The sequence below is a fragment of the Ammospiza nelsoni genome, chromosome Z, assembly GCF_027579445.1.
Source record: "Ammospiza nelsoni isolate bAmmNel1 chromosome Z, bAmmNel1.pri, whole genome shotgun sequence".
NCBI classification, from domain to species: domain Eukaryota; kingdom Metazoa; phylum Chordata; class Aves; order Passeriformes; family Passerellidae; genus Ammospiza; species Ammospiza nelsoni.
Genome location: NC_080669.1, coordinates 27235688 through 27379866, shown reverse-complemented (window position 1 = coordinate 27379866; position 144179 = coordinate 27235688). Strand labels below are relative to the sequence as shown.

The window sequence follows — 144179 nt, the reverse complement described above, 5'->3', positions numbered from 1 at the left end:
CCTTTTTATACATGCGATTCACAACAAGGTCTCCCAGAAACAGTTTCCCTTACCTAGCCACAGACCGCTTGTGATACATTCCTTGGCTCACAAACAAAATCATAAATCTTCTGCTTATCTTATTCTAAGAGCATTGTATGCTGCCTCCAGACAGGTTAGCATTCTTACTTTCCTGCACTAGTTTAAATATTTATTAAATCCCTAAGACTACCTGCTAGGTTACACACAAAACCCAACACACTTTCAACGGCTACAAAACTACTTTTTAACAAACCAGTTCACACACAAGTCACTATAATTAAACATTTTGCTAAATTTCATTTCTTTTCCAACAAGTTGACTTCTTCTGGAAGAGGAGGAAGGGCAAATCTCTACATGGGTAGTTGTGGGAAAGTCACTAAAAGCTTGTGCTTAGGCCTCTAAATTAAAAAAAAAAAAAAAAAAAAAATTAAAAAGTCCTCATGGGCTTAAATGTCCTTTACTAATGAAATGGTTTACATTTGTGCATTGTGAATAATTCATTATCATAATTTCTTTATGCAAACCCAGGAAAGAGATGATAAATGCTTATTCTGTTACCATTGAGCTCACTTTAACCAGAGATCTCAAATGTTTTAGCTGTTTGGAGAACCCACAGGTCTATGCTTTAGCTTTTCATTGCATTTGAAATAAGACATATGTAATCAGCATGAAAATCCAGTGCCTTCTTTATTCTGAATGTTGTGTAAGTGAAAAGCTGACCTCACCGGGATGTTTTCACAATTAAACACTTTGAAAGTAGAATGTGCATTCAAGGAACACTGGAGTGCCAGTGGCTCAGCTGGTGTGTTGGAATGAACTGGGAAGCCTGGTTGGTTAAGGCTGTTGAATGAAGTATTTCGGGATTATGGCAAAATACAGGGTCAGTTCTTCTGAAACTTTTTGTGATAGGGAGATCCACCTTCACATCCCCCCACTGTTCCCAAGTCCTGAACTTTAGAATGGTACCAAAAAATATTCTTAGTCCTATTTACCTCCTCTGATAAGCACAGAGAGCAAATGAGTGAAGTGCAGCATAGCAATACACCCTGAAATACACACCAAACCAGGATACATCACAGGCATCAGTGGGGAAGAGGATTCTGCCAGCACAAAAGCAGTGAACCTGTATGGGTTGTTGTTGCTGCTTGCTCTTTTTTTAATGGGGGCTGGTGAATATTGTCATCAAAAAGCAAGATATATGGGACCAAATCAATTTCTGTAGATACTGAAAGATCAAAATAATCATGACAAACTGAATTCAGGGCATTCTTCTTCCACCTTGTCTGGTGTTGTCACTAAGCAAGGGGGAAAGTTCTACTGCCATAAGAAAACACTAGAACGATCATGGGTGATTGTCTAATCCTGATTGTGAAAAGCTGTGGATTAGGGCTCCAGTTTCCAACCACTGGGAACTTTTTTACTTGGTTTGACTGAGATTTTTCTTGGTTTGTTGGTTTGGTTTTTGGGGCCAAGGCGGGAGTATATTTTGTATTTGTTTGCTTTTAATTTTGCTTTTAGAAGTATTTAGTTAAAAATCAAATTTAATGTAAAATTGTTCTATGAAGGACAAAGTAAGCTTGAAGACATGCTAGAGTCTTCATGTGTTCCAGAGGAGCTAAGAAATGAGAAGAGTTTTAGTTGAAATCCTACTTTTTAGTAATTTTTCAGCTATTACAGAAAAAAGCTATGGGATCATCCTTGCATCCTCTGGCCTACTCCTTTGAGAAATTTTCAAAAGTATGATTTTATTGCATTGCAGACCTGGAGGCCCATCTTCTTTCTTGAGTTCCAAATACATGTGGGGTTTTTTGGCAGCCTTCCATCCTAAGCAGGTTTTATTTTGTCTTGCAGCAGTATTTAATTAACTTTGTCCCTCTGAGATGGAGATTAAAAACTGTCAGTAAGTCTGTTATCTATCTCAGTTTTCACAGGTAATTGCTAAACTGAGCTGACAAAATACTCCATCAGATCACTGTCAATTTTGGTAGCAATCTGTGAGGAGCTCTTTGGTACTAGTAAGCCTGTAGAGGCAGTAACTGATAAAACAAATATAACCATCTCACATTGTGTGCTCAGCTTCTACTGATGACTCAAGCTCTTTTTCTATACAGAATGAAGTCAGGATTATTGGCTAAACTACACATGTCCTTTCACACCAGGCACAGTACTGTAAGTACTGTTTAATGCATAATCCACAGCACAAGGTACTGCAAGGAACAAGGCTGCCTCTCTATACCTTATTTATTCTAGGCAAACCACATAAAAGGATGGATTAAAATGCTGACTCAAGATATCCCTAAATTATGTCACCATTTTGTTACAGACTTGTCTCAGCAAAAATGACTCAGTTCTTTGGTGGTGAAGTAATTTCCTAAATTGAAACATAGCTGTAGAATGTCGCATAGATTGCCCAGAAATTACAGTGGAAGGCAGAAGGCAAGAGAAGTGATGCAACTGTTTTTCTTCTCTAGATTTCTCCCTGTTTTTTTATTTGGTTGGTTTTGGCAGTCTCCTAAGATGTTTCTGTTCAGCTAAACACCAGGTATTTAGCTGCCAGTGTGCAAACCTCACTCTACTGACTTCAGGCTCCATCTTCTCAAAAACTCTGAGGTCAACAGTCAGCTACTGATCTTGGTGACAAGTGCAAACCCAGATGGATTTTGTCAGCCGCAATGGAGCCGTTCCAGGTAAACCATGTTTTAATACATTGGAATCTGGCCTGCTTACTAATTCCTTTTACTATAGTATTTTTGGAAAGTGGAAAGAGAAAATGAGAGAATTCTTGTCCAAGGAGAAGAGTTTACTCAGTTGCCTAGTACAAATATATAAAGGAGGTAAGTAACAGGACCCATTTTTTACCTCAGTTGCAGCACCTCAATGTCCTGATGCAGGAAGACAACAGAATTAAACACAGAATATGCTAATTACTTTCTTCCAAAAAGATATTTTATTAAAGGACTTTATTTGGTCAGATAAAAATGATTGATCCTTAAATTTATGTATTTCTTCCTTTCCTGGCAAAAAAGGTATCAACACACACATGTTCACATAGACTTTCAAGGTATCTGTCTAGTTTAGAGCAGATACTCCCAGTATTTTATGTACATCTTGAAGCTGCATTTTACAGTAAATTTGCTGTCCTTGGAGCATCAAGGCATTCCCAACCACCATGCTGTTCCCCTCAAAGGCCGCTTTGCAACATGTAAGCCTGGGAGTCCTGCAACTTGTCACCCTCAGCTCTTCAGTCTTCACTGTTTTGCAGCAGATTTAAGTGCATTGATTTTACTTATTTTGGTTTTTTTTTTTTTTTTACAGCACTTTGCTTTTTTTTACAAGTGTCTTTTGGCTTTCCTAAAATAAATCTAGGCAATTTCTACTGTCTTCTCAAGCTCTGTAGCTCACAATGTGTTACACAGAGCAATTTTAGTTGCTGCATTCATGTCCTGCTTCATTATTCATAGCATGTGGTGTTTTCCTCCACTAGTCACATAAACCAGGAACAGCTGTCTGTTAAAATCTACAAATGTTCTTTCTTAATGAAAATGAAGACAATAACACCTGTTGGTTACAATTGTGTGCTCCTTATCTTCAGATACTTCTTAATACATAAAATACATGTGAACTTGAAGGAATGCTAAGTAAGTCTGCAGGTGGAAGGCAGAGAGGCCTTGACAAATCAGAGGGCTTGACAATGATCAGCTGTTGGAAGTTCAACAAGGGCCAGTTCTGGATTCTGCATCTGGGAGGGGGCAACCCTGGATGAACTGGCAGAAAGGGGAATGGCATGATGGAGAGCAACACTGCAGAAATGGACGTTGGGGCCCTGGTCAAGAGCAAGTTGAACAAGAGTAAGCAGTGCCCTGGCAGCCTTGGGGGGTAACTCTGTCCTGTCCTGGGGTGCATCAGCCACAGCATTGCCAGCCAGGGTGATGGAGGGGATTGTCCTGTTCTGCTCTTCACAGGGGCTGCCTCACCTCAAGTACTGGGGCTTTCTATTTTGGCAGTTTTGGGTACCAAAACATAAAGAAGTAATTAGGGGCAAAGGTGGGCTGCAAGGATGGTGAAGGGCTTCAAGGGGAAGCAATATGAGGAATGGCTGAGGTTACCTGGTTTGTTCAGCCTGAAAAAGAGAAGACTGAGGGGAGACCTCATTGTGGTCTTCTATATTCTCATGTGGGTAGGTGGAGGGGCAGGCACTGATCTCTTTTCTGTGAGAAACAGTGTCAGGGCTCGAGGAAATGTCTTGAAGATGTGCCAGGGGAGGTTTAAGCTGGATATCAGGGAAAGGTTGGACTTGTGAGTCCCTTCCAACTCAGAATATTCTTTGATACTACATATTTTTACTGAGTCCTTTACTGTCTCCATCTTTCCCTTACTGGACACTAAGCTCTGAAGCCTGGCATTGCCCAGTTTGGAAAGCACTCTAATACTTGCATTCTTTACTCATCTCACAGGTGCACAGAAGGAAGACCAAAAAGAAGCCTAAGGAATAGAAAATGGGAAGAACAAATAGGAAGCCCTTGAACTAAAACCATTTTAAAGTAACTAAATAATGAAACTAGTAGGTAAGAAATGCCTTTTTTCTGAATCTATTGGTGGCAAGAAAATCGCAGTGTGAAATGGTGGCCTCCTCTGTCCCTGCCCCATGCCATTCCCATTGATGCTCAGATAAGAGATTTGTTGATTGTTAGTATCAGTCTAAAAGCTTCAAAGAGTGCTTGTGTAGCACTACAGATTTTCTATGTACTGCTATATGTTATGTGGAGTACCAATCTTATGCTAAACATGATGCACCCCCTACGGGCAGGAAGAATTGTATATTTCAGGTGCATTTGCAAAAAAAAAACCAAAAACAACAACCAGAAAACCCAAACCCCAGCCCGCCCACTTCTCTCTCAAAATACTAATTTTCCATCAAATAACAGGCAACTCTTGGGTGCAGGCATCTGTATGAAAAGCTGGACATTTACAATGGTTTGTTGTAATTTTTAAATTTATATTATAAACTTCCTTTCTAATGCCAGTGAATTAGACTGCCATTTGGGATTTTTTCAAATAATGAAGGAGAAAAAATTACAACACAATGCTGAATTTTTATAGCCCCGGCCAAATGTTTTTTCTTCAGATTCAGTTCTCAGGATCACACATGGTGATGTTGTGCTACAGGAGATCTCTTAGCACTGCAGGGTAAAAAAATAGCTCTCCTTCCCTGTTCCTCAGTCTGATCAGGGGCAAAAGGATTCTTTACAAGGAGTGACTTGTTACTACAAGCGCTTGTAAGCCATACTTATACAAACTAGGCAGTCTCACATGAATGATGGCAGAGTAGAGGTAGTTCTTTGTACATACATTTTAAATGGGGAAAATTGGGTTTTCTATACATAAAAATCCTGTTCACCTTAGACCTGTAGTGACATTTAAGTAACATAGGTGGGAATCAGACCAGGGATTTTGTATCTCATGTTGTATATGATATACAATGACAAAAAATGTGGCACATTTCCATTCTTGGCAAAGCACATCCGCTTAGTGTGATGGAGTACAGAGCTTCAGACTCTCTTGAATGCATTTAGGCCTTACAACCAGAAATTAATTGACTACTCCAGCGGTATGGATTCTTTTAAATAAACACTTCAACACAAATTGAAAGACATTTTTTTGGACTATAGTGAGTCTTTGTCTGTAGAGAATGAGTTTTTGGGAAACAGGGAATATATTTCTCAGTCTGCTTGAGCACAGAACTGTGAACCAGTGTAAAAAATCCAGAGCAGACCATGTAGTGCCAGTTCTGAGGATTTTGTGGATATGTCTGGCTGAGTTTATGGTGGGTAGGTGTTGATGTTGTGTAACCAGTGATATTGGGTAACCCTGCAACCAACATGAATTGAATAGGTTGAGCAAACTCAGTTCTCCTGAGCAAGACACCTGAGCTGTAAAATCTCCTGAATGACCCAAGAAGAATGATGAAAGAATGAGTAAGTCAGGAAAATTAAGATAACCCAGGAAGTTGCCCAGGAATCTGCTCTATCACTTCCCCTCCTCAGCAGGATGGTGGGACAGAAAAACAGATGAAAAAAGCCTTGTGGATCAAGACAAAGGCAGTTTAATAAAGATGGAGCAAAGGCTATGCATGGTAGCATAGGAGAACAAAATATATATTCTCTCCATCTCATCAGCAGGCTATGTCCATTCAAGCAGGGCTTCAGAACACATAGCACTTGGTCCAAATGACAAACATCTAAAGAACTAATGCTTCCCACCTATTTCTCTTATCTCTTATTGCTGAACAGATGTATTAGTTTATGGATTATTCCTGGGTCAGTTTGTCTCAGCTGTCCTTGTTGAAGGACATCCTTGAGCAACGGGCAGCCTTGAGTGAAGGGCATCCTTGATTGCTGTGGGAGCCCTGTAGTCAAAACACTGGTATGTCATCAACACCCTTCTAGCTCCAAATAAAAAGTACTGCATTATCAGGACTGCTACAGAGAAAATTAAGTCTACCCTCTACAGGCCCAATACACAAGCTGGACATGATACCACAGTGAGTCAGTGGTGGAAGTTTTGCTTGAACTAGTTTTGGTTCAGTTTCCACTCTCTTAGCCTTGTGAAAGAGTAAATCTCCCTGACAGTTCAGACAAATTAGATTCCTAGAAAATCCAAAAATTTATGTAAGCCTATAAAATGAATACACCCTTAAAGGAGAGAGAAATTAGCTGTAAATAGTGTTTTCTACATATGTTATTTGGAGTAGTATAACTCTGTAACAGGCTGCAAGTGCAGGGAAGAATGAGTAGATCCATATCCTGGAGTCAAATGTACCACGCTGTAACCAAGTGAGCTCTGTTATTTGTTTGAGAGTAGCTCCAAGAACATGGGGAAATTATTGTGGTGAGCAACTAAAGAAATGTTGTGTAATGTGGTGCTATCTGGACCAAATCACTATCTAGCTGTACAAACTTAATACTGTCCATATGCATGAACACTGAAATAGTCCCCAAGAAATGCAAATGCAGTCTGCATTCAGCAAACCAGGACCACAGTATGCACTGGGGACCTAGAGCTGTAGAGGACCTTTCCAGCTGGTGCACGAGTGAGGTCAAGCTAAAAAATGCTGATTTCTTTGGAATTGTCAGTGATCCACATGTTTTCCTGTAGAAAATGCTGGAGTATGTGTAAAAAAAATGTGTCTGAAATAGCCTGCAAATTATTGTGAAGAAAATATTTTGTAACCTGAAGAATATATGTAGAGGTCCCAATTTAATATTTAAATTTAATAGCAGCTTCTTATCTTGTGTCTAAAGCATACTCATTTTGATCTCTCATGACAGCGCAAAGAATTTTAAGTGAGAATTTTTCACACTGGGAGCTGTCAAACAAGCCTTAATGAACTCTGTTAGCTACTCCTTATCCCATGCAGTTATATTCTCAAACATGAGACCCTCTACAATCATGCTGAGCTGAAAAAGTTTCAAAGTCTCACTTGTCTGAATTCATCAACCACCCTGTGTGCCAACACAGAAAACAAATGCATGTTTCAAAGATGTACACTATGTCTTTTTACCCTACTCTCTTTAACCCCAGTAAGCAGAACAGGGCCTAGCCTGTTAAGGTTTTTTTTCAGATCAATCAATCTTTTGATGCATAGTGTTACCTTCTGGTACCAGTAGTGAATTTCTTTAATGGGGAGGAAAGACAGAGCTGCTGATGCCAGTTCTGCTGGCATAGTTATGAATAAGAGGCCTTCAGAGCAAGTGTTTACCCATGGGCAGTCAGGAAATAGGGAAGGCTGGAGGCTAAGGTCATGACAGGAAGGATTTAATGTTTTACTGGGTAGCAGCCAACACTATGCCTGCATGAATATATAAAGCTAAAATTTTTGAAGAAGTAGCAGCATTGAGATGTCTCTCCCAGCACCTCATCTGTAACATCTGCTCTCAATTCCTAAACAGCCATGTACATGCAGGAAGACTAAAGTGATTGATTCCATCCAAACTGTTAGCAGAGACAGGACTGTGATACCTGATCAGTCTGATTATTTGCAGTTCTCTGCACATACGTAAGGAAAGCTGTACTGTCTTTCTACATTTATAAGCTTTCCAAGGGTGTTCCCTACAAAAAGTATCACAAACAGATCACAGTGGTTTATTTCTATGGTTTATTAGTCGCAAGCAATGATCTCATTATCCCAGCAGAGGGAAATCTGGAGACATTGTCAAAGCAGATTGAGTTTTACAGAAGTGAAAGCAGCTCAATGTCATAAATATACCAGAATTAGCTAGTGAATGCCTTCCTTTTCAATTATATGACTGCAGAAAATGAGTAGCTGACGTTATTGCTTAGTATGCATTAAGAAATATTCGTTTTTATGCTGCACTCCCAATAGTAGTATCTGGAACCTTAAATTCATTAGTGGTATCACTTGACTTCCTATAAAAATTACATCTGCTTTTGTAAGTTATTCAAACTACTAAGTTATTGATAGAAGTGTGATATAGTATTTGGGACTTTTTTTCCTTCTTCTTTATGTATTTTACATGTGCCAAAAGTAGATAACAGTTCTTCACAAAAAATAAAGTTATGCTTTAATATATTAAAAGGTTTTATAGAAAGGGATGTATATGACTTAATGAAAAATCTTCTGGTGCTTAATAGAAAGTTATGTTGTGGGCAAAAAGATGGTTTTTTTCCTTTCTTTTCTCTCTCAAGTTTTCATCTCCTGCAGAAACAAGAGAAAATATAATAGTATCTCCAAAAGGGAATTCTGCTGACTTACCTATGGTGGACAGTAACAGGAACTTCTGATGCCTGAAAAATGTATAAGTGACCAAAGTCTCTAATGTAAAGGTAATCATGAGAAAAAAAAGCCTCCTGATTAGTCATGAGAGTGAGAAAGAATAATTACTTGATTATTATTAAATGTATTGAAACTAGAATAGAACCACAACTGAGTGGCTTAGGATAAATTTGATCTCATTGTTCTAAAGGAAAAGTCTGGCAAAAACGACACAGTGCCAAGTTAGAATTATTCTGAAGTGATAGGAAATAAAATATTTGCAGAAACAACCAACTACAGACTCCTACTCAATTTACTGAGCAACTCTCCTTGGCCTTCTCGGCAAGCCCTTACCACAAAACTGCACTCCAGAATTTGAAATTTCATTTCAATACTGCTAGTTCTGAAAAGAAAAAATAAACACATAAGAAATGGAACCAGAGGCACACTGCTACTTGAAGCTCAAGAATGCTGACTCACCATCACAAGGAACTTCAACACCAGTGGCTGATTTCTCTTCCTTCCTCAAGCCTTCCCCACAGACTGGTGACCCCAGCACTGCAGGAGCATGCAGTGCAAACATATATCTTCTCCCTATTCTCCTCAGTTCATAATATAAACTAAGGTCATCAACATTTTATACATGTCAGGCTGGAAGCAGTGATAGGACTGTAAAGAGTATGCCATCCTCACTGTAGAGGTGATGGATCCATGGATAGCTGACTCCAGAGCAAAGCTACTTTTTAAAATTTGCTTATTTAAGAGTTAATTTTAACCTTAGTCAGTTCCTTGGTTTTGTCAATTGTGGCTTTAGAAGCAGTCTCACCAACTTCATAACCACCAAAACTGAGGGAGGACATGACAGGGGGGAGGTGCTGGGGGACAGGGAGGCAGGAACTGTTGGCTTTAGTTTTGCCAGGAAGCAAAACTTTGCAAAGCTGTGACAGAGCAAAACTTATCTCTGTCACCATAGCAAGCAGCAGAGCAAGGGACAATGCTGATTGTGGAAACAGGAGGTCTTCTGTGCCTGCAGCTGAGCCTACTGCAAATACAGTTTAATAATGTCTGTCTAGACAGCATGTGAACTCCATAATTTGTTTCAAGGATAAACTGTCCCAGCAGTGTATAGCAATTTGTGTCACTAGTCAGCTGTTCTGCAGAATACCTTGGTAATCTTCCTAGCCCCATTCACAAGAGCCTTCTAGGTGTTAAACTAGAATATTGAATTCAGAAACTGTGTATTTGAGCATCATCATTAGGATTTCAATGTTAGACTCTTCATCATCAGCACATAAATCTGCACTGACCTAAAGATATAGATGAAAAAAAACCTACCACACTGAAAAATCATGTAACTGTATTCTAATTAAAAAAAAAGAGAGAAGAAAGAGCACGTTGATTTTTAGAAGTTGGTTGTAATGGTGGAATGACTTTTAATTTTCTTAAGCAAGTTGACTTTATTCCTGAGACCTTGAGCCCTGGTCAATAAAGAACTACAGTGTCCTCAGCCAGATTCTTATAACCTGTGTATCTGTGAAGTTTGTCTGTTATGTCAAAGCTGAGGTGCTTTTACAGAGAGATGCTCTTTCCCTGGGGACTTGTTATCTGGCCTGCAGAGCAGGGCATAATACATTGTGCTTATATATAATTGAGGATAAACAGACAATTCCTGACTTTGCATATATGTTAACTAGATACATTGGCTTTTTTAAATTGCTGCTTCACATTTTATATGTGATGAAGGTGCCATGTTCCATGCAAATACTCATGAGAAATATCCCATTTCTGCATCACCTAAAAACAGCTAACCATTAAATTCTCAAAAAATGGGTTACAGGTGAGTCAGGGGAAGAGGAGGATTTTACACCTGCTAAGCAAACCATTGCCAGGCTAAGTTAGTATATTGTCAATTTATTTTGCTGGTGGCTATTTAGGATAGAATAGTGCTTCACATTTGTTGGCAGGAAAGAATCTTGTCATGTGGAAGTACCACAAAAATTAACCAGGATGTGCAGTTTAAGATACAATAGCTAGATAACAGGCCTTCCTAACTCACAGCGCTGCCCAGAGTTTTGATTTATCTCTACAAGGAATGAGTGTTATATGTGTTAGTACTAACACTATATGTGGTCCCCCAGGAGAAGTCTTTACTCTTTGGGACAAAGCCTCTATCTGATCAGCATTTCAAACCTATCTGCAAGTGCTAGGTCAGCAGGTTAATTGGAAATTTGTGACTGGTTTGACAATCCAGGAAAACTAGAGGAACATCTCACAGGTTTGTATTTGTAAGACACAAGCATGTTGAGGTCAGTAAGTCAAAGGCCTTACAGAAGCATCCCCAAATTTTTTCAATTCCTGTGTCAGCAGAGCACTCTTACTATTCAGTATTTTGAGATTTACTGCCAGCAGGAAACCTCTAATGCAAAAACCCCTGGGGCTTGTGACTGTAAAATTCTAAACAGTGTAACAATATATTTTGTAGCTTTTATTGCTCTGACACCTGAGGCTGACAAACTGCAATTCTGTGAGGTTTACTTCCTCAGAATGATTTAGGAGAGGGTATTTGAGTAGCAGAGATGTTCAGAAGCCAAATGAGAGTGAGTGGTCTGTGTCAAAAAGGGAACTGAACATAAAGGGGTTTTCTTAGGCAGACATCTCATTCTGTTTCTTTCTCTGGCTGCTACTCTTTTCCCATGCAAAGCAATATGCTCCTTCTGCACAGTGATTTGCTGCTCCTGTAGCTCTCCTATTGTTTCTGGCATATCTTTTCCAGCTGTTGCTTGGCAAGAGCCTTCCTGTCACCCTGTCAGTGTCTCAGTCTCTAGTGGAATGTTTGAAATGTGTATGCTTTTGGAAAGGCATGTATAATGATGGCCCAGGCAGCCTCTTGATGGTAGCTTCAGGCAAAAAAAGGACAGTGTGACTAATACCCAGTCCACATTTTGTCCTTTTACTATACATCACAGAACACAGTAATGCTTTCAAAATTTCTTATCTCTTTCACTAAAGAATTATATTGTGATTTCTTTTATAAGATTCCGGGATGTTCTTTTTCAAAACCGAAAATATAGTTTAAGCCTTTTTCTTCAAATTTACCATCCTCCTTCTGTATGGATTATTAACCAAAGTTAATAATCCATACAGAACGAGGATTATAATTATTAACCAAAGTTAATAATCCATATTGAGGCAGATAATAATAATCCATATTGAGGCAGATACCATAAATTTTTAGGGACTAAATGTATTCATATTGAGATGAAAAGTTCCCCTCTTTGTTTCTGAGCTTCCTGCCTCACACCAGGCCAGATTCTTTAATCAAGAAATGCAAAGAATTAAAAGAACCCCTTGTGGTCCATCCAAAGACGAACTGATACTTTGAGTCAGATGCTTTTAAAATCTGCATTTACCCTTCCTTCAGAGACTTACCCAATTTTCTGTCTGTAGAATTTCTCTGCTTTGGAGCAATAGTTACATGAGAAATTGTTTCCAGTATGTGTTCCATGCTGTGACGTGCCTTATTTTCCAATAACTCTACATAGAAGAGGTAGTTCTTGCCACCTGCTGAACTTGCTCTGTAGCTTTAGGCTGTTTGGAGTAAACCAATTTCCTGTTCCCTCCTCAATACTCTGTTAAGTCATCAGCTACTGCTAGTTCTTAGATGTGTCATGTTTGGTTAGCAAAAAAGAAAACAGATTTAATTCTGTTGTATAAGATTTCCTTGGATATGGTCTGTGTATGGAGAAAAAAAAAGGATCTGCTGTCTTCACTATCAGATATTTCTGCTCAGAGCAATTAAAAATTTATTGTCAAAAATCATATCTCATTTCTTGGAAGACAATAAATGTGGGTAACAAGAGTGAATGACTGTTGCATGAAACATTTAATTTCCCCATTTTAATCTTCCATGCTAAAATTTAGTGCTCAGTTTTTAACAGTTCTGCTGGGAATTCACAGTAAGAAAGGACACATTTTGGTGGGACAATGTCATTATTCCATCACTGGTGAGCATGATCTTAGCCCAGAATGTTGATATCTTTGTCCATCAAGATAAACACTCCTTTATTGCTTGGATTCTCTGATCTGTATCCTTTAAATATTTTACTGCAACATAGGAACACATTTTCTTTCTTCATCAAACGCCACAGGGTCAATTGCAAAGAATGCAATGAATCTCATGATCTAATTTATTTCCAGATTTATAACTGTTGTCTTGGTGTTCATAAAATGCACATATTTCAATAGATTCTGAATTTTGTCTAATAAAATTCGAGAACAAATTGTTTGGCTTGGGGTGTTTTGTTTTGGTTTCATTTAAGGTCTTTTATTTGTTTGTTTTTGCCTTTTCCTTTCTAATCTTACAGATTTGAAAGAAAACTGCTACACTGAATATGCAACACTTGTGAATTACCTAATATACTGATTTGGAACAAATTATTTTGACATTCATGACCTTTTCTCCCTTGAGAATTTGCTGAAGATTTTCCTGACAAATCTGAAATGAGTACATTTCTGCACGTATTTGTGTATTGTCAGACACATATTTGAAAATATGGAGAAACTTGTGTTTCAGCAACCTACCCAGTGTGCTTTCATCTAGCATTTTTTACAGGCATGGAAAATATCTCTTTGCACGCATGAGAGTAATTAAATCTCTTGTTTGCGGTAGCATTTTTTTTTGCTGACTGAGAGGTCTAGCATCAGGCAGGCTTGCTTCAGCCTGTGAAAAACTTGCCAGCCAACAGAACAGCTGACTTAAGGTACTAAACAAATAATACCTTTACTAAGTGAATGTTTTTCTGCCTTTCTGTACATATACTCCATTATTTGAGTAAAAGCTACATATGACTGTTTATTGAGCCTTTCTTCAGCCTTAGGACTGGGGATCATGAAATATCACTTTCCCTCATTAAGTCTTCTTCTAGAAGAAAGTCCTTACTGATACCATTTGTGCATGGATGGCTCTGCCTGAGCTAGACAAAAATCACTTTTTTCTTTAGCAAAGGGATTGGAAGGGCAGAAATGCTTTGATGCCTCTGAACAAGAGAAACGTGACACATTGGATGTCTTGATGTAAGAGGACAAGGAATAAGAAAAAATAGATTTGGCTTGTTTGCTATGAGGTTATTCCAACACCATTGTGTAGTAAAATAAGGAAATAAAACATAAGGAAATTATGAGTGGAATGTACATCAGATCTACCAGATATGAGCAGATAACACACTTTTGAAGAAGGCAGATTATTTTCAGATGAGAAAGCTCATTGGAATGAACATTCCCTCATCTAACTCCTACTTTTTTAGTAGCTTTCTTCTAAGGAATGTTTTTTCATTGGGAAGTATTCCCAAGAGCTATTTCTAGGAGAATTGATAGAGAAATCATTGTGGTTTCCCTTTAAACTAGCATTTAATTACATCAGATGCCACCTACAATGTACTAAGCCATCTGGCTTGTATTTCTTTCATTACTGTAAGTTGGCTTATGGAAAAAAGAGAACTAGATTAACGTCAGTTCAAAGCTTGGACTGGCACACCTATCACCTAGAGAAAAAGCTATGGTGATGTTAAAGTTATTAATCCAGCAATTATTGTTCACTGTGGGCATCAGTTATATTTTTTAATAGAATGGAAAGGGAGCACAAAGGCTTTATATTTTACATGTTTTTAGGACTGGTGAAAGAAAATCACAAACTATTTCTGCATGAATACTTCCCAATTTGGCCTGCTATCTCCTTAATGAAATTATGCCACAACCTAAAGGCACTAAATTTTTGGGGCTGAAAAAGGGAAATTCCTTGTATTTTTGATCTCACTCCCAAAAACGATGTCTTATCTCTTGCTTTGTTGGTTCAGATTTCCCTGGAGAACTTACACTGACTAAACTGACTATCCAGAGCCTATTGAAAATGGTGTTTTCAGGCAGAGCTGGAGCCTCTAGGCATGATTCTAATTTAAAAAATATTTTTAAAAAATCCAAATTCACTACATAAATGAATTTTATATCCTAAGGCCCTTGTTGTCCCTTGAGAGTTATCTTAAGTGTATTAACTATTTAGCAAGCATGACATTGCAGATGTAGTCTGAAGACTGCTGCTAATACACTTCTCTGTCCCATTGGTTGCTACCTGTCCTTGAGGGAATGCATGCACTATTCATGCTTGTAAGTCAGGATATCAGCCTACTCTTCTGACATTGTTTGAATGTTTAGTTGGCTTGAGCAGTTAATAAAGATTTATAGTTGAGCAGAGACTTCAGAAATGTACCAACCCCATTATTAGCTGGGGACACTGTGCTCTTGTATTTTGGGTTTTCTTCTAAGTAGAAAGGAAGAGTGGAAAAACACAGAAGAGGTCAGAATGACCTGACCTCAGTTCCTCTCAATCTTAGTCCTACACTTCTTCCTCCACAGTCTCCAAAAATGTCAACAAGAAACACTCTCCAAGTTTCACTTCAAAATAACTGTCCCTTCTCAACCTGCTGTTAATTTAAAGCCAACATTACAGTATTCATACTTGCACATGGTAGTGATTTACTTAATTTAGCAAGAATGACAGCTATCTTTATAGATATTTGTTAAAACAGGTATGTAGCCTGGTACTGAAAATGTAAAAAAACCCCAAACCTAACAGCTACTAAGGAAAGGAAAAAGCAAACCAAAATTACACTTTTCACATTCTTGGGAGGCACTTATTTTTCTGATCCTCTGGCTCCTATTTTGACATAGCTCAACATTTTGTCAGCATATTCTTGCAAAAACATCACAAAAGGTGTGCAACACTTTCAGAAGTGCCTGTAATTAGGATTCACTGTTTAGGGGAGCACCAACAACTGAGAGGGTATGTGGATCACACACATTTCTTTCTTACTGCATTTACTCCCATGAGTCATGGAAAAGAAATGAATGGGTGATCCACTGGAAAACATCCAATGCATGTTTTCCAAAACTGCAGCAGCCAAGTTCCTTTTGGTAGCAATTGCTTGCCTACATATGCATATTTTACATAGGCAGATTAATTTTGATCTACTTAAATGCAAAGGGAGAATATTTTTTTGAAGACAGAGCGCCCAAATGGAGGAATACCACATATAGGTGCCTTGTGTGTCTCATCAGCTACTGGCCAATGAGTATATACTTTTCACCAAGCTGTTCAATCCTGGCTTGCCATGACAAAACCATTTCAAAACAGTTCACCCATATATGAATGACAGAAGAGAAATGAGAGAAGCCTGACTATCCCTGATGGCATTTGCCCATTGTTTCTTCCTTTTGTTTGAGTCCTTACATATAGGTTTTCATTGTGAAGGTTGGAAATTTTTGTTGTTAGTAGCTACAGGCTGCATTTAGTCCCTATTTTCTCTTATCTCCACACAACCCTCAGCCTCACAGCTGAGTTCACACCTGTCCCATGATCTTGCTCCATTGTGCCTCATTTATTCCTTCTTATGAGATGTGCTGCTGGGGCACTGTTTCCAGGGCACTGTTTTAGGTAAGAGTAAAACTCTTACCTAAGGAATCAAACCACAAAAAGAAAATACAAGAAAGAATTTACTGTATACTTAGGAGGCTGTTTTCTAACAGGCTCATTCCCTTCACTAGTGCCTGCAGAAGAGGTCAGCAGCAGTTGAGGAAATCACCATACTTTGCAGAGCATACTTGACGTACAAGTGCAAATGCACTATCTACAGTGCTATTGCTTTGTCAGGCCCTGTGCTCTGCCATGGACTTGGGAACTCTTAACATTAAAACTTCCTTGCATCTTTCCTCAAGTGTATAACCACTTCTTAACTACTCAGGAAAACCTCATAGGTTGAGTATGGGTAATCAAGGCACCCTTAAGTTTCCACCCCAATATACACCACTTCCTGAGACCTGCCAGCCTGAGGATGCTCCCTTATAGTAGATGGGACCCAAGAGGAGCTTACTCACAGGAGATAATGATTTGTGGAAATAACAAAAGCATCAGAGGTGAAGACACATTTCACCAAAGATCGAAGTGTTCTAGTAGTTGAAATATTTCTCTGCAGAGCAGCTTTTGCCAAATGCTTCATTGCTATAATGAAGAACCTTAATTATATGAGCTCAAGAGTTGCTAGAGTATGTAGTTGCTGGTAGCTTATCACACTTATGGGACAGTGTACTATTATTGTAGTTCCAGATGTGTTGTTCATATACTCATTTACTAATCTTCTCCTCTCCCCTGATAATTTTTTCCTCTTTTTTTTCTCTGTCAAAGGTTGAGAAAATAGCGTTGTGCTTTGCACTGTCCTTTTGTGGTCATGCATAGAGGAACTAGAAAAAGGGACGCACACCACAAGGTTCTGCAACAACACCAGAATAAAATAGGGCAAAAAGAGAACAAACAGAGAATCACCATGAAAAGCATGAGGGTGAAAAAAGTACAGTGTATGAGGAGTCTGGGAACAAGGAGAAGGCTGGGGGAGAAAGCAATTACTGCACAAATATCTTGAAGATTTTCATGCTACAGATGGGCACAAGACAATGGGTTCTACAGGCAAATGAAATGCATGTGTGACAATTTTCATGCCCTATACTTGCAGCGCACCTTGCTCTGGTTATTATATTACAGAATGCTAACTTTACTTTTTCTTTACTGCGTGCAGGATAGGCCCTATCTGTGTGATACATGTATCTGACACCTTCTAACAATCCAAGAAGTGCAGACAAATGGAGCGAAGCGAGGGGAAAACTGGGCTATGTGTAAATTGTTGGAGCAATGTACCAAGCAGTCATGCTGCCACCATTTTCAGTGCGCAGGAAACAGCCAAGATAGCAGAGCTGCATGAAGCACAGAGCAACTATTCCCTTTGTAGCTGAACAGAACAATACCTTCAATGTGAATGGCTTCATCAAGAGTTGCAACAATGCTCTGTAGATCACCTAGGCAGCTTTAATATCTGCTCTCAAAATACTTCATGTGTCTGCAGAGCTGGTTTCTTATCCTAAGTGACAATTTGGAGAAGCATGCATATGAGCTTTGCTGTTGCACAAAGCGTATATTCCCAGGGCTGAAGGATGGGGAACTTTCTTTTCCTGGTGTGGGTAGGGAACTTCTACATCTGGTGCTAGAAACCAGCTTGTCCTCATGGAGCATCATTTCAAGGCGCAGCAAATCTAGAGGCCCAGAGTGGGGAACACTCAGTCACTCTGCCATTCCCTAGTGGAGAGAGACTGGAGCCTTCCCAAGGGAAATGGCAGTATCAGAGCAGCATGAGGCCCCTTGGGATTACTGCAGATATGATGTGCTATCTGTGTGGCTCATTCCTTATGCTTTATGCTGTTCATGCACGTTAGTCCTGCATATCCTACATTGCTAGATCAGCTTTAGAACAGGAAAGACGGAGTGGGATGTGAGAACAAAGCACTGTAGGAAGATCTGAGTTGAGGCACAAAGGCTAGTTGTGCTCTTTTACGACTTAGTAACAACTTATGCCACGGCTCTCACAAGCAGTTTAGAGACAATGAAGATTTGAAAGCCAATACCAGGCTATAGCATGACCTGAGAACCAGGCATGCTTATGCCTGTACTGCTTTGTCCTGTGTAGACTTTTGTACAGCATGTTTCAAAAAGAGTATATTTCCTATCTAGTTCAGAATTGCCTTTATTCCACCTAGACAGAATAAAGGTGGTTGCACAAACAGCTCTTTGCATTTATCTATAGGGAAGTAATGGAGATGAAAGATGTCAAAAACCAACAATGGTTTTAATAGTGCTTGCCAGGTCAGCTGCTTGCCAGGTTTAAGATGGGACAAGAGATCAAGAATTCAGCCAGTCTTGTTGGAAATCATAGTATCATAGTTTGAATAATGCATTTTCTTCTGCCTCGTCCATATTTTTGTACTAACTAGGGCTTATTTCTGAGAGCCAAATGCAGCAGAAAATGTGTAACACTTTTCTTGGTCATGCACATATTTATTAGGACTTATTTGTCTCTTGCTGTGGGGGAAGGAGGAAAAAGCATTGTCACTAGTTATTTCTTTGGTTTGATCCTCGGAGGTTTGGGACAGTCTTAAGGGACATGCAGAGAAGCTTTTGTATTTCTGAGGGGGGAAATAAATTAGGGCAGTAAAATGTTTCTTTTCAGTGTGTCTGGTGTGAAATGGGTAGTCTCTGGGTGGAACTGCTACTAAAATGCCTGGGAGCAAGGCTCATAGCTAGAGTAAAGAGAGACAGTGCAACAGGAGATAGGACTGCTAGTAGAAAGCCACTGGCAGTGCCAGGTAGGATTTTCAGCTTTAGCTGAAGCAAAAGATTAGAGCCGATAGTAATATGGTGCATATGGCACTGTGTCAAACAAGAAACTCTGTTCTACCTTTTAGAAGGGAACTTTGTTGCCTTTTTTGCCTCTCTGTTGAGCTGAGGGTTCCCTGAATGTCATCGCAAAGCTAATCATAGCGGGTGCTAAACTCCGCCTGCGCTGCTGAAAGGCACAGCCCAGAGGAAGAAGGGCTCACATTGCAGATGGGCACATGGCAGGAGTCCCAGTCTCACACAGCTCAGCTGAACCACCCACTGTAAGCTGATTTGTAGCAAAAGCTTATCAAGTGTTTGGGATCTACTGGATAATGTCACACTGTTTTTTTTCTTAATTTACATGATTTTTTCAGGGATTTAGATTGTTTTAAGAGAGACAACCACATGCTCAGTGATAAATGGGTTTGCCCTGTGTGAGACAAGTCTCTGTGAATCTGCAGAGTGTTCTGCAATGGCAAGAAAGTGAAGTCAAGGGGCAGAAAAAAAGCATATAGGGTTTTATTATCCTGGTCTTGATCCATGTGTTTCTATTATTTTCTTGGAATGAGAAACCTATATACCAACAAAGTCAGTGTGCTTCTCACCTGTTCACGGTGCCTTCTTCCAGAGGGACATGCAGAGGACTAAGGGCAGCAGCACACCAGAGACTTACATGGTGCCTCCCACCACCACTTCAGTATGCCAAAGGACCTTGAGGTTGTGCACCAGTTAATATCACCTTTATACGTACTCTCAGAGGTAGGTCACCTGTTAATATGAATTTTTGTAGCAGACATCTTACACCACCTGTTTCATGCAATGTTGTGAAGAAAATGAAGCTTAGCACTCACCAGTTCACCTTGTCCAAAAGAGGATAATGTCAGCCCACCATATTTTTCAAAAAAACTCTCAGGTATAAAGGAGACCTTAATAACAGGGGTGTATTGGGGTTGTTTCATTTATGCAGCAAGGTTTTGATAGAAGGGAGGACTGCAAGGATGGCTTCTCTGAGGTGATGCCAGAAGCTGCTCCCAACAGACAGTGCCAGTTCCAGCTGGCCCTCAGATGCACCCACTGCTGGCCAAAGCTGAGTCCATCAGGAACACTGGTAGCAACTACGTGACATAATTAGGTGCATAATTTGGAAAGAGTAAAAAAACCCCCACTGTGCAACAGCAGCTGGGAGAGAGGAATAAAAATATGTGAGTGAAAGAACTCTGCAGACAGCAGGGTCAGTAAAGAAGGGAAGGGAATGAGATGCTGCAGACACTAGAGCAGAGATACTGCTGCCCTACTGCCGCTGGTGAAGAATATGATAAGGCAGGCTGTCCATAGTGGAGCAGGTATTGACTGCAGCTTGTGAAAGATCCCATGCTAGAGCAGCCCAAAGGATGCTGTAACTCTGTGGAAAGCCCATGCAGAAGCAGGGTCTTGTCAGGACATTTGGCCCCATGGGGGACTACACAGAAGCAATCTGCTCCTGAAGCACTGCACCCTCTGGAAGGGATACAACAGCAGCAGCTCTCACAGAGCTGCAGCCAGTGAAAAGGATCTGTTTAGGACAAGTTAATGGAGGACGGTTTCTCATGGGTGGGACCACTAACTAGAGCAGGAGAAGACTGTGAGAATTCATCTTGCTGGGGTGGAGGGAGCAGCAGAGACATATGATTCAATAACCCCATTCCCTGTCCCCCTGTGCCACTGCAGGGGAGGAGATGGAGAATTTGGAGGGAAGATAAGCTTGGGAAAAGTACTTAACTAAATTAAACTGATTTCCCCAAACTGAGTCTGTTTTGCCTGTGATGGTAATTGCTGATGCCTTTCTTGGCCCTCTCTTGATCCATGAGCTTTTTGTTATGTTTTCTTTCCACTGCCCAGCTGAATAGGAGAGAGATAGAGCACCTTTAGTGGGCACCTGGTGTTCAGCTAGAACCAACCCACCACAGCTGGCAAACTGACACAAGGGTCAAAAGTAGAGGGAACGGAGCTGGACAATATAACTGTTCTGCAGCGTTACAATTCCTCAGACTACATGGCACAGTGAAAAAACCTGATGGGGAAATCAGGGTTGAAAAGACTCCTGCAACAGTCAAAGTATTTCAGTTCATCAGCAGCTATCACCATGTCTTATCACTATCACCTTAGTCGCTTCTGCATCAAACCCATCACTGCTCCTCCTGAAGGCAGCAGCTGCTGTTCAAGGTCAGTTTCCAGTTTTCTGTGAGATGAAAGAAGTTAATGTCACTTAGCCTGCCATATTCCTTGAGTCCTGATGCTGACAGTTGTGTCATCTGAGACTTTCCAGATTGCCATTTGTCAGTCCAGAGGACAAGGTGTCTGTCCCAAAAGGCTTCTTTCCTTCAGGGACCAGGAGTCGCACCACTCCATAGACTTTTCCCATTTTCCTCTATCTAGGCAGTTTTACCTGACCAAAGAAAGTGAAACCTGGAAGTGCAGTAGCTGCTGTATTTTCCTTTTTTCACTCTCAAAAACTGCTGCCAATGTCGGCTTGTATTTGCGGGCTTTTGAGACCTGTGCTCAGTCTCAAAGCAGCTGGACAGCTTCACTGTGGGTCTGGCTTTTTGGAGAACTGCTGATTCTGCAACACACATCTTCTAGTGTACTTTCACCTCCAGGCAGGCTGGGATTTTTCTGTTGCTTCCCATAACACATGAATGCAAACATCAAACCCACTTGCTGATTAAGGAATCTCAAACAATCAAAATCAATATTGAAGCATTTAGCTCTGATGAGTACACGGTGCCATGTTCACAAAAGCATTTCTCAATTAATCACTCTGCTAGGAGAACAGGTGGTATGTTTTTCACACCTCTGTTCTCAGAGATAAGTGGTGAAGATGGTATTACATCAGTGACAATGTTGTGTCACTGGGGCTGACTAAGAGGATGTCTTACTGTTGTAAACAACTTCTCTGATGATCATACGCAGGCATAGAGCAAGAAATATTTGTCAAAAGCATGCAAAGTTGCACAGCCAGAGAGCTCTGAGTCTTGCAAAGAGTTGCTGACATACTGTGACACTATGATCAAAATGCCAGATGAGCAGCCCTTGTGGACAGAGCTCTCAGTTGCAGCAGTCATGACTGTGACAGTCACCCTCCTGCTCTTCTTCCCTCTCTCCCTGGATGTATTGCTTACAGGAACCAGAAGTTTCCCGTATGGAAAAAAGAAGTATCCCATATACCTGCTTAAGTTCCTGAGACTTACCCCCTATGTTTTGGTGTTTCTTTCATTGTGTCAAGATGTCAGTAGCAGGACTGTCTCTGCAGAAGCTTGCCAGAGGACAGATCTTGTTCCTGTGTCACAACAAATGAATAACTGATATATGTCACTAAAAGCTGTATCTGAAGCTGTATTAGAAGTGGAAATTTCTTTCTTTTTTCACCAGATGATTCTAAGTGTTCTTACTGACATAAATGAAAAAAGTAAAAGTAAGTTGCAGTGACCTCTGGTAAGAAAAGTTGTCCTATCCTGGCTTAGTTCCTGCAGTCCTTGTTCAAATAAATCTTTTCATTACAACAAATGAGGCTTTTTGACAAGAATACTGAGACCCTTTTTACTTTTCTCAGAGGATCTATTTTTTCTTATGTCATGGTAATTGCTTGAAGCAGCAGAGAACTCTCTTGTTACCCTGCTGCTTCTGCAGTAGTCTTATCTTTCTGACTGCAGAACATAGGCAAGGGACAAGGCAATTGGTTTATGGAAAAAATGGCTGGTTTTATATAATTATTACTAAAAAAATAGATGAGTTTTTCTTTTTCAAAATGTCTATTATGCCCTGTGTGCTTGTGCACCTCACTAGGAAGCTCTGAAGTAATCTTACAATAAGTATTACTGATGAAGTGAGGGTAAGGTATGGTATGCCAGTCATTTGATGTTATGTTACAAAAGCAGTAATGATACCCTTTAAAAGGTTTTAACCCTCAAACAAATTTCAAACCACTGCTGATGCTACTGGTTGAAGAGCATTGTAGGTATTTAGGGGCAGCTCTCCTATGTTTGCTGTTTCAAGCCTCTCTTAAATTCATTAGCTCTGGCTGCATATTCCTGACAATCCATTGAGATACCAATGGCTATGATACCATTTGTGGTGGGAGAATTAAGACATCTCTCAGGTGTAAAAGAAGAAGCAGCAACAGACATAGAGTCTTTGGAAATAGTTCTCAGGAGCCCTAAAACCTTAAGCAGTACACAGTGAAGGAATAAAAACACAGATGATGTGGTGTACCTGAAATTTGGGCAAAAGGTGCTAAGAGGAAAAAGCAAAGCATTGAAATCCTGAACCACGGAAAAGTTTTCTTGGTTCTGTAAAAATCCTCTAAACTCTTTGCAGCCCTCTGATTCGGATTCTCTTGGTCTGATTAGAAAAGGCCATTCTCATTTGCAGGTTCATTCACGGTCAGAGGACTGGACTGTAGATTTCTCAACTGGGAAATAGTTCAGTGTGCTGTGAAACTGGCTTTACCCTGAGACAATGGGGAATCTAAAGCAGTTGCCCATCCAGAAAGGCCAGTGCCCACTTTCTAATTACTGAAATATTTATTAAAACTTTTAAACACATTGTAATGTGAACATCAATATTGCAAATAAAGGGGCAGGGCAGGGAAAGGTTATGGGCCCTGTGGCATGGTTTGTTGGACAGGGCTGTGGAAATTTCTTACTTACAGAACTTAAATTTAGAAGGCATGTCTGTTCCCTGGAGAACTTTTCCTCATGGGTGTGGACAGCTTCCCTCAGTGAGAAAGCTATTCAAATGAGCAGCTGCACATACTTGATCAGAGTTTTCTAAGCAGTGACAGCTCTGATTATTGTATTGATAATAGACAGCTCCAGTGGCCCTTCCATGAGCTGACTGCTGGCATAACCCTGCTATATGGGGCAGTGAGCAGGAGGATCTAACTTTCTTCACAGCATTAACCAAATGCCCTTTCTTAGAAAATGTGGTTTGAAAAGGATTTTCTTAGTGCAGTACTGTGCATATTTGCACATGGAAAGACCGCAGTGCAGCCCAGGAATGTGATGTAAGTGCCTCACTTAGTGTGTGTGGAGGCTGGGGGATGCCTCAGCTGCCCCAGCTGAGGGGCTGCCTCAGCTGCCCTTGAGCAGGGCTTTACCTGCTGCAAGCACTCAGAAAAATAGCTGCAAGTGCCTTGCACGAAATGGCTTTGGCACTTCAGCTTGGGATACCGTGTCTGTCCTATCAGCTTAGCTGGCCTCCACATTGCTGTGGATGCTTGAAGTGCTGCTCCAAAAATGAGGACTCTCAGACAGCAACTACCTTGTGCTTTCAGAAATTGCTAGGCACTCTTAGAGACAGAATTATTATGTCCCATTACAGCACATACATTGCAGACAGTATGGGCCATTGCACCAACAGAGCTCATCAAGTTTTAATTTCGCTCTTTGAGGATATGCAAGTGTGTTTTAAGAGGCTGAAAATCCTACTTAAAATGACTGAAAGCAGTCATCTTCATATAACTTCACAGTTCAAGGTTTTATAAAGCTGTTGTTTTAGCCACAGTATTTCTTTATGTCATGTGTTTTCAGCGCTCTGGTTGTGTTTCAGAGAATAAGCAAAGAAGCTCTTAAATCAAATAATGGCATGGCAATTTAGTTCCTTTCCATGGACTGGGCTGGGTGCATTTTGGCAGTCTCTGAGGAAAACAGCATCTGTGCAATTGCAGTTAAATGTAAGCAGATATAAAAATGGGTAGTTCTAGTGGGACTAGAATCTATAGCAGTAAGTCCAAGTATCATTTTGATTTTGTCCAGCTCCAGTAAATGAAACAGACTTCTGAGAAAGTTTTTAAAGAGATGTGAAGCTACCGGGCCATCTATTCACCATCATATGCATGTTCACAGTAAGAAAAATAGTTTACATTTAATACAGACTTTGAAAATTGTCAATAAGAGTCTCATTTCCCAGCTCTGTTCACCATGCAGCCCTGTTGCCCTTGGCTGTTCTACTGCCCATTCTGACAGATCCTGACTATGCCAGCTGGAAACCAAACAAGCACTGCAACTTAGAGTAATTGTCTTGGAACCTACTACCTAAAACAGTGAAAAATGAATAAACCTTGCTGCACTGAGCTCTGGTTTTTGCAGCTGTTGCCAATAGCTCCTTCTCAAAAAGGATGCCATGGAGAATACATACAGTGCTTGGTCATCTATCAAAAGTTTAGCCTTCCCCCCCACTAAATCTTCTTTCTTTTCACTCACTCATCATTTATATCTGCCCTCCTGCTGTCCTCCATCCCTCCAAACCCAATACTACTTACTGAAATGTGATTTTTTTATTCCTTATTTCCATCCTTGGAAATGTTTCTCTTCATTACAAATATGAAACGAAATGCTGTGCAATACCCCCATATCAATGCATTGCTCTACTGCTTAATGCATATACCACACATGAGATTATTTTTAATGTTACAGAGGGTGGAATTTTGACAAGTAAAAAAATCTGTGGAGTGCCAGAATTTCCATTAGCATCAACCACTTTGAAATAGTACTCTTTTCCAAGATGTATGGCTCTTTGAAAGTTTTATTGAGAGTGTAAAGACTATTTCCTAAGGAAAACTGTTTCAGATTAGCCATTTCCCTAGAGATACCACATTTCAAGAAAGCTGAGGACTTCAAAATTAATTTCAAGCAGTACTCATTTTCCTCCTTGAGCCAATGTTTTAAGAACTGGCCTTGCACAACAACAGCCAACCAACCACACACATTGGATGAGGGACCACGGTGAGTGACGGTGCAAAAGATAAACCTAGGCTCCTCTGTGGTGCATTAGAGTTCCTCACACCACAGCCCCATCAACTGGAGTCATTCACCTGGAGCTTCCCAGCAGGAAGGGCACAAATTGGATAAACGTTCATTTTGCCTGGCAGATTATTTCAAACCAATTAAGACCTACAAAGACTGATGAGAGATTTAAAAAACCGAAAGCCAACAACCCCTTCCTGGAACTGAAGGCATAGTATAGAAAGCATATTCCTGGGAAACAGGGATATGCTGAGGACTCAGACATGCAGGGCACAGGTAGAAGACTAGTACTCCTAGAATGTTGACATTAATGTAAAGCTTTCTTACTGCTTAGTGACATTCAGTCCACTTGAAAGAACTGATAAACCAAACATAACACCCTACTGTTGGTTTCTGGTGATAGGCTCTGTTACTATCTTGTATATAAAAACAAGGCTCTGTTACTATCTTGTATATAAAACACACTACCAAATTTCTTGAACACCCCTGACAAACCATGAACTTGTCTATAGACAATGAAGGCTAAAAGCTCACACAAACGCTGAAATATTTACAAATGAATGGAGCTTTTGCATGACAACTTAGTTATTTTATAAATGGAACATCTGCATCATATTGAAGGAAGCAAGTTTGGTACTCATCAATTTACTGCCAACTCAACCAGCACTTTGAGTTTTCCAGGCTTAATAGAAAACTTGGTTCAAATCTGAACTTATAATTTCTCTTGTCTTGTGTGAAAGTAGAAAGTGATTTCTTGCAGAGTGCTGATAGATGGAATTACCACTGATAGCAGAAATGAATCATACTCCATGAGGATGGCTGACTTTTGACGATGATGTGGTTGTTCTTTTAGCAACATGTTCAACGTGCTCTGTGTCCCCAAACCAAGAAGAATACTCTGGACAAAGCTGGTGAGCACAGTGCATGGAAAAAGAGCTTTGAAAATGTGGAACTAGTCTTTCCAATAGATGTATTCATTCGGGCTGCAAAGCCTGAATGTTCTGTTTTGGGTGGGTTTTCCTTTTGGTTTTGTTTGGTTTTCTTTGTTTGTGGTTTTGTTTGGGTTGTTTGTGTTGGTTTTATCTTCTGTTTTGTTTCTTGTTGGATTGCTGTTGTTTTTTGTGTTTGTTGTTTTGGGTGGTTTAATACAGAAAAAGCTTGATGTTTTTCCATGGCCAAATTATCAATGTTCCCTGTAACAGATTAGCTCTGATCCCATGACACTCACTTCGATGCTCCCACGCTTACTCTGAAGAAGCATTAGGAAACTGATCCAGGTTGAAACTAACCAATGTGGTCATACAACCTTTCCTAGAGGTCAGCATCCATGAGTTAGCTGCCAAATCAGTGTCAGTGCTAGTATGGACTGTAAGGGTAAGCAGATGGGACCAGTCCAAATCAGTTTCATGGGTGTGCCTTTGAAGTAATCCTACTAATTACTGGCAGAACTTTTAATGTCAGACACTGAAAATGCATATACAGTGGAATATTTGGTCTTCAAAATACATCTTTGTAGATAGTTTTAAGTGTCTATAACCTCAGCATTAAAAAAATAAGAACTCTTTAGCTGAATGGTATCGCATGGATTTATCTCCATCTTTATTTTACTTTAAAACCTTATTTCCTTCTAGCTGTCTTTTTTCCCCCTCAACTGGCAATTTAATGGACTTGACATGAGCTAAAGAATTCATTATCAATCTTCATAAGAATTTAGCATGAAATTTAAAGTAGAAGTTAGTACTTAAGGAATAAACTTTGAGAGTTTCAAATATAAAAATTAATTGAGCCAAACAGTAGGCAATACTGTGCCTTGTGGGTACTTTTAATGCAGGTGAGCATATTATGGTGACAAGTCTTTTACTGACCACCACAGTAACCTGCAGCACAATCAGGAAAGTAACACACATATGAGCTGCAGTCCAAAAGAAAGATTTCCAAAGTATTTTTAGGCAGAAGCCCCTGGCATACATGTTAAATCAATGTGACAATAATACTGACAAAATTACGGGTTAATCCATATGGCAACAGAAGGGTCAAGTGCGGCGAAAAAAACTCAAGCCTGCAATTTATTTATTGACACTAATAGGTTACTCTTTTCACCACAAATCTGTCTGTAAGATGCAAGTGCTTTTCTAATGCAAATATAATTTATGGAAAGGAAAAAGGGTAGGCCACCAACTGAAAGAAAACATTTATTGAATCAAAGTCAATACTTTCCTTTTAATATCTACAAGCCAACACTGAACTGACTTTATTCAAGAATGAACACAATGTACAAAAAAAGTATGTCTGTTATAAAAATATGTCAATTTTTTTTCCTGGCTATTGAGCTGAAAACATTTTGGCAAGTGCAAAATAGTTTTGGCAAGCAAATTTAAGCTGCTATTACCAATAACAAAGATCAAATAATTTTGTAATAATTTTGTAGTATATTTAAGAGTCATTGTTAAAGTGGCATTGGAAATGCTAACCCCTAAAAAAAATATATGTATCACTGCACTGCCATGTACTTATGCATCCAGACAATTGAACATCTCATCAGGAATCAGAATCTTTATCAGCGAACACTGTCAAACTACTTTGAACTATTCAACCAGATAAGTGACATCTACCACTGAAATACAACCTAAGGAAGGCAAACTACCTCCATAGCTGTGTATTTTATGTGTTGTTTACAAACAGAGATAGAAGCGTAGGTAGATTCATAGATATTTAAATCACCAGCTGTTGCAATGTGAAATCAGAGAAAGAATAGAAAGAGAATAAAGATTCATTTATGACAGTAGTCTACATGCATATTTGCACATAGAAATGGATTTGATTAGGATCAGTTATGCCTTATTTGTTTAGATGGTTTGGGTCTTTTTCCCTCATAAAAATCTAATGTAACCAGGCCTCAAATAATTGACTTCTCTAAAACCACCAGCAAGAAGCAAAAAAGGGACCACTTATAGAGATAATCTGAAAACAGTGCAATATTAAAATGCAGTTTCACAACATGTGAAAGAAACATGCTTTGGAACCTGAGCAAAAGGCATTTTACTGACTTAGTAAAAAGTCACCCTGTATGTTGTTTTCATTGGCACCTGTTCTGCCAGATTAGTATGTCGCTCTTAGCAACTTCCATGGCCCTAAATATTTAGTACACAGATACTGCCAACTACTTAGAAATGTCTACTAAACTTTTCAGCCAAATTGCAGGCAGTCTGACATGCTGCTACTGGAAATGACTGTACAGGTTGAAATTAATTGTAGAAAGAAAAAGAAGCAGCCAAACATGTTGCTCTTCTGTGTAAATAGACTAAAGCGATTCCACAACACTTAGATACGGTACTACACTGGTTTACGGTCTCAAGGTCAGCTCTTTCAAAATAAATATACTGAACATTTACAACAAATGCCTCATGAATGCAAGCTCTCTCTTTATTATTTCAAGACCAATTGGATAAAAACTAAAATAAAGACATGACTGAAGCAGCTAAGTTACAAGTCCTTTTTCAGAAACAGGCATGACTTGGTGCCACAGCAAAACTTTTCACATCTGCAGTAAGCAATTTTTTTTTTCTTTTAGCACCAAGCAGGCCACCATAAAAAGCAACCTCACAAAGCATGCAGTCATCTACTCTGTTGATTTTGTATGAAATAATTATTTGTGCTTGCAGGTCTCAGACCTTTAAAAAATTCAGTGAACATTAGGTAATTGAAGACACTAGTGGAAACTCATTCATTTCTAAACTATTTGAGTGGAGAAAATATTAAAAGACTAAAAAGCAACAGAATGTTGTGCATTAATGCAAGGGTTAGGAACTTATGTTTTACAAAGGAATTTACTTGCTGCGGCAGTTACGTCTAGATATACACAAGCTGCCTTTTGAGATAGTTAAAAAGATGGCATTTAATGTTTGGCTTATAAAGAAGAAATACTTTTCTAAAAACCCTCTAAAAACCCTAAAAACCCTCTAACGTTATAGATTCCAACACATTAGTATTTCTGAGGAATGAGGAAAGCTAAGAATGGTACTTTAATGTGCCTTAGAACAACTAAAAAGCGACAACCAATCCTAAACAGCTCTGTTGGAATCCATAAAGTTAGAGGGTTTTTAGGAAATGGTTAAAAAAGTATAGGCCTCAGACTGAAGTTTTGTTAGCATTGCAAATACAGCAGAAAAGTTTCCCAAGCAGTAGAGCATACGTGACAAATAACAATGGGCCTCTGTAGAATTGGCTTATAGATGGCAACAAGGTTATTTAAGGTATATCTTTAGAAGGCTAGCATGAATAGAGCTAGTCTGGTTTGTCCAGTGTTGTCCATATCTGGACGTAACTTCCGCGGCAAGTGAGTTCCTTTTTAAAATGTGAGTTCCTAACCCTTGCACAGCTCTACGTCCATGATACTGGTAGAGGCCAATGCGTGCATGCCACTGAAAGGCACAGTCGGACCAATCTCATAAGTGGCATCATCAGAGCAGAACAGCAACTTTTCACTGGACTAATCACGAAGGGTGAACAATGAGCCATCACTTCTCTTGTCATGAGCACAGAAAGCAGTCACCAAGGCAAAAGAGAGGACACAGGAAAGAAGATACAGGAACTCACATAAACCTAAAAGACAGAAAACATGCATTAAACCAAGTTTAGAGCATTCTGACCATCTTCCAACTGCAATACTGCTATACATTGACTTAACACCATACATCTTATGGAAGCACTGCAGGAGTGGTACCATAATCACATCACAAACTTCTTAGGAGATTTGTTTTACAACTAACTTCACCTGCGAAGATCGGCCTACAAGATCACCTTTAGTTAAAACATACTTAAGGTCAGACTGACACAGTCAGAACAATCTGCACTCCATTCTGTGAAAAAGTAACATTCTTACAAGATAGCTAATTTTTTACTCAGAAATGGATTTAAAAATTGGACATCATAAGGACACAGATTTTTATAAAGAGATAATTATAAGGCAGTATAACTGTTTTTCATACTGCTCTAACAGCGCCTAAGAAGTAGAATGAAATACTTACAGGAAAGTTATCCCCAAGGTTATCCTGCCTTTGTATCTACGAGTTGCATTTGAACATTTGCAGATATGCCACCACCATAGCCTCCCTTGGATTGCATCTGATTCTGAATTGAGCTGACCTGGGGATAGAAGGGAAAAGAAGAGTAGAGGAAAGACGAAGAACAATGAGTTGTAGCATCTTCTTGCTTTTGATTTTATTTTTTCTCTAGGTTTAGTTTCCAAGCTCTCCTTTGTTACCAGTAAAGCTATATTACTTTTTCACAAGGACACATGCATCCAAGGCTTGCTGAAATTTTAACTTCAGCATGTAGCTCAGCAGAAAAGATCAAAGAAGTGGTGCTGAGGCAAAAGTTTTTCCTCTCTCCTAAAGAAAACTGGCTGATTCATGGTTTCACTGACCCACTTGATTAATAAAAGAAAAAATAAAAAAATCAAATCTTTTACTGGCCTTGACTCCACCTGACAAACTAAAATTTATCTTGTTATAAGGAAAACGTTCTCAGGCAGGTATAAATGAACCATACATTTATCACTAAGTAAACATCACTATATTAAAGGTATAATATCCAACTTGCAAATATCTGTATGGCTAATTCAGATCATTAAAACAGGGCAAAACTAGGATTTCTTAAATCCAAAAATGGACCTTTTGGTTTGTGGAACATTTTTGATTTATCTATTTACGTGACAATATACAATGCTTGCCTTAATTGATACTGATCCTTTAAATGGAGGACATTTTCTTTTCAAATCACAGTAAATCTGAACTTTCTTGAACATAGCTTATTTGAAGGTATTTTTAGTCTGATGCATATAAATCTTCGTGTCCCCCTTTTCATGCCTCATGTTTCAACACATGCACATCCTGCTATGACTTTCACTGCCTCTATCACCAAACAGAAAAGGAAACCCATAGTTCTTTCCTGCTTGTGTTGCATGAGTCAAAATAATCACGGCCAAGCGCCTGCAGGAAGACAACTTGAATCTTAAAGGTTTGGCCCTTTTTTCTCTGCATCCCAGAGCATACATAACAACTACACAAAGAGTGGAAAATAACATTCATTCAAAGCTATGCCTGCAGGGCACCACTTGCAATTATTTCATCTATGCTCCTCCTTCACAGAGACCTAAAAACACCACTGGAATATCACTGTGCTGTATTTAAAACAGCACAGGAGCAATATTTCCAAGCAGCTTGCACGATATCCCCTGTCTACGAAGATGAAAGAAATATATTTTCTTTTCCACAGCAAGCAAAACACATGCACAGAATACGTCAGCAAACTCATTCTTCCACGTGGTTTTTCAAACCTGTGCGACAAAAGAGCCTGTTTTATTGATCTGTATCTTCAGTGGCATATTGCTATGCAAAGGATTGTGGGTTTTTTGATGTATTTAAGCAGCACAATCTAAAACCATTTTATGCTTCGGCCTTTTGATGAAATAAGTGATACAGTCGCAGCAAAGCAATACTACCATCTTATATTTCTTCAAGGAAAAGTGTTCAGGGCCAATTTTCTAGTGCATCTGACATCAAAGACTACAAACTCAGTAAATGAGTGTGCTGTAGTGCATGGGGACGTATATAAGAACTTTCACATTTTACCAAGCTGCTCATCTTCTTCACTAAGCATCTTTTGCTGCCCATGGCAAAAAACAAAGTCTGAATTCAAGTTTTTTCCTCAGAAAATAATGAATCTACACATAAATGTATTCACAAGAGTGAATATAGGATGCTGGTAATTTTTTCTGAATGAACTCTCAATCCAGCATAAAAAGACCTATAAAAATTCCCAGGCCACATCACCTTTCCACCTAAAAACTTGCTAACAAGACTTGAAAATTTTGGAGAGCAGCAAATCAACACAAATTGCAAGACTGAAGTATTGGTTTTCAAGAGTATTTCTAAAAGTTAGACTAATTTCATGAGTCACACATGAGCACCTGGATATGGAAGTATCAGTCTTAAATTCAGAGATTACTGAATGGAACTAGTCTGCATTAACATTTCAGTAGGTATTTTGTATATGAAAACCTTCGTAGGAGACATACAATTTTAAAATTGCTACGCAAAAAAGGTCTAACGTTTGTAGGCTTTTAAGGTGCCATTCTTTCTGAAGCACGCTCCTTTTGAGGCTGAGCAACAAGAACAAGCACTGTGAGATGCAATTTTTGGTTTTTTAGTTTTCCAAAGATGCCATTGCCTTTCTCTGATGACATGCAAGAGCAAGGTTCTTCTCTCTTATGTCTAATTTAGATGGGACTTAAGGATTTGAAAGATTTTGGAAAGGAAAGAAGATTGTACCCATTAAGAGTCATGCAAACTGTTGTGTTGCTTATGCATCTCATTAAATTTCCCTATTTCCTTTTTTTTTTGCCCTTCCTTTCTGAGTTAGGAAACAGCACAGACAGATCTTGAGAAAGAAAACAATGGAAAACTACATGAAATACATGAAATCAAAGACTGAACTGAAGAAAATGAAGCATTAGAAGAAAGAAATTTCACCACGTACTGTGAAAGCAAAATAGGGAAAAAAGGGATGGAAATAAACAAGAAACAGTGCACAGAGGGCTCCTGCTGTTTAAGTACACCTCTGACAAAGAAGCAAGGCATTCTACAGAGAAGGAAAACAAAAAACCAAAATATTTCAGAAATATTCTGAATAGTCAAAAAAACTATTCAGTCAGAATTGTGAGGATGTATAACAAAGAATATGCTTTTGAAAAAAGGCACAGACAGAAAGTGAATAAAGAACCAAATATAAATGGAAAACCAGTAAATAAATGGCAGGTATTCACCGAAGTTACTCAAAAAAAGAAAGCACAAAGAGGTTCCTGACGGAATGTAATGTCCATACTATAAAGGAAATTATGCAGCAGAAGAACATGTGAAGGTTAACACTGTAATCTTGGAATTTACACTGTGAAGAATGAATGTGGAGACCACCACAGAAGAGGCAGAAAGTATGCAGTGTGATAAAACAGAGATTTGAGCCTCTGAAGCAGGGGGAGTGGGAATGACTATTTTTCAATACAGATACTTTCCATATAGAATCAGAAAAATCTTGCTGGTCATTGATGCAGCACATTATCCAAATGAAAAAAAGAAACAAAAAAGAGAAAAAGAGCTACTTAGAAGCATTCAAAACAAAAAAGTTTATGTAGAGAGACAATAATGATTACCTACTATATGGGGATAAATTGGGTATTATGCAAGAAAAGGATGAGAGCAAACAGGCAAAAAGTGAAAAAAAATAGCTTCAGGCCACCTACACAAATCTCAAATGAGGCAGCTCAGCTGTGAGACTGAGGAAGGTTCCCTCAGGAGAAAAAACAATTACTGAAAAAGCATCAAACAAGCTGGTCACACTAGTCTATTATTTCAATTTATAATGGCTTTAAATATTAATGTAATATATCACATTAAAGAAGGAATCAGCTTTAACTAAATTTTGTCAAGTGGAATTTGTGTTTGGCCATTTAACTTGCTTACAGAGGTTTTACTAAAAATCATTTCCAGCCCACAATGTTGTTTTCGAAAAACATTTTATGATGTTGAATTTTCTAGCTATATCCTTCCTCACTACGTGCCAAGTTAAAAAAAAAATTTTGTGTGATCTCAATAACACCAACTTAAACTAGTTGAAGTTACAAATGAACTCCCTTGCTTACATTTAAGCTTTTTTAGCTCTGCTTTCCATTCTGGTATTTCTGACAGACACAGAGATTTTTCCTCTTTGTCAACAAGTCTTTGTCATCTCCAAATATGTTTTCCTTTAAAGACTATTAATAAAATCAAGAAGTACTTTTCCTCTACATACAACCATTTTCTATATTTTATATTATTGACCTTAGAAACAGATTGATATTTCACAAAAATTTGAAGCTCTAAAACATACACCTCCTTCCATAAGCTCATTTTCATTATTTATCTTAGCTTCTGTTTTTTCACTTTCAGACAGCTAAAAATATTTATTGCGGCCATCTTTCACAGGAAGCTACAAAATCTTACTGTGACACTGCTTGCTCTTGAAATAATTCACACTGCAAACAGGGCTACAGAATATAGAAAAAGCTCAGCAAGAACACCCAAACATAAATTTGTTTGCACTATAAACTGAGGTAAGTTAGAATTCTACATGAACTATATTTCAAACAACTTGAGGCAATTAAGGTAAGAAATCTAGTTAACTATAAGACACTTGGGTTCTTCTATATAATACCTGAGTATATTTTCAAGTATACATCTGTTTTGGTTCATACATATAATCAGAGTGGATTTTTAGTTTAAAATGTATTCTATATAATTTACACAGCACCTAAAATGTGTTATCAATAAATATAGGAATTAAAAAACAATCCGTATTCTTGAATGCTCGTGTTTAGGACTTGGAATTAAAATGCTACAAGGTCATTCCTCAGTTTCATACCGATGCTTTCTTATAGCTGAAAGACTCATTGCTTCAGCTACAACATACAAATACAGTGTTCCTGTATTCTGTCTAATATGAAATGATGTTCATCCACGCATGCTTACTGAATTCATTCCACTGAACAGGTCTCCAGATCCTACATGAGCTGTGTGAACAAAGTTTGTCGGCTCCCCAATCATGCTTCGATCAATCCGCCGTCGTCTTTTCTGAAAGGAAGGTAAAGAAAATATCTGAGATTCACTGAAAAGGCAAAAAACTGTACATATCATAAAGGCAGAAGTTAACCATCTATAGGAAGGATATTGCATATACTGTAAGGTATTTTAACAGAGTCAAAAAACAGAGACCAAATTCTGAGGTTAACCAAGACACTAGTATTACAGTCCTTTTTACTCGGAGGATGTGTACCGACCAGCATGGATACCACTCCCAACATTTAGGCCAACAAAACATTTGTTAATAACCTTAATAAATTCCATATTTATTAACCAGTATTTGCAATGTTTCATACAGTAACTTCTGCCTATATTTGTATTTAAATCATGGTGGGACAGATCAAATTTGAGTAATTCAAAACAATAATTAATGATTAAAGTGTGTTAGAATAGTCCACGAAGCCTCTAACTTACAGAATTTCTTATCTGCATGCCCTGGTATTACTGTTTGCAATATACTTCATGGCAATGTCCAGAACAGTGCCTTGAGTTTGATCAGGGTTAGTCACAGATGTATTTTTACTGAACTCTGAACCCACACACTCAAGATCACTTCCAGTCTGCATGATTCTCAACTGTGAGCTGAAGGGGTGCAGTGCAGTACTAAGGCAAAATGCCAGCTCAGGGACTCTTCTGATTCCCATACCATGCGACAGAAGGCAAGAATTGCTTCAACTCTGCTTCCCGATTTTCAGAGTCACAGCTTCATTTTTTAGTAATCTAATAACATTCAAGTAAAAAAATCAGAGGCAGTAAAGAATTTCTCTAATTAAAGCTGTTTTGGTTGCCTGCCTCCAGCTAAGCATTGCATTTAAATGATAAAAACAAGAAAACCCTATCCTCATTTCTTAGGCCAGAGCCAGGAGCTTACACGGAGCAATTAATGCAGCGTGTAGTCACCATATGCCCACACTCTGAAAAATGTCTGCATTTGGAAAAAAAAAAAGCCACGAAACACAGTTCTAATATCTCACCTTAAGGTATGTTGTACAAAGTAGAGTTTAAGAGCTAAAAACCTACTTGAGCTCAAATGAAACCCTCCTATTACCTTAAAGTTCATTCGGTCTTGTTTTTAATGATCTCTATTTCTAATTGGCTATGAGCTTGTAAGACCACACAGACTCAAGGCATGAAACTACATGCCTCAAGTGGGCTAACTACTATTTCAATAGCTACAGATGAAATCTTTATGAATCAGAGCCCATATCTATGAGAATAAATCATAAGGTTTAGCCAGCAAGTACAGAACAAATTTAGTCCTGTCCTGCCCCTTTTCCCTATTACAAAAGGAGATTTCAGTAGGTTTCAGTACCTTCTTTGCATGCTATGAATAGCTGGGATGAGGAGGAACACGTAAAATTCTGTGGCAACAGCTAAATACAATGATCTGATCTAAGCTAAAACTACTAGTTTTCTCTAATTCCAAAGAATTTTGCAAAATCAATCAATTGATCAAATAAAATATTCCAGCTGTAAAAAAGTTGTATTTACACCATCCTCTACTGTAATATGCTGTAATGTTGACACAGAAAGATGATCTAGATAGCTGTATAAAAATACACTGCTTTAATTAAAACACTTAAAATTATTTAATTCCTGCAGCAGTTGCCTCTCTCCCTCTTTTAAAAAAACAGCAACCAAATGTATCTACACAATACATCCATAATTCATTTTAACAGATTTTTGATGCAGAGACGATATAGACAAACTCAAAGACTTTAGATTTTTCTTATCTTGTTTATGAGTTTTTAAGACAATTTAATGGGTTTTTTTCTGTTCAAAGTAACTTATTTTACTCTTTAACTTGTTAAGATCACTGGCATGCCATTAACATGTGCTGGATCTTGTGAATGACTGTAAATGATTCTCCACTAATCATCAGGTAGTCAACCAGTAACCACTACTTCAACCACACTGCCACCAAACCATGTCTCTTATCTTAACTGAGTTCCTTATCAGAGACCATTAGCCTGCTACATCTGCCTGACATGTGCCCACTGATGTGAGCTCTGTGAAGCTGTGGAACAGTATTTAAATGCAGTGCCACAAATTACTTCACTGTGAAAGTGAACAAAAAATTGATTTCCTTTTTTTTTTTCCTGCAGGAGTACCCAGCTTGCATTTACATTACTGTTTTAGCTTGGATCCCGAGAATGCTTTTGAAGCAACTTTACCACTTCTCACTTATCATGATTCAATTTTAATTTTAGACTAACTCTGGAGTGCAAAAATTACACTTTTTAAAAAATGAAGCTGAACTAGAAGACTAACTGATGTTCTCCCATTGCTATCAGACATGGAGGCCAATGAACCAGGTGAGCCAGGCTGGAGTAGATCACAAGACATCTAATACACATCATGACTCCCCAACAGCAACTATTCTGCTGTCCTACACAGCTGATCCTATTAGAATGTGCTGTTCCTGCAGGCATGGTCTCAGCCACAACCAAACTCACCAATTAGAATGTGTAAAGACATGGGGAGCACTGCAAAAAATAATCTCTTTACAAGGAGCGTAACACAGGAGAAAGCAGTAGGGGAACACGCTTGAAAAGGTTACAAAGCTTTTACAGAGGACACTAGAAATATAAGCTTTGCCAGGATTTCATTCTGAGGTTGTATTTTTTGAGGCCTTGTATCTGTAATAATACATGGATAACAATGTATGTATGCTAATGTAAGAATTAACACATGAGATTGATTTTTTTTCAGTAAACTGAATTTGAAAGAAGCAGCACATTCATCTCCTACGTAGGAAGAAATTAAACATAGTTATGCTCATTTCTCTCTACCATCTGTGGCTTTCCATGCTCTCTCCTTTTGCAGCTCACAAGCCTTCTTACATGACTGATTCGTTGTGGTGAAGGACTAATTTTATGTTCTGGGAGTTAAAAGTGCACTGCTTGGGAAGTGGCCCCTGTCTTCTTCAGGGCCATAGAAACTGTGGCTGATCAGCTGAGATAATCACCATGACTTTCAGGAGGGAAAGACACATCAAACACTTCATGTTAAAAAGAAATAAAAAATGCTGACAGGGCTCAGCAAAATTTAATGCCACTAGGCTTCACCCATACCTCAAACTGCCTGACATCATACCATAAGTAATTACCCCTAGAATACATTTACACACCACTGATTAAGTAATAAGTAGTAATGAAATGTGACTAAAGGTCATCTATAAAACAAATGAATGTTTATGACACTAGTGCAAAGAACTTCAACATACACGCCCCTGAGTATTCGTACCATCTAAAGCTTTGTTTTCAAATGTTTCTGACTAAAGAAATAAATGCTCCAACCTAACTAAATGTCAGCCTAACTACAATGAGTCCTGTGTCCTCTATTTGCATTCCCTGTGGATTTTTTTCCTAGCAGGAGGGAAACAAAAGAAGGTTCATATTATGATTAGCTAACTTGACTGTTATCTTTCCTGACAGTTTAGGTCAAGTTGTTAAAACACTCGGTATCAGTGGACAAAAAACATTTAAAATCTGTATTACAGTATTTTTTCCCCTTTGCCTTGCGCCAAAGCACTTCCCCTTTTACTAGGAGGGCAAGGAGTGACAGGTTGCCTGCCTCCAGACAGATGAGATGAGAGGAAAAGACCTGTAAAAGGATCCTGGAAGTGTACCATGAAGTGCCATCATTAATGGCTTTACTCAGTTTTTTCCCTTGACAGAAAGCTTAAGAATTTGGATTGCAAAGTACATACCACGCAATTTTTACATCATGAAAAGAAAAACTGATCTTGAAACTGAAGCAGAACAGATGCAGGCTTGTGTGTTACATGTCTTGAGAGGAATGGAAATAGTTGAAGACCCACCTAAGAAGCCCTGTTCTGAATGTGTTCTAGATGCAATGAAACAGGATCACATTTCAGTTACCATAGAAATAAAGTAAAAATTGATCTTTTCTATTCTTAACCTGAAAGTGACACTTTGCACCCACACACTAGCATTTCCTTCAAAATACAAGATTAGAAATCAGAAAGCCTCCAATAGTTGCATCACACAAAATATTTTAAGCCTGCAAGTTTCTTGAAACTTTAAACAATTTTAAACTTTTGCCTAAAAAGTTAAATTATACCGTTTCTTTAACCTGCCCTTCAGCAAAGCCACAAACATTTCACTGAAATACTGTTTTTCACAGTTCCAAAGACTACTTATGGCAAGAAATTCAAAACTGTAATTTGTTTCTTTAAACATACTGATGGGTCCAGAAGTATGTAAAATTTCCTTTCTATTCCCCTGTATTTTTGGCTTTCAGGGAAGAGGTTATCTGTCTTCACTATCTCCAGATTTTGTCCAGGGTTCAGGCTGCACTTCTTTAGCTCGTGCCCTTTCGTACGTGATGGCAACACCTCTGAATTAGGCAAGCTCTCTGCCTGTATGAAAAAGACAAGTTTGGGAATTTTTTCTCCTTCGCGTGGTAATGCACCCCTCTCTGCTCTTCATGAGAGGTCCTCTCAAAAAAAAAAAAAAAAAAAGTTAAGACACAGAGTAACACCAAGGTCTCAAACATATTAAAAAAACAAAATTAAGTGATGTCACTTAGATCTTGGAAGGCTGACAATTACTTTCCTGCTGGAAGCTGAAGATGCAAGTGAAGTCAACTTTAGTATGAAGTTTCATACAAAGAAATTCCAAAGTCAAGTGCCAGCCCACATTTGGTGGGTATCAAAAGCAAAGCAATCTGTTAAGCTCCAGAAGAGCACATTCTGCTAATTCCACACCAGATATTTTGAGATGGCTGTGACAGACATATCAGAAATCGAAGTCCAAGTGAAATGTGACAACAGCATTCCAAAGGATCCCACAACACAAAAGTCTGCGTGGATTCTACCTGCAGCAGGCAGACCTCAAATGAAAGGGGTACTGCAGGTGCAGATGAGGAATGTGCACTAAAGTACATGGTGGAAACTGAAGAAATTCAGGGGAGATGATGTATTATGGCCTTATTGTGAATACAAAATTGCTGAAAACAATGCTTCTTTATTAAAATTCACACACATGGCATCTTTCTCCTATTGCTTACCCATTTAATTTATCCCACTTTACAAAACAAGAAAAAGTGCCAACTCTTTTTTTCCACAGAGAAATGTTCTTTATCCAGCTGTACAATGTCCTGGCTATTTATACCTTAGGATCTCAGTAAACTAAACTGTAAGAAACCAGACAACAGAATGCCCACTCTCCTTAATGTCTACATGAGCAAAAAATCAGTGGCAGGGACAGGCTGGATCTTTGCACCTCACTTTGAGAATAACAAAATCTGGTATGTAAGTCACAAGTAGTAAATCCTTGTTTTAATCACTCTTCTCTAAAACTAACAGAGACAGAGTTATGTTTGGATTGAGGAAAACTTTTTTTAAATTAATACTTGCTAATAGCATCAAGCTATCACAAGGGAAGGATAACTTTCCTACTGCCAACTTTTTAGCATTTACTCAAATGGTAGGAGTAATTTTTAGTAATTGTTTTATACATATAGTTTTTACTTACTTCATATGCAGTAAAAATACACTGCACATAACATATTTAGGAGTTACTGAAGTTATATTAGTATATCATGCATCTAAAGACATTTTTTATGTCATTCCATATTTATCTGTGTCCCAAAAGTACAGGGCACAGTACAATACATTTAGAGAGGAAGTAACATGCTGACCTGATCTATCTAGTCTGATTTTGTGCACTGTGTTTCCAACCAGATGCAAATCAATATGAAGTGTTCCGTACATAAAATACCAAGTGATGTACCTTCCTTTTTTTAATCAAGATTATCTAGTCTTTCATTTTAACTACCTGTAGAAGCATAAGTTTTGTTCAAATTTGTCACAATTTCTCCTTATTCTTCAAGACACAATTATTTTTCATGACATATTATTTTGGCTTGATACATAATGAGGAAAACCAAAACTTTGTACCATGCTTTGGCATCTCAACTGATACAGAGCAAAAAGATCAGCTTCCAAGATTGATTTTCCAGTCTTGCATCAATTTCTTCTCTAATATCAGACTATTAAAAAAACGAAAGGAATGGAGATTGTATAGATCAATGTATTAGTAACACTCCACTTTTCAGTGGGTTATGGCAGGACCATCTGTGGCTTCAGTGAGCCCTGTTCACCTGCTAGGCTTGCCTTCGTGGAGTCAGCAATGCTTACTGTTGGCTGGCAGGCTCAGCAACCTTGCCAAGCCAAAAAATAGTTTTCCCCTTCCCTTAAATGAATACAGTTACAAAACAGGCTTATCTCTCTTGGCAAATGCTAACTAAAGAAGATTTAATTCCTCTCCACAGCCTTATTTGAGATTTAATAAATTTACTTGCTAACTCCCTACATGGAAATTCTCCCTGGTGAGCAGAGAACTAAACAATCCATCTGCACGTTATAAAGAGTTGCTTTGCAGAATGGGTTTCTGTGGTCAGAGAATAATCCCTTAACGTTGCCTCAAAAAGTTTTCTTTTTTAAAAGCAAAAAATGACTGTGCATTCATAAACACTAGAAAGCTACACAGCTTTTAATACTTGTCTCCACAACATGAGGATGAATTTTGACTGCTAGCTCAGCCACTACATAGGCATGAAATACAATAAGAAACAATTCACTCTCTGATACTTCCTTGCAAGCCTGCCCTTTAAGTAACAGTATGGTAGTTAGAACATAATGAAATACAGTAACTTTTAACATCATCTAACCTTTGTAACACTAGGAGATCTAGTGCCAATTATATCTTTCCATTCTAAACCAATCCAAATCCCCAACTCTCCTAAAGCAAAATAAATCCCAGTAAAGCCACCCAACTGCTACTCTTATGATAGACAGGGCAAATACAAAGAAGGAATATGCTCCTAGTTTTCCTCTATATCTACCTGCTATATTTGTTCTCACTATATTTTGCTTTCACACTATATGGGTGCACTATCAAGACACTGATAGTACATATACGATGTGGATTTTTTTAAATTAAGTAAGAAGAACTATCAGACGATAGGTTCTCACATCTATTGCGTTTGACGTTTCAGAAATAAACTTCAATCAGCAAGCCTTTTTTGGAGAACTTCTGTTACCACTTATTCTATAAGAAGTGGTAACGGAAGTTCTCCAAAAAAGTTCTGGTAGATGAGATAATTTCATGATTACCCAATGCAAAAAGCAAACTCTTAAACTGCAAATTCCCTTTGGGTTCTTTTTACCAATCAAGATAAGCATCCCTGAGGACATTTCAATGACAGAACTGTATGAAACAAAGCCATTTGCTGGCTTTGTATTCAAAAACTCCCCTGAAACTTCAAAAGCAGTTGCAGGCCAAAGATTAAAAAAAATTCCCAAGCCAGAAAGCTAAGGGAAGGATTTAATCAAAGATAGTCAAGATGGTCAACAATTTCAAGATGGAGAATTTGGATGGTCAGAGGAGAAACTGAAACCTTTCCCTTTATTTTCCTTCTTTGACCTTTCACACTTTTTGTATCTGCTCTTAAAAAATACCAGCAGCAAGACTCCCTCTGCTTTGGCACCCATCTGATCCTCCAGACACTAACACACAGGAAGGGCTAGGTACTTGCTCAAAATAGGAAGTATCAGTTCACCCTGCAGAGGTAGTTTTCTGTCCTCCCACACACATGCTGTTCTACTTCCAAAATACTCTCATAGACAGAACATCTGAATGTGTATAAAGACAAGCTGTGGTCTGAGTGTGTGTCTCAGTTCCCAAGAGTGACCCATCAAAACAGCCTAAAAAGGTTGTAGCATCTTGCATCAAACTCTACATAAGGGGGCTGCAAGGGCAGGAGTACCCCTTGCATTTGTTTTTTTGCATTGAATATTAAGATGCCTTTCTCCACACTTTCCACCCTAATTAGGAACCTACAGATTCATGTCAAAACCAACACAAAGTATGTATGCATGTGAAGCTGAAAAGCTAACACCCATCTCTACCAACTAGATCATTAGGTAGCAAATTAACACTGTGAAAACAATGGCTGGATGTACAGGATCATCAAACAGTCAGTGTGATATTTTTGAAGAAGAAAGGTTGCACGTTCCCTAAACATTTCCCTGAATATAGTGGTGTCCTCATTTTTTTCAGCTGTTTTAAATCTGTGATGTTACACTGCAGTCCATCATTTATACAATCTCCAAGTACTATATAAAAGTTGTTGAAAGAGACACCATACAGAGTAATATTAAAATTCCAGTCAGCAATAGCATATGTTTAACATTTCAGTGTTTAATTCAATTTTTGAACCATGAAGTGACAATAAGCATTTGAAGTGTAGGAGTCCACATACTCTCTCAATGAGCCAGAGCAGGCCTATGAGTTTCAAATGCCCCATGTCAAAACATGTCCCACACAGAAGAAACAGAGATGCACAACTAAGGTAATGTGCAAGATAGATTGAAATGCTAGGCACTGCCTCCAAACTACTGAATTTTAGTGACAGATTTTTTCTAAAACAGTAACATGTGATATCTAAGCCCAGCATAACGATGTTCTAACCAATGCTGTGATCTCCATCAACAAGATACCAAAGCTGCTGCCCTCACTAAAACACATTTTTCTCAGTCTCCTACTTGGGCAGTTTTTAGCAGATTGTTTAAAGATTCCTGACTGGTTAAGGATCTTACAAACTCTGGCTTCATCACAACACAAGCAGGAGGAAACTGGCACAGGCCTTCAAGCCAGCTCGTAAGCAACAGAGCTAAGTAGCAGGTCTCCAGCACACCCAGCTTTCATTAAGTTTCCAAAAGTTCATGATGCCTCATGATTTCTCTAGCTAAAGGAGTTAGGAAATTGAGACTAGGGAATGAAAAGACGTAAGTTTTTTAATAATGTGAGCTGTTACAACTAGCATCTAATAAGCTGATTATCATGTGTACACTGGATTTAGCTTTTACAGGAAAATCACTTGGCACGTCCTGACTGACTCAAGTGGAAAAAAATTATGAAATATGATTGTCTGAGCTCATCAGGAAAACAACTAGCAGTTCCATTCATGTATATAAAAAAGCAAAATTAAAGGAAAAATAAAATAATCTGAAATGCCAGCAAAGATGGCATCATTAAATCTTTGCAAAATCAGGTTGATTTTAAGTTTCAATTTCTCATCAAATTAATCTATTTCCTAACTTTATACATCAAACTGGATTGCACATAATCTCAAACAGCTCCTATTTTTTTAGGAAATTCACCACCTTCTAGCATCTTTTCAAGTATAAGCTTTTTGGTTTGTTTACACAATATTCCATTATATTATGATGATGTTAGCCATCATATGACAAAATTGGCAATTGTAGCCTATGTTTTCTAAATAAATAGGAAATAATTGCCAGATGAGGTCAAATGACTCTGAAGGACAATAGGTCTTTTAAGAAATGTGTTTAGATCACACATCAAAGGGAACTTGTTTCATTCCAGATGCTTGAACCACCTTTAAGTTACACAGTAAATCCCAATCTATTCCTTGGCATTAGCTAGAAAACACTGTCCTTTTCAAAAAACACATTAGTAAAATTTTGACATTTGCAACTTTCAACTTGGGTGTCATTTTGTCCACAAATTTACTTATCCTTCTAATAATTTTATTTTTATTACTTTTGGTGGTTTAATGTCTCTTTAAGATATTTTTTAAAAAAGGTATTAACAAAAACCCAGTAATCTAAAAGAATCACACCCATTTTTTACTACAATAACCTTACTGCTTTAATGTCTTTAAACTGTGAAGTCTGACTGTAGATTAATAGGTAACAAATCAAAGGACAGTAGAGCATGATGAAAGCAACAAATCCTAGACTCAGAACAGTCTGGATTGGAAGAGACTTTAAAGACCATCCTCTGACCCCCATGTTTCCACTGCCCTCCCAACACTTTCCACCAGAACACACTGCTCCAAGTTCCTGACAGGAATGTGGCAACAGTAACTTCCCGGCACAACTTGTTCCAGTATCTCAGGATTCTCACAGTAAGTAATTTCTTCCTGATATCTAATCTAATCCTACCTTCTTTCATTTAAAAGCCATTCCCCCTTGTCCTACGACTAGCTGTGCTTGCAAGAAGTCCCTTCCTAGCCTTTGTAGGCATCCACGTCTGTCATACCAGCTTTGGTTTCTCAGCAAAAATCAGAGTATTACCATATCAACTCTACCCTTACAGCTGAATAACTTCCAATGCTTTAGCTGTTGCGTGGATTGAATGCTCATTATCAGCCTGCACAGATGAAAATAAAGTTAATCACTGAAACTACAGAGTCAATCCAGATATATTACATGGGTAAGGAACAAAAACTCTGCTGTACAGGACATAGGAAGAGAGACTGTGATACTGGGTTTGCTCATCTGTAAGAAGTGAGACATCTCCTTGTGGTCTTAATGGTATTCCATTACCTATATAGGAGGGAACAGAAGACAGAAAGCCATGAAGGTGCACAGCGCCAGTTTGAGAAGTTACCCAAAGTCACAACATAGAAAACACCAATTAAACATGTGAATACAATAAACATTTATGTAGGTGGTCAAACGCTGCACCAAAAACCCAGTGAATCTGCATGTCCATCCTTTGAAATCCCCAGAATACAACTGGTCCTGCAAAGTCTAGCTGGTTCTGCTTTGAGCAGCTGCATTGCACCAGATGGCATCCAGAGGTGTCTTGCAGTCTAGACTACAAGCCTCTAGCTTCAGATGGTGATGAAGAGCGGGCTGCAACTGACTTTCCTGCATATTCTCCCTCTGTTGTATTTTTCTTACATCCCCCCATAACCAAAAATGATAAGAACATAAACCAGAGGTTAAACGAATGATAGAACAACGCACCACAGACAAACTTTCTGGGAACTTCTAATAGCTTCTTATAGAAATCAAATCACAAAGTCTTGATAAGAGCATGCCACAAACTCTATCATGTTGAGCTTTCTTTCCATTCGCTTACTGACCTTTCCCAACAAGAACACAGGAAATACTTGCAAGATCATCTGGCATGATGAGAACTGTAGTTCTCTAGAGGATGTAGCCAGGATTACAACATGTAGCCTGCTCCGTCAAATGAACGTCTCCTTACTTCCAAGATACAAAAAACAAAAGCTTTGGGTGTGCTTAAGGACACTGAGCATTGAAACAGTTTGGTTAAGAAATTATCTTCCATGCGGTAGTAAGACTTCCTAGAGATAGCTGACTAAAGAGGTTTGTTATGTCTTGTGTGTGCAGGTGTCTGAAAACATTTGCATCTTGAGGGAAGCACACGTGGCATAAGGTACACTACATGCAAGCCTTCTCTAATCCTTTGTACACTCTGCATCTTCTCCAACACAATGATATGCACATACAAAATTTCACTGCAGAAAACTAAAAGAACAAAAAATAAGCTGAAGTATTACCTTAAACAGGTAATAGCCACTGTCAGACACAGGATCCTCATACTCACCATATAAAACCAATCCCTTCGTAAGCTTAACACCTTCTCTGGACCAACTAAAGTATCTACTGCACTGAAGGTAATACTTCTAAAGGCACTGCCATATGTTCTCAGAAGCCTGCACATTCTGATTCACCTTTAACTATGACAATAAATCAGGGCCTACGTGGTATTTTCAAAAAATCTCTTTATGAAATTCATTGTAATTCCCTTACTGGGAAACAATGAATTTTCATGAGTTATGGCACTGTTTGTTTTTTAGCAGTAGGATTAATGAGTGGAAGATCTAGTACTTTTGCTACAGGAAAAGACAAAGACACAATATTTAATAGCAATATTCTCAGGAATCAAAAAAACACACAGTGAATTCACGAGTTTTTAAACACCTCTGTATCATCTTAGAAACTTGGCATTAGTTCACCCAGACAGCAGCAGCTTCTTGTTGGTATATGTGTGTATATGTATATATGCATATATATGCAACAAAATACCTGAATATTTTCCTAGTTTTCTAATAATATATTGTATAGACTACTTACTCCTCAGTGAAGTTTCACCAAAATGAACTTGCTCTAAATGCAGATACTTTCTTCTTAAATTTTTTTTTTTATACAAATCCCTTTTTAAGGGAAGTGATCCCATTACAGCTTTCTGTGTCTCAGTCTGAGACACACTCCTAACAGCTAACCTTTCTGGAGATCCTCCCACTGGCATTTCCTTGCTAAGTTATTTGTCATCTGAGTGACCTCAGCATTGTCTCAGGGTTGTCCCTCCTGCTCCAAAGGCATACTGATCAGTTACAGCCTCAGCATGAGTGCTGTCACCTAGCCTTGGATACCCCTATCTGCAGTAGGGGAGAAGAACTTGTAAGCATGGAATCACAAATTTCCTTCAGTGGCAATCCCATTTCTTGCTCTTGTGAGGACTTCTGCAAAGCTGCCGAATTTGACTTTCAGTCTGTTCATACAGCTCATTTCAGGAAAATCATTTTGTAAAAAATAAATCCCAAAATACATTATTATGTGACAATCTGTCTCTGCTTGTGCTTGAGGCATCAAAGCAAAAAATACTAAGAATCCACACAAGGGAAGGAGGAACAGCCTCCCATGTTCTTCCCATAATAAGAAAAATAGTCACACATTTGAAATGTGATCTCACTAGTGGACATTAAAATGCTGACACTATACACAAAATCATTAAAATACAATACAATAAGCAGCCAAGACAATTTAGCAAGGGGTGGCCCAGTAGGTATTTTAGAGATCTTTACACATCAAGCCTACACAGAGCATGGCTAGAAGCATCTCTGGAAGAGTAGTCTACCAGAAAGTCTTAAGGAATGTTCAAATCAGCAGCTGTGCTTAGTCTTAGATTAGCTTTCTGCTCAGCTTTTGACAAATTCAGAGCAGTAACTACCACAAAAGCCTCTGTCTGATGTGTGGCTAATATCCCCAAACGACAGAAGGGAAGTTGTTCAGGCACCAATTAACAAGTTCCAACAGAAACACGGCAGCAAAGGAGGAGCAACATGGTGTGCCATTGAAAATCTGTCAGTGCAAACAACAGACAATAAAGACAAAAGGACATTGTGTAGGAAAACTCGTCAAGCACTGCAAGCCTACATATTTTATTACAACAAGGAACATAAAAAGGAAGTCCTTTCAATAATTTTCTATTTTGTCTATGTCTTCTACTTGCATATGTTTTGATAACATTACATACAATTCCCTCAGCCTACTATTGGCAATTCTGAGGCTGAATTCACTGTAGAAATCCAGGAAATATATAGTGTGGTTTTCTCAGTGTGTCAAATCTAGTCATCTTACAGACTAACATGAAATATTGGAGCTTCTTATGATAGGAAGAATAGGAAAGCATGGTTTCCTACTGTCAACTGCACAGGGAGCTTTGGCATTGCAACACTGAGCACCATGATAAACCCAAGATTTCTCCGGGTTCATGCATTATTGGCAACTTCAGGGCAACTGCTTCCCAGTTTCACAAGTGTAGGCAGCTTCTCTCAAAACCAAGATACACCCAACATCAGCTTTTGGCTATAGATTTGCAGTGACTGGCAGTTAAAGTCAGAATGAAGAATAAAAAAGAACAATAAGCACACAGAGCAAAATCAGGTCTTCTGAAGAGCTTCTGGCTGGGAATTTTTGAACTGGCCGCATAATAACAACTGTACATTATTTATAGTAAGTATTTTTCATTTTACTCTTCAGCAAATGGAACCATGGGATATCTAAAAGGACAGCACATAACTCCATATTCCTAACAACTAGAATTACGAATACAAAATTGAATAGTAATTTTTGGTAGGAAGATAGATATTGTTCCTAAATTAAAGAAAAATGCCAACAACCAAGATAAAATATTACCACCACCACTTTGTGTTTCATAATCTGAAAGAGGACAGGTACCCCTCACTAACACCCAGGTTTTCAGTGGACTATGGTACCTACACTAACTAGAAAAAAAGCTTTGAACTACTGGCTTGGCAGCATGACAACTACCAAATCTTGACCATGTTTGATTATTTTAGGAGTTCCCTAAGCCACAATGTCATCAGGCTATATACCACCCAGAAACACGCTTCCACGATCAAGGCACAGAATTTGCAAGAATTGAATTCTCTTCCCAGACTTCTTGCAAGGTTTCTATGCCTAAACCTTGCTTCATCATCTCACCAGGTTTCCCTGAACATCTGTCAATGTCCTTGAACAGAGGCTTTAGAGTAGCCAACTACAACTGCTGTCATGTAGACATTGTAGACAATGTAGACATTGACAATGCTTCTCAACTGTGGTAAAGTTTTAGACTATGGAGAGATGTATACTACATCAAAATAATTTAGAACAATAATTGGCTCTGGTTTTCTCTATAGCATCATTACAGACATTTTTAAAATTAATTTCTTAAGCCTTGAAGCTCATTTTAATGCACACTGAAAATGCAAATATATTTTGAGTACAATTTTTGAATACAGTATTTGTCAAAACCCAAGGGAAAAAAATATTCTCCACTAAGAACATGACAAAGCTGTTTGCTTTCCAGCTGCAAAGCTAAAAAAAACCAAAACAACATTCAGCATTTTCATGAGACTCATCATATCCTCTTAGGGATTACTACATAAAAATATTGAGAAATTCAAACCTTTCTGCCCTTCCTAATTGTTTCCCAGCAAGGTTTACTTTCAGACTGTATATTTCATTTTCAGAAAATTAACTGTAACTATACAATTCCGTGTTCAGGAATTGTATAGTTAGAGTTCATTTCCTTTTTAAGAAACTAAACCACATAAATTTGCATGTGGCTGTTTATCTGTGATAACAGTAAAAGTACAAACCATACCACAGTCTGCGTATCCAACAGAATTTCTTGTCTTCAGCATTACAAAAATAAGTGTCTGGTATGTTTGGGTATAAAAAATACTTTGTCAGTAATACTCACCCCTGCAATGCCTGCAGAGCCAACATTGCTAAGAACCTAAGCTGAATTCTATTCCTCATTGGGCATGACCAAATTATTTACTAAATTCCAGTGAGCTGAAGCAGGGGGATTGTTCACAGAAAGCTTTCTGTAACCATGTGGGAAAAAGATTCAGCTTGGCTCTCTGAACACAGTGGGAGCTTGTAGAGCTGGCAACTGGAAGTTCAAAAGTGATTCCTTGTCAGAGTCAACCACTTGATGCACATTTTAGTGATCAACAAAGAACTTCAGGGTAAAATAGGTTTTTGAGCTGTCTCAGAGTATCCTTCAAATGAAAAAGTTAGCTGGTCATTTAGACCTAAGTTACAAACACACCAATACCAAATAAAATCTCACTCCCTTTATGATTTTTCTTTCTTTTTCACTGGGGAATAATGTGACCTGACTAATTATAGAAGACTAAGTTATGTAAATTGTTATGTAATGTAAGGTATTGTAGGGCACCTGGTCACTATTCCTGTAATAAAGATAGATCAGACTAGTGTAAGCTCTTCTGTTTTCTACTTAACAAAGTGAACTTTATTTACGCAGGTGTCTAGTCTAGAGGCACTGAGAAACAGACAGAGATATTGCAAAATATGATTTTGGTGATATGAAACATGCTACTAGTATACAAGGAGAATAATTTCACTGACGCGGGGGACGATCAAGACGCCCTCACATTTTTAAGGTGTTAAAGCATTTGTTTTGCAGCACTTGGGTGAATACTGGTCCTGTCAGAAACTCTTCTTGTTTTATAATCTGATTAGATACAAAAAAGCTGTTTACAATGAACATCTAGTAAGTAAAACAAAAACCAAAAAAACAACAAAAATCAGAACCAAACCATGTAATCCAGAATTAGCACCATCCATTTTAAAATCTAGCAATAATAAATTTTTGCCTTAGCACTCAAGATGAGCTGCCTTCAAAGAAAACCATGATGCTTATACACATGCCCCATAAAAACTACTAATAAGCTTCCAAGAGTATCTTTGCAGTCAGCAGGATCCCAGGGAAGCACCAAGGAAAATACTCTGCAGTTGTAATTCAGCAGATTATCCCAAAACAGAAAAAAGAACCCAAAGCAAACAAAACAACCCCACCAACTAAGCAGCAACAACAAGAAAACCCCAACAACAGAAAAAACAAAAAAAGACCACTACCACCAACAAAACCCCAGTCAAAACTCCCCCCAAAGCCCCAACCTACCAAAACAGACCAAACGAAAACCAACTAAACAGCAAAATCCAACCCATAATACAACAAATATTTTCACAAATCAGAAAAAATGTCTGTGCCATGTAGAAGAACCTGAGGTTCACAGCCTGCAGAAATCCCCACAGTACTCAGCTCTTAAAACACATAATCAGCTAACACACAACTATCTTTGTGCCTCAGTCACTTTTTTCTCTGTTTTTAATCTAGGTGTGTATCTATGAAAAGGTGTGAACTTCCTCTTCATTGTCTTCTCTGTGTAGGAACATTAATCTCCTTTGATAATGGAAATATTGGCATTTTATTCCTGAGATCAAAGGGGCAGCTGAATCTCAGTGATGTAAGATGCATGGAACATGTTTTGTTTCTTTAGGGATAGGACCATGCAAAGAGGCCTCAACTGCATCATTCTGGTTTTCCAACAGTCAGTTTAATCCATGCTTTCATTACAACCACATCTTTTAAAGGTTTTGAAATAGTTTTTTAAAGCAATAATTAAGGAGCTCACATACAAATCTTGTTTCTTTATTCCGTGAACTACACAGATTGAAGCTTTTTTCCTTCCTCCCCTAAATTTTCCTTTCTTTGCATTATTAACCCAGAAGTAATTTAATTTTCAAAATCTAGTTTCGGTGTTAAAAAGAGAAAACATGCATTTGATATTCTTCCATGGAGAGTAAAAGGCCTGTGAGCTCTTTTGCCTGCTACTCTGTGGATGAGCATGCCTATTCTTGTAGTGGCATTTTTCCACGCCTCACAAGTTCAGCAATGCCAAGCTGCTGCCACAAATAAAAGCAATCCAGTAGGCTGCATATGTGCACGTGTGTGTGTGTGTGTGTGTTTACATATCCTAGTATATTTCTCTGGAATTGTGTCTGGCAGGATTTATTCTCCCATTTTAACAGTAATCCATTATTTGCCCACCATCCGAGAGCCTAGGGATTAATGGGGTTTTAGTATCTGCAATACAACAAGCTGTATTTAAAGTAATACTTGTTCCAAACAGAGTAAAATAGGACATGTCCTGCATAGATGTTAACCCTTTTACTCTAGTCTCTCAAGAATTATACTTGAAGTGCATTTTAGCTTGTAAGCCACCTACCTTTAGAATATCATGAGAGTAATTTCCTTCCATAAGTAATACACTCCTTTGATACAGAACTCCAATTCCCAGTTGAACACAGACATATGAGCTTTCTTTAGGCAATTTAATCCCTGAAAGCATCAGCTTTTCAGTTCACAAAATAAAAAAAAAGCACCCCAAAAGACAAGTTTAAAGCAAATATACATAATGAGGTGAAGATTAGTAACTACATTTTGTAAAACTGTTTTAAAATTTATTTCCCCCCTCTAAAGGGGGGAAATGATCCTTGAAGTTTTAGTTTTCATAGTTTTTAGATTCTGCACTGCCTAGTTGTCTAGCTCTGATCTTCACATTAAATGTAAGTAAATTCTCTTCACAGAGCAGGTAGACAAAACAATCATTTTGCAGCTTGAGACCAAGAGCAACTCTTAGAATTTTCAGTGCTAAAAATCTTAAGAGTGGACTGAAGAGAGAAAACAAGAAGCATAGGACTTCTTAACCTGAAGCTGTAATTGCACAATTCACTCCAAATTTCAAACAGATCAAAACTTATAAAAGTGTGAGACCTTGCGAGCAGTTGCCTATTTTGTGACCATTTTGGGTTCATCCTGGGTGTAGCCCTGGCTGGGCTCTTGTACTGCCCAAGGTGTATCCATTAAGGCCTTTTAATAAATACCTACGTAATTCCTTTAGCTCTTTTCAGTCTCTGTTCCAGGTCAGCCTCCCAAGACATCATTTCCACCTTTAAAATTCTATCATTCTGCTGTAATGTCCAATTAACATCTATTCATAAATCCTGTTGGAAGTACTTTCTTCCATTTTATTCAAATTAGATTCATTTTTCACTACATCATCCTGTACGTCCCAATTTTTCTGTTCTTTCCTAATTTAAGGTCACAGGTTCTGAAGCCCCTGATGGACCATCATGCAGCTCTCCAAGTAACCTGTCTAACATTTTCCAGCTGTAAAACAAGAATTACAATGTTGAACCTTCAAATGAGTCAAGCCTGAACTGGGAGAAAACAGAACTTGGCACCAGGGACAGAACTGAAAGGTTTCAGCAAAGGCGAGATTCGAACCTACTTGGAGCTGTCTGATGCCAGAATAAAAGAATGCTAAATTCCCAGAGCATTTACCTACACTCAGCAGTCATGACACACTGCCCATGGAAAATGTTTTGCTTTTAAGTAAGTACAATACTTCAAGGTCACAATTCATTTTAACAAACCTGAAGTACAAAGCTTTGTGTTACAACATATCCCACTCAGAGCGCTGGATGTAAACCAGAGGGCATGCAGACACTGATAAGCAACAAGTAATAACTATTTCCTCCTGTGCACTGTGATGAGATGTATGTCTGCTCAAGAGATGGAAAACTCCAGGTGGCTGAACAGTACAGCAGGAAATGCCACCCTATGTCAGCAAACAAAGGCTGGTCTGGGCAAACTTAAAAAGATAAATCACAACTGGGGCTCAATTAAATTTCTCATTCTCTGGAGATAAGGCAGCCACATACCAACCTGAAACCATCCTGAGCAGATGAGAAACGAGTAAATTGCAATGTGCCGAAGATAAGGCATTAAGAAGATAAAACAGTCTGATTTGAGAGCATCCCAGTACCAGAACTTATGAACTGAAGTAAGTGAAGTAAGTAGTCCTTTACAATACACTATCAAGCATCAAGGGTGGTTATGTTCACCCCAAAGAAGTTATAGCACAAGCAAGAGAAAAGAAATTAAAACCCTGTCCGTACTAAGGACAACATATTATAAGCCCAGACTATTTTCTAAGCCTGAGTGAGCTGAATTTACAATTGTAATAAGAGAGATAATGTAGTTTAAACTATTTTAAAAAATTCCATGTAAGCCTCATCCCTTTTAATGTCAAGTCACTTTCAGAGCATAACTTATTAACAAATCACTCAGTGTTACACATTCCTTTGAGAGACTAAACACAAAGAGAAATGGTATCTTTTTCTGGCTACAGTTAACTACAGCTCTCTTCAGGATACATCCAAGTAACTAAAAAAACCTCTAAAATTATTTGACAAACAAAAAATACCCAATGTGTTCAGAGAGTCATTACTTCCCTGAATCCACATCCCGTGCAGTTGACAGCTTCAGTTTTTCTGCCCTGCCTCCACTCTTCTGTTCTCCTCACTCTGGAGAATATCCTCCTGTGGCAGGATATTCACCCAGAATTACAGCAGTCAGCATTTTAGAGTGATCAGCTAAGCCACTTTGAAGACAAAGGCAAGAAAATAATTACAAGTGATTACCTATTAAAGTCTGACTTAATGGATACCTTATAAATTCAGGATCTTTGAGAACAGTGAAGAATAGCATTATTGTAAGTAAATGGGAACTTTGGGATCACACATATCTCCTGTGTAAGTAAGTGTCATGACAGGAACTGCAGAACCAGAGGTTTGAGGAACAGTCTGAAAAAGGAAAACTTTCAGCATTGTGAAATGCTAATGCTGGGAATTAAAAATGCAAGTGCAGGCAAAGATCTTTAAAACCGCAATTTAAAAATACATATTTTCTGAGTTGCACATTGGTCTTAAGAATTATCACCAACAGAGTATCTGAGACCCATTCCAGAAAAGTTACAATAAAAATACAGTAAGATAGCAGCAGAGGAAGCCTCTAATCTCAATACTCCCTTTCATATCAAAAGCAGTCAAAGCCAGAAGGCTGAACACGTAGCTTCAGGGCAACGACTCACTTCTCTACTCACTAACACAAAGCACACTTCCAAATAGAGCCAGTGAAAGTGCACATCTCTCAGGCTATGTCCAGATTACTCCTGCCTCTAGCTGTTGGCAAGTAGAAATGCCCCTCAATCTTCATGCTTCCCCATCTCCACTGCTCTGACGTGAAAGGCAGAAGGGGATAAAACCACTGAACTGACAAACAACGGAACTAAGGAACACAAAAAACACCAGGGCTTTATAGCTTCAAGTTCCATTAGAAAAATTACAAAAAATTTACAAAAAACTGCATTGGAAATGCTTCAGGACAGTCTCCAAAACTTATCAACTTTTGCTAGGCAGCATCAACTAGTTCTTGTGGAAGCTCCTTTTGTCAGTGACTCATACCAGGGTGTTGCTCTTGAAAATGTCTTCTCATTGAAAAATTTGGAGATTTAAGAGAAATAAGAAACAAGCAATTCAAGGGCTCTAGCACTGTTGTCCAGATCAACAAACAGCACAATCGACTTCCTGCCCATGTTTAAGTGGAAAGCCTCAGCTCTGTGGAGCCTGCAGATATTAAAAGCATATTACGTCCTTCTTCAACTATGTTGATAATGGCAAGACACATTATCATCAACAGAAAGCTGGCATAATTCTTGTTTCCAACATCCTTCAAAGAGCTACTTTCCATGTCATCAACTAGTATCATATTAAGTAAATAGCAACAATGCAGCAAATGAAGGGCTAAAAATTTCACAGCCATAATATAAAAGAACATAAAATATTCAGTTAATTTTATTCAGGTATTTATACATAAACAGAAAACACTTCCTTTGTTTTCTTTGTAAACAGTTTAGTACTTGAACATCTCTAAAGATATTTTAAGTTGTGTGGTGGCTAATTTAAAGGTAAGAGAAAAATCCAGAGCAGCTCTATCAGGCTTAAAGCCATACAAGCAGATCAGGTTTTATAAATAAAAGCCAAGCATTTTGGTGCTTTTTTGATTCTGCCCCCTTTGATAAGGTGTTCCCTCAGGCTACTTCTAACAGCAGCACTGAATAGGAAAAAGAAAGAATTTCAAGCCTCTTAATGGCAGCTCAAAACATCACTCAGTAGGGTAACTCTGAAATCTGAGGGCTCTCTAAGGTTGTCAGTGTTTTTACTGAGTCTTTCCTAGGATTACTGAATGCAGTAGAATGATTGAATTTAATGAAAAAGAAAGCCTGAGTTTTAGGCATTTTAAGCCAGAAGCTGCACTTGCACAGAGCACTTGTGCTGGGCACAGAGCCCGCACTGAACCAGTACTTCAAGCAGCAAGGTGGTATGTGTGCCTGCTGGTGGGGTGATCTGTTCTGCAGTTACAAGGCACACGAATGTGCCTTGTGAATGTTTAATGAATGAATGTTTAATTCTCCTTTATAAGAGTTGCATAAATTACAGTGTTAGATGTATCCTTAGCTGTATCTATGACTCCTTTTCCAGAAAGGCTGAGAACCCCCATTCATGGATAATTTCCTTAGGTAACCAGGGTTAGGATAATTTATGTCTTCTGAAGCATCCAGCAGTCAGTTACGCAGCACTATGTGCAGGGCTTTTCCTGCCTCTCTTTTAAGACTGGCCTCCCCACTCTAAACACCTACCTGTTGAACCTCTTCCATACATCAAAAGAGACACTAAACAAACTTCACTTTCCAAACCACTTTAAACATTTATGGCATAGCGTGCAACAAAACTGTAAAAGCCCCTTGACAAAACACAAAATGGAAATAATCTAAACAAGAGACAAACAACAAAATATCAACAAATTAACTAGGGAAGGAAGCCTGAAGCCAGAAGTAAGAGAGCATAGTTTATTCTTTTGTAGCAGAGCAACAATTTTACTGCAAGGTCAAAGCAAACTGCAAAGCTCAGCTGTACTGAGCTTTGGCCCAAATCAGGTGGGAGTGCACCAGATCATGACCAAAGGCTTCTCAGACCAAAAATTAACTTTCCAAGTTAAAAATGGACAGACCAGGAAGAAAGCAGTATAGGAAAATAACAGATTCCTGGTGTAGGTGACAAGCTTAGCCTAAGAAAGAAACCATGGACACTTCCTCTAAAAGCCTGTGAGATTTCTAAGCTTCTGTTATCAAGCAATGCATCTGGTAGTGGGAATTCGGCAGAGTTTAGTGAAACATGGCAGTAGATGAGATGATAGCACAGAAAAAGCATGTGAAAAATGACTGATCTTACACTAGGAAACAAAATCAGCTTACAGAATCTATAAAGGATATCAGTGGGAGGTGTAAGAAAACCTACAATCAGAGAAAGTGCTACTTTTCCCAAAACAAAGGTCAGATCATAAGAAACTGAATTCAGGCTACTTAAACCACCAAGAAAATCTGGACACGGTTATTAATAGATTAGTATCTCCTCCTTGGTATATTGAAAACAGATATGAAAGCAACTTGTTATCTGCAGTCTTCCTTGTGGTAAAATACATTATGAATCAAAAAAAAACCAACAAGAGTGTGATACAAGAACATTCTCCCTTGGCTTTTGTTTGGATTCTATTGTGGTAAGAACCTCAGGCTATTTAAAAGCCACCACAAGGAACATGCTTCTTTCAGCTGCATCCCTAATTAGTTTTTTTACTTTGAATACCTGCTTTCTTCATTTTATCACTCTGTTTCAGAGAAGCTTAGTGCTTCCAACCTGTGTACCTTCCATGACGGTGAGTACTGCTGTTTTGGATACACCAAGTGACATATTTAGCAACCAAAGTAACACTTAGGAGAGAGAGTAGAACACTGCTTTCCAAGACAGGTTTTATTTCACAGCAGCATGGTGCATACAGTTAGCACTGACAAAAGACTAAAGCTGTGCCAAAATACATTTCACTAAAAGATCATGGTAATACCTGAACACTGTCTTTGATTTAAGGAACAAGAACACTAATATGTAACTGCAACATTGTTATTGCTCTGCTCTGGGGTATACTATTCACAAAGTAATGTGCTCTTATTGGACTCATGCATGTGCAGGTCTCATGTTAAGTACACTATAGCTGAAAAGAATATAGATGATGTATTTGACCATTTCAAATGTGGTATGTTAGAATTTTGCCAGCAAAATTCTGAAAGCAGGGACAATTCTGGCATCCTGGATTTCAAGAGAGAATGAAATTCCTTAGCTCAACAGATGCTAAAAATACCACAGAAACATGCAACTATGAAGACTTTCTTTTTACTTCCCCCTCTAGCAAGGAGGGTTAACATTTATGTCCATGGCATTAAAGGTGCCTCAGATATCAGCATCTGCCAAAGACATTGAGAAAAAATAATCACTTCAGAACATGTCCCCTGGCAGAAGGAGGGGACCGAGGAGACCCACGGCAGAATGGAAGCAGGTTACTACTGCTTGCAGGGACAGGCAAGTTCCCTCCCCACCTGCCTCACCTTCTCAAGTGCCCTTACACAACAGGCGTGAGGCCCTGGAACAGGATGGACAGACAGCTGATGATGCAGGCAAGGTTTTCCTGCTGTGCTGATCCTCCTTTCTCTGCTGAACAGTGACAGGACCCAAGGGAACACATAAAGACACATCAGGGAAAGTGTAGGCTGGATATAAGAAAAGATTCCTCACCAGAGAGTGTTTGGGCACTGGAGCAGGTTCCCTAGGGAAGTGGTTACAGCACCAAGCCTGACAAAAGTTCAAGCAGCATTTGGACAACACTTCTGAGCACACAGAATGTATTTTGGAGCTGTCCTGCACAGGGCCAGGAGTTGGACTTCATGATTGTTTTGGGTCACTTCTGACTCAGGATATTCCATAATAAACAGAAGTTTAAAAATAGAAGGAACATTTAAAACATTGATCAGAACATTTTGCAAATTAACTTCCTGCTTCCAAGGTCTATTTTGAGAGGCTGGTGGTTGTTGTTACTGCTACAAGACCCCATTAGTCCTTCCCCAGAAGACGGCCACTCAACATGCAATGGCTGAACATGAAGTGGCTGGGACACTTAGGCAGGCCATGGAAGTGGTTGAGATGCAGGAGTTAAAATGAAAGAAGGCACATGAAAGGAATAAGTCTGGGCAGATGAGGCATTTCTCCTTAGAAACTGAACTCAACTGACAAGTTGAATGCACAGCAGGGGACAAACTCAACTTTTATCCAAGTTTGCGTGTTTCACTTAGTTTATGATACAATGGGAAAATATGTAACAGTATTTTGGGGCTGAAAATTAGCATGTTTTTCAGCAAGTCTCTTGAACATGCAAGCACACAATACCTGCAGAGACAGAGAAAAATGCTTGCTTATCACTTGTCTCATTTATCAGACTCATTTACCTCAGAGTTACAGTACACGCTTTGCTATTTGTCAGAAATGGAAAACATTCCTGTACTTACTCAGAGGTACAAGTGTCTGATTAAACACTCCACTTAGTGCAACCGAGCATGGCAGAACAAGGGCTGTACAACACAACACAGCAAAATGACATGAGTAACTGCAGGGAAAGGACAACTAAGTGCCTTTCATCAAGCATGCCAAGAAGGGCACGCATCTCTTTTTTTGAGACATATCCTGAAGAATTTTGGCACTTAGTAACAAGCAAGTCTCCTACAACACTTGAAAGACACACTTCAGAAACTAGGTTAGTGCTCAACAACATGCTATTAGGATCTTAAACACAAGGATTGTTTTAATCATCAAGCCAATGCACACCACTGTATCAGCAGGAACAGTTTGCTGCTTCCCTTTCCTTCACTTTCCATGTACCATCTCCTCCTGCTTCATGAGTCATTACTCACAGACCACTGTATTAACATATGTGGATTTCTTGGGCAGTAATTTAAACAAATCACAGAACTCAAGTCAAGATTTTTTAAGGACTGAGCCTTGGGATTCTCAAAAACAAACAGAATATGCCATTTTGCTATCTGAAATACTTTGAACTGTCACATCATATTCAAATGTATGTTCAAAAAAAGAGACAAATAACTTTGAGTCCATATGAGTACAGCTAATGTTTTAAAAGATAGCATGGTATTCAAGCAAGAGAGGAGGATCACAGCTTCCCATGCTGGTATCTCAGAGTTAATCTCCCACAAGTCTGCTTGACTAAGACTGAAATAAAACTGCACTCATTAGTTCAAAATGTTAATGGTCACACTTTAATATTTGCATGCCATCAGTCTGGTATTCAGGCTTTGTGCAAGGACAATGCCTAATGTGAGGTTCTTTTTTCCAAACTTTAGTTTCCCTAGAGCCAAATATTAGCAGCTGAGCATATTAATGTGAGGTTTCTTTATTCACTCTGGGTTTCTCTTGGTTACTGTAATGCCACCAGTAGTAACTGGGGTTTTTTGTAACATGTTTGTAAAACTACTGTATGACCACTGTAATTTCTATATGTTCCCTTAGCTTGATTTAGATGCCACATCATAAAATGATGTTTCTCACAGTCCTAACCATATTCCTCGTTAATTCCACCTTCATACAGGCAGAATTTCGGCCAACAGCACTGGACTCAGAAACATACTCTAAAGCTACTTAAAAATATATGAAAACAAAGAATATTTCTGTATTTTCTGTTTTCCTAACATATGCTCTGAAATTTTCTTTTATGTAACAGTTTGCTATATACTTTTTCACACAACAGCCATTTTAAATTCTATTTTTTTAAAGTATTTATAATATGAATACATCCCTTCATTCTTCAAAGATTTAATCTAAAAAGTAACCAAATAGTTAAAGATTAAATCCTTTTTAAATTAAGGTGGTAGAGGACTGAATTTCACTTTGGACTTTTTAATGTAATCATTTTCTTCTACCATCATTGTCTAGCCACACCCAAAGGCAACTCATACAGAAGTGAGGGCATCTCTACACCTCCACTAAAACGTTATTTATTCTAGAAAGACAGTTTACATCCTCATTGCCCTTTTCCCTTCCCCTCCTTTTCAATTCCAACAAATATAGGCTCTTTCTAAAGACTTTGGACAGATTCAGTCTCAAGGACAGGAAAGTAACAGCAGTTTAGAACAGACTTTTTTGATCCCCATCCATGCAGATTATCAGTTAATTGCTTAATTCTCACCAAGGCTGGTCAAACAGCCCTTATTAAAAAAAAAGAAAAAAGAAATAAAGAAAATTCAAAACTTTAATAATTTAGTTAACTATATAAAAACAATATTGATACTTACAGGCTGAGGCTGTTCTGCAATACAGCAGTTGAAACACAACCAAAACTCACTCATTGTTTACAGTCTGAAGTGGGAACACAGATGAAAAGCAGGAGTCAACCTTTGTAAGTCTGCCTGTTCTTTGAACAGGTTTATTTTTAATGGCTCCAATGTGAAAATTTTCTTTTCTGATGAGCTCTTCTCCAAAGACAAGTCAGCCCCAGGACAAAGAACTTGAAGGCAAAAAGTTACTTTAGCGTCTTCTTCCAGAAGGTTGATCCCAGCACCAGAGAAATATTACGAATGCTTCTTTGGTCCCTAGCGTTACGTGAACCTGAAAACAAAAGCACATGAATCAAAAAGAGAGAATACAAAGAATCCCAAGCTCCAAGCCAGCCACCCACACCACTGAGTTCTTGGTAATACCCTGAATCACAGATTGAAAGACTTTAGCAAACAAGTCAGGTGCTTTTTTCTACTGTGACTACCAAAAATGGCATATAACATAAATCCATAGGAGACTTACCTTCCAGCTTTGGTTAGACTAAGTGATACCAAGAATTGGTATCCAATCTTTTGGCAGTTATCTCTGTTTGTTTCTAACTTTCAGAAAGTGATAATTGCCCATACACCCCTTTATCTTATTAGAGAATCGTGCCTGTTAACACGTCATACTTCTCAATGCATACATACTTCTCATTATACACTCACAGTGTGAGATTTAAATGGTATTTAACCTCAGCCCTGTTACACAATTGTCAATTAAAGGTATGCTCTCCTAAATGTCAAGGAAACAAATATATTTCTGTATATAGAATATTTGCAAAATGGCTGGACCTGGTCAACACAATGTATTTTCTCTCCTTCCACCCTCTTCTACCCTATGCCTCATTACAGTTTACTTCAAAATAGGGTATTAGTTGTAGACCTTGAAATTGTTCCCTTAAACCTCTAAAACTCCTCAAGTGGAACAAATGAGGCTCCAGATTCCAACAATTCCTTTGCTCAAATAATGTTTATTGGTAAACCTCCATTCTGGTTTCTTTCAGTAGGAATGCAATAAAAATTCCTGTGAGACTTCATTTATCTTGCAACATATCAAACTTTACTTGCAGAGAAAGCAAGATAATGAATATTGAGAAGGTTTTTACTGGCATACTCCTTAACAATTCTTTATACACTTGCATCTTCATTTACACAGATGTTTGCACAACTATGCAATTTCTATTTCTATGCAATTCCTCACAGTATGAAGTGGTTTGGAGGCTCCATGCAATGCATGAAACTAGGCATATATCAGTGTACACCTTCTGTGGCAGAGCAGCTCCACTTTGCTACCATCTTCATTAGTTTGCTACGTGCCAAACACATGAGCAAAGCTGTCCCTCATTTATTTACACACACACCAAATCACTGCACTGTGTGGCCGTGACAGGCCATGTACTTTCCACAACTACTCTCTACAACACGCACAAAAAGAATTCAGCGGAACCTTTTCCATACAATCTCCAAAGCTTTTGGGAGGCTCTCACATTTCTTGGTTTTTAAGACCTTATCTGAAGCTCCTTGAGAAAAAAATGCATGCCGCAGTAACAACATCTAAATAGCAACACCCCATCTAAAGTACTCTCATCTCCTAGCTTTGCAAAATCAACTGATACTGTCAAAATTAGGTTTATCTGCCTGCTTCTTAGATTCCTTGCTTAAAGATCAGAACAGGAAGCAGCGAGGGGGGATATGCTTTGCTAGGTTATCCTGTTGCTAACACTATATAAAACAAAGCAACTTTATTAAACAGGATACCTTGAGGGCAAGAAAGAAACATAAACCAGCAAACAATCCCCGCTCTGACAAAAATACTTTTGTACAACCTTTTTCTTGTCAGACACTTGAAAAGAAGGTCTTAGAACAGTGCTAACATGATATATTTTCACTACTTAAATGATGTTTTTCCTTTCCTTTTCCTGGTTTAAAGATCACCATCTAAATCCCATGAATGGATCATGAAATTGCAATAAAACTTGGGTTTCAGCAAGTAGTGTGAAACGAAGATTGAAAATAGAAGTGTCTACAGAAGTTCTCACTCCATACTTAGGCGGTTTCAGACCCATTTTCTCAATTATTCTGGCAACTGAAAATTTCATTAACTTTAAATAGCAAGAGTAACAAAGAAAAGCTTGACAGAAAAATACTCTGCTGATCTCTACGGGCTCAGAATTTGCACACCACACAATTATTTTCTAAATTTGATTCCGTATGTTATGAAATCAAAAGTAAAATACAGTTAACTCCTGTTAAGCATGTAATATTTGCTACTTCTAGTCCCGTGGCTGTACAGCTTATGTCTCCGTAAGAGCTGGTTAATTTACTTCTAAGACAGGCATGAAGTTTTTCTGAAACATAGCAATGCCCTTCCCAATGCTAGTGGTTCAGATTATGAGGAACTGAGAAATCAAACACTCAAAGTTAGCATTTTCAAGTTTGATATAGTGTAAGCTGTAGAGCAAGGAGTGGGTGTTGCACAGTGAGCTTTTCTTGCTGTGCAAGGAGTCTGATTTGTGACTCCTGAAACTGTGATACTTGTTGCTTCCTTCCAATCTCTCTCTGACTAAGTCCAGAATTGATGTATCAAATTCTTACTGTCACAGAGGTTTAACTTTGATCTGCACGTCACACCCAAGTACAGAAGACACACTCTGAAGGGCAGGGAGATTTTTTGTTGATGTGCCTCTGTGTTTGCTCACTCATAGCTGGCACACTCCTCCAGCTCACCGCAGCCTCGGGCACCGTGCTGAGCTGCAGCCCTGGCAGCAAACCTGGAGGGCTCCGTGTGGGCACCTGTGAGCCTGGAAAGCTCCTCCTGGTTACAGAACACCCAAGGGTGCAGAAGCCTTGCTCTACACAGCCACTCTCTGCATGCAGGACTTGTGACCTCCAGGACAGTCAAAACGGACCCCCTGCCTTAGATCTAAAGCTTTTGAATGACAAAGCCAAGCTAAAGATTGTAAATAATAATCTCTGATTACATGCTTATTCTTAAAAAGGCGTTTTCAATTCTACAGACTGTAAAGTGCTACATTTGCCTTTAGTTTGGTGGTTCAGCAATCACCAACACTTTTTCAATCTGTTGACTTTTAATTAAAACACACAGTTGACATATCAGTATGTCTGGAAAAAACTGACATTAACTGCACCTCATAAAAGGAAATGAATGCTTAGCAGTACTTTTCAGAGCTCTGGAATTTCATACATCTTCCCAGTCTGCTAAACAAATGATTTTAACAGGAATCAAGTCAAAATAAATATCAGGTATAAATCTGTTGCATCAATATGGAAAGAAAAGCAATTAAGCTGAAAGCAAAAAGGTGTATTGGTGCTAATGGTGATGTTAATGACAACATACTAAAACTTCTCTTATGCTGTCAGTTGCTTGTTTAAAGATCAAGTTGAAACAAGAAAATTCTGCAGTTCTTTTCCAAATTATTTGTTATAAAGAAAGAAAGAGAAAAAAAATATAGTGGCCTACAGCTTCTAGTCAGGTAATTATCTAACATTAGCACACCAGCAATCTTGTAGGAAATTGTTCCTGCAAAGCTTGAATTGCACCCCAAGCCTAGCTGCAATTAACGAGGCCTCAAAATATTTGCAGTATTTCTCATCTAGTTCCCTCCTTTTTCATAGGATTAAGATTTGAATCACAGAACCACAGAACGGTCTGGGTTAAAATGGACTTCAGAGACCATCTTGTTCCAGCCCCCCTTCCACAGGAACACCTTCCACCAGCCCAGGTTTCTCAGGGCCCCATCCAACCTGGCCTTGAACACTGTCAGCGATGGGGCATTCACAACTTCTCTTGGCAACCCGTGCCAGTGTCCCAGCACCCTAACACGGCACGGTTTGCAGTACTGCTGCCTTTGTCAGAGCAGACCTGCCAGATGAAGAGCACAACAGAGGCTGAAGAACGCACTCCACAGTAACAGCTCTGCCACCCTTTGGTTTTGCTCTTTGCTCAGTCTGTGGCAGAACACCGTAGAGCTCACATTGAAAAGACAAGACAATTGCTCTGTCTAAACCAGAAATTTATCAGTGATGAGTGGTGAAACGCCAATTTGTTTTTCCCATGTAAACTTTCTGAACTCTGAGTGCAACTTATTTTAGAGTGGATGATTCACACTGCAAAAACACACAGGATTATCATGCTGAACAACTCTGTTGCATCTTAAGGCTTTTATACCTTAGTTATTATAACAATTTAATAACATATCTAGAAATTCTAAGTATAAAGAAATCAAGATTTTAAAAATAATACATTGTTTAAAATTCAATGTGAAACACCAAAAAGGTAATTTTCTTCACTCTAAGGTTAATTTCACGGTGGCTGGTCTAATGCAAAAACCAAAACTACTGCTTATTGTTAAATACCAGTCACAAAGGCAGGAAGTGCAAGCACTGCATTAATGATTAGTGGGCAAAGTACACTTTATATTACAGTATCACCAATTTTTCTTACTAAAGCAGTACTAGCATTTTGGTGAGAAATATACAGAGCAGGAAAGGTAAACTAAGACATCAATTTTCCCTCTGAGCCTTTCAAATTTATTGATCTAGAACAGGTTAGACAGCATTTACCTTAACTGATCCAAACAGGAATATGCACTATGCTGTGGAGAGTCAGTTAGAATAAAACTACTTAATAAATATACAGCTTGAGAACAGCCTGGTCTTTTTAAAAAGGCATCCTTTTAAGGATGAATTTTCGATATCTTTTGACTGTATGCTGTTCACTGTGGCTTTACACAGGAAATGTGGTAACAACGCTCTTTGACAATCACTTGAAATAAATAAAACCACAGGAAGAGAAAAAAAAAACCTACAGGTGTTAGCATCTGAATTTAACTAGGCTTGCTCAAAGCTCAGAGTATTATTTAAGAAGAAGGGGGGGGAAGCGTAAAAAAAAAAATTTTGTTCAAATCATGAACAAAAATCATGCCATGCCATGGTATGCCCTGACACAACATCACAACATGATGTGCCATAATAAGCATATGTAGGCACAAAGTCACAACCAAGCCCACTAACAGTATTTTAGTCTCAAGTACTTCAAAGAAAAAAACCTTCCAGTTGTTCTTGCTATAGGAGATTAATCCCATGAAATACATGGGTATTTTGATTTGGTTTTTATGCCTTAAAGGCTTTGAAAAACTGTTATTTCCTTCAATCCTGCAAGTTGTAAGTAGAAAATTATCATTTCTGAATGTACTTCTAAGATGTCTTTCACATTTTGCACTTTAAATTTCTATTGTAACCACACTATTTCATCTTGATATGACTAAATTAAGTCATGTGGCAACTAGAAACAAGAGAGGAAGAGGATTAAGGTGTGTCCAAGCCAAGAGAGAGGCTAAGCTTGTGCACACTTATACACACCTACAGCTGTAGCAACCAGAGGACATTCTACAACTCTCAAAGGAGAAGAGAGATGTTTTCACTTTCCAGCCTGATTTTTTGAAACAAACCATCTACAAGAAGCAAGAGGTTTTAAACAAATACAACCTACAGATAAAGTTGCTTCCATTCGTGAATTTTGTATCAAAAACTTTATCTCATCAGGTCACTGAACTTACAGAAGCACTCTTCCTCCATTCCCCCCTACAAGAACAGACACTTCTGGGCACTTTGACACTGATTTTAATGCAGCAATTGTCTTCTGCACTTTCAAATCCTGAGAAACTTGAGCTGCAAATAACTCATGCCACACAAAAGATAACATTCACCATCAACATAGCCTGAATAAGGCTGAAATTCTTTTTTCATTTCCTCATAATCTTCCCATATTGATTCTGCTTCAGTGCCTCCCAAGTCCCTCAAGGTTTAGTTTCAATATATTTAACAGTCTTCTTCAAAGTCTGAATTAGGCTTTCTTGTGCATTTTTAAACCCTGAATGCCTATGTCCTGACTGTAAAAAAGCTACTTTTATTCATGTCTTTGTGATACAATTTTTCACATTACTACTAAAGTGGTAAGGCAATAGGTCTTGATTTTGGGATTATTGGTCATCTGGAGTAAATTCTTTTTTTTTGCCCCTATTAATACCAAAATGGTTTTCACTAGTATATTTCCTTAAGCAACTTAGAAATAGTTTGTACTTCAAACCAAGCTCAACACAAACTAATAGCCATGAAAAATTACTAGTATTAGAGCAATTTTCTTCTGAGTTTAAGGTTTGAAAACTGTTGAAAACAGGGCAGTAGTCTGAAGGTACTATTTACAGCTTACTTAGAGGAGACGGGGTGATTTTTTTAAATTGTAGTTGTTGCTAATAGTACAGAATCTAGCTTTAGGAACAATCACATCTTTCACTGAACACCTTCAGTTTTTGTGCTTTCAGCTTGCAGGAAGCCATCACAAGCTGCCCTGCAATAAATGTATCCACCTGGCATAATACACGGGAAAGCAGCAAAAGATACAGGAAGGAAACCACGGCAAGTTTCTAAGGAGAAATACTAGGTTTTCCTTATCAGGTTGTTGATAGCATGAGAGGGAGCTGTAAAGAAGGGGACAGCAGGAAAGCACACAATTCTGTCAAGGAAAGTACAGCTCACCAAGTGTGACAGTAAACACATTTGCAAGTGCCAGCTGTGACCTTAAAGCAGAAAGGCATTAAACTTTTTTTTTTTTTTTTACACTCCTATCTGCAACTGCCCGAGTTTTATTCTGTAGCCCTTCACTTACATTTATTTATTTCATGTGAGGGATCCAGCCCTTGAAAGGTCCTTACTATTCTGGCCACAGAACCAACAAATGAGACAGTACCACTAAGTCACATTAAAATTCTTCATGTCTAGTTCTTTTCAAAGCTTCCTTTATTGTCTTTAATTAATAACTACTTTTGATATATATGGGTTCAATGCACGTTTCTGAAACAGTCAATTCATAGCTCATACTATTCCCCACACTGACATGCCCACAGCAACCTACTTCTCTTGAAACCTCAGCACTAATAGTTCTGCACTATGAAAATTCAGAAAGACTAACAGAAAACTAATTATCCAAATTTTTTTACTCAATAACAGAAAGGAAAACCACAGACTTAATAAATATGTTCTGTTCAACCTAAGACATAGTCCAGGCACATTTTGCCCTACCTCCAAAAACAGCCAGCTAAGAACAAGTGCAAAGCCTTTCAGAATTCACTCCTATGGTTTAGAAAACCTGATTTCATACTGACTTCCTATTTGCATGAAAAAAAATGCTTTCAGACAAAGTTTTAATTGGTCAATAACATTATCTTCTTAAGTGGCAAGTTCTATAGAAGGAAAAACAATGCTTTTGTCAGCTAGCCTCCTAGTTACTTTTAACAGGTAATACCAGTCAGGGAGGAAAAAAATGAACGGGACAAAGTAATGGTTAAAGGCAAACCATCTACACTGTACCCCTTCTGTAAAGAACTGAAAGAAAGGAATCCCCAAAAAGACTAACATTCCTGAAGAATGCCCAGTTATTTTTTTATTATTATTATTATTATTATTATTATTATTGCCCTGTTCTACAGTAATGATGGGGAATCCTCAACATTGGCATCCAGTGAGACCATAATTTTAAAAACAGGGCAGCATTAGAGAGAATGGAACAGTCTATGCTCACAACATACTACATGGCAGACCACACAAGATACTGAAGGGACCCTCACCTGTTCTTAGTATGACAACAGATAAAGAGCATTACCCACAGCATTTAAAATGTTCTTTTTTTTTCCAGGGAAAACAGGAAACTAAGACATCAAGGCAATATCCAAGGGAAGTTTGGGACAGAGGAAAGGAGTAAGTGTGAACAAGAGAAGAAAGGCCATTTAAAGTGCCAGAGTTCACAGAGGCAAACTCTTAACAGTACAGGAAGTGTACCATATAAAAAAATATATCACTATGGCACACCAGTATTTCAGATTTTAGCCAGCCACTGTAAAACCTGTAAAAACTGTGGTGCCACACAAGTCTGACGCTGTACCTAAAGATCTTTTAATGCACTTCAGTAAATTACTGCTGCTACTTCCATTGACCCAAATGCCTGGTGCACAGTGCCAATTTACACACAGACACAAGGTATTCCTATTTTTTTATTCTAGTTTTGTGCAAAGCATGATCCAGGTGACAACCCACAAAAGGCAACCCAGTCACCAAAACTTTACACCATTTATACATTTCAGCAAAGAAAGAAATCATACTCCATTGGCTACAAGTTACACAGGGATCTTTCTCTAGTATTACACCTTTTTCTGGTTAAATGATTCTCATGCTAAGTAGCTCACACGCTCAGACTTTCTCCTGAGTCCGTAGGTTTGTTTAGTTCATGGGCTGTCAGTCGGTGGTCCCCATCTCCCTCTGCCAGAATTACTTTTTACTAGTTGGAGCTGGTCTCAGCACAGTTGCTGTGTTTCCTTTATTAGTTTCTTCCTTATCTTAGGAGTCATGCCAAAAGTCCCTGTGGCACATAAATTCTGCTTTGTTTTTGTCCACTATCAGCGGTACATCCTTCTCCCCAAGCTTTGTCAACCTCCCCCTGGGTCTGAGATCACAGAAGAATGTCGATGCTAAAATTTAACGAGGCAATTCTACATAAAAGTAATTTATCTAATACCTGGACATCACCTCCCTCTTGATTGCAAAACAATTATGAGACCAAGCGCAGTAGGCAAAAGCAGTCTCACATTTTGTGGGACTGGATAAGTCAATGTTACCCCATGAAACTACCCAGGATCCACATGGGGCCATGTGAAAAGCCAGATGAATTTTCTCTGTTCAAGTCCTCAGCACAGACTATGCATGCTTCAAATGGCTAGAATGTATCAGCAGGATGTCTCTGCTTTAACTTTCAGTTCCACAGCATGCAAAAAACAAAACAGAAACAGGTTTTCGTTAAAAACGCAACAGAATTGGGTATTTTTAATCTGCTATAATTTAAGTTTGTTTAGATGACTTGAGCTCTGTGTATGCATCCACATGTAGGCACATGGGACATGGCTTAAAGAAACTTGAAAGCTAAGACAAATCACAATTTCAAAGATACTTTGGGTCACTCTAGAGTAGAAGTGCAATTTAGGACTTCTGGAGCGGGTACTCAGAGAAGCTGTAGGCAGAGGCCGGTGAGCTCATGCAGTCATTTTCTCAAGTGTACCAATTCCCAAGAAGCAGTACATTTTCTTGTCACTGCCCAGTGTGAACTCACTTAAATGACCACTCTGCAGCTTAATACAGGTGACATCTCTTGGCTTCAATGTCTACCTCCGTTACTGTTTGCTCATGTGAAAAGCACTCACACAAGAGCCTCACACACACAAGTCTAAATCAGGCTTTGACTGGTCTGAAGTGGTGTCAGTTTTTCCTGACCAGACACTTGAGAAAAGTATACCGAACACTCAGTTCATTTTACAGGCAGTCCATCTTCAGACCGAAATTGGTACAGAAATATCACCCAAATTTGGCAGAAAAAGCAGGATGTAACTGAGGCATATGGCAGAGCCGGAAAACAAATTTTAGAACTTGTGAGAGGTGGCAAGTGCTAACTGGGCCTGTTTGGATTTCACTTTAAAGATAAGCATGGGGAGCGGCACGAATAGACTCACAAAGCAAGTCTCATAAAGAATGCTCTAGTCAGAAATCTGTATTCATGTAAAAACCGTGTAAAAAAATGTGTGGTTTCAGACTACACCATGTGGAGAAGAAAACTGGTAAAATGTTTGGCTTTTTCCTATTCTCCATCAATAGCTAGAGATCAGGTAGCACATTAATGAGTAACATACAGCACAAAATGATGCCTAGACAGGAGGGTCAGATTTCACCTTTTCCTAGCAGTATACAGCAGTAAATGGTTTTCTCCCCTGCCTTCAGACTTCAGTTGCTATAGGTAGGTATGTCCGGATTTTCCTTTGCCTTAAGTGACTTTAAGAAATGTCACTTAAGGCAAACAAAAATCCAGACATACCTACAGCAACAAAGAAATCTGGTCCAAGTACCTTAATTTAAGTAAGCCATAATGCAGGTAAGAGTGTCCTAATTCTGTAACACTTAAACAAGTGCAACAAAAACAATGAACTGAAATACAGCCCCTGAGAAGCACACACAGAGAGCTCCTACACTTCCACAGCACAGAAAACTCCTTTCAGCCACTTCTACACACAAGAAACCTGCTAAAAATTGTGACAGCATGTGCGTGCACATGTCCATACAAAGCCACACACACAACCTACAATTAGTAACTGCAGCAATCGTTGAATATTTCATTCCTATGGCTAAGGCTCTCATGCTATATCCAGCAAGTATGAAAACCACCAACTAGAAAGCTAATAAGCTTTTGCCTCTACAAACTTCAGATAGCCATATGATATTAAGGAGAACAACTACCAATTGAAAAAAAAATTCTAGGGATATCTAATTAGAAAAAACCAAACATATATTAGAGTTGTAGTCAGTGTGAAATAACATTTTTCAGGTCAACAGCACATTTTGATTCTTTTGCTGGAAGGAACACTTGGTTTTCAAAAGAGAATGAAATTCAGGAAAGGGAGAAAAATCAGAAACTCTTCAGTTTTTTTTATACACAGAGTTGCTCTCACTCAGGCATTACACATGCACAAAGTTATATCTCCTTACCAGCAGTAACAGCAGTACCCATACAGGGTTGTTTATCATAGAAGAAATACCGTAATTTCCAAAATATCTTCTTTGGTATCTAATCTTCAAATTTCAGCTTGATTCAGATAAAGCATATTAATAAAATGCACATTAATTAAAAGGAATTACTGTTCTTTGCTTCCCCCTTTCCTAAACTGAAATTCACTGCAAATGATCCTTAATATTGAGTTGAATTTGAGTATTTACTTTACTCTTTAAACTAAGTACTTGATCACAGAGAGCTCTTGCTGCTTACACTGATAAAAATGTTTACCTCCACGGAGTATGAAAAAAATGTAACTACAAACAAAATCTTGAAAATCCTCACTGACTTTCATTTTGTGATAGGTGCTTAGTAATTTTTCGCTTAGAGATCTTGTTTTTTGGCAAGTCCAAGATGGATGAACCCATTCTGAGTGAAGAGTGCTTTGATCCAGACGGACATCATCAAGAAGGTCTGACTGAAGTCAGCCCTGCTGTGCAGAACTCTGCTAGGCCGTATCTTCACAGGAACTAAGGAATCTAGGCCATGTCCTACCACAAGCTAACAGAACCAGCCTGAGCTGACTGTGGTGGGGTCATTCCCTCAGCCTTATCTTCTCCAAGCTGAACAAACCAAGTCACCTTAACCGCACTTCAGAATTCTTGCCCTCAAGACCTACCACCACCTTGGTCACGTTGCCCTCTCTAATAGCTTTAGATATGAAGATATTTAGATATTTAAACTGTGTAACCCAAAACCTAGCACTCAGTGTGAGGCTGCCCCCAGAGCAGAGCAGAGTGGGACAATCCCCTCCCTTGCCCAGCTGTGATGCTGTGCCTGATGCACCCCAGGACAGGGTTGGCCCTCCTGGCTGCCGGGGCACTGCCCACTCATGCTCATATTCAACTTGTCAGAAAAACCAAGCCCCAGATCTCTTTCCAACTCTCTTTCTGGATGGTTGCTTTTCAGACTCTTGCTCCCTAGTTTGTATATTCAAGCAGCATTATTTTGGATCAGACACAGAATGTGGCATTTGCTCATTTTACATTCCATAGGGCTGGTGATGGCCCAGCTCTCTGGTCTATCCCAATCTCTCTGAAGGGCCTCCCTACCCTCAAGGGAGTCCGCAACTCCTCTTAATTTAGAATAATTGGTAAAGTTACTTCATGTAGGACAATTTACTTAATATCTGCATTCAGAGACCATTTCTTAAAACACTAAAGAGCAATGTCCCTAAGACGTAGCCCCATGGAACCCCACTAGTGACAGGTCACACCAGTCTGATGTCACCCCATTCATGCAGCCCTTTGTGCCTGACCATGAGCCAGCTGCTCACCCACCACATGATGTGTTTATCCAGCTGTGGGCTGGACATTTTCTGCAGGAGGGTCCTGAGAGAGACAGTATTGAAAGCTTTACAGAAATCCAAAAAAGATTACATCAACTGGCTTTGCTTGGTCAATTGAGTAGGTTACCTTGTAAAAGAAAATTAAGTTTGGTAAACAAATATTTCCCCTCATGAGCTTATGATGGTTGTGACCAATGACTGTGTTGTCCTTATGATGTTTTCAGTAGCACCCATACCAGTTACTGAAGTGAGAGTGACAGGCCTGCAGTTACCACTCCTTCTCACCTTTCTTGAAAATTTGGTTAAATCACTACTTAGTTTGCATTCAATTACTACTTAATTGATTACCATTTAATTTACATTCAATCACTGATTAACAGTAATTTGATCACCATGTAATCACTAATAAAAGCCTTTTAGTTAACATTATAACCATGACTTCTCTAAGTTCACCTGCCACTTGGCATTTTACACATCGGACAATAGGAACAGTTTTACCAAATTAAGTTCAAAAATAACCTATTAAAATTTAGAAAAGTAAAATAGAGAACCAGGTAGTGACTTCTAGCTTTAAGCCCAAAAGACACTATGACATCTTTCCTACATATGCAGAAAAATAACTAAGAACATATAGGCAGCTTAAAATAAAACACATGGTGCACAAATTTTCAATACTTCACTGCAATTTCATTGAAGATATCAGAATTATTGACCTAGTTAAGAAGCAAAGTGCTATACAAAAAAGGAAATTTCAAAATGTTCCAGAAACATTTTAACAAAGTATATACTCTCAGCAGAACAGTTACTGCTGTTCTGCAATCTGAACCCAAAGGAAACTAGATGGTCTCCTCAGAAATGAGCTGCCTATCTTGCCAAGGAACACTGACTTGGCTTCCCTGTGTACCCATGAAAAGGTCACTGCTGTTAAAAATGTCCATTTGGGAAATGTCCTGTGGGTAATATCCCAGGGGCAGAGTAAAACTCACCAGGAGTTCTACAGCCAGTAAAAAACCACTGCAAACCTCAAACAGTTTGACTTTCACAGGGAACACCCACAAACAATGGTCTATGGCTCACCTACCCTGGACAGGTATCCAGGGAAAGGAAAACCAAGAATAAACCTGTCAAGGCTACAAGCCACTTTTCCTAATGGCTTCAAATTAGCTTGTTCCTACCAGTAAATCTTAAACAGATTCATTTCAGCTCCTGAAACCGAAAGCTGCTGACAAAGCCATTAACAGCTTGCAGTACTTCACTAAATATGGAAGCAATCTCACGTCTCTCAATTCCTGGCTTCTCACTATAAGGAAGTAAATAGGTAATGTGAAAAGCATACTCTGACACCAAATAACCATAGGATGACACTATTTGAACTCTGCAGTGAACTCCAGTTATAGTAATAACTCCAAATTGTACTGTCATAGAGCAGACAGAAAATACAAGCAACATCCCCTTAAAAAACAGGCATATTCAATTCAGATACGATATAATTTGACAGGTGTAAATTCAGCCTGCCAACAATACACTAATAAACTGCAGATTATCCCATGTCACAAACTCTCCTATCTTATCCAAGAGCCTACTAACCGAATGTGTTTAAACATTAAAACATACTTCATAGCATAAAAGACTGCTCTTTTACATTCTGAGTTTTGGGGATGTTTTTCATAAAAACAAAAGAAATCAACCAAACCTCAATTTCTTAAACTGTCAAAATGACATTCCTATGAAATAAATTGTGAAAAATATGAGTTTTCAACTGAAGAACCCTCTGTTCTCTGTGATGCAAAGTATTTTCTATAAGTTGCATTAATAAGCATGAGAGGACTGAGACAGTATACCTGGACACTTCTTGTTCTGTTCCTCAGAACACAACTACAGAAACTTTCCAGGATACATCTGGATTCAGCACATGGTCTCTTGCCCGCCCTCAAGATAACAACTTTCTTGATTGCGTCTATTTCACCATTAGCTTGGAACTTTTCTGTGAAACAGAAGCATTTGGTTGGCTTAAGGTCTGGGCTGTGTGACAGCAGGGAACCATAGGCAGATCAGCAGGTACCCTGGCAAGATCTGGAGCAGGTTCTTTGCCAAGGGGCAGGCACTGGGCATCCAGCTGGCTCCAGATCCACCCCAGGAGGCAAGCCCTGGGTCAGGGACCTCACACAGCCCTCCAAGCCCCAGGCACAGCCTCGGGGATGCTACTGCCTCTGCAAGCCCCCCAGTGCAGGTGATGTTTTTAAAAGCTGATGCTTTTAAAAGCTGAAGGAGAAAACAGATGGATATGTAGGTTACTAAGGTTTTATTTTTCTCCCCACAAAAAAAATCTGATTCACCTGAATTACATTTACACATTCATTCTGACCGCAGACGTACTTCAGCCAGCTGGCTCTGATACGGTCATGCATCTGCTGTTAATTCTCTTCCTTAAAAATGAATTTTGCTTGCTCTTAAGCGCATTTTGCACCAGAAACACACTATTATTTTTTTCCCAATACATTCCATATTAAGCTCACATCACACAATATGAATTATATTCACTGCAGGCAAACATGTCATTGTCAAAGCTGAGTCATGACAGCTACTAAATACAACCTCTTTTAAAGAGGATTTAAAGAATACATTTTTTTTTTTAATCAATTAGTCCAGGGACTGTAAAGGTAAACTGTTAACCTTATTGTTGGTAGAAGATGTTTTCTGTATGCTAAAACCTAACTCGCAACAAAGTTACTGCTTCTCAATTAAATTCAGTTACAAAAACTCTGTATCCTGCTACCCTGAGCTCGGAAAGGGATCTTCTGAATGCAGAGCCAAAGACAGTGCTGGAGTCCTAATGAGACCCCAATTTCATTTAATAAAAATTAACAAGGTCCCCAGCGCTTCTTATCAGGTTCATGTTCTTGGACTGATCAGAGAGTTCTATTCTGAATTAGTAATGATCTATCACAACAAGATGTTCCCAAAAAATCTTAACTGCACAAAAGAGCCCACAACGAACCACATCACAATCCTCCCTGCCCCCAAATAAGGATATTTAATTATTTAGCTCAAGGCCAGACAGCATTTGCCGCTTAATTCCTTTTAGCTTTCAGTTACTCATGTTCCCACACAAAAACTTCTGCCTTTGAATGTCTGTTCTAGAGACCAATTTATTAACTAAGAAATCAGAAAACATATTCTGGAAAGGAGGGAGAAAGAAGGCAATGAGGAACACAGTGGATATGAGGCTAGATCTGCCTGTGGACAGACACGCTGTGCCTACAGAAGATGCAGGTGTTTAGCTGCCTGAGGTGTGATCTCATGCACAATCACTGCGCTACACTTCATCCGCATCCCCTGGTGGCACCTCTGGAGATGCCAGGTGTGGCTGTGACGGAGCTGACAGTGCAACTGCTACACCTGACAGAACTGTGGAGCAGACTACAGAAAGTGAGTCTGGACCAGCCACTGCAGCTCCCACAGACAGACACAACCCAGACTAGCCAAGCCTCAGAGCACAGCCTCTCCCAAAATGCCTCCCTGCCCCTCACACATTCTTGTACATCCACCCCTTCATGGCCATCCCTGTAGGGTTGACTGCTGGGCATCCAGAGCTAAATCTAACTTTGTTTTTTTAAGATGTGATAATTGCAAAGCAGAGTCATGCCATATGGCCTAGCTAAAAATTAGTTCAGACAAGTGTTTTTTCTCCTGAAAAATGCAGTGTATTGCTATCTGGCACAAAGAAATCAGAGCTGCATCATGTCGAAACTAAACTATTTCCATATAATCGTAACAACAACAAAAAGAGGTACTTAAAAGATCTTGAGTTTGGCCTAACTAAATGCTCTACAGCAGCAGTGTGCTCATAAATTGCTTGTATTGTAAAATACTGAGTTACTTGTCAATAGCTACTACATAGCTCAAACAAGCTCAGAGCATGCTGCCAAGTCAGGCACATTGCAGGACACTTGTCTGTCAATTTCACAGAAAGACACTGCTGCTCTGAAGGGAAACAGAGGTGCCTAAGCTGAGCATAGATGTGGGTTTCTCATTTAGTTGATGATAGCTAGAAAGTCCTTTGTTAACAGAGTATTTTTAATCACTGTGAACAATGAAGAGACCAGTACAGTGTTTTCAACAATAAATAAAGAAAATCAAAATTAAATTACAAGGGATAAACATGAGATCAAATTATCTAGCTTATTTATCAAACATAGGAGGTTTTTATTTGCATGGTCATGCTTTCAGATGAAAGATGGAAGCATAAAACAGAACTTTAATTACAAAAAAATAATTATTATGTCCAAAACACAAAGGACATTGTTGATATAACTGGGTTATATCTTTCTAAGGCAGGTTTGCAAACAGCACTTTTGTACTCTGACACACAGACTCCAGGCCCCCATTACTAGTCTAAAACAGACTTAATCAATTTATTCATTAAATCACGTTAAATGGTATAGGGGAAAAAACAGAAAGCTATTACCAAAATACATTGCCTGGAGTTTTTTTTTCTAAATTGTAGAACAGTCTCAGTAGGCAAGTAGTGGAAGTTTCAGCCCATTACTCAGTAGGGGAAGAAACAAAAAGGTTCTTGATGTATGTTAAAAAGCTACATTACGAAAAAAAAACCCGAAAAAAGTTAATTCATTAACGATTCAAAGACTTTGCCAAAACTTTGAAAAACAGTACCAAGCAAGTAACCAGCTTTTGCTTTTTCCCTGAACAGACATGATTCATCATCTTAGATCCAGTGACTTCTTTGATATAATTTGTGGTGCCAATTTTGAGATAGAATTGTCACAGCAAAGGCTGGTAGTTACTGTAAAAAAAAAATCATGCATTTATATAAGGACTTTTGAGCATAATCAATCATCATGAATTCTATTTCTAGTATTTAACAGGAATTAGTTTAATTGCTAAAACATAACAAACAAATAAACAGGAGGCTCATGGCAGGTATAGGCTTTAAGGAAGTCTGACCTCTGCCTCTTTATGTGTGTGAGAAACTAAGGCATGCAACAATTGTATTTTAAGGCAGCCAATAACATGCATAGTCAACTTTGTTCTGAGCACACACATTTCTACCATTTCAAGGATTTCCATGTGTATCTTCTCAGAGATAAGGCATTGAGACTGCTCACAGATACTAAAGACAGAGATCCTTTCAACAGGTCAGCAGATATCTACTAGTTTTTGAAATTCTGTGTATTAATCTTTTACAATTTTATGAACAGACATACTAACAGTAAAATGTTACCTTTTCCTAGAAAGCAACACAATATATGCGTCAGCAGAAATTTTTCTATACTCCGTTCACAGAACTCTGCAGTTCACTGAATAGCATGCCTTGAAATAACCCCCATTGAATATGCACTGCTGATTACTTTAATCTGTGATGTGTTTAAAAAGAACTCTACACATCTGCCTTGGTATCTGTTTTCATTGCATTCTAGCAGTACAACTATAAAGACATTCAGACAATTTCATCACAAAATCACATTATTTTTAAAGGGAATCTTCTCAGTTATACAGTTTTACTGCTCAGAACAAACAAGCGGTCCTCTGCATGTCTGTTAGTAACACACACTGCTTGTAAATTAACATAATATTCAGATAAGACCAGGTTTCATCCTTCTTTAAGTGGAAAGATTGACTGAAGTAAGGATTTATAATAGGAATATGCTGCAGTGGCTGCAGGGTCCATGGAAATTACTTTTTTACTAGAGGGGCAAAATTACAGTATCCACAAGGTGAGTTAAGAGTATATACTTATCAAGTTCTATGTACTCTTAGCAGTGTCATTCCCCTTATGTCAATCTTGTGTATTTACAAAAGCTCTGCAGTATCCTCAGCAGCTCTTTGACAAAACCATCTAACAAATCCCTAATGGATACAGGAAGTTCTGTTCTTTAGGTAACACTAGTAAAACACATACACAGTTGTTACAGCTGTCAACGCTTACTTGCCAGACACACACCAAGCAAAACGTAAAAGAAGATTTGTTCTCTTTGCTACAAATAGGCAACAATACAGGACTGTAACTGTGCCAGATAACACTTCATTTCTCACTGTTTATTAATACAAGGGTTTGTGCAAGTCACTAGAATATTGTATTCTATTTTGAAAGGGTTCTTATATGGTGTAACAGGATTTTAAAATGCCTCATTTTTTTCTCAAGATACAGATGTTATACTTACAGCTTGAGATTACGTATAGAAGTCAAAAGCCTTGTAAGTGAGACAACTCGCAGAAGAAAAACAGCTTTAAAAAAAGGTTTGGAAAGAAACCTTGGTTACTAATGCTGACCCATGGAAGATACAAAAAACCTAATAACATCCTGTTTTCTGAAGAATATATTTGCTACAACTGCATTTCTTTGCATAACTGCTCTTTGCCAAGCATTATTAAGTTAGAAGTATGTTTTTTAAAAAACAAATATATAGTAAAGTCATTGGTTAATTTGTGGCCCCTAACATGCTTGTACTGCTTCAAATCTATCTGAATGTTCATTTCTTCTTTCATGTTTGAGAGTTTTGTCTTATTTTGTAAACTAAGAAGCAGAAAAAACCTCCATGAAGTTTGAAACTTCATTGTGTAGATAAATGCCAGATTAATGGAAGGTAACCTGCCTGTCTAGTTGCAAACAGAAACAGCGATAAATGGACAGGTATGCTTCCCATCTGAAAAGGCCTCCACAACACCATTAACCACTACTCTACACAAACAGACATTAAAGTAATAATTGAAGATCTGGAACCTCTAGTCCATTTGTATAATTTTTTAAAAATAGGCATTCAAATGCCATTTGAAGAAAAGAAGTGATGCAGTAACCATTAGTGCCCTTAGAAAGTTATTCTGATGATTGAGCCATCTAAGTCTGAAAAATACGCCCCTTCATTTCCTTACAGCTCACAAGCACTTTCTCATCCTGCCCTCTTTCCTTAACTTTTTGCCCCTTTTTCTCAAAGAATATTATCTCTACCTCCTCACTTTTAAAAAGGCAATATACAGGAAGAAGGACAAATAAGCATCTGAATAGGGTGCACATTAGGGAACTAGCGCATCACTAGCCTTTTACTATTATTTTCATTACGAATGACATCCCAAGTAAAGACGTACAACACACACTGTTTTCTTTTGGAATAAATTAACCAAGTCTTTATAGTAATTTTCCCCATTTCACAATTTACCTTGACATTTTTGCCATGAATGTATTCCATATGTTTTGGGTTTTTAAAAAATTAATAAATATCCTATTGCTCTTGTCTGTGTATCTAGCTTCCGTAGGACGACCAAACTGGTACAGCTCAAATCTCAAAGAAATAAAGACACCAGAGTGACGGACAATGCAGAACTTGGGAAAAGTAACCCCCAAACTACTAGGCGTATTCCTCAAAATATTTGCACTAGTATGCTGCTGTTAAGTCTGAAACTAATGTTAGAATTGAGTGCAACTTTTATCTTTCTGCTGGTGCTTCAAACAAACAAAACAATAACCCTCAAGGTGTATCAAGCTAGACAATTCTCAGTCTCCTAGCGCTTTTCCTTTTGTGATGTCTGCTCTTTCCTTTCTGCACTGTGAAGCAGGCATGTTAGATCCTGAGGACAGTAAGAGTAGGAGCCAAAAGTTAGAAAACAAAATAGAAAGAACAAGCCAAGCAGCCATGCTGTGTTCAGCTCTTTATGCAGTGATGGTGAGAAACAGCCATTGAAAGAGAACTAGGTTCTTTTTGCTACTGAGTCCTTTTATACTTATGCTCCTACAACTTCTGTTAGCAGAGGAGCCTGTGCTTTCTGCTTCTGCTCCATGTTGTCCAGGTCTCCACACTAGCCCAGTCTTCAGACATTTCTCTTACCTACTTCTTGATTTCTCCTCTTTCCCAAGAACAGCTGTTCTTCTCCATCAAACACATGTGGCAAGGAAAAATTGTCCATTAAATATTAATTTCCGTACCGGTAAAAATAGTATCTACTTACAGCAGGTGTTATCAGTGTGAAATAAAATCATAATGCTGTAAGATGGCACAGTAATGAAGTTACATTCTTCTCCCCGTTGTGGGCACTTCAATTTGGTGATCACATTACCTGGCAGTATTTGCTTATTCACACTGAATGAACACTTTCAAGCACAAAGACCTCACTCTGGAGACTTTGTTTGGTAGGCAGGAAAGGGGAGTGATTATTTGTAAGAAAACATATTTCAAAACAGTATCAACAACTGTGATACACATCAGAGGCATACTGTCTCCAAGCAATCTCTCTTGCATTATTTCAGTTAGTTGAACAGGTAAGGAAGGCAAATTAAATACACAACATACTTCCCTCTAGTCCTCAACCTTCTGACCTAAGCAGAAACCCTAAGTGAAGTCTAAAAAATAAACAATGTTTTGACCATAGCATTTCTCATGCCAAAACAATGACAAGTCATGGAGTACTTCTGCTGATAACTTTAAAGTCCTGAATAACAAATGTGAAGTATAATACTTGTGCTGCCTCACTATGAAAAGAATGCTGCTTCCACACAGAGTAAGAATCTCAATAAATATAAGCATGAAGACTCCAGCATTTCTCACATCATTCAAAACCATTTACCCACTTGAAACAGGGAAATACAAGTTACTTTACTCAAGATCAGCTACAGATTTTTCAGACAGCCAACACAACAGGCAGTTTTTTCTAACATACATGACAAAGTCATAAGGAAAATGGCAGTGACAACTACTGCGGCTTTTTGTATGGGGAAGGATTACCAGGTTCCTTCAAGACCCAAACTGGCCACAGACAGCACAGTAAATTACAAGGCTTAGCCCCTGATGGACTTCATACCTGATGCTTGCAAGTTTAAGCCCAGAAAACGAACTCTTTTCCAGAACCTTCTACACCACTCTCACCATCTGGCATCTTTATGGCAGGTAAACTTATTAACTAAATTATTTCTCTTGGTGACTATTTAGTTCCTTGGACCACAAGATAAACGTATATTCAGAAGCATCTTCCTGGCTCCAGCTGTTATTATGGTGAAACAAGACAAACCATAAGAATTTCCTAATATACAAATCCACTACTTTTACTGGTATCCATGGTGCTGCCATGGTCAGCACATGCTTCCATTTCAAAACAGAGACGAAGTCTCATTTAACAGAGCAGAACTTGTCCCATGCCCTCATTGCAGCAACGAAGAGAGAGAAACCACTGACTAGTACAACAGCTTCATTTTCTCTCAAAAACTGATGTGGCAAATGACCACAAAACAGGCATTACACAAGTTTTGAAAAGACAAAAATAGCCCAAACTAGCACACTGCCTTTTACAAAAGAGGTACAATGAGAGATTTTTTGACTTGGAGAGAAGAGGCACTATTTTCTTCAGCTCTATGGAGACGCTTTCCCCAATCTCCAGTTACCTTGAACTCCTATGAAGCTTTGCAGACACTTTTGAAAAAGACATTGTAGTATCTCAGAAATATACAACTGGTATTTACAATTGGTAAATATCTTCATACTGAAGGTTTGCTTTAGCGCTCTGCCTGCACACTACAGAACTACTGCAAAACTCCATTATCAGACAAGTTAAGTTGTGAAATGCAGTGGAAGCCTCTCTATCACAGAAAAAAAGAAACGTGTTTCCTGCCTTCACACTTGTCTTAATTGTGTCTGGTTTTGTTTGTTTGTTTTGAGTTATTTACTACCATAACAGTATTTCATTTATATAATCCTTCCCAGTGAAAGATCTGTTGCTGAGTCATAAGAGTTTTGCTGGAGGGTACAATCGAATCTGCATGTGTAATTGGCTTAAGTAAATAAACTCAAATGAAAGAAGCAATTTACTTGGACTACATTGTCAAACAGTTGCACGGTGACAATTCAATTTGCCATAAAAAGTTTCTCTGTTTTGAACAAGGTCCCATCTCTCCCAATGTCACACAACTGTTCATTTTTCCTTCTCTGTGTGTGGGTGGAGTGGGAGATATTTTCCTTGTGTCTGCTGACAAAGATTCACTCTGTATGTTTGGAAACAAAAACCCAAAAAAATACACACCAATTCCTTTGCCTGGGATAAGAGTTTTTATCCGAAAGTTTAAAATAATTTGTAAGAAGTATGCGTTGTATGTAAAAGTTGCAGTTGTTCTCGAACGTGTTTTTCCTTCTCAAATAAAGGAAAAGGACTGTTAAACATGGTGTCAAACTTTAAATCTGTAGCTTTGATTTCACTAGAAACTTCTGAAAAGAGTGCAAGATATAATTACTCAATTAAATATTTAAGTACAGTCTCAAGTCCTCTCCCAAACCAAAACATTTCCCTCATTTTTCCTGCCCCTCAGAAAAAAATACAGAGAATTCTACAACTTCAGTGTTGAGGTATCTCCAAATATTTTAACACTTGACCTTTCCCTCTGCACTTTACTAATATACAGTTATATTAGTAAAAAGAACATGTTCTCCTTAGCATTCACCTTCAGTGCTCACGTCAAGAGGCAACAAATAAGGGAAGCCAAGAAATCAGAAACTCATTCATTCTACCATTAAGCTCCATTAAATCTTGCTCGAACAGTTTAGTGGGATGATAGCTCTTCACCCAGCTCCTGGGCAGGACAATAGTGCCTGTGTAGCACAGTCAGTGGAAGTAAACCTGGTCCTGGACTTGCAATTCCCTCAGGTCAGCATTTTGGCCTGATCAAAAAACATTCTGGAATCTCCACATCTGCTGCTCCATTTGCTCTGGGCTGTGACTTACAATCACCTTGTAGGACAAATATTACAGACTGCATCCAGGAGGTATGAAAATGTAAGGGAAAACAGACAAAGACCTGTACATAACATCTTAAAAAATGGCTACTGCATTTGACAAAAGACTGGAAAACAGAACTAAAATAACCAAAATTTCCTCATTACAGTAACTAGATGAGCATCACGCAGTCAGTAACAGCACCTTTACCAGCAAGGTGCACTTGCTTGCTAAGCAGATTTGATTTCCCCTTTTTCTCTTATTTCTGGAGAAATAAGGAGTGACAGCTCACATGCGCGATTCAGCATGCAGGCCAGATATGGTTGTGGCTCTTTCACACAGAATAATCAGTCACTGCCCCAAAGCCCTCTTTGTCTGCCACTCAGATCATTTGGTTTAAGGTATTCATTATTCAGTCTCTCCCTCAAATAAACGCCCCCTCTCTCTCAGACATGCAGCCCAAACTGAGGTTTGTGAATCCCTATCCACAGCAAGGTAATTAATGAAGCCTATGGCATTCTCATCAGTAGAGTTATCCTCAACTCATTCATGGAACTTCCCATGGAAATATATCAGATTGCTCCATCTAAAAAATGAAGTATTTAATATCAGTTTCTATGGAAATCATCTGTCACAATAAGCATAATCACTTCAGAAGCGCCAATGCAAACAACCCTTTGAACTAGTTCACTTTTAAAAAAGAAATTTCTTTCTTAAACCATTGTATCTTTAAGGATTTTGTGCACCTACACTACAAAAATCAAAACTGATTTCTTTCATGCTCTTTAACTGGTGACAATGGACTGTCTGCATTGTATCAAAGAACACTGAATTCTCCAGAAAATGCACTATCAAGACCCTTAAAAGCAACAAAGACACTGACAAGTCCTTAGTCATTGGTTTATTGATGTACTAAAAGACACTTGGATATATTTCAGTCTAAGCGTCAAAATTAAAACAAAAAATATATATATTCCTAGTAAGACTAACAGGCACACAGGTTCATCTAAATACTATGCTATCCATTCAATTTGCTCATCCTTAACCCCCTGGCCAGCCTGCGCTGGGAAGCTGCCCTCATTCCTGTCTCCAGGCCCTTGTTGCTAGGGCTGCAGCTGCACAGCTCATTGCTGCTGAAGCTCACGTCTCCGGAGGGGGACACAAAGGGTTTCATTATCTGCTCCTCCCAGCCCCAGATAAGAGCATTCCGCCCTCTCCCCCCCAGGAGCAGGCAGCAAGCCTTTGCCAGACGTGAGCACTGGCATGAGGAGCTGCAGAAGGCACAGTGCCCTGCTCGGATGCCTGTCACCACCAGCTCCCTCCTTCCCTCCCTCCCTCCCTCCCAGGGACGCGCTGCAGAAGCTGCTCGTCTGTGATCCAGTCTCGACTCGTGACTTGATGGGGAGCTCACACTGCAATTCAACTTAAGAACTCCACTGAGACAAGACCTGTATTTTTAAAACTAGCTAGCACAGTCTCCCAATAAACCCAGTCTTCAAGAGAAGTGGCCTTCTCTGGGGAATACAGATTGAAGACAGAAAACAGGAAAGGATTCAATGACCAAATGAGCATACTGTGCTGTGATCTCAAGCACTGTTCATTCGCACTGAACAATCCTCCCATGGTTTAATTTAAATATTTACTGGCACTAACAGCTAGATTCATTCTGCACACTTGTGAAGGAGAGGGGTGTAAGGGAGTGTTTCCATTTAAGAAATGTAGCTGAATAAACAAAATTAGAAATATTTTAAAATTCATTATTTCTTGGACAGGTTTTGGTATCTTGTTAATTGTAAATGCCAGAATATTGTCAGCAAATTCCTAAAAGGAAGTTGTTTAGCATTTCTGGTGTCAGAAGAAAGAAAACAAAATGAATTATTTTCATTTTGGATTTCTCTCAGGGCAAAAATTCACTGCTAAAGAGCAGAAAATTATTAGAGAAGAGAAAGATATTAACTCTTCATGAGAATCCTGAGTAGCAACACACAATATCTTATTAAATATGGGGGTTTTTGCTATGTACAAGTACTTTACAATGGAAACAGAATATTTAGTTCATGCACATCTTACACATACACTTTAAAGATTATCAGTTCTACATTAATAGCAGACGCAGAGATTGAATAGTGTACAAAAACATTCCCACACAGGGTGCCAGACAATCACACAGCAAAAGGTGGAAAGGAAATCACAGTTTATCTAGGCCTCTACTAAAGGCCAGACCAGTTTTTCACTTTATGTCATCAAATCAGCAGTCCTGCTCCTGAAGGCCTGTTTCTTCACAACAGTGGACAGTGAAGGAAACATTTAGGACCCTGCCAGCTCTGAGGAAACCCAGTCTCCATAGAAGGCAATATGAATTCCACTGTTTCCTGCCTGTAAGATTACCAGAGCACGCTGGCAAGGCTGTGCACTCACTGCACTCCTGAACAGCCAGCGGGTGATGACTTCCAGACAGCCTAAAACCAAGAGGCTGGCACCTGTCCCACGATGGGACATTGTGACCTGGGCCACAGGCAGCAGCATGCTGTTTGAACTCTGTGTTAACAAAGGACAGCCCAGTCCTGTTCAACGTAACTTTTTGGGAAACAGGTTAGATCTTCCCTCATGGGTTTCCCCTCGGTAGTTCTACTGAGGTCTTCTGGCCTCACTGTTATTTCTGAAGGGCACAAGGAAAGCAGAGCTGAGCAAACCACACTTCTTTCAATGAAATGAAAGTCCACATTTTAAAAAAGCAGCATATTTACAATTACGCACCTCAGTTCTGTGTAAAGCATCTAATCCTGAAGAATACAACTGGTAATATTCAAGGGCCCTGAGTGAAATACTTATAGTACAACAAAAGGTTTATTTTTTTTTCTTACCCTACAATTGTGGGCTTTCTTCCACCATGAGAATATATCATAAATATTTAAAGCAGGAACAAAATAAGATCAAGGAATGGTACAGGTACCATTGTTTACTTGTAATACTATGTATTTCAGTATTTGATTCCACCTGCTCTTTCATCTAGTCTCATCTCATATCTCTGTCTCCCCCACCTGTTGTGCAGCTCTGTAACTCAGATGATAGAACAACTAGGAGAGAGAACTGCAATTTCCATGTTAAAGACATACATCAGCTAGAGTCCAAGAAAAACAAAAGCAAAAAAACACCAAAAACAAAACATGTATTTCACATTAGGCAGCCAACAAGGCAGAACTAACTAGAAAAATAAAGGGGGATAAGAGAGGAGCAGTAGAATAACACACAGTGATGCTGAAATAACTGCAGTTCTTCAACATGCAATGTAGTGAATAATGCTGACACCTGTCAAAAGAGAGTGAATCTTCTTTTTATGTCACTAGTACATCCATTATTGAACGTCTGAAAATAACTAGCAGGTGTGTATATTTTTACATAGCTAGATGGATACCTCAAGCATTTCAGCTGCTCTAGTGAGATGTGCACAAATCTATCACTCTCAAAAAAAAATACTGATTTAACTTGCTTTGTACTATACTGATATCCCAGACAGCTGCAAAATTTAGACAGTGCATAGTGGTTGTCAACTTTGACAAATACAGACTGGTATTTTGATGGAAAAAGGCACAGGCTTAGGATTTTTGCAAAAATTCTGAAAACAATAGTCTAAAACACACTCTTTCACTTCTTGATTAATATCCCATTTTACTGTAATATTGAAAATGTAGTTTATCAAAAATGAAATGCTCTTTAAGTGTACCAATACTAACAACACAATAATGAGATAGTGAGAAGTCATTTAGAAGCTCTTCTGAAAAGCTGCTGCTCTTAATTTGTCAAGTAATGGAGTTTTGTTCCTTTTGTAGCTTCATGTTACTAGCAACTGTGCTATTAAACACACCCTCAGAATATCAAAAGCTTCTGCAAAACAAGCTATTATTTCTGGATATATGTGAATCTTGCTTCTAGAGGATACTCAGGTTTATGAAAAGGAAAACAAAAATTAAAAAAAAAAAAAAAAGGCAGCGAAACAAACAAAAAACCACTTCCACACTTGAGCTCAACTTGAACTACCAAATTAGCAATAGCTGCAGTGCTACTCTATTGTAAAGCTTCCGGTGAGTAAATGCTATGTGACTTCTTTAAACACATATGGGAACGAAAGTGTATCAACCTCTAGAGACTGGAACAAGCATGTGCTTTTTAACAGTTTGTTTTAGGACACAGATTTTTCTGCTACAAAACTTCACACTGGGGAATTAAGTGATCTATTTACAGGGGGTTACCAGTCACAGCAAAACAATATGTAGGACCAATCCATAGGTTAACAAAGAGTACCCACGAGTCTCCAATACTACCTTAAAGATCCATTTTAGCCCAAACCATTCTGTAATTTATAACACATATCAAGTCCCTTCCCCATAAATGGCATGACAGTCAGTATTTGCAAAGCTCTCAACTTTTTCCTGGGCTTTAAAAGCAGAAATAGTTACATACAGTCTTTCTCCTGTACCACCCACCACAAAGGACTAAATGATGTAATGCTATCCATCAGCCTTCAAATTCTGGATCAAACTAACAGAATCACCACAGTGGTACCAACCACTGTGGCTATTCTGAGTTAGAAGCAGCAGAAAGGAAGAGGCAGAAAGGTAACAGGAAGGGTTAGTGCTATACTGGAGGTAACAGGAAAGGCTGGTGTTCTAACAGGGGAAAGAGATGAAGAGGAGAAGCAAGGCAGAACAAGCAGAGAGAGAAACTACACTTAGGAAACAGGTCTGAAGTTTACATGTGATATAAAATAACAGGGTTGATTTGTTTCGATTTAAACAAAAAAAAAATAATCTGAAGAATGGAAAGTAAAAGCACAAGAGATAACTACCACATTAAAAAGTTTTGCTGAAATATATCTTGATATTCACAGGCAAAGATAGTTGCAGGAGATATGAAGGAGTTAGATGGAGAGCAAAAGAATGAGGGTACAGAAACAGTGGAACCATTGTATTTATGAGCGAGCACTTGTTGGCAAAATCATTATATGGACTGGGTTATCTGAAGGTAAATAAAATTTTGACAGTAAGGTGTGTTTTTATTCCACAGAAATTCTGTTAACAATGAGAAATTTCAGCGAACCTCCAAGAATTTGTTTTCACTACAACAATAAATCAAGTAGTAACACCTATATACAAACTGCTCTGGGGACCTGCACTTTAAAATCAGTGGGGACCAGAGATTCGTGTCACTGTGTGGCTTTTCATTTACTTGTTAATTCACAGTCCATTAAAAGGCAGTCAATACAGCAGTCTCTTGTGGCTTCTCAAGTTAGGGCCTTTATGTTAGAAGCATCTCAGAACTCAGATGGAAAGTTGGATTGTGAGATTGTCAGAAGTGTCGTGTACCCCTGCAGCTTCCACTCAACGCCTGACAGATTTTTTAAGATGCAGGTGCTACTCAACTTCAGATTTAGCTTGCTACTTTGTAAATCAAATAATTCCTCCTGCCTCCCAGTAATTAATTACAATGCTTCTCTGTGCCTCCCATCCCTCTTCTGCCTAGGGTAATTTACGTATACATAAAAACAGATATAATACATATATCTATATTTATATAAATATATATATATGTTGTAACAAGTAACTATCACCCATGTAGTCTTCTTTAAGGTAATTCACTCTTCCTCCTTACCTCAGTAAAAGCATCTTTCCCACAATACTAGCACTAACTTGAACAGACCACTCTTTGAAGGGAGTTCGTTTAGGGTAGCCCTGCTATCCACATTTTTTAATTCACTCATATTAATTAAAAAATAAACAAAAACCCACTGAAGCTACTGAAACTCCTCACTGTTTTCCTGCCTGAGACAATTCAAAAGGAGCAATCCTCATTTGCCTGTCAGTGGGATTTAAAGAAGCTCCAGGTTGAGGCCATCCACTCTTAGAGGTCTTCCAACTGTGCAGCAAGGAGTGAATATGCCCAGGATGCACAAATGCAGCCCAGCCTCTGAATGTGATCCATAATTAAGGCCCAACATGACTGACAAAGTAACTGTTGACAAATACTTGAAATGAAGTTTAATAAACCAGCCCCAAACGGAAGGACAGCCATGCATAACACAGTCACAGAGAGGCAGATCAATTATGCAACAGAATAATGGAAATACTGGCCTACTTACCCCTCCTCCTCAATTTACTCAGTAACAGAAAACATTCCTGGTAGGATTAATGACTGGGAATGAAGAAAGACTAGAAGGATTAAAGACTGATTTCAATGCAATTGAAATTACATTTCAATGCAGAGCAAGATTTAAAGACAAGACGGGTTTCTTTTGAATTGCCTCGGTCAAAAGAAGAAATCAGATTCTTGAAAAATCTACAGCCACTACTTCATACTAAAGGGGGCAGGAGCAGCAAGATAATTGCTTCACTCTTTGCATTTTACAAAGAAAATTACATAACTAATTGGTGTCCATGAAAAGCATAACATGATATGAATGAAGCATATTCCAAGAAATAGACCAGTCTCTTCTGGACCTAAGGCAGCACACAAACAGTCCAGTCAAATAATTCTGAACATCAGTAGACATGTCACAGACAGTCGGTCTGTGTGAAATGACAGAAAGGAAGAAAGAAGTCGGTAAAATCTGCACCTCCAAAGAAAAATGTTACTAAAATTCTCAAGACTGTATTCTGAATCTATGTGCAAAACTCTGAATAAGTGCATATTGGAACACACCACTCCTTCAAGGGACACAGGTTAAAGTGCTTTTCCTAACAAGGATGTAAGCTGCACATAATGTTAAGAACAAAGCTAGAACAAAATCCATTCTGTGTCCTGCAGCGTGTTATTGGTCCGAAAGACAGCCTGCAGGACTGTTTTGTGTGGCAAAGACAAACTTGAGAATTAATTTCTGCTATCAGCACAAGTCTGTTCATTACTCATGCTTTCCGTCTTTATATTAGATCACTCATACGGGACAGAACAGGATCCTTTTCTTTCCTTTCAAGAAAATGGACAGCTGTATGATTAGAAGCTCCACCCAGAACTCAAGAACATTTAGACATGTTAATGGAACAAACAGATCTCTCCTGCTTGTGCTCAGTTTCAGCCAGTTCTTAGATTTCACAGGAGCTTTTCTCTGCCTCTGAGCCACCTAACTTACTAGGTTTTAAGTATTTCAAGTAACTTCACGCTGCAGAATGGGAGTCTTTAATTATTTCACAACTATAGCAATCTACTCTGACTGTGTAACACCAAGGCATTGCCTGGCGGCTTTAGTGAATGCATAGTATTGCACACACAAACCTGAAGTACACAAGACAAACAGTAAGCACTGAACACAGCAAGGACTATTAACACTCAGCCCAGGATGTCAGTGTTCAAGTACACCCAAGACATTTGTCCTTGGCATTCTCTCTGCAGAGAGCACTTTGTCCCAAACATTAAGTATTGAATGGACTTTGGGGCACTTTCCGTGGAGATGTGATTATTCAAGGTGGAGAAAGCCAGAATTGTACTCTTAAGCTTCTCAGGCTTTGTGCCATAAGTACAAAATGGCAGGTTTTTTTTCCAGTATAAAATCACACATTTTTAAAAAAAATATTCGTTGCAAAGTACAGTGTAAGAGGGCAGGACACAGGTTTTTCAGGAAGTCTTATTTCCCACTGCACATAAGATTAGCCAATTTAAGAAAAAGATTATAGCATACAACTTCCAGAAAGGAAAAAAGTCTTATAGAAGAGAACTACTGGATTTGTAAAATAAAGTGGATTCTAGAGTGAATTAGAAGTCTAATTAAAAAACTCCAAAAATGAAAGATCTCTCAGGTGTATATTCAATATTTCAAATTACAGAAACTGGACATCAGGCAGGTATATTTCCCAGGATAATTCCTCTGGGGTGTTGTGCTTTCCTTCTCTTCCCCATTACAGCACAGAGGATGACAAACCAGTTTAAGTATCTTATGTAGACATCAACTAATATTCCCTACACACTTTTCTATTCTTTTTGTTTACTATTCTCTACATACAGACAGGTATAATGACTGCCATTGTCCTATTGACAAACTTTGTTTCCTAGCTTTCCTCTGTTTTATGGTTTCCAATGACACAAAGCCTCAGAGAATTTGTATTTCATGTTCCACATACTGTGAAAAGTGAGAGCAAAAGGACCATGGGCTTTCACATTAATATAGTTTAGCTGGATCAGCTATGTTCTACCTTGAAATGCAAATAAAATGTTTCAGGGAAAAAAAACTAAACCATTTCTGAACCCTTGAGAAGCTGGATCAGCTGGATCACATAATTCAGCTGCACCCCAGTGATTTGCCCCAAGTTTAACAATGGAGGAAGCGGAGGACAGTGAGATACAAATACAGATGGTACTTGAGTCAGCAGTAATGGAATGGTTGCACAAAAGGGCATCTGAAATAGAGAAACAGAAGGACAGTTTTCTACCTGTGTTACTTTAATTATTCTACAGGATTAATATGATTATATGAATTTAGAAGTTAAAGGTAGTTAAGCTACACTGATAAACAGAAGTTCTTAATGAAATAAAACGTTGAGAACCAACATCTTATGTGAGTTTCTTTCCTTTCCTTCTTTCCTTTCTTTCTTTCCTTTCCCTCAGAGTAAAAAGCACTGAATTAAATTTCAATTACGTAAATGAACTAATATTTCTCTTTTTGGCATTGCTTCAAATTAACAAATCAACTATTAAATTGAAAATTAGAATCATAGAAAACTAATGAAAATGTGGTGAAGCCTAAACGTTTCCTTACTCAGGAAACTAAAATCTTGCACAGGTTGGAGACCCAATTGGAAAATCATATACTAAAAAAGCATGAGAACATAAAAGACATATCTGAGATTTTGAAGATGTGTGCTTTTTCTATGGTGGCATCAAGATGTGCGCACAACATATGAACAGTCCACCAGCATTTTAGGGTAATGACTTCTGGAGGCAAAGAGTAATGCAGAAACATTGCACCAGCTTTTAGTTCTAGACATGAATGGAACAAAGGCTTCCATACCAAACTTTAATAATTTACAGTTTTGACACTGCCTTCACAAGAGAGAGGTTTTTATCCATCTTTTCCCTCACCCCAGTATTCTAGAACTTTAGTGAATTAGCAATAAAGAGAATGGAAAAATTGAGAAAAACACATTTTCAATTTTTTTTTTTTCAGCTTTTTCTGAGTTTCCTCTTAACAGTTGGAAAGTGTATGTTTAAGGGTATCGTGAGGCCAGATGAGGAATATACTAACTATGAAGAAGAGCCACAAGCCTAAATACTTCAACTTCACATGACTGGAAGTACATCCACAAAGCACATGGTCAGAGTCATGCAACAAAATCCCTGGCATGTGAACAAAGTCCACCACACAACTGCAGAGAAGCAGGCAAAGGAAAAGCTGCAGGGTTCTAGGCAAACAGGCAGCAGGAAATGGCACTAGAGCACTGTCCATCACTATCTTACATACTTTCAATTTCTGAACCTCAAAACCTTAAAAAAAATGAAGAAAAATATTAGGATCTGAGGCTTTTTTTTTTTTTATCTGGAATAGGCCACATAATAAGGTTTTTATGGAGATTTTACCATCACCAACATCATAGCTGCCAGCAAGGAAAGTGAGGAAAGCTGCGCTTCCTGGCCTATGATTGAAGCTTCCTGGAGACACTCCTGGAGCTTGCACAGAAAGGCCAGCCAACAGGTTGGGAACACCCACTGCGCTTCACTTGTCTCTGGCACAAGAATGAAACATGCATATTTTTGCACTGCGAGTTCTCTTTGCTTCCTGCCTGCTCCTGCTCCAGTGGTGATCACCACTCACAGAACCTCTGCTCCACAAGTTCTGCTCCTTCCTCACCTGCCTTCCTGCACCAGTTGTCATCCATCCCTGTGCCCTCCTGCAGCTGCTTACAGTACAGCCCTTACTTCCCTCTGGTTTTAAATACTGCTCTTCTTTTCCTCTGAGTTGTCTTCTTCAAATAGGTATCATCACCATCATGTTTTACCTATCCTTATCACCCCCACACATGCTACCCAACTGCCTGTCTTCCTTCTTCCATCCACCCTCACAGGACAGTATTTTTCTGGTTGTGAGTTTTTTTGAGGTTGGCAGTTCATAAAACTACTTTAAAATGACCTTAGATTTGGGCTAGTTACTACAACTGGGCTACTATTTCTTTCTCTCTCCCCTTTCCTGCCAGAGACGAAAGAACACAGATTCCCATCTGCACAGCCCAATCCCATTCTGCAATGAAACATTTTTTCACTCGGTGGGCACATGAAACATCTGGGAATGTCCCTGAGTCCCAGCAGCAAGCAGCAGGCCAGAGGAGGAGCTGCAGGGTCAGCAACAGAGACAGCAGCTCCTGCTCCCAGCGTGGGATGCTATTTACACTTCAGTTTCTCATGCTAAGAATACAATCACCTTTCTGTCACATGCTTCTCCAGGGTAAATCCCTGTGCAGACTTTCTTCCCCAGATTCCCTGGCAGAAACGTTTTACAAGTAATAGTGAAATGAGAGCTAAAAAGATCAGGTGATAATGGAAAGGAAGTGCACAACACTAAGGATAAGCCCAAACATGTCTGGTATCGTCAGTCATACTGAAAACACTTCAGAGTGTTCAAAGGAACTTGGGGGAAGGGAGACAGAAAGAATGAAACAGAAAATGTAACACTAACCAGTATCTTAAAATGTAAAATGTAATCTTTAAACAAAATTCAACATACTTTGAGTATTTTTAGGGTTAAGCATCAATTTTTACTGGTACTTGAATTACATACTACATGAATGGTGACTAGAAGCAGAGAGTAAGGTAAAATAGAAAGACACTTAGCTCCTGAAAAATAAATCAATAACAAAGCCTGCAAAACACTATATGGAGAGTTTTTGCAATATGTTTCACAAGTTACATCTCTTTCTGGGGAAACGACATGCACAAGGGATTTTTATATACATTTCCTAAGGTACTGATTTCCTACAGGATTCTTTTCCACAGTGTTCATTTGGATTTTTAAAAAGTAAAACATGAAAACAGTAAAGGAAAATATTAAAGGAGAGATACAAGCTTCTAAAATTAAAATTGCTATGTAGAATTGAGGTAATAAGAAATCAGCAATAGTGTCAGGGTTTAAGTGTTTCATTGGTTGTTAGTGTAATCCCAGCAATTAACCCCATATAAATGTGCTAGAATCATTATCAATGAGCAAAGTCAAATAGGAATAAACCTGAGTATTTTGGCGGAGGAAAATTCAGGTAATTAAAACTACTGTCCATTCCTACACATTATTTAACACCACACCAAAGTACATGTATTTGAATTACAACTAGAAAGTAGCAAATTAAAGTTGGATGAATCCTTAAAATCAGAGCAAAGCAGAATAAACAACTCTGTAATATACAGAGTTGCAAACTAAATTATTAAAGCCATGAAAGTTATTACACAAAGAACACCAAAAGAATTCTGTCATCTTATACTGGAATTAAGTATTGGAAATCTCTTTAGAAGCCTTAGTTGAAACAAAGGAAGTGAAATATGAAATACATGTAATTAGCAAATCCATCAAGAATTTTCCTTGATAAGGGAATTGGGAAAAGAAATGGAAGTGTATGTGGCTGCACATACCATGAATACCAGAGTATGTTGGGGCAACAAGACAATAGTTTGTCAAAAATAGTTTGTTAAATTTATTGAGCATTACAAAGTACCTGGACCTCCTATCACATTAAATCTGAACATTAATTTATTTTTATTATGAGCACAAAGGACACTTGAATATCATAAGTCTGCTGGATTTCTTATCAGGGCCTGATTAGAACTCACAAGAGGTGCCATGAAACCACATTCAGTCTTAGTAAGGTTAAAATCTATATCACGCTTTGATGGTTTTGGTACAATGAGTATTTATAGATCTGTCATACATATTTGCATCAACATTTAAAGTGAATAGTAAATCGAAAGTAGTGCCTACCTGAATTTCCCAACTTCTGTTACTTTCTTTAAGCAGCAAGTTATTCAGTGAAGATATCCCCAATTTTAGAGAGCAATGCAAAACTGAAAAAAAAACAGAATTAAGTTACCATCTGTTACAGCACCTAATCCAAACTATTCACAGTGAAGAGCAATGTAACTTCATGGTTCCAGGAAAAAAACAGCTACCAACAGGGAGAGTCAGGAGTTCCTCCAAAGCTTCTCCTTTGCAAAGCACCGCAGGTGTCAGAATAACTGAGCTACTTCCACTTGTAAATGATTCCAAGGATTACAACTACCTTGTTTACAGCACTGCTGAAAGAAACAATCACTGACTTGTGCACTCTCAGGTCCTCTTAACCCAGTATGCTTATACCCTGTTTAAGTTACATAAATTATTTATATATATATACACATATGTTTGACATAGTTAAATGAAGCAAATGAGGAGCATGGGTACAAAAGCAGGACCTACTTAGTTCTGGCTGCTTCCTTTGCTAGGGTCAGACTTTTATATTAGCAGAGGTGTGTGGAAATTGTATGTGTATTCCAACATTATTTCTTCACTAGTATAGCTAGTGATCAGATTTCAATTTACTGGCAGTACCACGTCATTCAGGAATAACTGTTTTGTACTAGTTCCCAATAATAACATGTAACATGGCAGTTAAATGCCACGAAGCGTCTGAGGTTTAGCAAACAAGCTTTTTACTGAATCGCATCCATGACACCTGCTAATGAGTTCAGCAGTTCTCAGTTGAAGGAAGGGTGTATTGCAAGTACTGCAAGCAATAAAAGAAACACACTCATAAGAGCTGGCTCTGAGTGAAAAGAAGAATCACTGCTACTTGAAGTAGCAGGAGAATATTTAGTGCTGTTAAACCTCTATTCAAAAAACTCAACCCAAACAAACCAGAAGACTCTGGTATTCGCAGAGCATCCACCTGCAATGACAGTCATGAAAGCACTGATATATCAGAAATGGGTTTCAAAACAGACAGAAGATGTGAGGAAAGGTGAAAATATCAAACAATCTAGTTCACACTTCAAATGTGCATATAAAAATAACGTAAATGTGGTAGTAAATGAAATTTTGTACATCTCCTGTGTTAGACAGGGCAATGTTTTGCAGATTTCACTAAAATAAGCAAAAAAACCCACTCCAAAAAAGAGCAAAAAAACACCCCAGACAAAAAGTTCCACCTCCCTTCTACACTTGAGAACCCCAATGTTTTAACCCTCACATTATATGATGAGGCATTTGCTTGCAGACTTCTACTGGGGGTTTTTTTATCATATCTGAGCCCTTCCTTGTCCACACACTAGGGAACCAAGTCTTCTCTTTCTTCTCAGACTGACATAAGACAGATTTTAAATGTAAAATTAGGGGGTGTTTACCTTTACCCATGTCATTTTCAGAAAAGATCGTCAGAGAAATTATGAACTAGGAATGAAGAGCTAAGGCAGATGAGAGCAGGTAGAGCAAACTATTGTTGGAGAATTTTGCTCAGACATGGCTTGAAGGAAAAAAGGCCATGAAAATATACAGCTGATTGAAAAGTAAAAGGCAGCTGTAAACAGCAAAGTTCTCAGACATGTTCCTGTAAACAGCAGAGTTCTCAGGCTTGTTTTTTAATAACAAGTAAATACCTTGTCCTTGGATAGTGATGGGAAAGCAGAGTGACAAACATGGAGGCCTTGAGAACAGTCAATAACAGGATGAGAAAAACAAGTTTTGGTCTCAATAAGAAACCACAGGTATTGAAAACAAAAGGAGGGGTTGGTGTGTAATCTGTAACCAATGATGAGCTTGGGTTTTGCAATATGTATGAACTTAATTAACACAGTTATAAAAATGTGCATGGTGGATCAATAAATCGGAGTTCGATGCTGATCAATAAGGGTGGGTCGGCTCCCTTCGCTTCCTCAAACTATAAATGCAGAAAAATGGTTGCTGAAAAGAAAAATATTGTGAAGGAAAAGGGGAAAGGGATAAACTACATGGCATTGCATGGCAAGAGCTGTGGAAGTCCAATATGAAGCAAATAAAATCCTTAAAGCCAGAAAGGCAATCATGTCTTTTTAGAGTAGATGTCAACTTTATAACAGAAGTGTTATTGAAATTTATTGAACTTTATAACAGAAGTGTTACTGAAATTTAGCTACCTTCTAGTTTAAGACACTGTGGACAATAGCTGGTACATAGACAGGAGAAACAGCTCATTTAGCTGCAGTAAATACAGACCTCCTCACTCAAATGCAATGCAACTGAAAGCAAAGTGGACAAAGATTTACTATGGTAAATTTCACTCAGAGAAAACTGCATTATGAGAAATTAGCAAAGAGAATACATTAAAAGCACACATAACACCCTTAGCATGTCGAGACCAATTCTGTATAAACAATTTAAATATGTAATAACATTTATACAAATGAGGAAACAGTAGATATAAGAATATCTATATTTACAATCTCTAAGCCAAATGTTTTCCTCCACCCATCTCCTTAAATAAAAAAAGACTTCAAGACTTTCCCAAACTTCATCATTGGAAATCTAGGGACATGCTGTAAGAGCAGCAGGACAGAATAACGAAAGCCATTCTTGTACAACAACATCTTTAAAAGTCAGTCAGAAATGAGATGATCTGAACCAGTGGCTGTATGTCATCATGTCACAGCTATTTAGAATTCCAGATGTATGAATCCTGGAGACTAAATATACATCCTAATGGACAATTTAATTAATAAAATCATTGCTATAAATGGTAGACTTTTGGCTTGAAAGGCTATTAAATGACAGCAGAGTGGAAAAAGTAGTTGTTTGCAGGTACTGCCAAGACACACTACTTATCCAGCAGTGCCAACTCCCTATTGACTCTGGAGGGCTTACTGCAGACTTGCCCACATCACATTCATTAAAAAATCCAGTTACAACAAGCATTTGTCTAAGTGGTATCATTTGTGTGAGAATTTGAAGCTGTATGCTTCTCTGAAGCCTTGTTTTCAAGCCTGTATTTCCAAATAATTATTACATTACTGATTTAACCAGTTACAAAAAATCACTAATGTTGCATTAGTGATTAACAGGTCACATTACCAGGCGATTTCATTGTCATCCTGATAATATCTCTCAGATGATTTCTTATTTTACTTAGTCCATCCCAGCTTACAAGTCACATTTGCCTTCTATGAGGAGTTCACTATAAAATCTGTGTATGAAAACAAAGATGACAAAAACCAAATCAGTAGGGTTGAAAAAAGGGGATATGGGTGCCCTTAGAAAAGTAAAATGTATCTATTAGTACAGTGCTTCTACTGAAGAGACATTATTTCAGAGAACCTCAATGCCAAGGAAGTATATTTTAGTGGAACAGCTATAAAAGCATCATAAGCATCAAAAGAATTGAGAAAATTAATACTGATATTCCTAAGTATCAAATTCAGAGAGTAAAATAATTACTGTAGCTCCATAACACCTTCTAAGTTGTTTTCTAATTATACAAAACAGGTTGGAATTTGATACAGAACTTGAAAACACAACACATGTACACTGTAAAGATGTATTCATACCATAAAGAAAGAGATTTTCTAAGCTAAAGAGCCTGTGAATTTATAATACATGAACAGTTAGTCTGCAGACATTCAGTCCTGTCTGCTAGAAGAAAAAAAAGTGAACTTCAGCAGTTTAACTGTTTTATCCATTAAAAAATAAAAATCTAAAGTTTGCATTGGGTTTCGCTGTCTTCATTTGGACATTTTTCATCATTTTGAAAGTTATTAAAAATAAAAATGGAAAAAATACCAATTGTTTATTTTGTACCTAAGTAATTTTTATCTCCATAGACATATACCATATACCATATATATACACACAGGTTTAAAATCTTCATTCTATTCTAGTCAAAGGCAAAGTCACATACATACAGGAAATTACAGACAGCCCATAGAGCATATTTTATTATTTCACTATGAAGCCTGTAATTAGTACAGCAATTAATTACACAGAAGCATAATGAATGGAGTCAGCGAAACATCAGTGAATTCAGACCTGTGCATATTTGGCACCAAAAGAGACATACAGTATATAACATAAAAGACAAGTTGAAAAAATTGAGAAGGTTCATTTTAGTTTCTCCCATTCTTACCAGAGGGATATAAATCTCAAAATCAGAGCTCCTTAGAGAACAAACTAGAGATGGAGTTTACACTTAAGGTACGTTAGGAGAAAGACACTCTGTTTCTTTAGGAGAAAGATACTTCTGTTCACCAACTTAACCCTACAAGAGGACTTGGGACAGTAGCCTACTTAAACTTACCTCAGAATGTCTTTTCTTCACCTCAAACATTGTTTTCAAGAGATCACAGAATCACAGAAGTTCAAGACTGGAAGAGACCTATAAGATCATCAAGTCCAGCCGATGTTCTAACTGTTCAACTAGATCATGGCAGCAAGTGCCACATCCAGTCTTTTTTTGAATTCTTCAAGGGATGAAGAAGGGATGAAGATGGAATCATTTACCTCACTGGGTAAATCATTCCAGTATCTGACCACTCTTACTGTGAAATATTTGCTTCTTAATTCTAACTTACATCTCGCTTGACGCAGCTTGAGACTGTGTCCTCTTGTTCTATCTGTTATCGCCCGGAGAAAGAGGCCGACCCCCAGCTCACCACAGCCACCCTTCAGGAAGTTGTAGAGAGTGATGAGGTCGCCCCTTAGTCTCCTTTTCTCCAGGCTGAACAACCCCAGCTCCCTCAGTCGCTCTTCGTATGGCTTGTGTTCCAAGCCCCTTATTAGTCTCGTTGCCCTCCTCTGGACACGCTCAAGTAACTCGATGTCCCTCCTAAAGTGAGGGGCCCAGAAAAGACAGCAACACCAAGACATTTCAATACTTTACAATGTTTGCATTTATCTTGGGTGGCCTCCAGAAAACCTCCCAAGTCAGAAAAAAAAGGCAAATAATTCTCCCAGAAACTACTAGGGGTCAGACACCCAGAAGACTGGTGTCCACGTCCTGTTTATCTGTACTGGCATCAGGCTTTCCTATTTCTCCTCTTTCTAATGAAATTCCTTGGCTCAGAGACATACATGCTTGCTTTAGAAGATGAACACATAACACTGTATGAACACACTAGGGAGAAGACTGAAAGATACTCTGGGATAAGAATAAGAAAGTGCAGAAATTCAGCTACATAATGGGAGAAACCTTGTACTTCACTTCAATTGGGCACACTGAATTTTGACTATGGAGAAACTCAGTAGGCATTAAAAAGTTTGAGAGGCTAAACCTTTCTAAAGTGAAAGAAGAAATATCCATGTACTAGTATTTCTTTCTCAAGATTATTTTACTACCACAAAGGCTTTTATTTTTTTTCTAGACAGTGGGAGGAAGGTGTATTTAGTAGCATGCTTTTCAGAGCAGGTACTCTGTTTTCACACCTGCCAATACAGACTTTGAAAACCTGACATAAGTAACTTCACTGATTCATCAGATAAAGGATGTAGTTTACTTGAATTTTTTCTTCAAATCTAATATGAAAAATCTGTCTGCTTTAAATCACCCAGATGACAATCAATCTGTGTGGGACTACAGATCCTGTACATAACAGAAACAGGTCAAGGGAATGATGGAATGAAAAACAAACCCACCCAAAATTACAACAGTTCACTGTCCAAAGTCCTACTGACTGACAAGTTTTGTCTTTTAAAGACATTTGAAGAGAGATAGTCTAGTACATGGTAAGTATCTTTCTCCTCAAAATGCAGAAAAGGACCTTGCAAGTCACCAGATACACAAATGACTACACTGCGTACACAGCGATGTTCAGCCCCCGCAGAAACGGCCTTGAAAAAGCGGCTTGTTTTCCTAAGGCAAAGACTGTCAAAGCCATCACTTCCCACTCTTGCACTCTCAAAAGGAGGCCTGGCATTTTGAAGGAAAAATATCACAGTAATAAGAGTTATTACTATGACAGATCGTGTACAACAAGTGAATAGCACTGTAAAAACAAAATGCACCAAGTAACGTGAATGCACACACAGATGGCTGAGATCTCCGGGTGACCTCCCAAGTTAAGAACAGTCTGAATGTTCACGTCACGCCAGGCTAACAACTCTGCTCTACTGGTGGCAAAGGCAGCTCTGGTGAACCTCCTGACCCACCTGAACTCTGATGCAGCAAGAACATCTCAACTCCCCTTGGACCCTTCTTGCTTGTTTTGCTATAAGGTTTACCTATGCAACGACAAAGTTAAGAAGCCCACTCCCTCAGGCCATATAACTAAAGTCATCATGACTTGGTCTGCATTTGGAACCCGTATCAATGCCTGTAATTCTCAATAGCAGTGGGTCAGTATTTTTAAACTAGTAAGTTATTGCAAGTAATTAAAATTTCTTAGACTCATATAATGTGCTGAACTGAAAGGGAACCACAAGGATCATCATTCCACTCCTGGCCCTGCACAGGACAGCCTCAAGAGTCATACCATGTGCCCAAGAGCATTGTCCAAACACTTCTGGACTCTGTCAGGCTTGGTGCTGTGACCACTTCCTAAGGGAGCCTTTTCCTTAGGAAGCAAGCACACAACCTTTTCCTAATATCCAACTTAAACCTCTCCTAGCACAGCACATTCCCTCAGGTCCTGCCACCGGTGATCACAGAGATCAGTGCTGCTCCTCTACCCCTCACAAGGAAGTTGCAACGAGGTCTCTGCCTCTCCTCAGTCTCAGCAAACTGAGCGACCTCAGCCCCTATTGGAGTGGCTTCCCCTCTACATCCTTCACAGTCTTCACTCTTCTACTTTGAGGCTTGCAACAATCAATATAGTAATGGGGAATATAAATCATTCTTCATCCAAGTCTCCAATTTTTCCATGTTTATTTAGACTACAGTAACATAGAGACAAAAAAAAGTCAGCTTTAACTTTTCTCTTGTCGACTTTTCCAACAAATTCATAGGTATTTTTAAGTTTATCTGTAATCAGCACTGACTAAGGGCAATTAAGAATCAGTTTCAGAACAGAACACAGTTCTTTATTAAAGAAAACAAATAAACTAGCACTGAATTAGTTCTGATGCTTCAGAACTAATTCTGTATCTGAGAAAACAATAGCAAGTACAGAAGAATCCAAATATGCTTACCCAAAATCAAGCAACTTAAACATTCACAATGCTTTGGCAGAAATCACCAGGACATGCACTATGAGTAGCAAGTGTTCTCGGTAGATATCCCTAGCTGTAACACAATGACTTTTAAGTCTATCCATAAGTTCTCAGAGAGGGAACAAAGAAATTGTGGAGCTTCTTTGCTACTTTACAAGATCATAATTGCATTTTCCAAACAGAAAGAAGATTCCACAATTACCTATATTTTATTTCAGTAGAGTTGTTTCAGAAGCACACATGCACAGAGAAGAAAAAAAGATTAAAAATCAGACAACAGAGGCTTTTAATTCCATCATATTATTTTGTTTTTAATTAAGCAAAGAACATGCAGTCAAAGAACATGCATGTCAAAGAACAAGCAGTGCTAGCGCCACTGAGCATATGTAATATTAACAGATTCTGTTAATGCAGGTTCCAACTTCAGCCTTCCTCCCACATGCCACACGCACATTACCATAGTGATGTGCAAAATTTGCTGCCTGGGACTTCAGAACAGTACAGCATTTGACCTCAGCATCTTTGAATAGATGCAAACACAAATTAAGTTACATTTTAAAGGACACTAAGTCACAAATAGCTTGATAAAACTGTCTGTACAGAAGAACACTGACAAAAATATTTGAATATTATCTCAACCAGTAGAAACAAAGCAACAAAGCTTTCAGATCATGCTTTCTGTCCTTGAAAGAAAAAGAACAAATTTTAAGAATTTGAAAAAAGAGGTAGCATATAAACAGTATAAAAAACATAATCTAGAATCATCCATTACCTCTGTGAATATTTGAGTACCTATCTAATATGTGGAAGAATCACTTTCAGAACAACACATTTTCTTTAATGGAATTCTTAATTTGCATACTATTTCACTAAAATGCACACTTGTTTGGACTATCACAGGTCTGTGCCTGCTGTGAGTTTCTCCCAAGTGGGATCACTCTTAATGCAGTCTCCTTTTATCTATTACAATTTTCAACTGATCTAAATAATAATAAAATAATCTTAAGAATTAAGGATCATCTTGCAATGAATACATATATATCCTGATAACACAGAGGACAAAGGACTGGGAGCAAAGGTGACAACTATGCCCCAACCAAATAATAAATACATTAAAAAACAAATCCACCACAACCTCCTGTACCTGTATCTTTCTATATATAAACTGATAATGCTCACACTTTGGTTTGTAAGCACCTCTGGATACAACTATCTGCAATTCCACTGAAGAAATATGACTCCACCATAAGTGCTGGTTGATGGCCAGGATCACTCTCGCAAATGCATTCTTGCAGAGATGCAGTTAACTTGCTCTGCAGGACTTAAATTTTTGCAATGAATTTAGGATCTCACTGAAAGCTTCACCACTAATTTAGTCATAGCCAGGGCCTGACCTGCAATGCTTTAGAGCTGAAAGGAGTCATCACTCCTGCTGACTTCCCGGGAAAAGCCGGTGCTAAGTGGAAGTGCCACTTTGCAATCATTCATGGAAAATACAGGCACCAGTGCAGGGATTTAGAGATTCTTCTACAGAAAAAGCTTACAGGCAACTTGGATACAGTAGACCCTAGAGGATGGTCTACACGTGAAACTGTCTGTACTGATACACTGCCCCTTCAAATCCACCTCAGTGAATTCGCAGTCTCAAGATGAACTAAGATTTTTGAAGAGTACCACAAGGCTTCGCCATTTACAAGACAGCTTAGAAGAAAACGAGGTACAATTATACGAAATAGCAGAGCTGAACACACCTAGATTTACCCTTTCAAAAAAGTCCCTATTTCAACACTGAAATAAAGATTTGATTACATAGCAAACCATGGCTGTACCAGTGACATGCTCCTACTGTGAGCACATCACCTAAACATTTGTGCAAGACGAATTTTTGATAGGACAAAACCAACCAACCAAAAAGAAATAAAATAACAGAATGCATCAAAGCTTAGTTTTCTATTACCTCTGCAAATTTCTCCTCGCATATGCTTGAGGACAAAACCAAAACAATCAGATGAGCAAGGAGTGCGTGAACAACAAAAATAACACTTTGGTGTAATTTGGTGAAGACTACTCCCTACTCCCTTTTTCCACCCTTAGATGTTACTTAAAATACACATTTTAAGCCTTTCATCCAGTCCACTGTACACTGACTTTTTGAACATGTCTACACCAAATAAAATGGGTATACTCCTATTTCTGAAATACTTATACCTAATTTTGGCTGGAGGAAACAGCTCCTATTGTATCTCAAAATCTGTTTATACAGTTCAAGTGAACAGGACTACTTAACTTGAAACTACATTCTCACATCAATTTTAGGCTTTTTTAAACTATATCAAAGCAGAACAAACCTTATAAAACTCAGCTTACTAGAAAAGAACTTCAGTGCAAATATACCAGGGCAAGATACCATTCACTTGCAGGGTCAAGAGAACAAATAGGTAGTTGAGCTCAAGTGAAAAATTGTTCTCAGGAAGCTTTAAAGGAGTAGGTGGAATTCCTCTATCAACTGGTGTTTGATGCTAATAGCTACATCACATGGGGCCAATTAAAAGAGGTGTTATCAGACAGCACAAGACTTACTGAATATGAGTTGCAAGATAAAAGCAACCAATAAATGTAACAAGACACTTTCTGCATATAATATTTCAGTACTAAGCAGCATGACTGTTTTGACAAGGAAGCCAGCTGCAAATTGGAAAAGTCCTATTTTTGCAAGAGATTTAAACAGTTGGTCTCCAAATTCAGTGAGTGAGTACAAAAATTAGATGATTAGAAGGCCCCATTCCAAAAATGAAGCATGGGAAAAGTATATAAAGCCCATACAATGATAAGCCAGAACTTTAAGCACAGTTCACAAACCTCTGTGAAGGCACATATTTATTTCTTTTATGAGGACAACTGGGATTTTAACTGGGGAGGCTTTGGTGACAACACGCTTTCTATTCTGTGAAAAGAAATTTTTCTTAAGGAAACATTTTCAAACTCTTTGTAATAACTGATAAAGTTCAAGGCACATACAGTTAGAAAAAAACAGGTTGAGTTGTACAGCAATTTGTAAAGAAGTACAAGATTCCAAAATACCCAGCGAACCATGATGCAGTCCGTAATCAGTTACTGGGTTCATGCCCAGTTTTGCCCTTGTACTGTTCATGCACAGATAACACTGATAAAACAAATAGCTCCCTCTTTTAGCCTAAATAGATAGAGATGCTTACAATATTTTGTCACTGCTTGCCTAAAGTGCAACTTCAAGGCACTCTAACTGTTTAGCTGTGAAAAGTTATTAGATGAGAGTGGTCATCTCCATGTGCAATAAATACCCTCCCAGCACTACAAGCCCCTTACTGTTGAGAACAAACTTTCTCCTCTTCTATAAAGATGAACTGCAATTTTTCTTCCAGCACCTCTTCCCCAACACAGAGGCACTAGCTTATACAATGCAAAAAACCCCTCATCACAGGCCAGCACACGTCTGTTGCAATCTGTATATGGTGGGGAAAGGATTCAAACTGTCCAGCGAAGCACTGAGATAACTCTTTTCTAATAAGTATGGTGTCAGATCAAGGGCTCAGGTAACTGCAATTCAATAGACTTTTGACATGACTAGATGTCAGCCTATAATATGATCCCTGCTTCCAACAGTACCAGAATAGGTAAACCTTTGAACATAACAGAGAGCCATTTCAGTTGTTTGTTGAATATTGCTTAGCCATAACACAGAAGCAAGCTGTGCAGCAGCTCCTAGCTCTTCAGGCAGTGCAGTTAGCAGCAGCTTGCCTCCTCCCTAATGCATGTGCAGACAGAAGGTATCACAGAATGTGCTGAGTGGGAAGGGATGCCCAAGGATTATCAAGTCCAACTCCAACTCCTAGCCCTGCACAAGACATCCACAAGAGTCACACCAGCAGCTCTCCCTCTGACGTCTCACAGCAAATACTACAAATTTGACTGGACAGAAAACTAAATAAATTAGAAGAGGAAATTAATATAGTTCAGTTATGTTTCAGGAAGAAGCCTGCAAAACCTGCCAACAATTTCATTTACACCTTATGTCTTCCTCCTTACGCCCCTGTCCTAAGACATTCTGCTAATGTGAAACTGACAAAGAATACATAAGACTGCTTTGAAGGAGGTATGCACTCCCTTAACTTTGCTTTCTATATGGACAAGGCAGCTCTTCTTCCCCTTGTTGTTGAGGTGAAGCAGTCAACAGAAACTACTGTTCCTCTTACAACTACCCCGGTCTAGTAATTTCATCTTGCACATCCACTTCTAACCACACAAAACATTCAATTTGAGAAAGACCAAAGGAATCCTCAGGCAGAGCTACCCATCTATGTAATGGGCATTGAGCCAAAACCCTCTTGTAGGACGCTCACCAGCCTAATTTTCCTACATTCACTTCGCTACTAAGAGGCAGCCTTCTCGCTGCTAAACTTCCTGTTCAATCTGCCCTTTATGTGAAGTCCCCACTTAAACATGTTCACTGCAGCTGTTTGATTGCTCTTTTACCCACGTTCAATTGCCTCAGGCTGCCTCTTCCTTGAATTCATCATCAATTCTTATCATTGCTAGTCATATAATAAAATGAGACACTCATCATGCAAGACAGACTTGCTTCATCAAAATAATATGAAACCTTTAAGTGACTGTGAATGCTCAAAAGCCTCTCTTCAGATCAACTGATTTCCTTTAAAGAAAAATTAATCCAATCCACCCATCTCAAGCTCAGCATCCTTCAGAGCAGTATTCCTCCTCCCCCTCTCTCCTTCATTTTCCTCCGAGGTTTGGCTACAGAAAAGAACAGCATGTGCCTGCTTTTCTAGTGCATCTACATCTAGTCTATTCAAAAAATAAAATAATTTATTTGTGCAGTGATAAACACTTTGCTTCAGTACTTTTTAACACAAACGTAATACAGCAGCTGTAATATAAAAAATAACTCCTTCATGTCAACCCTGCTAAGTATACTCTGAGCATTGATAAAATTGGACTGGGAGACAGGCATTCATGTTTCAGCAGTCAATTGTCTACAGTCCTTCAGAACACATTAGAAAGCAATTCTCCCCCTTTTAAAGTATGAAAACAGTGACAAACACTTTCACAACACCCCAAGTTCCTCTAAAACTCTTTTAGGCACTACACAATACAAGGCCAGTATTAAAACCAGGAGACACAAGATGGATAATATTAAACAGTTATGGCAGCAGCAAACACATTTTAATGAACATGGCACAGGGAACAAGGGCCACACCAGCCCTCATCTCTATCTACAGGCACACAGAGGCGTAGGACGAGGAACACACACCCAGGGGTAATGCGGTGACCAAAGATAAGTGCTTACATCTGTTTACGTAAGGCAACAGTCTGTAATGCTTGCTAGAATCATAGCTAGGAAATACACTTATTGCACTAATGAATTACATGATAAACTGCTATTCACTACCTGGACTCAGGCTGTCAAGTGTAATCAAGAGCTGCAACGGAGCGGCTGAAAACTGATTTGAATAGGCAAAGTATATCACTCAAAAGTGAAAATTAGTCTCATTCGAATTCTATCCAAGCACTCACTGACACTGACCAGAACCCCGTGGGTTTCTAAAAGGAAACATGATGGAGTATGTAAAACAGACTGGCACAAGATTTTCCTTAGCACTATGGTATGCAAAGTTTACATTTAATTTGTCAAGCTAAGTTCACTGAAAATAAAGTAACAACAACTAAAAAAAACCTCATCGGGGCAGTATCTCAAGGGAGTACTTCAACACCAGGGTTCTTTTTTTCCATTATTGTAATTTAATTCCACATTATGCTTCATGTCTAAAAGGTAGATCTATAAATCACATGAAGCAGAGCAAGTATCTCAGTGCTATGCCTAATAGTTTAAAAATATAATCCTGAACTTCAGGAAAACTGTCACCTCAAAGATGTATCACAGAATGAAATATGTTCTCCTTGTCAGTGGTGTAAAGGAAAAAGTATTTTTCTAAAAGCGCACTGTAATTCCAGTGAGGAGAAACTCAAGAGGCAGAAAAAGAAGCCCCTTCACCTCCACCTCAGGGTCAAAAGGTCTGGCACAAGTATCTTCAGGGTTCGTGCAAGCTTGCTCAAGCTAATGGGTGCTACACGGACTCCTCTGCAGTGGACAATCAATTACAGCAACAACTGCTGATTAGCACTATTTCACCACCAAGAACCACTGCTTCCAGAAAAGCAACTTCTAGTTGAGCAAAGGGATTAAATGAGACATTTAATCCTTCTTTTCCGCTGTAACAACTCTATGGAACATGATCTGATTTTTTGAAACCATTTTAGGGCTAATATTTTATCACCGCAAAGAAACCTCTGATATACAGGTGAAAAAGGGCACAGTAAAATATACAGAAAGTAAGTTGGAATACATACTCAATTTCTCATCTCCTTTTTCTGATTCTAAATCAGCTCAACTTTTTTTTCACTTGATGGGATATTTGAAACAGTTCTGTCTTTTCCCTACTGTGACCAGCCACCATGTCCTCAAGACTTCCCACAGACTACCACATTACCACAGAACTTCCAAAACACTCACAGCATCAGAATTACTAGCAAGCTTAAAAAAAAATTTATTTTGTATGGTTATATGACAGCACAAGTAAACTGACAATTATTTTTTTGCAAAACAGAACAAAAGATAATTTAACTGTAATATTTATGTACAAGCTACACAAAACAATGGAGCGCTTTGTTCCTCTGGTGCACAAATGCCATATAACATTATATGGACTGTGTGATGTAATTTTTAATCTAAAAAACTCTGGCCTAGATATACAGAAAATTCACCAATGTCTTGAACACTGAATAACTCATACTTGTTAACAAAATCACTTTAGATGCCCAGACAGTTCTATCCAGGTTCCAGCTTCTCACTCAAGCTAATGGGAGAACCCAAATTTAAAAGAGCAGTGATATACCTATTGACATATAATGAATTTATGTACATACTAAATTATCTCATTGCTTGTTTGATCTGCTACTAATTTTATTAGTGGTTGTAGTCATTTGCTTGATGATTTCCTGCAATTCCATCTACAACAGCCCTTTTCACCCTTCAAAAAGCCCCATTACAGTATTACAGTAGAAATTTAATATTTGATTACATCTTTCAAAAATGCATCTATATTTTAACACTGTAAAAAACAGCTCAGAAATATATCTATACCTTCAACGAGCTGCTATTAATCAGACCATCTAAGTAAAATATTTGACTAAATATGCCGTATGAGTGAGGAAAAAGCAGCATCTAATCTCAGTTATTTCCATCAAATGTAGGGAAAGACACTAGTATTACAGTTACCAGTATTTCCTATACACTGACTTAAGTCTAAAAGATGACTGTCAGCCCTAGAGGATTAAGTAAGATCCATCACCACAACCATACCTAAAGCAAGCATTTAAGGCATCACTTTTTCCCAGATTTTCTTTACTTTTTTATTTTTAACCAGTTATTGCAGTCTAGAAGAGACATATATATGCAACAGGCATGGGAAAAGTCTGCCTAGGGTCCCACTTAAATTATTTCTCAAGTTTTTATCTCGCAGACATGAAATAATCACTCCATTCATCAATCCAAGTTCAGAAACAAAACCGGAAAACTTACACTTTAATGCATATCCAGCTTCAGAGTTAAATGTCACAGAGCTTCACGTTCTCCTGGAACGTTCTCCTACGGAAGAGTTACAATTCTGGTAAGCGCACAGGGTCACACACACGGAGGATTTGCCTGAAAACCGCACGCTCGCCCCAGGAGCCAAGCGCCACATTTCAAACACCAGCTGCTAAAGGCTAATTTACCTCTCCAGACGCGCACGACAATCCCTGCTGTCTGTCGCACCCCGGCTCCCTCCTTCCCCGGCCGGAGGGCCTTACACCGCTCCCGGGGGCCCGGCACGCCGCCCCGGCACGGCGGGAGGCTCGGCGGCGTCGCGGCATCCCCGCCGCGGCACCACGCCCTGCGCCGGCCGCAGCGCGACCCCAGGCCCGGGCCCGCCGCGGCACCTGCCCCGCCGCCGCACGCTGGGGGGACGGGCCGGGGGCGCACGGCATTAAAGGGAACCAAAAACCTTCCAGCCCAGCCGCCAAAAGCCTCACAACAAACCAAAAAAATCCAGAAAACAAACCCCACAAAATCCAGGAAACCCAAACCCCTCTGGTTTGTTTTTTTGTTTGTTTGTTTGTTTTTTTTTCGCCCACCACGAAATTTGTGGCTCGCTCCTCTTTGTCCCAGCGTCGAGCGCGACCGCGGCTGAGCATCACCCGCCGCGCCCGCGGCACTGCCCGCTCCCGAGGCGGCGCGGCCGGAGCCTCCCCCGCATCGCCCCGCCCAGCACGGGCCCCGCCACCCCCGGGCACCTCGCTCGGCCCTCGCTCGCCGCTGCCCGGCCGCGGCGCCGGCGGTGCGGAAAACACCGGCCGTCCCCGGCGGCGGCGCAACGCAACCCCCGCCATCGCTCCCAGCGGGCCCCCGGGAAAAGGAGTGGCCGCTGCCCAGCCCACCGGCAGGTACGGGGCAGGGCGGCGAGCGCGGCACCCCGCAGCCCTGCCCCGCCACTCACCGCTGCCCACGGCGGCGCCCGCTCCTTTGTGTGCCCGCCGCGCCCCGGCACCTCCGTCTCCCGCTGCCGGGCGCCCCGCGCCCCCTCCCCGCCGCGCCGGGGGCGGAGGAGGACGCAGCCGAGATCCGCGGAGGAGGCCGCTACCGCCCGCCCGTCACATGCAGCGGGAAGGCGCGGCGCAGGCTCCCGGCGGCTCCCCGGGAGCCCGGCCGGCAGCGTCCGAGGCGAGCTCGGGGGTGAAGATGGCGACCTCGGCGGCGGGGGAGGGAATCCCCGGGCCGGCCCGCTCCGCTCCGCGCTGCCGGCTGGGCTGGGCGCGCCGGGGAGGGGAGGGGACAAAGAGCGGCTGCCGCTGCCCGTCAGCGCTATCGCTGTGCCGCCCGCTCCTCCTCCGCCGCCTCCGCGCCGGCCAACCTCCGCCCGCGCCGCCGCGCGCCCGGCCCGCTCCGCTGCCACCGCCCGGGGCTCGCTGCCCACCGCAGCGCAGGGACCCTTCCCCAGCCAAAATGTGCTGGCATCGCCACGGCCTTAAGGGGTGGCGGAAAGCAGGTCATGAAAGCTGATGTGCTTGTGGTGGGACAAGGAAATGAGAAGGGGATCTTCTGACCCCCAGCTGTTGACAGCAACAAGCCTACTCTGCCTGTCGGTAACATTCCAGCGTCCTACATCCCCCCCTTCCCCCGGCAGTCATTTCAGTTGCTCCCAGAGAGGTGGTGAGTCATCATGGGTGCTCCACACCTGTAGCTGGTTTACTGATTCAAAATAGGTATGGTGCCCCTGCGACTCTCAAAGAGAGCTATCTCTGCTCCGTTCCAACAAATCATACCTTGTCTTTTAAAAGTGAAAAATAAGGGGAAAATGCTGAAGGTGGCACGCATGACTCAAATATGAAACACGACGAACCTACAATATCAGATATTCCTTGCTAGATGCAGAATTATGGCTGGAAGCTACACCTGGTGACACCATGTTGCTGCCAAGCCATAGTTCCTTACAGAGTTAGGCTGCCATCTCTCCTGTGCACGACTTTTCCTGGTTTTGCACATCTTGCCGCTCATTCGGTATCATGAGTTAAAGTGAAAAACGTGCCAGATACTTTTTTTTTTTTATTGTCAACATATTCATGGTTTATTATTTCTTCAGGCTGTGTTTTTACAATTTTGGATATTTTTCTGAGAGGGCTTTGTGCCCACCAATATACTTATGTCTAATTTGCCTTCAGAAGGACATGGTGTGAGAAGTGCCTCCATCAGGCATACCCTGACACTGATCTTCCATTCAAGAGTCAGTCACTGAAAACCAGTTTCGGCTCAGTGCCCTGCCGATGGTGTTTTTGCTGTGTGTGTTTAGAAGATGAACACCCTTATTTTAGAGCCCTAGAATCATCAAGGCTGGAAGAGACCTCTAAGATTGTCAAGTCCAACCATCATCCCAGTACTACCATTGTAAGCCCTGAACTATTAACCCACATCACCCAGCACTGAATCCAGATGCCTCTTAAACACCTCCAGCACACCTATTCCAATGCCTGACATGTCCTAATAGTGAAAAAAAATTTCTAATATCTAATCTGTTTCTTCTGTCTCAGCGAAGGCCATTTCCTCTGGCCCTATCACTGCAGGGACAGTACAAGTGACCAACTCCCACCTCACTACAGCCTCCTTTCAGGGAGTTGTAGAGAGCAATGAGGTCTCCCCTGGGCCTTCTCATGACTAAACAAACTCACCTACCCCAGCATCTCCTCATAACACACATTTGCTAGACCTTCATGAGCCTTGTTGCCCTTTCCTCCACCAGCTCAATGTCCTTGTTAAAGTGAGTGGCTCAGAACCAGACTCGAGGTGCAGCCTCAGCCACGCCAAGTCCAGGAGGATGATCATGTCCATTGTCCTGCTGGCCACACTGCTCTGGTTCAGGCCAAGATGCCACTGCCTTCTTGGCCACCTGGGCACACGGTGGCTCACACTGAGCATCCAGCTCACAATGAGCATCCCCCAGGTCCCTTTTTGCCAAGCATGTGTCTCCCCCAGCCTGTAGTGCTGCAGGGGTTTGCTGAGACCCAAGTGCTGGGCATGGCACTTGGCCTTACTTTATGTCTGCAAAGAACAGCTGCAGTTGTTATTTCCATTCTGCTGAAGGTTATCATTACTGATCGTGGATTTTACTTCATAAGAATCCTGTTAGGTAGAGAAGCTATTATCCCTGCTTTCAAGATGAGAAATAAAGAGACACTATTCCTTGCCTCAGGTCATATATATATAGTATGTGGTAAAACCAGAAACTTAATCCAGAATTTTGGTGCAGATCCATTAGTTTAAAACCACAAGTTCATTTTTTTCTCAAGCTCTGTTTCTCAGGACTCCACTCATGAGAAACTATTGTGAGAAGGAGCAAAGCAATGTTGAAAAAATACATGCTAAAATTGAATTATTTTGTTGAATTTGTGCAGAAAATAATGTGTACTTACATGGAAATGTTGAGAGTAAGCAAATTTACCCATAAAACATCAGCAGAAATATCTGGTTTCATAAGCATATGAACCAATAAGGGGAACTCCATGCAATGTGTTGTTTCTATATTGTATATTTAAGGTATGCGATGTAAGAACTTCCAGTTTTTATTGGTTACATTTCACGCAAGAGCAGGTGAATTGCAGAAACATCATAAAATCTTTGGCCAAAACTGCTAGCACAGTAATGATATCCTGAAGGACTGCCTACATAAGTAGTACCTTTATATTCTAAAGAGTTGTGACATTTTCATCAAGCGCTGTGATAACACACAGTTTCAGCTGTTCCCCACAGCAATTCCCCTCAAATAACAGAGATATGTCAAGTGCATCCACAGTCATCTGTGTTACATACTTCTGGTGCCAGTGCAGAGTTTCAGGCCTCTCCACTGTCATGTGTCTCCACAGACACCGGTGTGCCCAAAGTGACATTGTGTAGCCAGCAGCACAAACCTGTAAGATGCCAGCCCCTTCAGACCAGGTCTAGCAGCGGAGTCAGGAGATTCATCTGCATTGTGAGAGCAAATGCTTGTCAGAGGACAGTCGTGTGCCAGGCTTCTTCTGGCAGTAGTGGTACATATTCAGCTGCCATCATTGCTGACAAAGTGCTAATCATGGTGTGTGTGAGAATGAACTGTGCACAGAGCCAGCCATGCTTGCAAGTGAACTCAAGCCTTCAGAAGATTGAACTGTGTTGGACAAATGTGCTCTCACCAATAGTTTTTATTCTGTTTTATTATGGTTAGTTCCTCAAAAGTCCAGTCAGAGTGTCTTTACCACTTTCCAAGTATCTTGTGTCCTTCTGACTAAACACTGACAATTCTCCTTCAGTGATTTCTTTCTTCAGTGACAGTCTTACCTGTATTACTGACTACTTTTACTAATTACTTCTCCCATATCCAAAGATATCCAAAGATAGACAAGATTTATCTCTCAGAATCCTCTTCCTCTCCTGCTGTCCTCAGGGCCTCATGCCAAAGCCTGAAAGAAATGGTCAGGCAGAAATAATTCAACATTTATATGAACCTTTCATGGTAAATTACATTTTTCCTACTCTGTGGTCCAGAATGTTTGCTAGTTAACACACCAAAAAAACAGATAGAAACATCTATCATTGCTGGGATTGATGGTATGTGTGAAAAAATAAAAGATTGATTTTAAAAGGGAAAAATAATCTTATCATTCCGAATTTAAAAATGTGTTGTCTCCTTTTTTGAATGAGCAATAAAATATACACACTAATTATGACTAAATAGTAGTGTGTGGGTATAACACTCATGAACACAACAGGATTCCTCCATTTCTGATGTAGCCATGTACAGGTCAGTGAAGGTCTGTATCAGCAGTTAAAAGTCATCAAGATAGCTACTCACTGAGTTCCATTAGCTGACCATAGCTGCATTTCTCCCCTGTGGCAACTGTCTACCCTCATACCTTCATAAGGAATTTTTTAATGGAAAGGGTTGTTAAACATTGGAATGTACTGCTCGGGCAGGTAGTGGCATCACCATCCCTGGAGAAGTTCAGGAAACCACTGTGAATGGCACTCAGTACCATGGTCTAGTTGGCAAGGTGGTGATCAGTCAAGGGCTGGACTCCATCATGTTGGAGGTCTTTTCCAAACTAAATGATTGCTGATTCTGTGATTCGTGATGGCAGCCTAGGCAAATTTGCATTGTTCTGCAGCTGCCAGAGGCAAGGACCCAGAAGCTAATGTCGCTCAAGAGGCAATGTGTTGTGCTCTGACTGCTCAGTCTATTGCAAGGGACTGTTCGTGGCCAGTGCAGGAGGAGTCTGCAGTCACAGCTCCCACTCTTAAGGGCAGCTCAGCCCAGTGAATGGGGGTGGTGGGGCTGGAGCAGAAAGGCTAACTCCTTGCTTGCCTCCTTTTAGGGTAAAAGAGGAAGCTGCTGAGGATATTCACTTTCCACTGTTTCCTCTAATTGGTTCTTCTCTATGAACAAGCCAGGGTAAGGAAAAAACTTGGGCTTTTTTTCCAGAAGAGGCAGAAGTTTCCTCTAGAAGTCCCAACAAAATCTCTTAATCTGTATGTGCTTTGCATCCAAGTCCCTGTATGTGGCTTGATAACTACCCATGTGGAAACTGATGCACCGTGTGTGCTCCCTTAAGGCTTTATAGCTAGTATATGCATTTTTCTGAATTAGATCCAGACAACTGAAACACAAGCTGAGGTGCTCTTTCACCAATTAGTGTGAGGCAGATTTACTACTGACAACAAAATTGTGGGGTGAATAGAAAAGAATGTGTGTCCTCTTGACTCAGTAACTTCTCACTCAACATGTAAAGACCTGAACTTGGCAAAGTGGCTCAGAGCTTTTCTGCATAATAAAATGAGGATCCTTAAACAAAAGAAACTCACCACATGGAAATCCAATGGGATTTTCTCAGATAATAGTACTGTTTCTATCAGAAAGGAGCTTTGCTAAGTAGCTACAGTGATATAGTTGCTTCATTGTGAGTCTGCAATGAAATATCTGCATACCTTCATCCATTGTCCTTTTTTTCTGACAGAAATGGAACCCCAGGAACAATAGCATTTTTTACACTTGCAAGAACCCTGATGGTAATTAGGTTTCTAATATGTTTTCTTTGGTAACTTCCTTTGGTTTTTATTCTGACTTTGGAAATTTGTAGTTATTTAGCATGCATCTTTGTTTCCTCTCTTACCCTCTGGCTGTCTGGTCTGTTTAGGTTGCATATTTCTTTGGTGTTTGTGCTATGTTTGCCCATTGGCCAGTATTAAGCAACTCACAATTTGTTTGGCTTCTCTACTCACTATTGTGATACAAATTATAAATATTTCCACACTTTAAAAAATCATTATTATTTCTGAAGCTCTAGGGATTAACTTCGGTTTCCGGCTTATGAAAGTACAGTTTTGCTGGGTTAACCATAGATTGGGCATTCCATTAGGCACAGTAAAGAGTAGTCTTTGCATTTTACATATGGTATAAAAACAGGTAGGGTAGTCTGGGAATAGGAGGAAACACTCTGGAGTCCTTTGTGACATCTACTTTTTCTTGCTGTTAATATTCCTAGTGCCTTGCTAATGGCGCAGAGAGTTTTACAGACTTATTAGTGCTGCTTGCTAGGTTCAAGTATTTTCCAAGGAAACGTATTTGTCTGGGAAAAAACTCCTCTGACTTTTTAGCATCCAGTCCGCACTTTTTTTTTCTTGAAAGCTGACATGGATTTAGGTCTTTGAGTTAATTTTCCTGCTACATTTTTTTTCTTTTTTAATTGCCATTTTCATGAATGCTGAGTTTTCAGTCATTTGTGGTTTTTTATTAATGCAACTGCACCAACCCTGTTCTGAACTGCAAACCAGGTGTACTTGCATTCTAACCACTATTAAATCTACCTGTCCCTGCAATAAACCAGCTTAGTGTAACTGAGGATTAACGACAAGTTCTTAAGCCTTCATCTAATAACAATATAAACCTCCATTGCTTTTTCATACTTCTAGCTGTTTGAACCCATTCTGCCCCATCACCAAAATGAAACGAACATCAAAAGGAAACCAGCATTCCCTGTACATTCAGAATAATTCTATTTCTGACTTCTAAGAAGTAAAATAGGATGGTGTATCCAGTGTCAAGGTTATTTTATGCTTTTTTCATTATTTCTGTCATACCCATTAAATGTTCCCTGGTTCTTAAACACAGGGAATTACCTCAGTCTGATCATGACCTTAAAACTTGAATGACTTAGTGGAAGATATACCACTTTCTTTAGTGAGAACAGTTTTTTCACCTTGTAAAAAAATTTCAGGTCTTAACAGAAGGCTGTATGTGTTTGGGTACAGTTTCTTTATACCAGGGGCTTTCATGTTCAATCCCACCTTACAAAATACAATGTATCTTTAACTTTGATTTTGTTTTTCTTCTCCTATGCTGTTTATAGTCGCTAGTTAAGTTTAATTATTTAATGTTAGGCAAGTGAATAGAATCTTACTCAGCTGATGGAAAGGTAACCTAAATGATGGGTTAACTCTAAAAGCCTCTTGCAGTAGTATTTGCTGTGCCATCAATCACCCCATTAAGATGCCTTCCTGGTTTATGTAACTTGCAGTAAGTTGCATCAGCTCATACACTGATGGTATTTTTGATCTCTTGACAACCTGCTAGATTAATTTGGAATTGATTTCAGTCCTAGTCCGCCACAGATTGCCAACATTTATTTTGAACAGGATATTCATATTCATGAGAAGAAAACAACCGCCCTCAGCATCTGAACAGTGACTATAAGCCTGAAGCATATGCTTTGAACTTGCAAAGTTCAAAGTGATGAGTAGAGGTGTTTATTTCATGTCCACAGTACAGGTCAAAAGAGGTGGGGCTCACAACAGAAATAGTTGATATGCTTGGATAACCATGCTTAGATTTTCCTATAACAAGAATCCTACTAACTGCTAGCAGAATTGTGAGTCTTTCAGAAAATCTCAGGTCAAGCCAGAGCAGTCACCCCAAAAATTAAATCCAGCTGCTATTCATGCCCCAGAAAATGTGTGTGTGAAGTTACAGAGGTTTTTTTATCATTTGCCATCAGCCTACCTGATTCATTCTTGGGGAAGGTGCAGTTCTGCACGTCCAGCTGCACTGCCAGACAGAATTTGCCACAACAGGGCATGGGTGTCTGCACAGGCCTGCACCCAAACACCTGCCTTTTCATTCCTAAACCAAACAAGCCCACTGATAGCAAATAACATTGACAATGGTGTAAGAGAACATTTTCCTGAAGCTGAAATGGATGGTAGTATCCATTCTGATTGCTAGTCTCCAATTTGCAAAGGGAAGAGATATCTTGGCCTGTGCTAAAAGTACAAAAGAAGACAAAAGTATGCATATAGGTTGAAATATGACTGAGATGGACTATCAATAAGAGAACAGTAGTTCCATTAATTCTATAACGCATGTATTATTCTAATTTCTTAGACTTTCTATCACGCAATTGATTCCCCAGTGTGTGGTAAAATGTCGAATGACCAAAGTATTTCTTGCAGAGGAGACATCCAGTAAGTCCCTACTATGTAATTTCTGCACAGTATAGAAAAGGAAAACAAGATTGTGTTGGTTTCCATCTCCTGGACAGCACTTCTCTTATATTTTGGGCTACCTCTTTTGCTCAACTTGCAGTCTACAAATCTGGGAATTTACCTGTTTATGATAGATGCACAGATAGGTACAGCATGTGCAATTTGAACTAAGGTAATAAGAGCCTTACTTATGCAGACCCAAAAAGACCAAAAAAAACCCCCCCAAAAAAACCAAAAAAAAACCATTAAAAAAAAAAAAAAAAAAGAAGAAGAAGAAGAAGAACTCTAGCACAAAAATGAGAAAGAGGGCAAATGAAATAAGAGGAAAATAACTATAGAGAAATTTCTATTTTCACATTAATGCATTTGGGAGAATTGGCCTAGAAAATGGGTCTATTCAATTACTCAACTGATGGGATGAAAATCACACCTGCCATAGGCAGCCGGAATACATTTTTTCCAGGTTTATACCTGTAGCAATATATAGTGGCAATAAGATCTGCCATCTAATCATACTGTAATCCAAACATTCTGTTAAACTCTATTTCCTCTGTGTGTTGAGCAACTGCCTTTTCTCCCCTGTGGCACAAAGTTAAGAAAGCATCATTTAATCAACTGTTTTCTTTCCCATTACTATATAGTTAATTTATTTCCTTTTGTCAAAAAACCATGCAAAATGTGGGAAGCTTTCCTCAGATGTAACTGCTGATTTCTCAGTAGCAACATTTCTGTCTAACATATCAGAGCATCATGATATTTAACCTGAATTAAGTACCATCTTACTATTTTGAAGAACAAAAGTAAATTCAAGCATATTTCTAAACTAAGGGGATTTAATGCCTCGGAAATTGGGCTGGAAGAGAAACAGTTCAGCTGTTTGAGTTAAATGGTACATTGCAAACTAAAAGATAATCAATTATGCCTTCCTGAGAAGTGTCAGAGGAAGTGGGTTTCAGCAGTGTGAGCACTCAGTGGCAGCAGTTTGCTGCTGTGCCTCAGGGCTCTCCCTCCCTGAGGTGCAGTGCAGTGAAATGGTACTGGTGTAATGAGAGTGAGATGAGCAAAGCTTCCTTCCTGCTGCCATGGTATTCGTATCACGTGTGCCTTCAGTGAGACAAGACTTTAAATAAATTTTATTATGATAACAAACACTTCAAATGGCACAAAAGTTATTTTAACTGATATTTATTGCTCTCTGTTGTATTGCAAGTATTCCCAGAACCTCCTTTTTTTGTGGGACATCAACAGAAGCGCAGCAGGAAGTGATTGCAGTGCTGAGAAACACCTTCCCTTCCATTCACTCACAGAAATCTTGGAACATTCAGACTTCACAACTTGTCTCACAGAGGTCTTACCTCCATCTTGTTCTGGAACTGTTTAAAGAAAATATTTGACGTGAAAGTAATGAAACAACCACACTAACTCATACAATTAAGTTTCTGTGTGAAAAAAAAGTGAAGGAATGCACACCTGATTTTCTCCTTTAAATAGAAGCATTCAGCTCCTGCTAATTAGCGATTTGAGTAGAGCTTGGTGGACTCTGAGTAACTGCAAAGGAAAAACAGGCACAGCATAAGATTGGGTGAACAAATTTAAAAACAATCTATGCTTTAAATCAATAGTAAATATAATTCAGGTTCTATATTAGATCTGGATGTTCTCCAGATATTGAACTCCCATTGAAATTTACAGCTACTTCAGGAACATCTCATATTAAAAAGCAATAGAATTTTTATTGTGTCTGAGTAGATTTCAGCTATTCAATCCTATATGGTTCATTTTGTAAACATAGCACACTAGTGTATGAACCAGTTAGGTATTCTATCAGACCAAGGTCAGCAGTTTGACAGGCTACCCTTTGCTAAATAGCACAAATGATACTTTTTTAAATCTCCCAAAACCAGTCTGAGCAAATTCTTGATGGATTGTGTTCCAGTTTAAAAATCCCTGACAGAGAGACTGATTACAGTGCACATAAGAAATCAAAACTAAACAAAAATAAATAAGAAGAGTCATAATGAAAATGTTCAGGACAGCAGCAGAGAACAACTATATAAAATATCCCACTCATTTATATATTTAGGAAAGCATTCCAAAGATTTCTGTGCTGAATACCTGACTGAAAGTGGGAAAGGTCTTTTCCTCAATCAGCCGCAGCTGAGCTGCCCGTGGCAATGATATCTAAATAGGACTGTGTCCTGGAGGATATAAGGATGTGTCATTTTGGCAAGTATGTACTCTGGTGCTTTGTCTCCGCCATGTGATTGCTTCCCTTTTGTTTTCTGTGTCTCTAACCCAAATGCACATTTGGAAACAAGTTAATCACCACTTGCTTCACCAAGGCCATTGCAGCCTACCAGTGGGACAAAACCAGAACTGGCTGTGGCATCCTCGTTTTTGACACAGTGCATTGCCCTGTCCAGGAGCAAGGAATTCAAAACATCAAGGAGTATCACACAGGCTGTTATGGACTTTATTGGGTAGAAGAGAATGTGTAGGACACCAAAAGCAAGGGAGTTGTGGGAGTAAGACTGGGAATGATATTCTGCTTCATAACTGCCACCCCCAGTGTTCACAGATTTGTCAGCAGCCTGTTATATATTGTAGTTTCATTTTGAGGCCCTGTCCCCATGGCACTTCAAGTGCGAATAGCCAGATCTCTGTTTAAATCCCAATCTTGCTGGAAAATAGCCCAATTTACCCATGCTGAGTAGGATCATGTTTAAAAACTATTTAAATCCTCTCAGACACTGAGCTTTTGTTTAAAGATGTTTTTTAACCTGAATGCTGCCAGTGCTAGAGCAACTTCAGTAATGTGGAAAACGAGTGGGAGAAACAGCAAAGACATGTTGCTGGCAACCAGTGCTGCTCAAACCTGTTCCACATAGTTGCCAGAGCTTTCCATGTAATGTTACACCAGCAGATTCACACCACTCAGAAAAGGTTGGAATTTTTTGACAAAAAAATATTTCTAACCTCTAGCAAAAGTTAACAGATTGGTATTGCAAGAGACTTTATAAGATATTTGCAAGGGCAAATCACGTTTAATATCTAGGCATGTGTTAATGGATGTTCAAACAAAAACAAGTACTAATTTGTAATTTGGGTTACAGGACAGATTTGGAGGACTCCTCCAAGTTTTTTCCCCCACCTCATTCTAGATTTGGAAAATAATATGACTTTTCCTGGGAAATTAGATTCTTTATCTCCCACGCCACTTCCTCAAGAAGGCAGATGTACTTATGATGACATAAGGTGATGAAATAAAAGGAAATAAGTAGCAATCCTAAAGGCCTATTTCTGTCCCCAGTGAAATACAATGAACATTGAACAATTCCCATTTACTTCAGTGGGACCTGGGTTAAGCTTAAGTAGTATTAAAGGAACTTTAATAGCAGAATAATGATCTACCTTAGGCAAAAAGGGAGTGGGGGACTTTCAAAGTATCAAGTTAAGAGACATGTGGTTATATTTATTTTATTGTCCATTTATTATGCCCAGACAATCTGGTGCAGGAACAGAATAACTAAATATGCTCTGGTCTTCCTTTACCAATTTCCTACTACCAGTTCTCTCAGATGAGACTTGAAAAGAATACAAACACATACATGCACACAACTCCAAACCCTCCTCTTGAAGCTAAAAAATTCATCCCTCCCTTCCCAAAACCACCTCTGCATTAAACATGTAAATTTATAATCCAGGAACAAGACAGATTCAGTTTCCAAAAATGTTTGAAAAAGACAACTAGCGCTGGATCCTCATTTGTCAGTACAAAAATAAATCTATTTTAATATACTTGTTTAAGTTTCAGATAAACTTGTTATGATACAGAGATCTCAAAATATAGTAGAGTGCCCTAAAAACTGACTTAGGCCACTTGAATTCATTGATGTACAATAAAAGATGTAAATTGAACAGCTATGCTATAGAACATTCCACTTCAGTATTGCTCAGAAATTTTGGACTGTCAGACTCTGGCCATACAAGGACTGTTTGATTGTTGTATTTATATTCTCTGTGGAGAATTAATAAATATTTAGATCAAATCCACGTGCATGCATGCATGGTTGACAGAGAGAAAGAACCATTTCCATGAGGCTTCAACAACCCCATACTGCTGTGAGGATATAAAAAAATAGAGATGCGACTTCCAAACTGAGTATGTACTAGCAGGAGCACATTTGCTAATAACAGTGTAGAAATACAAAGTAATCATAAAAATAACCTTTTAAAACTGCCTGTAAAAGAGCAAGTCGTTGATTAAAAGCATCCCCATTGTTCTTGTTTATTCCCTTTTGGATCAGTGGTTCTGCTGCAATTCATATTGTATTTTTGAGTCACTGCCAATGCTGCTATCTGGAGAGAAAAAACTGAAGCAACTTCAGTGATTGCTGTCTTTATATAGTCACAATATGCCAATACTGCAAGGCTGCTAATTCTGTAAGCTTACTTTTTATCATTTTGTGCTTCTATTATCCCGGATAAAATAACTTCAGCAGAAAATGTTGTGAATAGCTCTGTAATGTCTCCTCAGGCTGGCAGCAGGGTGCTATAGAGAGCTGTGTTCTTAGCGGCTGCTTCTCCTACACATCTTTCACTTCTCTCTGCTGTCTTTGGTGAAGTGGGTTTGCAATTGCCAACAGTTATAAACCTCTTGCAGCAACGCAGAAATGAAAGAAAGAGAGCTATTGGTCGGGAGGAATGAAAGTGCCCATGGAAGAAGGGCCCTTTCCTCAGGATCCTCTTCAGCAAGGGAATAATCTCCTTGGCTTGTGATTTTTACTGTGTTAGACTGCATGAACATCCATTCTTTCATGATGCAAAGGGCCCCCATATCTGTTAACCAGAGAAAAAGAATAAAAACCAAATTCCCTAACTTGCTTGAAACACATACTGTAAACAGACAAAATGCAATGCAAGCAAGTCTCTGTGATTCAGGCCTGCAAACAAACTCAGAAAGATGGTATAGTACATTGCTTATCTTTGACTCTCAGGAGATATTTGTAGGATTTAGCTTTCTCTTTTAGATTTTCCCTGAAAATACAATTGCAACAGCTCTAATACATTGCTAAGGCCTTGGCCCTTCACACATCCATGTCAAACTTCATACAGACAAGTTGTCTCATTCATTTAACACGTCTGAAAGTGCTAAGCCGCTCGTGTCTGACACTGCCTGTCACGGTGCTCCTCTAGCTTTTGCTGCTCGCACTCACCCACTTTGTGCCTGCTCTGAAGGGAGTGCAGGCAGCCCAGCAGTTAAATGCTGCTGGCATGACATGACCTGGTAGTCCACCTCCAGAAGCTGCAATTTTGCCTTACAGATTGCCTGTGGATAACTCCAGAATGGCAATCTGCCTCACAAACTAAAAATGCATATTTTTCTTCTTTATCCCCCAGTATGGGAATAGTATGGGAATAGCCTTCAGTAAGACTGTTCACAAATTTGAATGTAAATTGCTACTGCTGTGCATGGAGAAGAAAATACAAAATGCTGATATTGCTCTATGCTTTTTCACTTCTCTGTCTGATAGAACAATTCAGATTAAGAGTTTAGGGTTTTATTTTGTTTTGGACTTCAGTATGAGGAGAAAATTAATTGTGGAGAGAAGAAGCATTCACTCCATTCAGAGATGAACTGGTGAACATGAGAGGAGGCTGAGGATGTTGCAAATGTTTTAGGTCTTAAAATGTCTTGTTACTAGCCAGAAGCTTTTATTATGCAAAGAAATAGTTTTCCTGCCTCATGTAAGCTGACGTACTTTATTAAAAGTCTAAGTTTAACAAAGCTATTTTTATTTTCAGGAAGTCATAGTTTATATGATTTAAAACATGAATACATGGAGGACAGCCCTGGGGAAACTAAGCCCATATCTGGAAATGCAGCAAAAGATCACTTGTGCAAGTTTTTAATTTAACAAATTCTATTTGCAGAAGCCAGAACTAGTAGTGTTCATGCTCCCAGTTTATTCAACATAGCAGTCTCTCAGCGCTCAATGTCCTCCTCTGTTTTATTAATGATTTCAGCCTTGTTCTCATAATTTACCATTTCTTATAGTTCTCCTTTCCTGTAATTAAGTATCTCTATTATGCAAAAAAACCATGTGTGAATAATGAGATGCCTTCCAAAGACTTAGATCGAGTTCATGAGAATTAGTCTTCTTGAAATACTCTCAGCTCTGCCACCAACTTCATCTAACACCTTCAACAAACCACTTAACCTCTCCACACCTGTTATTCCACCTGTCAAAGGAGAATGGCAACACTTTCCAAGCTTGCCAGCTACTTTTACTACGATGGAATTTTTGCAACTCATGAGTACAGAACATCTCTCAAGAGCCAGGTGTTACTGCCCAGGCCTTGATGGGCTTGGCACAGTAGGAGGGACAGACATAACCCTGGTCTGAGCTGGGGGTTTGTGCCGCTGGCTGACCATGGCTACTTTGCAGGTCAATACTACAGTGGAGGCCTACAATCACTTTATTGCAGAATTTACCTCATAGGTTAGTAGGTCTAGGGGTTATTTGGCAGGTAAATTTGTTAGCAGAGTCCTATTCCTATACTAATCTGACAGAGAATCATTTGGAAACTCCAAAGTAAAAATATTAGCAATTTTTCCCCCTCCCAAGGGTTTTAATCCATTAAAATTGTCTGGCTTTTTTTTGATGCATCTTGAAAATGAACATAATTTTTAGTATATATACAATTTGACTCTCAATTTGAAGATTTTCTGAAGTCAATAAATATATGGAGCATTTGGGAAAAGTGGAAAATGAACTTGAAAAGGGATGGTTGTCACTCTGCCAATCTGACTTGTTTTCCTGACCTCTTCTCTTCTCTTCTCTTCTCTTCTCTTCTCTTCTCTTCTCTTCTCTTCTCTTCTCTTCTCTTCTCTTCTCTTCTCTTCTCTTCTCTTCCCTTCCCTTCCCTTCCCTTCCCTTCCCTTCCCTTCCCTTCCCTTCCCTTCCCTTCCCTTCCCTTCCCTTCCCTTCCCTTCTCTCTCCCTTTTCCTCCCAAGGCTCTTTCTCAAGAGCTGTTTAACTGATGGTACAGTTCCCTTTTGCTAAAACACTGCCAGTCTTCCTGACACTAGCAATTAGTTTCAGCTGTTGTGAGCTATGTTATAACATTGTGCTGCAACACTAGGGGAGTAACAGCTGTTGAATAAAGGATACATCTAAATTTCACCAGTTTTTTAAACCAAAAAACCGATGGTTCACAAGAGGGCTGTTTTATGGAAAGGAGGCAGGAGAGATAGCTAGTTCCTTGGAGGTCCAGTAAAAGAGGGAAAGTCACCTAGCTGAAAGGAATAGGCTCACCTTGGCACTAGATTTCTCCTTATGTAATTCTGTGCTGAGAGCTTACTAATGATGGCCTTTATGAGCCCCACTTCTTAGCTCATAGTTTATCTGAAGCAGTGATGAGAAATCCCAGGGTACAAGCTCAATTCCACCACTAAATTAGACACCAAAAACATAAGGGATACAAGATTCAGAGGTGCAAAGGCTTTGTCCTTCTGTCTAGATGACTCTAGTTTTTTTCACAAGTGGCAATAGCTGGAATATCTCCATAGCACAATCTAGGCCTTATTTGGGTGCCTTATGGTAGGGAGGGGAGAAAAGGAGGAAAAAAGAATAATGTATAAGTCATCAGAGTAATGCATTTCATTTTTATAATTGATCTAAATTTCATATTATTGATATATATTACCAGCAACTTCTATATATGGAGGCAGCTGTTATTTCCTTTAATGTGCTTATTTTACTCCTCTGCCCACATACTTCCTTTGCCTCAAGCATGCACACATTGATTATGAATCAGTTTACTTTTGACAACTGTTCTGAGTACAGCTTTTAGAAAGCCATGAAATCCTTCCTTTCCCAAGGCGTTTTAGGTACCAAAAACGTGCTAGTAATATAAAACTTAAGGTTTTTAACAAGCTTGTCTACAGTGAAAAAAAGAAAAACTGGTTCACATTGTTACTAAGGCAGAGACAAGGTTATTTTTGTTCAATGCTGCTCACCACAAGGTAAATGAAGAAATTTTATGTGATAGATATCCATAATAACTCTCTGGGACCAGGCAGGCAAAGGTCATAAAGCAAGACATCAGCTACACAAAAATATATGCTCAGATAATTTTAAATGGGAGTGTGAGCTGTGACAGCTGCTGAGAGGGCCTAGATCTAATTTTCATTTGTTTTTCCTCCTTTGTTTTCCTTCAATAACGAGCATGCAGCAGTACCAGTTAGTGAAAATTTCCATAAAGACTACTATACCTTAAAGGACTTGAAGCCAGTCTGCAAATGTCCCCAGCTATAACTGAAAGTAAAAACAACCCAAACCAAAAAGCATTTAATTAATGAGTCACATCCAATTGGAAATCCTCTAGGAAATGCAGAGATATAAAATGTCTGTGGCTTCTTTAAGACCTTTTTCAATCCAAACCAGAGATTCCTTACGAAACAGGCCAGTAGCTGTTTTTTTCCAGGTGCTCCGTTATTCCCCGAGAGTCAGGAGTGGCACTGAGTTGATCCTGAGTGAGGGTGTGGTTTCAGAGCCACCCTGAGCTATCTTACGCCCTGTTGCTGTTAAAAGAAGCAAATCTGCTTCCCCTGTGCTATCCAGCTGCTCAAGCTTGCTATAGGGGTCCCTCAGCCGTGAGACATCAACTCTCTGATCTTACTGAAGGCCAGTATTTCTTTCTTGAAGGCACGGTTTTCAACCAGATCTACAAGCTTATCTCATTTACCAAAAATCTTCTAATTTTGATAGGAAAGAGAGCATGTTCCTGAGAGCAAGGCACAGTCCCCCTTTTCAGTGCAATTCCATCAGAAGCTTAACCCAAGCTAAGAAAGTGTCTTGAACACATTTTGCATGACCAGAAGCGATTGGTTTTATGTCTTCGGTGTTTCCTTATGCAAATTCCTTTAGCATTTTGGGTGTGGAAGTGTAATTTTATCAAACACAGCCTGCCAGTGTCAGCATCTGGTTAAGCCAGCTTCGAACACAGCCATTACAGTTGCATGAGAAATCTGCATGTGGCAGCAGGAGGTGTTTGGCGTTGTCCTTGTACCCCCTGCAAGAGCACTAACCCTACACTTAGGCAGTGTCCAGTTTGTGTGTGGAGCAGGAGACCCACAGACATAGCTCACACCTTCAGCTGAGTTCAGCACTGACAAGCTGCCCAGTGTCAGAGCCTCAAGACCTAAGTCTCACCTGATGGCTCAAGACATTCAAGCATTACCTGTATGTAAACATGCCAGCACACAAGATCGTGCACCATAATCCAGGCATTTTATTAATCACACAATCATACTTTTCAGAGCTTCTTCTAGGACAAGCTAAAGGCAATTGGGCTGTCTTTTTTTCTTTATGTTGTCGAAGTGTACAATATCAAACACAAGCACACACAACAACTATTACAGTGATTTATAAACTTCCAGCAATTTTCTATAATCTTTCCTATCTTGTTGTGGGCACCAGCAAATTTTCCCCCGCTTTATTCTGGATAGTGCATGTCTGACAGATAATTATTGCTCAGAAAATACATTCCATGTGAAATATTTTGTAGCCAGTGATGCTGTATGTAATTCAACAGAGAATTGTAGCACTGCACCATATCTCCTGGGATTGACTTTAAGGAGTGATTTCTGATGAAAATTCCTGCTGTGAGAAGCAGAAAAATTGGAGCAGTATTGGTCCCTGCAGATGTATTCTTCAGATCCCAGATTTCCCATTCCAAATACAAAGCCTAAAAACTACTACTGTTTCACTGTAAAAACCAGTAGAAAGTAACTTCTCAACCCTATCAAGCCAGACCTATGACAAGATGACAATAAGGGCTATCAAATCTTTTCATGTATGTGTTTGTGAGTGCATACACAAACATGCAAATGACATGCATAGGTATCAGTCTCCTCATATAAGGGAGGAGGGTTCTAAAACTGGGCAATACAAGATGAATAAGACAAGGTACAATTCCTTGTACAGTAAGTAGACTAAAATAACAGACATAACCTGTACAAGCAGGCCCTTTCTCCCCCAACAGTATTGTTACATTCATCTGGGACACGCACTGTGAAAAAAAGGACTTGACCTCCACAACAGTACCCAAAGTCACAGGCCTTTGCCTCTCCTCCAGGCCTTTTTATGCTAGCTTTAGGTCTGCTGACATGTCATGGAAAACCAGGTTAAAGAGGCAAAGGCAGGTGTTTTCTTCTTGCCAAACTAGTGAAACCTCTCCATGTTATTTCACACACCTGCCTCTTTGGGGGCAAATTAATTTAAAGATGAGAAATGAGAACTGCCTCTGCTGATATGTCTTCACAAAGCTGTGCAGAGAAGGCCACCCAGGTGCATGAGCAGGTCCTGGATTGCATAATGAAAACCAGCACTTTTAAATAGATACCCCTATTCCGGGGCCCTGGAGGACCTAGCTCTTGATTCCATTAATATGGAGGAGACATTTCCCCCTAAGGAAACTCTGCAATGCCACTATAATATTTCTCTTTTTCCTAGCCGCCTTTCACAGGTCTGCTTGTGGCCAGCTGCAAGGTGGTGCTATTCATGCTGCATATTCTGTTCCAGTTGAAAGAGTGTCCTCTTTGTTGTGGTTATGTGCATAGATGCTGATCACTCATACTCACTTTTCCTGGGACTATCTCTCACCCAATCCTGCCCGTGTGCCCTGACATTGTACAGGGTATTTGGGTGAAAAGCAGAGCGATCTCTGGTTATTCTGTACAGTCACTGTGGCGCACACTCATCACCATGCTGTGCATGCCCAGTGCTGCTGAATTTTGCAGTGGGCCTGTTCCTGCAGCTAAATGCAGAAGACAAAAGAGAGACACAGTCACTCTGAAAAGCAACTGTGGCGTCATGCAGACAGCAGAACCTGACTGTGCCTCTCTAGCTTTCTCTGCCTTTGGGAGCTATAACCTGCTCTAGTCCTTTCTGCTGACAGCATCTTGTTTTTTACCCTCAGCTGCCTTTAATGCATGGGCCATTAATGCACTGTGGATACACAGCCAGCATTTATCTGCTCACTCAGACAGACATCTGGAGCTCAGTGGCATTTGACCTCTTCTTCGCTCTGGACCAGGCAGCGTGGGCAGGTTTCATTATACTCCCTGCTGCCTTTATGTTGCCACACAGATGGACGCTCCAGACCCTGACGTGGATACCTCACTCCTGCCTTGGCTCCAGATGTTTTCTTCAGACAGGATGTGTAAGTAAAGGAATCAACAGCTAATTTCATGAGGGGAGTAAAGGAGGGGAGTTATTACTATGAAAACAATATTGTGCTTGCAGGGAAAATACTTTGGACACGGGAACTTCAAAGTAGGACAAGAGTGATAAGAAACAGATCTCAATCAGAGCTTAATTTCCTGTTTTCTGTTCAGAACAGTCCTACGTTACAACCAGAGCAGTATTTCTATCCTTGTTAGGTCAGGGAGATTTTATACTAAACACTACTGATTGCTATGATCAGAATATGAAGAAATAACAACACACAAAATATTTCTCTCTACAAAAGATGTTGACCTGCTCTCTTTCTGCTGTTCTGGTAACCCAGCTGTGAGTATTCCCACAACCTACCACCATGATTATTAAAACTTCTTTCTCTTTGGCTCCCCATTGCCATTTAATCTATAAAGCAGATCTTAGAACTGTTCAGCTTGTATAAACATGGCCTTGTCAACCTTCTTCATTACCTTTAGCTCAAGGCTCTGCTCTGATCTCCCAGTCAAGTGAGAACCCTTGAGAATTCCCCTCTAGGAATTCAGCCTCTGATGCATCTCACCCTCTACACAACCAGGCTGCTACCCTCACATCGTGGTTTTCTCTCTCTGGAGGTGCCCTCAGTCTCTTTCTGAACATCTCTGGGTTCTTTTCTTCATGAAAATCATGGAATTACACAGAATCACAGAGTATATGGAATTGGAAGGGACCACAAGGATCAAGTGCTTGTCTTGCACAGGATGTTCCCGAGAATCACACCATGTGCCCAAGAGCATTATTCAAATGCCTCCTGAGTTCTGTCAGGCTGGTGCTGTGACCACTTCCCTGGGGAGCCTGTTCCAGTGCCCAGCCACCCTGTGGGTAAAGAACCTTTTTCTAATATCCAGCCTAAACCTCCCTGACACAACTTCAGGCCATTCCCTTGGGTTCTGTCCCTGGGAACCGGAGAGAAGAGATGAGGAAAAAGGAAAAGGAAAAGGAAAAGGAAAAGGAAAAGGAAAAGGAAAAGGAAAAGGGAAAGGGAAAGGGAAAGGGAAAGGGAAAGGGAAAGGGAAAGGAAAAGGAAAAGGAAAAGGAAAAGGAAAAGGAAAAGGAAAAGGAAAAGGAAAAGGAAAAGGAAAAGGAAAAGGAAAAGGAAAAGGAAAAGGGAAAGGGAAAGGAAAAGGAAAAGGATCAAAATAGTGTCTATCTTAGAGTACTGTTCCTAGCAAGATGGAAGAATGAAGAAATTTTCAGTATTCTAGAACTGCAACGAGTCCTCAGCCTCTATACTGGCATCAAAATGCAAATGTAATCTGCATTGTTATAAAGTATTTGCAACCTAAAACCAGTACATGTCTACACCTAATGAAATAACAGGGACAAATCTGGGCTTCTGAGGTGATTGTGGCTTGCAAACAGTCCAGCTACATGCAGTACCTGCTGCTGACAGATTGTTCAACAAAAGAGGGCTCTGTAGGCCCAGAAGCTGTTGGATCACATTGAATTCTTTGGCTAAAGGAAGAAAAATTTTAGCCAAAGGGAAGAGTTTCTTTGGCTAATATAAATTGCTCTTCCTAGCTCTTCTGGTTGTTGCTTTCACCTAGCCTAGCTGATAAGGAAAGTCCAGGCAGGAAGCTGTTATGATGCTGAAAGGAACTAAAAACCCCTGTGAATTTCCAAGGGTCTGGAGGCAGCCATTGAGAAGCATCATGATCTTTTCAGAAATCCTCTGCAATGTTGTCATACCCAGCTCTTCGCGTTGGGGCGATGTCCATCTCCCACAAAACACCAGTCAGCTCCCATGCCTTCCCCAGTAGCTCAGCCACCGGGAATGGCCCGTGACCCTGGGGCTAGTCACTGCCAACCACCCCTGCCTAACAGAGCTGGGGCCAGCTACTGACCCAGGTGCTGGGTGGTGCTGGCAGGGTCCAGTCCTGCCCATTGCACTGTGAGATAGCCTGTCATGACAGCAGCACTGTTCGGGATACTGAAAGTCTGGGGATGACTGTGCAAGGAGCTTAGGACTCTGAAAAGTGCAGCGCTCCCAAGTGCTGCACAGCCCACTCCCAAGTGCCAGTAACAGCAGCTGTGGGCTGAGTGTGGGTACAGCTATCCCTCCCTGCTCCCATGCCCTGCACTTCCCTGAGCAGTGCCATGGGGACTGCCCCAACTGTCCCTCACCTGCTTTCATTCACTGGGCTCCTTAGGGTCAGCTGGAAATAGACCAGAGTACTGTCTGCCATTTGGAACCGTGAGAAGGCACTTCTTATGGAATCAGGCTTTTACCTAAAATGCCAACGATCAGTTCTCCGTTCACATCTCTAGCTTTCTTGTTTTTCCTGCAAGGACACATTATTACATTTAAAAAAGGAGCCAAGAGCAAAGGTGAAAGCCATAAAACAACTGTGTAAGTGCTTGTGTCCATCTAAGGCTGTTCAGGGACACAGATGGGCAGAAAACTAGAATACTTTATTGTGTCAAATGTACAGTTCATAAAATCAAACACATTGTTCAAAATACCCTTTCAGTCAGGTGCTACCTGTTGAAGCGTTAATATGCAATATGTAAAGGCACAAAGATGAGCAAAACAAATGAGGGAAGTTACAGTGTCTAACTTGCCTTTGAAGCAGCATGTCCACAGCTCCACACACTACTATTCTGTAGTGTGAAGCTTTGTCAAGTTTCTTGGACAATTTTGTTACTCCATACCGAAATGCCATGTGCAAACACAGGTTAGAAGGCCTGAAAAAGGCTTTGTTGGTGCTCTCTGCAGTTGGTTCTATGACTTATCTTTTTGGACTGATACGTTACACACATATATGTATATATTTAACTGTACTAGATATACTTCTTAGATAACAGCCACATTGTCTGTAGAGATAAAACACACAAGACATGAAGCACAGAGCTACTTTCTCTGAAAGTAAATCAATCACCATTGAAGATCAATACAGATATTTTCCACGGTAAAATTTAAAATAGCTTCAGAAATAAAATGAGAGGTTATGCATTCTTTCTATTGATTTCTGTATTGCCTTTAGACCACTGCATTCCCAAAGGCATGCAGTGCACACAGGAGCTTGGCATGCTTTGAAGATTATGCCAAATTCTGCTTGCTTTATGCAAGAAGGTGAAATCAATGATATTGCTCCTGTACAAAAGACACAAAAAAATTATTCCAAAGTTCCTCATTTCCTTGGCAAACTGTCCTTATAAAGCATGCTGCCAGTTCTGCAAGCTTTTAAGCAGTGGATTTAATTAGGCTGTTTATATAAGCAGAAGCATGTATTTGTTCAAATGCTGCCCAGTTCAAATTCCATGCCACAGCTGAAATTTTTGTATGAAGGCATGCTTTAAGAAAGTAGAATACTCCTTACTAAAGCCCTCTCCCACTGCTGTGGCAGTAATGGTGTGGGTGAGGGCCACACAACGGGGGCTTTAAAATTGTATTTCCATACAGCACCTTTCTTCTTCCTTGTGAGATTGATGAGCAAAGATAAGGCAACAAGAAGCACCAGCCTTACTGGTTTTAATGGACTCAGGATATCTACAGTGCTTTACATGTTGTATATGTTCCATATACAGCTATCTTGCATGGAGTAGGCTGCTCTTAACTCTTCTTCTAATTCAGGGGTAGCAGAAACATTAATCACTCAAAAAGCATCATCTGAGGTATTTGGTACATGGTTAGCATCAGTCCCTATATATTGAAAAAAAGAATAATTTTGGTTCTCAGCAAGAAATTATAAACATCATGATGGAAAAGAGACAAGACAGATGGTGGCCAACAGACAGAAAAGATAGAGAAAAAACCACTCCTTTCTGTACATAGTCTAGTCTGCTCTGACTCTTGTACCCAAATCAGAGTCTGCTGTGGACAACATTACATAGGTAAACAGAACTAGAACTTCATGCTAACAAGAAATTCCTCTCCCATTCCTAAATAGCTTTTGAATGAACCTAAAATGTGGAATGGGAGCAGTGGAATCCCACTAATTCATGTAAATCGAGTTTCCTCATGTTTAACTTCATGGAAATACCAGGAAAGTCCCTGCAAATCATTTTTAGTCGTTATCATTTCAGGAGTAGTATGCTCAGAGTCCATCTGCTGGGTAAGGATTAAATAACTCATGCTAATACAGTGTTAACAGCCAGTAACTCTACAATGTCTGTGAAACTGGCTCTGCATGGAGTTCATAAAGAGTGTGCTGCACTGGTTTAGCACAGTAAGAATTTGGTGGCTGGGAGCTTCTGTGAAAAGAAGGTGCAATGCCAGTTGGCTCCAGGATGGTCCAACCTGTGGCCAAGGTCAAGCGCCATCAGCAATGTTGGCAGCGCCTCCGGAACAATGCACTTACGAAGGGGGAAAAAGCGTGTGCAGCAGCAGTCACAGCCAGAGAACAGAGGAGTGAGTGAGTACACACGACAGCAAGAGCCCTGCAGACACCGAGGTCAGTGAGCAGGAGGGCAGGAGGTGCTCCTGGGGCTGGAGCTGGCATTCCCCTGCAGCCCCTGGTGCAGACCAAGGCGAAGCAGCTCTGTGCCCCTGCAGCCCGTGTGGTTCCACAGCAGAGCAGAGATCCACCTGCAGCACATGGAGGACCCCACTCTGGAGAAGATAAACGCGCCTGAAGGAGACCGTGACCCTGTGGGAAACCTGTGCTGGAGCCGGCTCTTGGCAGGACCCGTGAAGAGAGGAGCCCAGACGGGAGCAGCTTTGCTGGCAGGACTTGTGACCCCACAGGAGACCCACTGCAGAGCACCCTGATCCTGAAGGATGGTACGCTGTGGAAGGGATTCATGCTGGAGTAATTTGTGAAGTCTGTGAGAAAAACTCACGTTGGAGAAGTTTGTGGAGGGCTGTGTCCCATAGGAGGGATCCCACACTGGAGCTAGGGAAGAGTGTGAGCAGTAAAGCATGAACGGAACCTATTCTCTACCCCTTTGCACCATGGGCAAGGGGCCGAGAAAACCAAGAGACCAGTCTGGAAAGAAGGGAAGGGTGTGAGAAAGGTATTTTAAGATTTGGGTTTGTTTTCTCATTATCTTAATCTGATCTTATTTATAATAAATTCAGCTACTTTCTGGACTTGGATCCTGTTTTACCCAGGACGGTAACAGGTGAATGGTCCCTCCCTGTCCTTATCCTACAAGCCTTTTGTTATATTTTCTCTCCCCTGTCCATCTGAGGATGGGATGGGTAGAGCAGCTTTGGTGGGTACCTGGCATCTAACCAGTGTAAACCCACCCCACACAGGTAGAGATCCAATGTGCAATGTTCATATAAAAGCCATTAAGACAACAAAAGAAGACCAGCATCTCACTGGATTTTCACCTTTTCCACCTGGCAGGAAAACTTCTTACTGTAGAGATCATGGACAAGAGGGGTATAGGTATACTCCCACCAAGTGCAGCACAACATCTCTTTTTGTTCTCCCTTTCTCCTTGTCTCCTCATTTTCTTGTAAGCAGTGGTGGAGATGTAGGAATCTCCTTCCCTTTCATCTTCTGCTGCTCTCAGTGTGGTTGAGCCCATTGCTTCTAAATTACCTTAACAAATATATATCTGGTATAACTCATTATTTTCCAAGCCTCCAGCTGAATCCTCATTCCTACTCATTCTAATGTTTCTATTGAACATGCTCTGATACTGTGGGTGTTAAGATTTCAAACATCCTAACAAAAAGGCTGTCTGCTTTACAGGAGACAATACTTCACTATGAGAAGTCACTGATCACAGTCTAATTGACATCAATGAGAGCTGCATTTCATGCTCTTCTTGATATTCTGCCTGTATTTTCCTCTTTTCCTCTGGTTATAGTTGTTAAATTGTCCCAGCCTCACCTTACCTTCTGAGGGCATATATTTGCAGAGTAATCAAGGCACATAAGTGTGCTATTTTACACCAGCCAGCACTACAGCTCATTCTTCTTAATTTCCTTATGTATATGGATACTGTCTTGGAGATTTATTTAAACTGTTTAGTTTATCTTACTTTATTCCTAAGTTCAGATTGGAATGAACACAAAACATTATTTCTTCACCTGTTTAATGACTTTTAAGATAGCTTTTCCACCTCTATTTAGCAGCTCATAGCAATTTCTATATATGAAACAGTCCTCTAAATAAAACAAAAATAAATACATAAATAAAATAAACACAAAATTTCTTAATTTTTTTCTTGTTGCTAGAATTTGCAGAGCCCCATTACTTCCAAAAAGGTGGGTTTTTTTAGGATTCAATGTGATTTCAGTTTCAAATCTCTTCCAGATATTACATCTGGTCCAAGGCTATCCAGTTCAAGTGCTATTGCAGGGGTTTTTTGAGTCTTTAAACTTTTCTATTTCTCTAGTTATTTTCCTTCTTTGACATGAAGTCGAGGACATAGCAGAAGGAGAAATCCCTGAGAGACCATATGACAACTTTTGTGGGTTTAGTTACTGCATATCTGATAAATTACTTCACCTTTAGAAAAGTGAGTTTTAAATTAATGGAATTATACAAGAACAAAATTATGAAATCTGCTTCAAGCTTTACTGGATGTCTTGATCACAGACACAGCGTTGTTTACTCTTTCCCCAGGTTTTGGGGGCTTTTTTTGCACTCCCTTTCTCCTGCATATTTGGTGTTCTGCCCTGAAATGGATAAAAACCATGTGCCGATGTTTGCATGTTTGTTCTCTATTTTAAGTGTTTGTAGTTTGAAATACTCATTGAAATGTGGTTTAGAAAATACTGAAAGAAGCTGCAACTTGCATCTTAAAACAGAATTTCAAACAAATCTCTCTTAGGGCAATGGGAAGTACATCAAACAGCATGCTTTAAAGTATGATTCATCATTTGATGTAGCTGATGCATCATAACATGTTTCCCATCTGACAAAGGCGGGTAATGCACCCTTTACAGCTGTGTGTCCAGTGTTTTGTCACTGGAGCCACAGGTTCCCTCAGTTTTGCATTTTGCACAGCAGCTAAAGCACAGCAGTGCTGAGAAGCACACCTGTCACAGTTCTGCCCACCCGAGGCCTTGCTAATGGCTTTTCCTCTGAACACACATTAAAGGCGCTGCAAAAGAAACTTCACCATTTCTAGAGTCTTTGTTTTTCCTTTTTTTTGTTTGTACTGTTAGTTTGACATAAGTTAACATGTTTCATTTTCTCACACCCAACAAGCTTACAATGATTTAATTCCATATTTTGATGAAATTGTGAGAAGCTGGGAGCTTCCTACCTAATGTGTGGACATCTACAATATTATCAGAAAGTAATATGGGTAAAGATTTGATATGATCTTCCTCATTGTAACATATAAGAGATTTACAGTCCTCTTTCTCTTAGAGGGGAAATTGTCTTCATTCTCCAGAAGGAATAAAATATACAGCCAGAAATCTCCACAAACTAAGTAATTGTTTATCTAAGTCCCACTGAATGCACCTGAAATAAAGAAGAAATAGGCAATATTATACAGAAAAATTGACTGCAAAACAGGTAATTAGCCCTAAACCTTTCTGCTCAAAGAAATTACTTTCTGAACATGCTGCAGTTCTAATTATGACTGCAATGAAGTCATAAGACCAGGCACAAATTAATATACTCTTTGCCTTTACTATTTCTATATTCAGTCCTGTGTTCCTCTTTAATCTGAACATAATCAGTCTTCTTTCCATCTCCAGCCTGCACTGCAGACTATAATTAAACAATGAAAATCTGACATTTCTCTATAGAGGGAAATTGTTTAAAAAACCATTTAGTACATGGATTTTTTTTTTCACTCATGCAGAATTAGTCCTTAATATTCCTTTATTCCATTTACTCTTCCTTCTATGCATTTTAATGCTCTTGCTCTCATTCCTGTGATCAGTCATTTTGGACTTTATTTATCAGTTTGACAAAAGCCAGACTTACCTCAGCTGCTATTGGACAATAGTGCAGGGTCCAGTGAGACCACTGGACTGCTTGTATTTCCACAAAGCATGTTTGGAGGAAAAATTACTGAGTAAACTACATGCATAATCAAATAATAGGGACCAAAAATATTAAAAATGTGGCATATTCTTAATATTAAAGGGAAATTCCTTCAGGGGCTGTGTTCAGGTAGGTAAGAATTCCTTCTTCGTTCTTTCTCAGTTCTCTCAGTACTATATCGGAGATCTCTTCCGCTGATACAGTGTAATATGTTACAGAATAACAATGCAAACTGCTACAAAGGTTACTATATATATTATGTAGCCTTTGAAATATTATCCAAAGGCATTACAGCCTGAAAGCCACGCTCTTCCCCTTGTGACAGGGATAGACGCAGTTATGTGAGAAAAATGCAGGTTTGTTCCTCCCTTGTCCTTAAAAGCACTTTTTTTTTCATGGGTAGTTTGTGCTGAGTTGCCAAAAACCCTCCAAGAAACTGACTTCAGAATGTATCTCTGAGCATCAGGAGAAAATCTGAAGCAAAGGATAGCGGCCTTCCCAAGGAAAAACACACAAATGGACAGATAAAAAATCCACAAGGCAACAGCAGTGCCGGCTCATGTGCAGGTGGGCAGCAACAGAACACTTAATAAATGCACACTTGGAACAGTAAGGAAGCATTGCAATGACCTTTTTTGTTTTTTTCCTTTACAAGCTGGCAGGGGGGAGTGTAGAGTATTGTACAGGTCACTGCTTGTTTTGACTAGCACAGCTCTGGTGCACAGTGAGCAGAGTGACAAAATCCCCGTGCTCGGTTACGGAGATGACTTTCAGCTGGAAAGGGTGGTTCAGGGCAGCTGAGTCAGCCTTCACCCACGGCCACTGGCCGCAGAGAACAGGGCAGCCACTGCTACAGCAGCAGGTCTAACAGCAGGAATTTTCCCACTTTTACGGCCCAACACAAAGCATGCCATCCTCTCCCCCAGGCTCAAGAGGCCATAATTTCACCAGCTGTTTATTTAATCCTGACTAATCCTGGACTCAAGCCACGGCCTTTTGTGTAGATGAGATGAAAAACCTGAAGGACACACCACAAGCAAAAGGAAAGCATAACTTGAAAAGTAGGTGCTTTTACTCCACCATCTTGAGGCAAACCAGATTACTGAAGCTCTAACTAAATGGAAATATTTGTTTCTATAAAGAGCAAATTATTTAAACTTATTGCTATTTTTCAAAGTATAAAGACATGACCTTCCTTTCTTTTCCTCTCTGCAGACTTATTCTTGCTGGCAGAAAAAAAAAAAAGCCAAGACACACAAACTTCACTAGTGAAGTCTTTCAACTGAATTAGATATTTAGATATCTATGCCACATATTTGCCCTCAAAGAAGCTAAATATACTTTACCCTCAAAGATGACTGGATTTGGACCATCAAAATATCAAACATATATAACTGTAAAATCATGGAATCATCAAGGTTGGAAGAAACCTCTAGGATTGCCAAGTCCAACCATCAACCCAGCACTTCCATTGTAACCCCTAAAGCACTAACCCATATCACCCAGCACCAAATCCAGATGCCTCTTAAACACCTCCAGAGATGGTGACTCCGCCTGGAATGGTAACTCCCAGGGCAACCTATTCCAATGCCTGACATGTCCTAACAGTGAATTTTTTTTTTCCTAATATCTAATCTGATTATTCTGTCTCAGCTGAAGGCCATTTCCTCTGGTCCTTTCACTGCAGGAACAGTAGAAGTGACCAGACTCCACAGCCTCCTTTCAGGGATTTGTGGAGAGCAACGTGGTTGCCCTGGGTCCCCTCATGACTAAAGAAACCCAGCTACCTCAGCAACTCCTCATAAGGCAAGTGTCCTAGACCCTTCACAAGCCTTGCTGCCCTGCACTGGCCACACTCCAGCACCTCAATATCCTTAATACCAAATACCAACCTTAATACTCAATTTGTGTTCCTCTTTGTGCTTTGTTTTAAATAATTATCTTCCCATAAAACTAAAGATCAAAGATTTGACAGCCTGCCAAACTTCAAACGTAAGGACTGAATTTTGCAAGTAGTTTGGAAAGAGTTATCTGAAGCTGGGAAGTATTAGGTCTCAGCTCTTCCTGTAAGCTGGTCAGTCTTTATTTTTAGTTTTCAATTGTCAATATTTCTTTTCCTTTTGTAAAGGAAGTTTAAAGTACTGCCAGTACTTGAAACTGTATTTACAAGTCCAGTGTGATACAAACAGGGCTGATAATTTTATGCAGCATTCAGATTACTTCAGCTCCTTCAGCTGGCAGGACCTCTAAGAAAAAGAATAAATGCTTATGTCACTGAAGTTGCCACAGGTTTGTTGATCTCATGTTAGCTGAAAAACTGAGAACTCAGCTCCTTAGGGAAGGTATAAGACACCTTTCCAAATTAAACTTTTAATGCTACTTCCAGATCAAGTCTTTGTAAAATCACATTGTGGTTTAAAAGCACTCCCTTGTAAAATTAGCAACTAAATGCTTCCTTTACCAAAGTGCACAGGAGCAGAGAAGAGGATTAATTTTCCCCTGCTACGTTAGAACAAACACCTTGGTTCACCTGAAACCATTAGGAGTTCAACACAAATCCTACCCACACAAACCAAAGCAATTAATACATTAAATCTATCACCTGTATTTTATGAACATCAGGCTATAGAAAACATACTTACACCATGATTGATCCCTATCCTAACCTTGCAGAAAAACATGACTGAAGTAACCTTTCATTTTGAAACTATTAAATAAAGAAGAGGGAAAGGTGATTATCACAAGAGCAGAACTTAGTGTTTAAATTGGAAAGCTACAGTGTATATGAAGTCAACACTTTGTAAAAGAGAATTCCAAGGCAGAAGGCTCCAACAGCTGCATCTCCGGTAGCCGAAGCCAAAAGCTGAAGCACAAAAGAAATGTGCTACATGGAATCACCAAGGTGGCATCTGTTCTGCCAAACTCTGTACACATGTGACTACCTTGAGCAGACATGAAACTCGCCTGCACAAGCTCAGTCTTGCCAAGCAGCACTGCCGGTGTCTCTGTGCAGGTCATGGACACACCCTGCACAGCAACAGTGTCTGAACAGTTGCTGGTCAGACCACACTGACCTCTTGGCTCTGGCAGCTGGGCTCTAGCAGATCTGAACAAGCACCGAGGCCTTCCCAAGAGCACCTCCTGTCTGCCTGCAGAAGAGCTCTATGTTGTTTTTTTTATACAGACATAATAAAACTAGAGTTTAAAGAACTGTTTACCTTTAAGGCATATCTTTTATGATTCATTATATATACTCTAGAAGGAAAGGCACATGCATTTGCTTTAAAAATTCTGCTGTTCCAGTAAACCTAAAAAACTTAAATGTGATTGAATTGTTTATTGTGAACCTATTCAACTACAGTTTCTGTTGTAAACAGAAAACCCTTTTCCCCTCCTAAGCCATTAAGTGAAAACCCCTATAATAACTTGAAAAGTTTCAACTAAGACTTCAACCTTTGCAAAGAGAGATTGCAACAATAGTTCCTTTCTATTTTTCATTATTTGTATTAATTTAAAAAGAATAAATATATATATATATATGAACACAATCCTAGCAATATCAAGAACATATTCCTACCCAGAGTGAAATTAAAAAGGGAAATGAAAACTGGAGTGATGGCTAGATTCTGGAATGCAAACCAGCAGGTAAGCATGAAATAAGGGGAAGAGGAATAGTCACTATGACCAACTAGCATGAAGAAGCCTTTAATTACCCTAATAAGCAGCTGCTCATTATGCAGGTTTGTGAGATTTTTTCCAGACTGAAAAGGTAAATTTGAAGAAAGCAAACACCTACCGGGCCCTGACAGCAACCAAATATGAGACACTTTTAGACTCAGTAATATATTTGGATTCCCATTTACTCTGGTCTAGATATCCCCTGGATTCCTATTTAAGATCACATCGAATAAGAGCAAGGAATAGGCCTGTCAGCCTCTTATGTCAATAGCCTTCTTTGTATTATCTTGATTTTCCTCATCTCAACACTGCAGAATTTGGTTTTCTTTGCTGCCAGGAATGCACAAGGACAGCAGAAACATGGAATGTTAATGCACACACCATAAAGATACTGCACAGGAGTGTAAAAATATTAATTCTGAAGACCAATAAACTGTACCACCTATTTTTACAAGGTACTTTTTTTCACCAGTTGTGTATGTTATTCAAGTGACTCATTCTGTATTTTTGAGTATTCACGATATATGTAAGATGAGGGACACAAATGCCTGTTGAATTGCAAGCCTGATCCTGTAAGTTGACACTTCCCTACTTTATTTCTACTGATGTATTCTTACTAAAAATAAAACCCTGGACACATGACAGCAGAACGATACCAAAACAATAGTCACATGACAAATTTCTCCACTTGTGGCTTCTTTGAAGAGCATATAGAAGACCATCTACCACTGATATCAGTGAAGTCTTTTACTACTTTATTTGCATGGTAATGGGCAATACGGTTTTGCATTTGTAGTGAAAGAGTGAAGAAGAGTGAAGAACAGGCATCTGTTCTATAAAATCAATCTGAAGGATAAAATCTCCAAGACTACACCCACAACCTAAGGCAGTGGCTATAAGAGGTGAATTGCCCCCAATTCCAACATGCCATGGGATGTCAACCTTAATGGTTATATAATTTACCAGTCTTGCCAGACCCCTGTTTAATTACTTCTGCTTAAAAGTTAGTCATTTCACCTGAGGCAATGCTCTCCTTTCTCTTTACAGTTGCCACTACCTTGTATTTTCTGTTTCTGGCATATGACTCTCTTATGCCCCTTACAGGAAAAAAAAAAAAAAAATCATTGTAGGCAGGCTGCAGAAGGATGGGAAACCAGACATAGAACATAGTCCTTAGGAAGTAAACAATACTAGGGGCCTGGAACAGGACATCCCCTATAGACAGACATTTGTTTTGTAGTGGCAGCCACTAGAATAAAACAAATGGCAAGAACTTCAGCCATTTAATTCTATCTCCCATCACGTGCCTAGTGCCTTTTAGCTACAGTGCAGGGAGTATCAGTGCAATTCAAAGAGGATTAGTGACAGCTGTATTTCCTACTGGCTGCCCTGGCCATCGCAGCCAGAGGCAACAGTTTTAAAGAAAGGAGTACTTGTCATATTGACATGCTTTGTGAGAAAAAGAGACTGGATGAAGACATTAGCTTTCTGATTTATTCAGCCAGTCAAGCCTAATCCGTACACACGCACATAGGCAATTCTGACATCTTGGAGACTGAGATTAACAGGTACAGCAGGACTCATGAGGTGAGATGTATTGTCAGACTGCCTCACCCCTGTGTGAGGTACTTAGATCCTAGGGTCGTGCCTGCTATCAATTTCAGGAAGAAAAGATTCTATGTATCACTGCAGTTGTACCTCCTTCCAATTAAAATGGAAGTGAACGGATCATTGCAGTGAATTCCACAAGAAACAAGGAAGTATCCTTTAAAAAATACAAATTATTAGGGCTTACTA

At 39.3% G+C, this 144179-nt stretch overlaps 1 protein-coding gene across 3 annotated transcripts; it reads right to left on the bottom strand.

The window, feature by feature from the left end:
- Positions 1-28007: 28007 nt before the first annotated feature.
- On the bottom strand, positions 28008-112218 carry CDC42SE2 (CDC42 small effector 2). Of its 3 annotated transcripts, XM_059491922.1 has the most exons (8): positions 111954-112218; positions 110999-111064; positions 96202-96284; positions 79730-79793; positions 61570-61882; positions 35392-35493; positions 30856-30973; positions 28008-30430 (listed from the first exon to the last, which is right to left on the bottom strand). In XM_059491922.1, the coding sequence occupies exons 5-7, from the start codon at positions 61621-61623 to the stop codon at positions 30875-30877; spliced, it is 255 nt and encodes an 84-aa protein (XP_059347905.1). In that variant the 5' UTR covers positions 61624-61882; positions 79730-79793; positions 96202-96284; positions 110999-111064; positions 111954-112218; the 3' UTR covers positions 28008-30430; positions 30856-30874. The 3 variants fall into 3 exon arrangements, with proteins under 3 accessions (XP_059347905.1, XP_059347903.1, XP_059347904.1); XM_059491920.1 differs by lacking the exon at positions 79730-79793; XM_059491921.1 differs by lacking the exons at positions 79730-79793; positions 111954-112218 and adding an exon at positions 111592-111660.
- Between the last annotated feature and the right edge of the window lie 31961 nt (positions 112219-144179).

Coding starts and splice junctions, on each gene's coding strand:
- CDC42SE2 (XM_059491922.1), bottom strand. CDS start 61,623: ATGAGTGAGTTTTGGTTGTGTTTCAACTGCTGTATTGCAGAACAGCCT. Junction 35,494..61,569: donor TTGCAGAACAGCCTCAGCCT/GTAAGTATCAAT, acceptor CCTTCCTTTCAG/AAAAGACGACGGCGGATTGA. Junction 30,974..35,391: donor TGTTCAGTGGAATGAATTCA/GTAAGCATGCGT, acceptor TTCTATCCCCAG/GTCAGCTCAATTCAGAATCA.